This window comes from Nesoenas mayeri (genome assembly GCF_963082525.1).
Source record: "Nesoenas mayeri genome assembly, chromosome: 1".
Lineage (NCBI taxonomy): Eukaryota > Metazoa > Chordata > Aves > Columbiformes > Columbidae > Nesoenas > Nesoenas mayeri.
Genome location: NC_137541.1, coordinates 124241529 through 124385707, shown reverse-complemented (window position 1 = coordinate 124385707; position 144179 = coordinate 124241529). Strand labels below are relative to the sequence as shown.

General features: G+C 44.1%; 1 protein-coding gene across 3 annotated transcripts; it reads right to left on the bottom strand.

Moving 5' to 3' along the window:
- Nucleotides 1-55794: 55794 nt before the first annotated feature.
- On the bottom strand, nt 55795-139099 carry TIAM1 (TIAM Rac1 associated GEF 1; the record flags this gene model as incomplete). Of its 3 annotated transcripts, none has more annotated exons than XM_080350058.1 (25): nt 138020-139099; nt 122344-122791; nt 119789-119961; nt 115548-115772; nt 113617-113802; nt 111038-111184; nt 108863-108937; nt 107651-107821; nt 101710-101814; nt 97380-97461; nt 92504-92590; nt 88931-89155; nt 78384-78490; nt 70159-70338; nt 69648-69716; nt 69218-69343; nt 67483-67591; nt 65176-65355; nt 64938-65056; nt 63045-63153; nt 61424-61482; nt 60350-60452; nt 59519-59606; nt 58254-58426; nt 55795-56282 (listed from the first exon to the last, which is right to left on the bottom strand). In XM_080350058.1, the coding sequence occupies exons 1-25, from the start codon at nt 138986-138988 to the stop codon at nt 55795-55797; spliced, it is 4803 nt and encodes a 1600-aa protein (XP_080206184.1). In that variant the 5' UTR covers nt 138989-139099. The 3 variants fall into 3 exon arrangements, with proteins under 3 accessions (XP_080206184.1, XP_080206185.1, XP_080206186.1); XM_080350059.1 differs by having other exon boundaries at nt 78384-78487; XM_080350060.1 differs by lacking the exon at nt 108863-108937 and having other exon boundaries at nt 78384-78487.
- Nucleotides 139100-144179: the final 5080 nt, after the last annotated feature.

The following is a 144179-nucleotide window of genomic DNA, read 5'->3' as shown; positions in this document are numbered from 1 at the left end:
AATCTGCAGATACATACCCAAACTGCCATTCACCTCACTTGTGTTTCAATACATAGCTGTTGCCCCCACATCCTACATATGCGCACTGACTGCTACATGTTGAGAGCTTCCCATTTCCCCTATTCCCTGGTCTGCTTGCTCTCTGTGTAATGACCTGGAAAGGACATCTGCCTGAGGCAAGAGCCTCTGTCCAAATTTGTCTTTGTTTCCTCTTGATGTGAGTCACACCTGTGATATTACAGAGCATGGCCAGCAGCCCAAGGGAGGTGATTCTGTCCCTCTGCTCTGCTCTGATCCCACCTGCAGTCCTGCGTCCAGCTATGGAGACCTCAGTAGAAGAAAGACATGGACCTGTTGGGGTGGGATCAGAGGAGGCCACAAAGATGATCAGAGGGCTGGAGCACCTCTCCTATATGGACAGGCTGAGAGAGTTGGGGTTGTTCAGCCTGGAGGAGAGAAGGCTCCAGGGAGACCTTACTGGGGCTTTTAGTACTTAAAGGAGGCTTATAAGAAAGATGGGGACAAACCTTTTATTACAGTCTGTTGCAACAGAACAAGGGGTAATGGTTTTAAACTAAAAGAGGGGAGATTTGGACCAGATGTAAGGAAGAAATTTTTTACAATGAGTGTGTTGAAACACTGGCACAGGTTGCCCAGAGAGGTGGTAGATGCCCCATTCCTGGAGACATTCCAGGCCAGGCTGGATGGGGCTCTGAGCAACCTGATCTAGTTGAAGTGCTCAGTGCAGGGTGGGGTGGGACTAAATGACCTTTAAAGATGCCTTCCAATCCAAACTATTCTATGGTCCTGTCATCTCTGAACAGCACTTTGGCAATGTAGAATGCCTCTGCACATTTGGTGACATTTTTTTATATTTGTTTCCAGCCTTCCCAATGGTGTATTTTAGATTACCTCCTTCTCCCAGATTTGTGCTAAAAACTTATGCCAACAAACTCACATTTTAATTTGGTCTATTAAAATGTAAACTATCAGATGGCACATGTTCAGCTGGCACAATGCACTCATACTTTCATGAAAGTACTGAACAAAAATACTTTTCAGAGATATAGCAATCATCCTGAAACATTATCAGTGCTATGACACTGCACCTCCTCTGATAAGTTAAATTTATCCTCATTGGGAAAATGTTCAAATATCTCCAACATTTCTTTGTTTAGCTCTGTGACCTGTTCTGCTGGAGTGCAAGATTGGGATGCACACATGGAATGTGAGAAGAGCCGGGTGCAATTATTTCAAGGACAATATTTTTCAATCCAAGCAGGGTTTGGCTTTTAACAACAACATATGCTGCAGCAAATGTTCTTTTCTGTCAGTGTAATTCATTATCAGATGAAATTTCCAAATGAAATATTTAAACAATGACAGAAATTCTAAATATTTAATTTAGAAGTTTCACCAGTGAAAGTAAGTTAAAAAAGAAGTTGTTAAATAAAAAGCCACCATTTCTCTCCATTTGATCTATTTTAAAAGCCTAAACCTTTCTTTCTACACACTGAGAAGAGTATTATTGAAGTGAATTTTATATTAAAATTCCCATGAAAAACAACAACAACAAAAAACACAAACAAACAAACAAAAATCTTTTTAAAAGGAAGTAATTTGTAAAAATGTATTTCTCCATCTATATCGCAGAGATACTTATCCTTCTCTCAAAGAGGTAAGCAGTTTGCCACACACAGTGCTTTCCTTCATTTTCCCACATACATACGTTTTTTCCTTTAGCAGGGCTGGCTGTAAGAGCTGCTGTCTCTTGGTTATGTCTGCTAAAGGAAAAGGAAAGCAGGAACACATTGCCACAGCCATGTCCCTGCCTTGAGCAGCAGACCTGACTGAGAAAGCAACTGCCTTAGGCCTGAAACTATGGACTATTTATCTAATTCTGATCTGCCAGTAGGTATATGCATCTCCTGGGCTCCAAGTAGAATTTAAAAAAAAAAAAAAAAAAAAAAAAAAGAGAAAAAAGAGCATTAATCTATTCCCTCCCCCTAGTCCAGGGCAGTAGAGAAGTCACAGACTGAGCCTTCACTTGGTTTCAACCATCCAGAAACATCTGCAGTCACAGAGTGTTCTTTCTTCACTATTAAAACTTATAAGAAATCAGGAAAGGAGGACAAAAGACCATCATGGATGAGTCAAGACCTGCTGGTCAAACTAAAGGGCAAGAAGGAAATGCACAGGCAGTGGAAGCAGGGACAGGTATGCTGGGAAGAGCATGGGTACACTGCCTGGTTGTGCAGAGATGGGGTCAAGAAGGCCAAGGCACAGCTGGAGCTGAACTTGGCAGAGGATGCAAAGAATGACAAGAAAGTCTTCTACAGGTATGTCAATCAGAAAAGGATGGTCAAAGAAAGTGTAGTCCCTGATGAGCAAGACCTGCAAACTGCTAACAATGGATGAGGAGAAGGCTGAGTTACTCAACAACATTTTTGCCTCAGTCTTCACTAGCAAGACCTCTTCCCACATCTCTCAAGTGGGTGGACCTCAAGGCAGGGACTTGGGGAGCAAAGTCCCTCCCACTGTAAGAGGAGATCAGGTTCAAGACCACCTAAGGAACCTGATCCTACATAATTCTAAGGGACCTGACGAGATGCATCCCAGAGTCTTGAGGGAATTGGCTGATGTAGTTGCCAAGACACTCTCCATGACATTTGAAAAGTCATGGCAGTCAGGTGAAGTCCCTGGTGACTGGAAAAAGGGAAACATAACACCCATTATTTAAAAGGGTAGAAAAGGACCTTGGGAACTACTGACCTGCCAGCCTCACCTCTGTACCTGGGAAGATCATGGAACAGGTCCTCCTAGAAGCTGTGCTAAGACACATGAAGGACTGATTTGAGACAACCAGCATAGCTTCACCAGGGTTAAGTCCTGCCTGACTAACCTAGTGGCCTTCTACAAGTAACTACATCAGTGGACAAAGGAATAGCTATGGATGTCATCTATCTGGACTTCTGTGAAGCCCTTGACAGGGTCCGCCACAACATCTTTCTCTCTAAAATGGAAAGATATGAATTTGATAGATATACCGTTTGGTGGGTGAGAAATTGGCTCGATGGTCACATCAAAAGGTCAACGGCTCAATATCCAGATGGAGATCAGTGACAAGTGTATTCCATCAGAGGTCTGTACTAGGACCAGTACTGTTTAATATGTTCACCAATGACACAGTGGGCTTGAATGCACCCTCAGCAAGTTTGTGGTTGACACTAAGCTGTGTGATGAGGTTGACACACCTGAGGGATGGGATGCCATGGACAAGTGTGAGAAGTGGGCCCATGTGAACCTCATGACGTTCAACAGGCCAAGTGTAAGTTCTACACTTGGGTTGGGGCAACTCCCGGTACCAATACAGGCTGGAGGATGAAGGGATTGAGAACAACCCTACTGAGAAGGACTTGGGGGTACTAGTGGATGAAAAGCTGGACATGAGCCAGCAATGTTCACTTGCAGCCCAGAAGGACAATCGTATCCTGGGCTGCATAAAAAGGAATGTGGCCAACAGGTCAAGGGTAGTTATTCTGCCACTCTACTCTGCCCTGGTGCGACCCCATCTGCAGTCCTGCATCCAGCTCTGGGTTCCCCAGCAGAGGAAAGACACGGACCTGTTGCGGAGGGTCCAGAGGAGGCTACAAAAATGATGAGAGGGCTGGAGCACCGCCCCTATGAGGACAGGCTGAGAGAATTGGGGTTGTTCAGCCTGGAGCTGAAGGCTCTGGGGACACCTTGTTGTGGCCTTTCAGTACTTATAAGTGGCCTATAAGAAAGATGGGGACAGACTTTTTATCAGGGCCTATTGTGACAGGACAAGGAGTAATGGTTTTAAACGAAAAGAGGGGAGATTCAGGCTAGACATGAGGAAGAAATTTTTTCTAGTGAGGGTTGTAAAACATTGGCACAGGTTGCCCACAGAGGTGGTAGGTGCCCCATCAAGGCCAGGCTGGCTGGGGCTCTGAGCAGCCTGATTTAGTTGATGGCGCTGCTCATTGCAGGGGGTTTGGACTAGGTTCAACCTTTAAAGGTCCCTTCCAACCCAAACTATTCTATGGGTCTCTTCTATAAAGCCAAAAGGCAAAAAAAATATCTGTTAAAAACAAATGTTTTGAATATATGTTCAGTCTATCTCTGCAATGGCACAAGTGAGAATAAGCAGTAGATTTTCAATTAGAGTATCAAATACTGCTTTACTGATCAGTTATTACAAAATTTCTCCACTACCAAGTGCCACGTGGGGTCCTGCTCCCATCCCTATTGAACATGTATACAGAATTCCCTAATTTAGTGCAAGCTGTCTCTTTTTCCAAAGAAAGTAAAACAGGTGGCCTCTCAGGTTCTCACCAGAGGACAGACTGGACAGATTGGATCATTTTTTGTCTTTGCATAGCTTGCCTGGATATTGTGGAGCTCCACAGAAGCAAGTGATATGTGAGGACATCTCCTTGAGCCTGAGTGGGAAGGGTACACCAATGCTGGTACCTAGGAGCAGAGATGCATTCCATCCTCGCCAGCACCCTGGACTCCTAAGCTTGAATGCCCAGAGACTGCAGGGTTGTGGGGAAGTGGCCTCCAGAACAATGCCAGGGCAAGCATGAGCTTCCTCCAATACAGATGGTGAACTGTCAGGGGGGGAGTGATTTAGGGGCCTGCTTGCTGCAGAACAATGTTTAGATCACTCAAAGAAAAGCATGACTTAAAAGATTTTGATGGCAAGGTTCACTCTATTATTTAATGCATGGAAGAAATATGCCAAGCTGAATCCTACTTACCTTCCCTCCAGGGGCCTGGTGTCGGGTCGCTCCGAAGTCTGGATCCTAGGACTCACAAAGCAAACTCTCAGAGTTCATCGAAATAAATAATTTAATGGAGTAGAATAGCAGGAGGGCTGGATCAAGATGGATGCCAGCACAGAGGTCCCCCTAAGCACAGAAATCCCTAGATTTTATGTCTTTACAGACTATTTAGCCTTGGGGGTGTCAAACTCATTTTCACCCAGGGCCCACATCAGCCTCACGGTTGCCTTCCAAGGGCCGAATGTAATTTAGGACTGGATAAATGTAGGACTAGTTACATTTATTCAGTGCTAAAATTACATTCGGCCCTTTGAAGGCAACCATGAGGCTGATGTGCCCCCCTCGTGAAAATGGGTTTGACACCCCTGATTTAGCTGTTCCACACACCATGATTCAGTCCAACATCAATATTTGAGTCTGGGGTCTTCTTGCTTCTCACTGGACCTTTTTCACTGATCTCAGATGGGTCTCTGTTTCGCTTAGCTGTAGATATTGTTTATAGTCCAAAGCCTTGAAGATGCTGTTCAGTCTGAATGAATTTTTTTCTTCCCAGCTAAGTGCAGAACTGGCCCTATCTTGCAAATGTCCATGATGCCTTTGCGTTAGCCTTGAAATCATTATTTTCTCCCCAGTCAATTCTGTTCATCCCAGTAAAGTGCGAACTAGACTTTATGTTAGAGATGTTCTGTGTGGTCTTTAGCTGCTTTGGTGAATATGAGCAGAACCTTACAGCACACAGCTTACTGAGTAACAGGTAGTATATTAAAAATCACACAACCTTATAATTCTGTGCTTCATTATACCTAGTGTGCATTTACTTAAGCTAAATGATTGATATGAAACTTAAATCAGGCTCATTCAGTGATCTGTGAGTAGTAAAAAGCCATCACCATATAGCCACCCTTATTTAGAAGAGAGAGCTCAAAGTAGGCTCACCCAGGCTGTCATATTTATAGAATAAAGTGATTGACTTGTAGTCAAATCACACACAGTGGGAGAGGCATGCACAAGACTCCCTTCACCCACAACTCATCAGTGTTCAGTGGGCCGTTCTGCTTCCTTGTAGGTTTCCTAACAGGAGTCCTTGGCCCAGCTGCACCTCAGGCCTTTCCCTCCTTTGAAGTCTGTACCAAACTACTGCTGGTTTGGCTGGGCAGGTGTCGAGTGCATCCGCTACATGAATCCATAATAAGAGCCATCCAAGTGGATGCTTCGTGTCTCTGTGCCTCCAGATAAAGAGAAAAGCCACCATGACACATGCATCAAGTGCTCTGCCACCACAACCCTGCTGAAGGGGAGCACCATAGGTAGATGCTGGTGATAGCGAGATACAGGTGCAGTTCTGCTGATGCCCACAGGAGCTATTTCAGCCCCAGGATGGTGATATTCTGGTGCTTATACCAACAGAGAGAGAGAAGAGCTGAATACACCCCAGATCGATATAATTCTGCTACAGTGGACATTTATCAACCAGTGTTCCAGGAGCTGAAGGTGAAGGATTTCTGAATGCATCGACTGCTGTCCCAGGAGTGTTTCTGCCCTCAATCCTGCCTGGATTCACTGCCTCTCTGCTGGCTGCTGTTTCTCTCCACTCCCAGTCAGGGATACAAGGATGAGCCCTTAGATTATCACTCAAGACCTGGTGTTAGGATATATCTCTGCTACACACCAGACCACAGCACAAGGCCAATGGAGTGCCAGATGAGGGAAGCTGGGTGTCCCAACAGCTCCAGGTGAGTTGATTTCTGTTGTGACTTGGCTGCTGCTTCTGCTGAGCACCCAAAATTATCTCCATGTGGTCTGTCACTCTGCAGGCTACGCATATGCTTCAGGACATGTGCTCCTTCAAATCTACTGACAGATAAAAGGAAGAGCCTGTACAGTATTGCAGGATTGAATTATTGTGATATTCTTACAGCCAAATTCTTAACTCTGCCCTTGGAAACATGTAAGGCAAGAGAGCTAGATAAGGCCACACTCAGCAATAGGTTACCCCTTCTAATCAGTATCAAACCAGAAAAATAGAGTTTATAGGCATAAACAGTCACCTAAATGTGCAATTCAGCAATATTTAAGTGATAGCAATCTGTCCAGCTGCTTCACACAGTTCTCACCTCACTAGTTCCTGTCAACAGCCCTTGTCAACTGGTAAGTACATAACAATTATTAATTAGGCTTTGTAATATCTATCAGATGTACATTGCTAAGTACAGTATGGTTATCTGTGTTCAGTAACAAACAGCCACTAGTGCAGTTACAGCTGTGCAGCCTTTGGAAAATTATGTATGTGGTTCACTTCTCAAAATTTCAGTGCTCTGTTACATCGTGGTTATCATCCTTTTCAATGACTGAGAAGTCTTTTTTCTTCTGTGCTTTCCCGAAATATAGACCTGCACTGTCAGCATTTCCAGCTCATTTTCCCTACACATTAAATCATCATCAGTTCAGAAGCCATTAGAATATAAAAATTGCTTACTGGCTGCCTGGTTTCTGAACATGTTGATGAAACAGACTGTCAAGCCCATACACAGAGGTAGGGAGCTGGGCTGTGCTACTCTTAAAAGTTTCTGCTAATTTAGGTTTGAAATGCTACATGGTGCCTGTAAACCAAAGTTAGTGGCTGCTGAGCTGCTTCTTTATGGACCAGGGAATGGGGAATGCACCTAAAGAGAAGGAGAGCATACATCTGAAGGTAATAGCTATCATCTCTTCAGAAAACTAATGGGCCAAGAAGTCTGCATACAAATCAGCCCATAAATGTGCTGTGTAATCCTCTGGGACATGCACTTCAGCAACACTCAAGTTGTTTTTGAATAGGCATTCAACAGGTCAAGAGTCAAGCAACCCAAACCATTCAGGATACAATCAGAGGCATCACTTGATTCCTGCTTTTCTGCACAGAAGCACTGATGGAATTTGTTGTGGGTTGGGATTTTTGTTTTGTTTCCATTTCTTCTGGTTTTGAGGCATAAGGGGGAAAAAGTCTTAAAAACTGTGCTGAAATGTCTCCAGATTTGGAATACCTCCCCTGTTCCAACTGTTGTGAGGCACCCGACAGCTTCAGGTCAATGCAAGGTTATACACTGGATCGTTCAGAGAAGTCAAACCTGGAAAGACATAAGGCTTTACTTTTATCTAAGGCAGAATAGCGTTCTCTTCTCCTGAAGACAGGAAACTGAAGAGTATACCTGTAGCAATGATTTAAGCTGACCTTTTGCCTTTGCTCTGCAACAGCCTGGAAGGTATCACGCAATGACTTACAGCTGTTCCTGACATCCTGCTGCAGACCAAACTTCTCATAACTGAGAGAGAAGGGGTTCACTTGAGCCTGTGAGCACAGAGCTGATATTCTCCTGCAGAGGGACCAGGTGAGGTGAAGGGCAGAGCCACAGGAAAAGCCCTGGAGAGCGAGCACGCCTGCTCCTGCTGCCTTCAGGCATGGGCAAGGAGCCCAGCAGTTCCCCCCAGCTCTGGGACCTGCCACTGCTGGAGTCACCACTGGGCATTTGGCCATCTCCACCACCCCACTGATCGCCATCAGCTTTGCCAAGAACTGTCCTCCAGCCAAAATATCCAGTGCTCTTTCTGTGAATGTCCAGGCAGCAAAACCAGTGCTGGCAGGTCCCCAAAGGGCTTCCCCACTGATGTCCTTAACCCACAGCCAGCAGCTGCCCTGTGCCAGGGCACCTGATGTGCAGGTGTGCTCAGGGGCCACCAGCTCAGGGCTGGGCCAGCTTGGCTGGGCTGATGGGGCTTGGGACCTCACAGGGATAAAGGGCCTGATTAAACAAAGTGCTACTGCCATGGCAATGAACGGCTTTGCCAGCAGAAATAATTAACCTTGTTTAAAAAAAATCTGGTAACTTAGTTACCAGGTTCAGACACTGTGTCTTTGAGAAGGATTGGTTTAAAGCATGAGCAAATACTTCCAGGATCCACTCTATGCACACTAAACTACATTGTGTACTTATGCCTGATAATCAAGACTTTTGCATCAGGTTTTGATTTAAAGCCTCTAATAACTGCACCCATTTGTACTATATATAAACAACAATTTAATACAAAATAAATCTTCTATCAGGGCTCTTGCTGAGCTCTTGGAAGATGTTATACTGCAGCTGTAAAAATTACTATTAGCTGTAAAGTAGGACCATCAGATTAGTGTCTTACAAATGAGAGCTCCTTTGCCTTGGAATGTTACTTCCCATGTATTACAGACATTTACTATCAAATAACAATGATAAGGTCACTTCTGGCAACACCAACAAACTCAATTCAAATTATTATCATTACTTAAAAAAAGAAAGTACTACCCCTAAAATCACGTTCCCATACAATTTAAAAAACATTACGTAACTTTTGACCAAAATCCTTAGATAAAATCAATAGGCTTGGCTTCCCTTCAGAAATTAAAGATGCAATATGTAATGGCTGAAAAACGTACTACAAAGCTGCTTGGTCCCAACGGCACTGAAGGCAAACTCTCATCTAGCGTGGTTTGGGATTTCTACAATAAATGTATGGTACACACATTGCTAAACCCGAATTTACCCTTACTGGAAAGGAGTATGCAGTGATGACTCTTCTTTCTTATGAAAAACAATCCAGGTCAGACTTGTTTGCAATGGTGTGTTCTGCAGCATTGTCCTTACCAAGTGACAGACACTGTGTTGGCTATAAGGAGACCAAGCAAACAAATGCGATACAGATGTATGAAGAATAATGAGAAACATGGGGAAGAATTCAGTGTGATGACAAGCACAGCTCTTCAGTTCTAATCCCTTCTCTTCCCTCCTCTGCAGTGTCTCAAATAATCCTTATCTAAATATTTTATTCTGAAACTATATTGTCTTTTATCTTTTTACACCATGTTTTTGTATTTGATCTTAATCTTCTTCTATTTAGCTTGTACCAGCCTCTGGCCTTTTCACATTTAAGGATTTTCTTTCTGCAGAAATTTCACATTAGAAGTAGAGAAAACAATAAGTACTTATGTGGGTAAAAAAGCACATAGGATCTAATGTTATATGTAGGGGGGGGAATAGATATGGACATTTTAGCATGAATGCATTTTCTAAAAGTTAAAGACAATTCACATCATTTTTTTCTTATAATTACATTTTCTATAGGATGAAGGCATGCTGAAGGCAGTGCAGTGAAATTACACCAATTTACGATATTGCAATGCATCAGATCTCCAGCCTGCTGTCTCAGGAGTGTGCCTTTAGCTCCCATAAACAGCTCTGGAGTTCTTTGGAGGAAACATTTGCTTTATAATTTCGCCACAAACTAGAAAGTCAACATCAGCTATAGTGTTGTTAAACTATTCCCCCTTCACAAAAGCAGCTGTGAAAGAACATTATCATTACAGACTTCAAACACACTTTTTAATTTTTTTGTTACAAATTCTCATTTAAGGATGTTGATAAATATTAATTCTCATTATCCCAAAATACCGCTGAATGTGCATTCAGTCATAAATTCCTCATAAGACAATCAAGACTTCACATTTTCTATTGCCACTTGAGTTTTTTTCTGGTAGATGAGGAACTCGTTTTCAGAGCTGGAGCCTGAATGTTGGTGGTAATTCATTGCTGCACCTTTTGAAGCAGAAACAGAATGCTGGTTCTTGTGGTTTCCCGTCTGCTGTAAGGCCATTGCCAAGAGAGCCTGCATATCAAACCAGCTTTCCTTTCCCTCACTTATTTCAGAGCAGGGAGCAGGATAAATAAAAATAAGCACTAAAAACCGCTTTTATTTAGTAACTATATATTTACTCTGACCTTATCATGCTACACAGAAAAGATGGACTTGGAATGTAACTGCCACAAAGCTGCAGCTACACAGCATGGATGTTCACCCTGGCTGCCACATGTAACAACCAAAATGCAAGCATGGCCTTTGCTATGGGATGTGTAGGTTCAGCAGGGATCTCAGATTCAGTTTGGGAACCCATGCTGCAGCTCAAGCTACTGATGGGTCATTACTGCCATTACTTTTGCTAGCTAAGTGAAAAATTGGGATGTGTCCTAGTGCTTTAATCACATTTCTGTTTGAGTAGAGATGGCAATTATTGTACAGAATTATCTGCAAAAGCTGCGCAAAATATTTACAGCGAGTGATGAGTCCGTGGGCTTATGGTTCCAGGAACTCGGCCTCAGGTTTACTGGCTTCGTAATTATGACAGAAACCTCCTCCCACTCAGCCACCCTCACACCATGCTGCCTGAAGTTTTCTAAACCCAGATAGAAAATGAAGACACTGGGGTCAGGCACAGCTGAAAGAGAAAAAATTAAAAATCTGCTGTTATGAATTCATCCTGGATATTTATTAATTTTCCTCTTGTTAAACACCCAAACAAACCCACACAGGATGTTTGCTTTCAACCAGTGCAGACTGCCGGGTTTAATTAGCTGAAAGCTCCACAAATTGAGCCCTGCTGAGTTTGCAGTGCTGCAGTTATAACCCAAGTTTTAATGGAGACAGAAATGGCCGTAGGATATCTAATTATGTCCTGGGTCAAAGTGAAATGGTGAACACCCAAGTTCATGTGATACTATCATCAATTTTTTTTTGAGTGCCACAAAAACTGTCATTGTTGTTCCAGGGTTTCTTTGAAGCTGTCGAAGCTTTGCACTCCTGGAGAGAAGCACAGACATGCAGCTAACCTAGAAGTAAGCACGGAGCATAGTCAAGGTGAGACAGCATGTCACATTCTTAAGACTTTTTTGTTGCTTTTTAAAAAACATAATATCTTGGCAAACTCACCTTTGTTTCCCTTTCTTGTATGAAAAATTAATAGAGAAGTCTCAGAAGTAGTGATGCTGCATGAACGGTTTTAATAAGCAGGACTTCATGTTGCGCAATGTGGCTTGTAGGACTTAACATTTCTTTAGATTTAATAATATGGTTATTTTTACCAGTCTGTTCTTAAAAACACACAGTCACATAGTGGTTCAGGGCAGGAATGCAATCCTGATCCCTCATGAATATGATGAAATCTTGTTCCATTGTTTGGAAAAGACAAAATGAGTCAACCCCACAGCATTGCTTTTCCTGAAACCAGCCCTTGCACGTAAGCCTACTTCCAGGAATCATTCCCTCTACTCACTGATGGCCTTGCTCTCTTCTCCCTGAAAACAGACCCAGATTTCCCTGTGTGGCTCTCTGCAATCCTCGGTCCTGTGTTGCCCTGTCACTCCCAATGGTGCGTTGGGCTGAAGCCATGAGTGCAATGGCTGTTGCTTTGGGAAAGCTCTCTGGAAGCCATCCTTTCCCAGAAAATAAGACTCCCAAAGCCTGTCTCAAAAGAGGCGTGCTACTTTGTTTATTTGTCTTGGCTTTTCCTGGCCTGGTTCCTCAGGGAAACAATTTATAGGCTCTTAGCTCTTGGGAATCCAGCTGTCTCCTGATTACAACACTGGCTGTCTTCCTAGTTTCCCAATGCACTATTTATCCTCTGTCTGCTGCTTTGGACACTATCACCCACTCCCCAGTTTGTTTGGCATAGAGGTTCAGTACATGGAAGGAGGAATTCCTACCTGGGACCTGAAAGATCTGCTCTGGGAACTCCTGCCTCCGGAACCCACACTGTCACCCTATTACTTTGTGTTCTTACTATATATATATATCTTTTTAATTATCATTTGTTATGGTCTGTCTTTTCTTTCAAATAGCCTTGACTCGAGAAAAACTTTTCCAGCTCAGCCAAAGGTTGGAAAGGATCACTTACAAAGCTAAGGTAAGAACTGAAGGGTCCCTAGACGTCAGCCCTGGGCTATATGATCTCCAAGTGAATGGCAGCTCAAGAAGTTGATGCCAGTTCCCATCTGTGTATGTCTCAAATTTTAGCACAGACTCTTATGGAAGGTTAATGCCTGACTATGGCACTGCATCATGCAAGCTATTACTAGATTTGCTTCAGTGAAACCACAGAATTTGTACTAAGGTACAGTTAACATAACATAAGGGAAAATGAGGTACATGATTGCTGATGTTCTGGTCAGTACTGTGATTTTCAACAAACTCTGTTTTGATTAATTGATCCTGGCAACAAACTATCCATTATTTCTGGATTTTTAATCCCAGCGCTTTGCATTTTGAGCACTCATAGCTCTCTGTGCCAACTAAATGCCACTTCTGTCCTGTCATCATTTCACATCCACTTTGCATAAAAGTCAGCAGCTAGACAGAGGGATGGCGGGGAGGAACAGTCCCTTTGAAAACATCCTCCACACTTGTTCCCCTGGTACCACCAGACTGAAGGTCGCGGGTGACTAAATCTTACTCAGGCCTTGGGGGCAAGGGGAGAGGTGGGATGGTCCCTTGTCCAGCTTCATCCTTCCTATAGCTGTGGGACCAGCAGCACTGGAGATAGCAGAGGGGCTCCCCTCCCCATCTTCCTGGAAAACCTTCTCTCTTCAAAGAGACCTTAACCAAAGCCCAGCCAAAGGCATCCAGCTGTGTCCACCCTGTGAGCATCAGCAGAGCTCATGGTGGGACAGAGAGAAAATCAGCCTGCCATGTGGCAGCAGATTCTGGTTTAGGCCATAAAGGCTGAAGCTGTGAGAAGAGAAAAACCCCCCTGTGGAGCAACACAGGGCTGAGCATGGGCTTGAGCTACATGGACCATTGTGTCAAATGCCACTTAGAAAAGCTGCCAGGGGAGGTTGTCTTGCTGCAGGGTGGAATAAAGGTGTGTGTATGCTGGGAAGTTAAAAACAACTCCAAGCCTAATGAGTGTTTTAGTGGTGACCTGGAGCTCACATGAAAGCCAGGAAAGCACGCTGAATGTGCTCTCTGGTTGATTACCACCCATTGTCTAAAATAAAGCAAGTCAAAAAGATTGTTAAACCCTGCTGTGGTCTTAAGGACTGAATCAGCCAAACAAATAATTCCTCTGCTTGTTGTTAACACGTCCCAAAAATGTGAAACAAAAGGTACAAGTGATATGTTGCTCCCCTTTCTAATTTTAAAGGCAGTTCTGCAGACAAGATGTTCCTTACCACAAATACATTACAAAGCAGCAATAACAGAGAGGCAAAGAGAAATAACAACTCCCCATCTCCCTGGGGAAGTACAATCCATTTCTAACCCTTTTCATTTTTTTATTTTGTGTAGACAACCAGCATTGGATGGTAAACAGACATAACATACATGATATTGCCAAGCTGTGGTTAAAAGAAGAAAGGCTGACGTGAGGTTACACTGTTCTCCAGTTGACAGTGCAAGAGAGGGAAAGAATGACAGCAGAGGTGGAAAGAGTTACCATTGCTTTCATAAAAGATGGACAATTGGTTCTTTGAAATACAGAAAGATCCATCTTAAATATAATAATTATCACAGAATGGAAATAGAAGTTTCTTTCATAACAAATGCAATTACCAAGGACACCTGACTTTAGAAGCTAGTGTGAGTTTATAATGAATAAGGAGCTACATAGTGGATGTACAGAGAGCAATTTAATCAGCCCAGGGATATAAGGGGCCATGGTCAGCTCTAGTCAGCATGGTGGAATATAAAGCACATGTATTAAAATATCAGTAAAGGAAACAATGAAGCCATTCAAACTATAGGCTGAGAGTTAGTCACTGTGTATTTCTCCAGACTGCATGGTGCTTACAAATCAAAACCTATTCATTCCACTCACCTAGGAAGTCAAAATGAAAAGAAATGCATTGTCCATGTACTGGAGATACAGGGAGGCCTGAAGCCCTCTGTAAGGACGACAATCACCTTAAATTGCCCAGCCCTCTAGGGACATGGGGTGAGGGGCAGCCACCTACAATGCAGCTTCTGGACCTGCCACAGAAAAGAACAAAAAGAAAGAAAAATTTTACCACTTGAGAAAAATTAGAAATGAATAAATTCAGAATTAGAAATGCAGTAATTTCTAAGGCAAGCAGACAAAAAACAAGTGGTAAGGGGAGGCAAGGACACGGGTGGGAAGGAGGCAAGGTTTTGCAGAAAGGGAGGAGGGGGTTAAATCTTCAGGGGAAGCCAAGAACAGCAAAGAAAGCAGCAAAAAACAGAGTCCCACTGAGGGGGAGGAGGATAGTGGTTCTCTCAAATGTTCCAAAATCCTGACAACTGAATTAGTCTTGCCCTGAGATTTTTGGACTCAGTCCATCTGTCTCTTAATACTTATCAGCTATATATCATCTTCAAGCACCTGCAGAAACATTAATCCTAACACTAGGCTTCTCAGGTAGATCTGTAATGTTATTGTCCTCACCTATAAATAGGACTGCAGAAAGATAAGAAATGAGACCAGGCAGAAGGTCTTAAATTGTGTCCAAACAAGGTGTCAAGTGGTGTTTTAATTCATGTTAGGCAACACTGGGGGGTTTCTGCACCTCTTCTCCCAGTAGGAACAAGTCCAGGCAAGCCATATTTTCTCCTCTGTCTTCTCAGTATAAACTGACGTATAGACCAAAATGGCAATTAATAGCACAGGAGGAGGGATCAACCTTTATAATTTAAAGGTAAGCAGGGAACGTAATGAGGGAGTATCAATCTGATTGAGGGCAAGTACCAAAGAGAAGAGGGGAATACTGATGCAGAACCAGGGGTGTGTGATATGGGGCTGTTGTAGACCAGATCCCATGCGAGGAAAGGAAGAATTAGGAGCTCAGTTGAAGTGGCACATCTTTGTGATTCGAGGCCTGCTGCAACATCGCTTATGTGGGAGATGCCGATGAGGAAGACTGGCTGCCCTGCTCACAGCTGAGATGTGGGCAGCAGTGGAACTCACACTTTCATCCAAATATTTCACTGAATTTCCCCCAAGTGTTTTTAATATCTCATCACTTTCATTGTGGGTTGATTTGATTTTCTTTTAGTGCCACCAGCTGTTCCACACACACCAAAAAAAAAAACAGTTGGCTGTGAACTTCAAAGTTTAACACTGATTTGCACTGCAGTTTTCACTGCCAAAATTCCTGTGGTAGAAGGTGGAGAAGGGAAAGTAGCTTGTTAGGGACACATTTCTCTTCCATCTGGCCTGGAAAGCTCCCCTTCAGGTACAATTCATTCTTCTGCATGCATAACCACAGGTCAACCTAGTCAACTGCCTGTTTCCAAAGCAGCTAGCAGTGAAGTGGTGTAGTTGTATAATAGTGTGCCAAGTGTTGTCCTTCCCCAAAATATTCCCAGAAGTTCTCCTCATTCTGTTTTCAGCTTAGAGTCTTTTCAGTAATATTGTGTTTAATAACCCTCAATGGATTATGATCCCAATGTAGCCAGCTGTAATGCCGTGCAGCTCACAATCCCACACCTGAACTGCACTCTGTGTGAAGGATTATCTCCTGCAGAGAGCTCCAGGGCTGGCTGTCTCATTTGACCCCCTCTAGCTCTTTTGTTGGAAGAATCAGTAAAGAACCATTCCCTGTTCACCCTCTCCTTGTCACTAGTAACTTAATGCACCTCTCCCGTATTCCTTTGTTGTCATTTGTTTCGCAACCTGGAGAACCATTGCTCATACAGAAATTATTCCATATGTCTGATTATCCTTGTCCTTCTTTGTATTTTTCCGTCAGTTGTATCCTCTTCGATCTGAGAGGGCCAGATGTGAACACACATTTAGGACGCAGACACAGCATGAGCTTATGTGATGGCAACATGCTGCTTTCTGTTTTGATCTTCACGCCTTCCCTAATAATTCCTCATTTTCATTGTGTCAGTGTGATCAATAACAAGCACCGTGATGATGTTTTCACACAACAAGCTATTAGAAACCTAAGAGCTCATTCTTGTAAGGTAGCAATCACCTTAGATGACAACATTTTATGTGTGAAATTAGGCTTGTTTTTCCCATGTACACTGCTCCATGTTTCCCTACAATGAATTTCACTGACCACTTCATCATCTCATCATTCACTCTTATAACGTCCTTCTGCAGTTCTCACAATCAGCCTTGAATTCACTGCTCTGAATAACTTAGTATGATCAGTGAATACCATCACCGCATTTTTTTCATTTTCAGATCATTTAGGAACACTTTGAACAGTATGACCTCTCCCCATAAATCCCTGCAGGACTCCACTCGTTACCTTCTTCTATTGTGAAAGCTGACCATTAACTTTTAATTATCCATGCGCAGACCTTCCTCATCACCCATGGCTGTTCAGAGCTAATAGAGCTGATGGTGAGGGACCTTGTAAAAACAATCTTAGAAAGTCATCAATTAAATGAATCACCCTTATCTTGTAAATAAGCGTGTAAGTATAATAGATGTGGTTTTTCGGTCTTCTTGAATGTGAAGCCACATCCCAAGGCAGTGAAATCACCAGCAATGATGCACCATATGTCAACAGCAAGGTTGTCTCTGTCCTCACATGGAGCTTTTGGAGCTTTATAGCTGAGTAATTCTGTAATTGCAGAATGAATCCCTGACCTTCAGCCCTGTTTATGCTGGTCTGGGAACTTCCAAAGAGCTGCTTTTACAAGAAACACAAGAATAAACTGTGAGATAGCTGGGAACAGGTGTTGTAACCTGCAAATAAAATGTTATGCCACAGTTGATATTTGGTATTTCAGTTTGAATTTGGCATTCCCATTTGGCAAAACATTATATCTTCACAATTATTTAAACACACATGTATCACAGCCTTCTCACTGCACTGAGAGTGGTTCATTCATTTTTTAATTAACTGATTGTTTCTATTCATTCAATAAAACTATTGTAAAGTCTAGGTTCATATATTTTAATCAACTACCTCTTCTTAACCAACTTTGGGCAAATTGCAAGTAAAAGTAAAAGTAACACATCAGTTCTCTAAAACACATAAGTAAGTGATTTGTGGTCCCAGCACTTTGAGGATTTGAAAGCCAGTAGCTTGCAAACTTTAGGGCAAAGCTTCTACCCGTTACTTAAATAGTGGAAAACAAGCTTTTCTGCTTCTTCCAATGCCAACTGGCTGCCACATTGTGAGTGAACCAGGCACTGACCTGAACTAGCTGAATAAACTAAAATGAAAAAATAATCTCCCTACTGTCAGAAAAGACCACTCCTGTCAGTATTTATTAGGTACCTCAGCGAGTCAGTAGCCATCCACCAGCTCAGCAGTTTGCCTTTTGTTTAAAACGCTGGCACCAAAAATATGCTACTTTATATTATCACCTTGTAATCTAGTCTGACATTGTGGAATAATTTTTTAAAATATTCCTTAAACTTCACCTTGCCATTGATTTTTAAAGTGTGTCTCAAAGAAAGAAACAGTTAAATTTAAGGAATCATTTTTAGCAGTAGATATCAAATTATATCTACTGTGAAATCTCTAATATCTCGTGCTGAGAGGATAAGTATTGCAATTGTGTGGGGAAAGTTTAAGGGGTATGAAACATTTTTGCAAAGCAAGAGAAGACCAAATTCCGCAAAAAGCTTTTTCAATTAATCCATAGAAAACCAGCCACATCTGACGGCACGGTGCATCTCCGTCCTCAGGACTGAGATCCCAGGCTGTGCTCTAAGAGCATTCTGCAGGGTGGGAAATGAACATAATTTGGTTAAACAACGCATCTTGTCCCTCCACACAAAGGGCTTGGCAGCAAGTCTGACCCTGAGGCTGCTAGCACAGCACGCGTGGCTGAGGAACAGGGGTGCACCGCACAAGCTCCATCAGATGCATCTGGGATGGGCTCACATGTGCCAAAAGGGCATTCGACTCCTCGACTCCTGCTGTTATGGTTCTTGCTGGAAGAACCATAGAGACTGGAAGAAAACTGTTGCTGTAAATAGCAATAGGCAAATGTATAAATGTTATAGAAAACACAGACAATTGCTTCTGACTGCTTATTTCAGACTAGAGAACATCTAAAAAATGTTCTTGCTTTAAATAAATACTGGGCAAGATCAGGAGAGGTGATGACTGCACAAGGAGCACTCTCAGAGATGTTTAACAACATGCTGTCCCTTATGGTCCTCCATCATAATATTTAAATATTTGATCTCTTTCCTGCCCTCGGGATTATGTATTAGGAGAAGGAAGGAAGGATCTGGAAGATTGTTTTCCTGTGTTCTTGTTAAGCTTCCCTCTCTCAAGCCTGATGCCCATATGGCCTGTTAATAATGCAGCACCATAATTTAACACAGTTTGCCTTCAAATAAACCTTTAAGTAAGCGTGGTAAGGGATAATGCGTGGTCCAAAGGGAACTGACAAGCAGAACAAACTATAAGTGTGAAAAGATGGAGGAAAAATACAAGCCATCCCAAGCACTTTAGAAGTTTGTATTATTATTATTATATTCTTTAGGTTTCATCCTGTCAGCTTAAATAAAAAAGGGTTAGATCTTAATATTCTTCTGCAGTTCCAGTGACTTCCAGTAAGGTGCAAAGTTTTAATGAGAATGAGAAAGGGGTTTTTTTTAAGGAAGAGCTTGAAATTTCATTCTAATGCAATCAGGTAGGGGTGCCTCAAGATAAGGAAGGAAGGAAGGAAGGAAGGAAGGAAAGGAGTGAGGAAGGGAGGGAGGGAAGGAGGAAGGGAGGAAGGAAGGGAGGGAAGGGAGGAAGGGAGGGAGGGAGGGAGGGAGGGAGGGAGGGAGGGAGGGAGGGAGGGAGGAAGGAAGGAAGGAAGGAAGGAAGGAAGGAAGGAAGGAAGGAAAGAAGGAAGGAAGGAAGGAAGGAAGGAAGGAAGGAAGGAAGGAAAGAAGGAAGGAAGGAAGGAAGGAAGGAAGGAAGGAAGGAAGGAAGGAAGGAGGGAAGGAGGGAAGGAAGGAGAGAAGGAAGGAGAGAAGGAGAGAAGGAAGAAAGGAGGGAAGGAAGGGAGGGAGGGAGGGAGGGAGAGAGGGAGGAAGGAAGGAAGGAAGGGAGGAAGGGAGGGAGGGAGGGAGGGAGGGAGGGAGGAAGGAAGGAAGGAAGGAAGGAAGGAAGGAAGGAAGGGAGGGAGGGAGGGAGGGAGTTGGACCACCAGTTTAGCTTTGTGTTAGCAAAGCCAGGAGTGAACCAAGAAGATGCCACAGAAGCAAGTATCAGTGTGACACAGATGCAGGGCTCACAGGTTTCAAGTCAGGTGACAGGGATGGGTACATTCCCTTGGTTGATGCAGAGCCACCCAGCAGTGCAATGGCTGCTCTTTGAGTGACACAGGAGGAAAGAGGAGCACTTTGGGCAATGGTTATGTGACAACCATAATCCCAGACGCTGTCTCACACTCAACACACCTTTGGGCTTTGAGACACAGTCATTATTTCTTCTGCTGAAGGCTTAAGGAAAGATGATGAGCCAAAGAGTCAGCGAGACATTCAGGCTTGAGAAAAACTGTGTCATCTCCACTGTGTCATGACTGTGATTAGGCCGTGCCTTTCCATTAGCAACCACAGCATTTATCTACAAAGGCCCAGCTTAAAGAGGACAAGCAGAAAGCAAAGAAAAGGTGGCCACATGGTTCTGTTAGTACCTTTAATTTTACCACACCTCTGTAAATTGTGCCCTGCAAGGTCAGAGAAAGGCCTGGGCCAGCAGCTGGCAGAAGTCTATTAAGACAAATGGAAGAATTTGTGGTGTTCATATGGTTATTTTCGCTGCCAAGAGCTGGCCTGACCAGCAGGACAAGGGCAGCTCTTGCGCAAGGACACGTTCCCTCTAGCAGCCTCGTGTCACCTGCGCTGCCTGCTCTCACCGCCCGGCACAGCCGCCCTTGCGATCCAGCCCCCATTGAAATCCACAGGGTTTGGCGCACCAAGGCTCTCAAAAGACATCTGTTTTTTCAAAAGAGAAAGCAAAAAGTTTTACTAAACGGGGAATTCAATTCACTTAATGTGTTCCTAGCGATTATTCACCAACAGTAACATGTTTTATTTGACTTCTATCCACAGCACCCCAGCTAACTTGATGCTAAAGTGTCCAGACGAGACAAAAACAATTATGTAACTTTGTGATATCTAAGCAATAATAATGAAAAAACGTCCATTTCTATCACAGTTATAGAAAAAAAAAGACCTACTACTCGCATAAGTTAACTCGATTTCAATATGGCAGTACAGTTCTTTTGTCTCAAAGCATTAATAAAATGTAAGTGCACCGTTCATGCTGTTGAGAAAGCAGATTTTCAGATATTTACTAAAATATCTGAAGCTTTCTGCTTAAGTGTGAATAGGTAACTGAAATATCATTCCAACAATGGAACTAATGGTTTTCAAAAAAAAACTCTTCCCAAAGTGCACACGTTGCCTGAAAAATAGATAAATAGACAGACAGACAGACAGATAGATAGATAGAAAGATAGATATAGGATGATAGATAGATATAGCATGATAGATAGATAGATAGATAGATAGATAGATAGATGGATGATAGATGATCAATAGATAGATGATAGAGATAGAGATAGAGATAGATAGATAGATAGACAGACAGACAGATAGATAGATAGATAGATAGATAGATAGGTAGATAGATAGATGATAGACAGATAGACAGATATGAGGCTGAGAAATGCAATATCAGTTTCAGTTCCTGTTCTAGAAAAATCAAGGGGATTTCCCCGCCAAATTACACATGTAAGGAAATTTGCCAGGTTTTTGTCCTTCTAATACCTCTCTTTATAAAGGGAGTTTGAAGATCACGGAAGCAAAACAAACACATTCCTTCATATGCATCAGCAGCATCTGTCAAGTTGTATTCTGCACAGGTTGGCGTGCCTGAAACCCATAATGTTGGCATGGGCAGGAATTGGAAAGGAGAGATGAAACACCCAGTAGAAAATAAGGAGTTGCTGGCTACACAGGAAAGCTGGCTGCCAGGAAAGATGACAAACCATTCACTAGTCAATAATGTGACACTGTTTCTGAAAGAAGAAATGTTCTCCTGGTGTGCATTTACAGGATTATTGTCCATAAGGCTTGAGAAGAAGATTATTGTTTCTACCTGTACTGGCGAGGCCTCAACTATGCAGAAGGACATACCTTTGGGAACTGCATTCCAGGAGTGCCATAGGAAAGATGGAGAGAGTGCAGAGGCAATCCTTGCAATAGGTCATTTGATCTAAAAGTCTTCATAAAGAAACAGTAAATGAACAGACTTCTGAAAATATTTTTTAAAAATGTATATCCATATACACACTCACATGTAAATGTTTTCTAAGGAGATACCTTAAAAGTCAATGTCAGTACTATACAGATCAACTTTGGTGTCTTACGAATCCCACAGAGCAGCTTACACCCTAATAAAACAGTCCAGCACAACACCTAACTGCAAATTTCATGATGAACCATTTGCCATATTGATTACATGACAAGCTAAATAAAACCCACTTTAGCTATCCACAGAAAAGCTTAGATTTTGGCTAAGGATTAATCTAAGAGTTTTTATGTGATGCAGGCAAATCTACTTTAGCTTTGCAAGACTATAACATTCCCAGGTTGGAGAGAATTTACTGTACAAAAATCCGCTTTTCCCCATACTTAAAGTGTGCATGAAAATATTATAAAGCATAATTCTTCACGATCTACTCAATGCTATCATGACCCAGTTATACCAGCTTTTGTAGATTTTAACTTTGTAGTTCTACCATTGCCAATGGATATATTTATTTCTGTTTCAAACTTACCTAAATTTTTTTCTCTAAGTTTTGTTTATCTTTCCAAGTTTCTTCAAAAAGAAGAAATAGCAACACAGCATCTAGACAGATGACTAGAGAAGGAAGCAGCTTATGAACACATACAAAGGATTTGCACCCTTAGCGTTTTCATGACTGCTGACTTTTTAAATCTTACTTTGTGGTTTTCACAGTTTAGACTTCAACTCACTGAACTGGAAGAACTTGGGGACATGATGGTTTGATACAGATGCTGAACTTTTTTTGCTGAGCACTATCTGCAGAGAAAAGCAGAGATGCATTAAAAATACTTACAAATCTGTATGCGGTTTTTCAAATGGAACTATATATCACAAAGATTTCCTGCACTGCATCTACACTGCAAAGCAGTTAAATCAAGTTTAGATGTACATAATGAAACACTTATGAGGTACAAAGGACATTTCACACAAGACAACTACCAGATGCATCTTTCTATTAACTACATATCTATCTAGTAATGACTTACAGTCTGAAATATTTGTTTGCTTGTTTGTATTAATATCTGATGGCTGTAAACAGCAGGAGTTACACCCCAGCTAGAATAAGTGACTTTTCTGTAATACATCCACGCCAGTTCTGAGAGGTTCAGCAGTTCTATGCGACCACCATTCACACCCTGCAGGTGGGCTGCAGCTGCACCAGCAGGAATCTCTCTAGCACCAGTTCCTGCATCCCTTGCCCATCCCTCCTCCACCAGCCCCAATCTGCTTTCCCCAAAGGCAAGACACATATTGCCTGTGCCATCATCCCATAGTTTGATCCAGAGCCTTTAATACCTGGTTAGGGTCAGGATGGGAAAAAGCTGCTCTCATCCGTTTATCCAGTGCAGAGAGCCCAGGGGAAAGCAAGGAGATCATCCTCCTTATGGTAATTACTTTTACATTTCTTGTTTGCATCTTATTTGTGAAATCTCTACCAGCATCGCTAGGACATTTGAATGGCTGCCATTTTAGGAAGTGTGCATGAGAGACAGTTTGTCAGTTACCTTTGATTTTCTAAGCCAGATCCAAAAGATTGGTCAGCCATCAATGAGCATAGGGGTGTCCTCATGCACAAAACCTGCACTTCACTCAGGAAAGCAATGGGAGCAATGCTGGATTTTTTCTCAGTACATATGATCTCAGTTTTTAGTAGAGCAAGTTAAATCCTAGCACAAGTTGAGCAAAATGGATCCCACTTCTTGCTATACTTTTATCTATTCCAAGTCCTCAATTTATGTGCGAATTACGGGTGTTTTTCGGTGCTCTCTTGTGCATACAATGTTCTCCTCAAACATATGTTTCTGCTAGATCTGTGTGGAGGCTCTGTTAGTGGGCATAAAGATGCTTGTATTACACAGTTTACAGTGTGTAGGTGTTGCATCCGCTCATTTATGCTTATGGTACATTTAGTTTATGCCTCTGGTAAAGCATTTCTGAAGCACCCTTCTCTTTTCACAGGGTGCATTGAAAACAGCGTGTCACTATTTGCAAGTTTTCTGAAGCCCTGTTACATTGCTCATTATGTATTCACAATAAATAGCACTGTATTTTAATTTAATTGGAGGACAGTTGATTTTTGGTTTGGGGTTTGGTTTTTTTTTTTTTCCATGTCAGAAAGCAAATTTAATAGAGAAGTTCATTAAAGCCATGAAGCCAGGGCATGTTGAGGAGGGTGCCAGCTGCTTGTTGTGGGTTAAATTGAGGCAAAGGACATGGCAAAAATACAGAAGATTGCCTCATATATGTACACCCATGAAGAACTGCTGCTTCTCTCAAACCCTGACTGGCACACAGTATTGGTATGCAGGACCCAGCAATTTCACCTCTCCTTACAACTCCAGCCTAAAATTTTCTGTTGTCCAGGTCATGCCTGAGCTGCATTCACCTATGGTTTTGAAACAGCTAAGAAAAAATTATGGCTGCGGGTTTCTGAAGTTGCTTTCTCCGGGAGACACTAATGATGGGTTATTTGCTCTGCCCTTTTATTTTATTAAGGGGAGTGCATGTGGATTCTCATGCACTTTCCTTCTTCATGCTGCACAGCTCTACAAAAATGTAAAAATCCTAACTCAAAGGAGACTAAATTAGATTTGGGAAATGAGAACTCCCCAAAAAGAAAAGAAAACAAAAACTCTAATCAGCGTATTGTGATCATGGAAGACAGTCTGAAGAAATTTGATGCTTGTAATACATATTTAAAAGGCAGCTTTTTAGAGCCGTAGATTTCTTCCTGTTTGCTTACGCATAGTAACAAGTAGCACTGAGACACAAAATCCATTAGGAGCCACCACACAGCACAGCCACTGGCAGAATCAGCAGGTTAATTTTGCATCAGCTTCTTGTGGTTTTAGACAGAGATGCAAATGGCAGATTCTAGTAGTAACAGGCTGATGCAGCTGATTGTCCTCTGTCCCTTCTCTTAGCCCTTTGAGAAACCACCCTTGCAGCTGCTCCACTTGGTTGTCGCTCTGATGCATCACTTATTTATCTGCAGATTTCTTTCTTTATGCTGAGAAAATGATGGTTGTCACAGGATACATCTTCTGCAACAAGGCAACCATTGGGATGCAAATGTAGTTTCTTCCATGACTCAGGGAACTCTTTCTGTTTGTGGTTGTTAAGAGAGGGCTGGCTGAGGGATGGCTCAACCAAAGAACGTTGCTGAAACAATTCCGCGGTGGCTGACCCAGTCTCACGGGTGCCTGCCTCAGTCAATGAACTCACAACCCAGAGTGAGTCACATGAGCATCCTATTCAACCTCAGGGAAAGGAGTACATATATTGCATTTGGATCTGTGGACATGCTTCCTAATCAAGGGTCAGACCAAGCACAATTATGTACTTCGGGATGGCACCTAATGTACTTGGCCACTAACCGGTATTCAGTTTATGGGACCAGGCTCACATTAATCTGACACAGCCCTTCCAAAATGCACATAGTGTAGATATCAAGTCGCCAGCACCAAGTGTTTTTAACTGCACGTCTGTTCCTGCTGGACCACAATACTCACTGATGCAGACAAAAGCATCAGCATGATAACCCAAGCTGTTCAGCCACATTATCCTCCCTCTGAGATTCAGAAACCCTGAGCTTCTTCCTAAATGGTCACCTTTGCTCATGAATCACTGGCAGAGACAGAGATGTGAAACAGGCACAGACTTTACACCATCTTTCTCCTAAAAACCCCAGTGAGCACTTGGAAAGCAGAGGTACAGACTTCAGATCTGTCTCACCACCCCCAAAGGTGAGCAAGGATTTTGAAGACTTATTTTTATCAATTCATGGATCTGTTTCTAACACAGCAGCCGCCTTCTCTCTCCAAACTGAACTTTCCCTTCTGGTACTTAATACCACTGGTATGTGTTCAGTTCTGGGAGATGTTATACTCTCTCCAAAAGACAAGACCATTCTGCTTACAGTAAACAATATTTCCAAAGGAAGTTCAAGCTGTTTCTGAAATTGGGATTAAACAGGGCTGACGTTCATTCAGTGAATTGTGTTGTACTCTGCCTGTGCAGAGCTTTGCCTAAACAGGTAAAAGACTATATTAGAAAATCATTTCAGTATGTACATTCACTGTGGCCCCAGTGAGGGCCACAAAAGTAATGCTTTTGCAATTTTGAGGACTTCCATCAAATCACTTACTGCTGCCAAATGCATAGAACAACTTAATTAAGGTTAAAAAAAAGGAGACCATCATATGCAATCAGGATCCTATTATTACAAGAGAAAACCGTTATTCTAGTGACCCTTCAGGAGAAGATACCAAATTGTTTCTGCAGGCAGATGGAAAAATACTCTTTAATGAGTCACCTCTTGACAATAAAGAATGAAACTTGTCTGGATTTCAAGAATTCTGAAAGTATTTTGAAAAATGTTTTAGTATAAGAAAGTTTAAGACTTAGACATGTTACGAATACCAGCTTTCTAAAGCAACAGGGTGGAAGCGAATGAGTAGGCTAGTGGTAAATAAGGTTCTGTGGTACCTCTCCAGGTTCATTTCAAGAAGCCTTGACTGTTTTTGTTACAGACAGATTGCAGCCAGAACAGACTGTTCAGGAAAACTTTGCACCCTGAAGACATAAAAGGACAATAAAACAAAGGATGCATCATTGGATATTAAATCAGATCTCATCAGGTAAATTTTAGCCTTACCTCTTATAACTTTCATATAAGAACTCCTCAATAAACATATTGAATAAGAGCACAGAAAACATACATTTTATTATCTGTTATGATCTCAGATAAATCTTTGTAAACTAAAGCAGGAACTCCTTCAGTATGTGTTGCCTGTGTCTCTTGTCCTATTCTGTAACTCTGTGTTGCAAAAGGAAAACGGTGGAGTGAACTGAGCTCCCAACAGTGCTCTTGCTCCCTGTTTGAACTCTTCCATTCCTTGGGGACTGAGGTTATGGACAGTAATAAAGAAAATCAGTGATTCCTGATGAATCCTCACCTTTCAGCTCCAGCCAGATACAATTTTGGGGAGAAGTGTGCCAGCAGGGGTTGACTGGCTCAAGAACCTGGGAGCCCCCTGGCCTTGGACAGCCCTTCCCATGCTGTGCAGACCAGCAAAGACTGTAAAATCACCCCCATGGCCTCATCATGAAGCAGTGATTCATGGTTTCTGGAGGCCAGGTGTCCACACGGGGAAGCCTCTGATTAGCACTGGGCTTTCTTTGAGATGATATGGAGAACAGGTAACTTACAGACTCTCACTATCGCGAGGTTTCCCCTTTTTAAAAAAATACTTTGTTACATAATTTGCTTTGTCAAATGCCATTTCCCATCATTATGCTTTAGGGATATGTTAAAAAGCAGCAACCTTTACTTTTCCACTTTATGCAGTAGATATGCATTCCCGGAAAAGAAGCAATGGAAATTTTGACAAAAAATGTGAATCAGAGGTGACAGTTGTCTTCCATTAAAAAAAACGTAAGAGAGCTGAAGAGGCAACTGAGGCTCCTGCATGGTTCCAGCATAGTGGAAACTCTCCTGCTGATCCAGAGATAAACAGCCAAAGGAGGCTGGCTGCATAAATTTCCTCTTTCATGGGTTCTCTGCTCAGAACACAGTGTCTGCTCCAAAATCTGATCAGACTATGGAATTTTTCCCTTTGATTCAGTCGGTGTTTTCAAGAAGTGTCTCTCTATAGTTCTACTTCAGGTTTTGGAAGCGACATTGTGTTGATTCTAAAAAGTTTCTAGAAAACAGTAAAAGCTTTGAGTGATCCTTTGTGACTTTCCTCAGTGCAGAGCTTCAGAAAATCTATTGTGAAAATATTCAAAAACAGTAACAGTTGTAAATCTTTTCCACTTCATCTCCCTGCTATTTATAGCTGAGGAACCAAGAAAGTTTATTGGATCAAATAACCTAGGTCAGACTCTTCCTGCACTCAGTATCTCAGCAGGGTTAATCAGTTATCCAGGATGTAATTGAGAGCAGAGGTTAGGATTGGAGTACTGCTGTTGCTGTCAGAAACAGAAACCCAGTCCTTCTCCAGAAGGAAAAAATTGTCCATTTCACAGAATTTAACACTCTGTCACATAGTTAGTGTTACAAGTTTCTTTTGTTCATCCCAGAGTAAAGAACTTACTGTGACAAATCAGATTCCTGTTAATTCACTCCCTGAGCATTTGTCCTGCAAGATTCTTGCTCCTTGTTTACAGAGAAAAAGTCATAGGATTCCACCATGTAAGTATAAAAATATTACCTCAGATGGCTTATTATTATATAGCATCCTATTTCCCACCTACAATATAAATTCTTACTTGCACACTACTCAAACTTTAGCAGCAACTACTTAATATTAATATCCGTCCATTATTACTCTACTTTTTCCCCAAGGAAATGAGGTGATGTGGTTGCACTGTCTATCCATCCATCTGCTGGTCTGACAGTTTCCCCAGCCCACCCTGAACAAGTGCTGGTTCTTGCCCAGTTGCAATGAACATTCAACAGAAACATTTAAACCCCAAAATTAACACGCTTCGTGAAAATGAAAGTCAGGCAAAGGAGACAGACCCAAATTACTGTCACCACTGTGGGAAACGCAAGCAGAGCTCAGTTGTCCTCCACCTGGCAGCAGCTACATGGTCAATGAGACAACGTGTCCTCACCTACCCATCAGTGCCTGACTGCTGCCTGCACTGTCACTTGCCCTTCATGTTAGCGTAAGAGTATCTGCAGGGAAGAGAGGTTATTATCACAAAGAAAGGGCCTTAAGGACACAAACCTAGAAGAAACTCAGCTACTGGAGCTAGAGGTTTCGTTAGTTCTGCAGTTCACAGGACAACCTCTCTCTTATTTATGTGTTGGCTGTGCCTAAAAACCCCTTTTCTGTACCAGACCCCAACTTTCTCAGCACTATACAAATACAGCATACAAAAGCAGTCTCTCCTTCTTCCTGCAAATGATTTAGTCATTCTTACGATAGTTTCTCTCTCCTGATTGTGTGTAAAAAAAAGAAAAAGAAAAAGAAAAAGAAAAAGAAACAAACAAACAAACAAAAAAAAAAACCAAATTATAGAATAAAGATAATATAGAGTGGCGAGTGAAACACATGTAAAAAATATGTAATGAAGCCAAACCATTGCTAGTGTAAAGTCTCAAGTACAATTTGTAACTTTGAATATACCACTAGATTTATTTTGTATCCTCACTGAATATGTCTCTGACGATGCCTTCAGAGGGCCTGATTTCTCAGGCATAGTTGCTCAGTGCTGTGAAATAAAGTGAAAGCTGTGTATAAAGTTCGTGCAGCTGCTGATCCAATGTGAATGGCTGAAATTATTGCTCCCTCAGCCAGAAGTTCCCTCCCTGAAGATGCGATGAGATGAGTGAACTGACCATATGCATGCTCTGTTATAACGTGAAATAGAATAGGTAGCTTTTATCACACTTGGTCTATTTCTGGCTCAAATAAATGAAAATAAATCTGTCCTGTCACCTTAGCAGGCATGATTTTCCTTCTTTCTCATGGGCATTAAGAGCTTTTGACAAGAAAAGTACCTTTTATTTGAGGAAAATGGGATGTAAGCAAAAATAAACATAATGCAATATCTCAAAAATTCAGTCAACCGCGTAATTCCAAATTAACCAGGGAGCAGCAAAGCCCTTCACCCCTGGCCAACCCAAAATCCTTTCCATGGCCCAGTGAGACACAGGGGAATCATAAGGGTGCCCACCTCATGATTTAGTCTCCAGCCAGGATACATCAGTGCAGCTGGCCCATCCAGGCTCAGATATAATGCTAATTTTTCACATCCCTAAATCTAACCATGTTCCTCCTCAAAGTCACCTTGATGCTGTTTCTGACTCTGGCCCTGCCTGGTCAGGGTTATCCTGTCACAAAAGAGATTCCCACTGCCAACAAACATCCCTTGCTGGGCTGGTTTCCCTCACCGAAACACCCCACAAGCTCAGGTGACCTGTGTAAGGCAGGCCCCCTCCTGCCTGACTTCTGTGCCCTGTCCTGAGGCAACTGGAGCTGCACAAAATAGGAACTCAAATAGGCATTAAACGCCACTTGGGCTCTGGGGAAAGTGCTGGAAACCATGTTTGAAGGAGTACAGCAGCTCGCTGATGACTACTGGATCCCTTCAGCTGTTAATCACAACAAATGCAGTCTGTTCCAAAGCACAAATAAAAAAACCCAAATCAAAACAAACATTGGGTAAGGAAGGTTATGCTTTCTGTAAAGAAAATAAGACTGTGAAAGTTGAGTCACCCGCTTTTTTCCATATGGAAGCATAGAAAATAATATCCAAATCCAATGGTTACAGTGTAGGCAGTTATACAAACTAATCTGATCTTGGTCAAGAGGATAATATTCCCCTAAAATTGTTTTGTCATGTTTTGTCTTAATTTTACTACCTCCTTTCTCTGCCGTTTGAGCAGTTCAAGAAATCACACAAAGTGCTGAAGAGTTTCAGTGCTCTGTGTCACTCCATGTCAACATAAATTTCAGAGACAAAACATGCAGGAACAGAAAACTATCTTTTTTAACCCAAGGAAGGGTTAAGCCCCTTTCCCCTACCCACCAATCAGGAAAAATGGGAATGACTTTGAGATATCTTTGCCCTAATCCTTGCTGCTAAGGAAGAGAGCTGTCTGCATCAAGTCGCCATAGCGCCTCATACCAAAGAACTCTCTTTTTAAGGAAAAAGAAAATTCCATATTCCTGTTCTTATTCACAGTTTCTGCCAAAACTATTTGTAGGCTCTTTCTGTGGGTGAAGATGAAGAGCTCTTTCATCCACATGTGGTTACTTTGACTTAATTTCCTTCAATTCATTCTATCAGCTGCTGCAATTACTTCTCTTCACAGAAACTGTTTGCCGCCTGTTATCAAATTCCCAGTGCTGTGCAGCTGAGTACCTGCAGCAATACTTACCACCAGTGTCAGCACCAGAGCCGGTGTGTCTTCTTTTGAAGTACAGACTAGCAAATAGACTTTGTTTACTTCTGACATTTTCCTTCCCCACAGCGATAGCACAAGTGAGTCCAACTGTAAAAGAAAAGAAACACCATTCACGCATGTATGCTTTATTTTGAATTTAGGGGGGAAAAGACAGCCACAGAGATAAAGAAACAGGAGTTTTCACCACTCACTTTTGGCTACAAGATGTGTTTTCCTGCTGCAATTATCCAGTGTACTATTCTGTGGTATATTTTCAAATTGACAAGGCAACATGTTGTGGCAACGTAAATTGAACAGCAAAGATAAGAGTCTTCCCAGAGAACATCTGGGTAATGAAGGTCAGTCTGTAGTTACAGACTCACAGAATGGTTGAGGTTGGAAGGGACCTCTGGAGACCATCTAGTCCAACCCCCCTGCTAAAGCAGGTTCACGTGGACAGGCTGTGCCCTACATTGCTTAGCACATAAATGCAAATCATGATTTTCTTGGACACAAGTGTAAAAGTCTGATGGTTCTTCCTAAACTTAAGGTCCCTGTTCAGTCTGTGGAGTGCTGTCTGGAAGGCTACACAGCCTGGCCGACTTTTGTATTAGCAGATTTCATGTCCTGATCCCATAGAAATCCTCTGCATTGCAAACCTTGCGCTTCTCAGCTGGATTTTGCACGCTATTCACCACCAGCAGCGTTCACTGCTCTCCACTCCAGCTCCTTTCTTTGTTCCTGGGGATGTGCAGAAAAATGGCTGGTAGCAGCAGTGTCGGCCCTGGCCGAGTGCTTTCTGTAGCCACAAATCCTGTCTGTAGGCAGGTCTGCTGGGTTTCTGGGAAGAGGGATTTCACCTTTGCAAGCAGGGGTGTGTGGGAGCATATGGTCTGCATCAGTAGCACCTTGCACATGACAAAAAGCCACGGGAACTGTAAAACTTAATGTATTCTTTGTGCAACAATGCCTCTGGGCTATTGACTCTTCGTTTTCCTCCATGTTCTCTTTTACACTTGTGGCATTTTATCAGGTTGATAATTCAGCTATATAAGAATCCCCTGGTATCAGCATTAGTTTTGTCAAATCCCTTATCCACTCCATGAAAACAGACAGGCATTTTGTTGAAACAATAAATCCATTATGTCAACACAATTAATTCTGTTCACTGACTAAAACATTCTGTTGAGGAACAAAAGGCATTAACCTAATATCTTTATCTAGTTGACAAAAACCAAATTAGTTCAGTCTTTGATGTCATTGTGGTTTACGTCCAGGAAAATCCTTCTTGTTGACATACCATTTTATCATCATTTTGTGGGGAATCAGGAGTTTACTAGGGCTCTGCCGACTGACAGAGGAAAAGTTATTGCATCTGCTTGTGCCTGTATTTCCCTGAGTTTGTCTGGACTGAGGCTTCTGCAGAGAACCATTTCTAATTATGTACTTGTACCGTGATGGTCTGTTCCCTGGGTCAGGTACCATCATTTCTCTGTGTTTATTTTTATAACACAAAAGGAAAGGATTGAGTTCCCTCTCTGCCCTTGCAGCACCAACAATAACTGCTTGATTTCTCTTGGCACTTCTTAATGCCATTATAGACCAAATCTCTTTCAAAGTCACTGGTGACCACAAGGGGTTTCGGGGCTCCAAGTTTCTAAATGAGATCAGCTATCCATGCATGTCTCCATATGCCTTAAGGAAAGTCCTTCTCTTCTCACATGTATGTTTCTTCCTGCAGCCATTGAAAATTAGAGGTTCAAGTTTCACATTATTGCTTTGGGGAATTATTTCACTTCAGAGACCTCAAGTTTCACTGCAGCCCTTAACAGTGGGCTGCATACACACAGACAAAGAAAGTTTGACACTGGGGCAATGTTCTTTTTTTTCACTCTTCTACTCAGAAGAGGTGAATTACGCTATTATGAGTTTTTAGATCAGCAAAGTAGTCAGTCCTCCCCCCCTGGAGGCTAAACTGCAGCAGTGTTTTCCCTCAGCTCCTCCTGGCACTGGGATGGCTCCTCTGCAGGGGCCTGGGACTGGAAAGTATAAGAGCAGATGATGCAGACAAACTGACCTCGTTGCAGAGGATGGCCTCCATGAGCTTGGGTGGGGCTGGGATGCAGATAGAGGGCAGAACCACCACCGGCAGCACAGTATCACAGTATCACAGTATGTTTGGGATTGGACCTCAAAAAGATCATCTAGTCCAATCCCCCTGCTGGAGCAGGAACGCCTAAGTGAGGTCGCACAGGAACATGTCCAGGTGGGTTTTGAATGTCTCCAGAGAAGGAGATTCCACAACCCCCCTGGGCAGCCTGTTCCAGTGCTCTGGCACCATCACTGAGAAGAAGTTTCTTCTCAAATTTAAGTGGAACCTCTTGTGTTCCAGCTTGATCCCATTACCCCTTGTCCTATCATTGTTTGCCACCGAGAAGAGTCTGGCTCCGTCCTCGTGGCACTCACCCTTTATACATTTATACGCATTAATAAGGTCACCCCTCAGTCTCCTCTTCTCCAAACTAAAGAGACCCAGCTCCCTCAGCCTTTCTTCATAAGGAAGGTGCTCCACTCCCTTAATCATCTTTGTTGCCCTACGCTGGACCCTCTCCAGCAGTTCCCTGTCCTTCTGGAACTGAGGGGCCCAGAACTGGACACAATATTCCAGATGGGGTCTCACCAGGGCGGAGTAGAGGGGAAGGAGAACCTCTCTCAATCTACTAACCACCCCCCTTCTAATACACCCCAGGATGCCATTGGCCTTCCTGGCCACAAGGGCACAGTGCTGGCTCATGGTCATCCTGCTGTCCACCAGGACCCCCAGGTCCCTTTCCCCTACACTGCTCTCTAATATGTAATTTCCCAACCTATACTGGAACCTGGGGTTGTTCCTGCCCAGATGCAGGACTCTACACTTTTCCTTGTTAAATTTCATTAGGTTATTCCCCGCCCAACTCTCCAGCCTGTCCAGGTCCCGCTGGATGGCAGCACAGCCTTCTGGCGTGTCAGCCACTCCTCCCAGCTTAGTGTCATCAGCAAACTTGCTGATAGTGCACTCTGTTTCCTCGTCTAAATCGTTAATGAATATATTGAATAATACTGGCCCCAGCACTGACCCCTGAGGCACTCCACTAGATACAGGTCTCCAACTAGACTCCGCCCCATTGACTACCACTCTCTGGCTTCTCTCCTTAAGCCAGTTTGCAACCCACCTCACTACTCTATTGTCTAGACCACACCTCCTCAACTTAGCAACCAGGATGCTATGGGAGACTGTGTCAAAGGCTTTACTGAAGTCAAGGTAGACCACATCCACCGCTCTGCCATCATCCATCCACCTTGTTACATTCTCATAAAAGGCTATGAGGTTGGTCAAGCATGACTTACCCTTGGTAAAGCCATGCTGACTGCCCCTAATAACCCTCTTATCCTTGATATGCCTTGAGATGGCACCAAGGACAAGCTGTTCCATTACTTTCCCAGGGACGGAGGTGAGGCTGACCAGTCTATAATTACCCGGGTCCTCCTTCTTGCCCTTTTTGAAGACTGGAGTGACATTTGCTTTCCTCCAATCCTCGGGCACCTCTCCCGTTTCCCAAGACCTGGCAAAGATGATGGAGAGCGGTCCAGCAATGACTTCAGCCAGCTCCCTCAGCACCCACAGGTGCATCCCATCTGGACTCACGGATTTACGGATGTCCAGACTATTTAATTGCTCCCTAACACTGTCCTCATTGACTAAAACAAACTCCTCCATTGACCTGGCTTCATCCGGGGTCTCAGGGGTACAGGGCTCCCCAGGACAGCCTCTGGCAGAGTAAACAGAGACAAAGGAGGCATTCAGTAATTCTGCCTTCTCTGTATCTTCTGCCACCAGGGCACCCACCCCATTCCTCAGTGGGCTTACATTGCCTCTGGTATTAGTTTTATCTGCTATATATTTGAAAAAGTTCTTTTTGTTGTCCTTGACCCCTCTCACCAGCTGTAATTCTAAGGAGGCCTTGGCTATCCTAGCTGCCTTCCTACATTCTCTAACAGCAGCCTTATAATCCTCCCAAGTGGCCAGCCCCTGCTTCCATGACCTGTGAAGTCTCCTCTTCTGCTTGAGCATACCCAACAGATCCCTATTCAACCACGCAGGCCTCCTGGCTCCCTTCCTTGATTTCCTACGTGTGGGGATGCTGATCCTGAGCGTGGAAGAAGCAATCTCTGAATGCAATCCAGCTCTCTTGGGCCCCTTTTCCTTCAAGCAGACTTGCCCATGGGATTTCCCCCAGCAATTGCTTGAAAAGGCCAAAGTTAGCCCTGCTAAAGTCCAGGGTTGCAATTCTACTTGCTATTCTGTTCCTGCCACACAAGATGCTGAACTCCACCATCTCGTGGTCACTGCAACCCAGGCAGCCCTCAAACTTTACTGCTTCAACCAGACCCTCCTTGTTAGTGAGGATGAGATCCAGCAGTGCACCTCTCCTAGTCGGCTCCTCCACCATCTGCATGAGGAAGTTATCATCAATGCACTGGAGGAAGCTCCTGGACTGTGGCTGGCTGGCTGAATGGTCCTTCCAGCAAACATCAGGGAAGTTAAAATCACCCACAACAACCAGGGCCTGTGACTATGAGGCCACTGTGAGCATTGCAGCAATTTAGTTACCACCCATAGGTGCATATATCAGAACAGCAGCCCTTCTGGCCCTGGAAGCAACCCACGTGCAGAAGTTCAGATTTGTTTTCCAACCAGCACAAGGTTCGTGCAGCACCTCCAGCATCCCATTTGTCCATGTCTCATAAAGTCAGGGGCTCCTCTGTTCACCCTCTGAGGAAGTTCATCTTTTAGAGATGCCCATTTTATTTGGTGCTAAAAACACTATAAACGAGAATGCAGATTGGCATCACCCTTTTGCTGAATGGAAAGGCTGTTAGAAAAAGGACTCTGGCTGAGACTCATCAAACCTGAGATTTACCAAATCAAAGCTAAATCTCTAATCTGACAGAAAAAAAAAAAAAAAACAAAACAAACAAACGTGTGTGTTTCAGGTTTCCTTTTCTTCAGTGTCCATCTGGAAAAGGCTATAGTGGCATTTCTTTTCCTCCCAGTGAGAATAAAGATGTCTCTTGAGGGTGAAGAGGTTGTGAAGTGCTACTGCCTGCAGTAATCTGAGTTAGAACTAAGCACAAATATACTTTTAGAAGATGGACAGTTTGCAGGGATCACTTGGAAGTCCACTCCAGCTTCCTTACATACCCTGAAAGTAGTAGCTTGCCATCACTCTTTGAAGTGCTGTAGGTCCCACACAGATGACTTCAAACACAGGTCAGGGCACAGGGCTGTGTGACATTCACCCTAGCTACTTGCTTACTAGGAAGCTACACTTGCCTTGTTTTTGGGACTAACATTTGGTAGCAGATTTAAGACGTTCATTTTAAAAGAAAAAATAGAAATAATTTAAAAGATGCTTACAAAAAACATTCAAAGAAAATCCTCAAATTATACTTCATCGTATGTAAACCTTCTTCAGACTGCATGGCTAAATTTATTTTTCAAACTCCCAGTAGCTAGGTTTTTCTCCTTACACTGCCTAAAAGACAACAGTGTATCTCCACGCAATGCAGATAGAATGATTGTGAATTGTGTGGTTATCAATAGATTCCTGATTAGCAATTTTTCTTCCATTTATGCCTGCAGTGATTAAGAAATATCCAGCTCCTTCTTTCATCTTTCAATAAACCTTTTATTTTGTTCTATTCTGCAGGAAAATAATCTGTTTGAGTTGATCTGTGATTTGGCCCTCTGCTGTGGCCATGCATTGTTTTAGAGTAGCTTATGAATCACAGTCATGAGCTGAATTTCTGATGTACTTATGCATATGGTTACCTTTAAGCTGGCAAGTGATCCCTGCAAGATCAATAATGCTGTGTTTAAGTATGTGCTTAGGGGCTTTACTGGACTGAGACTGAAGTGATCAGAATCTACAATGTTGAATTCCTGGTGGATAAGTTCTGTAATCTATAGATTTTTCACAGTTTTAATTGAACAGTCAAGGTTTTCTCATTTATTGGGTAGCTGCTGTGCCCTAAGCATATTTGCTATGACTTCTTTTTGTGTGATTGTCTCAATGTTCCCACAGACCTCACCTGTTGTATCAGCTAAGGTAGTCTGCCCTCTGAACTTCAGAGGTAGTAGAGAAGTTGGCAGCAGGATCAAATTATGTGGTAGGTACTTTGCTAATTTGGTTAATGAGATACTTTTCCAGTGTGAAACAGATGTTGCCTATATACACAGGCATGGAGAGAAACCTAGATCTCTGGAAATAGAATTACTGCCTTCAGGAAATACTCTGCTCAACATATTTGCAAATGCTCGTGGGAAGCCATCCTGTTTTACTTAACTGAACTCAGATAATTGGCTAGGGATTTTCCATCTCCAGCTTCAAACTTTCTTGATACTATCTGGAATGCTTCACTACTCGGTCTCTGAGGTTTTGCTGTGATTCCTAAGCTATGCTCACTGAAATCAGCTGCAAAATCTTATTAAAATGTTGCTTGAAATCATTTTATGGTCAAAGCTAATCTGTCTAATGTACTGTCGTAATATTATAGATAGCATCTGTCCAGAGGTCCCTTAAAAAGAAATAGCCTTAATTGTGTATTGTTCCTCTGTTATGATTTTCCACCTATTTGCCCAGTATATTAAATCTGCTGTACACAAACAATTCATTCATCCTAAGCAGAAAAATCAAGTTAAACTTTCAACACAAAACATTTCCCTTCCTGTCACAGAAACACCTCTTGCTTTGTAGCAAAAATGTTAGAAGATAACACACAAGTGTGCAGACACTTACAGTCAGGTAGGACAGAACCAAAAGGTGATAACAACACATTGAGCTGCTATTAATAAGTGGCACTGGAAGAAGAAATACAGACTCATTGAATCACAGGAGAATGGTTGAGGTTAGAAAGGACCTCTGGAGACTGCCTAGTCCCAGCCCCTGTTCAGAGCAGGGTCACACACAACAGGCTGTCAGGGCTGTGTCCAGCTGGGGTTTGAATATCTCCAAGGATGGAGACTCTATAACCTTTCTGGGCAACCGGTTCCAGTGTTCAATCAACCCTAAAGTAAAAAATTATTTTCCCTATTTTCTAAACAGAATGCTGTACGATGGAAAAACACTCAGCTACAGTCTTATATAGAGGCCTGGAGAACTGCCCTCAGGCCACCATCAAGCCAGGAAAATGGTGGCAGGCCCAACTGCAGTGTCACAAAAAGGCGTCAGGGTGAGAGACACCCAAAATTACAGTGAAGTGAGATGGTGTCAATGGTCTTCTTGAAACAGATTAGCATTATCACAGAAACAAACCATTGCCATAGTATTAGTACATGGTTCTGTTCTGTATTCTCCCATATTTTGGCAGATCAGTTCAGGCAAGTCTCGGTACCTTAAGGTGCTCCCACACTGGCTGTCCCCCACTGAGGGATGCTCAGCCCAGAGCAGACAGCTCTGTGGGCTGTCCCACCTCTACACAGTGTGACAGGCTCAAGAAACCTTTCTTCTGTGGTTTATGCTAAGATGGATGGAGGAAGGGGCTACTGAAGAATACGCTCTTCTGCTGACTGTGTTGTGGCAAATGCAGCTGTGCACGGACAGGCAGGCCAAAGGGGTGACAGCAGTAACATTTTAAAGACATTTAGCAAATATAACTAGGGCTTGCCTGTCAACTCCTATATTTAAAATAGCACCATAAGTGAGAAACCACATAGTGCAGTGGTAGGCCACATGTAGGAGAAGAAGGGACGGTGCACTTGTGGAATGGCACAAGTAAAGCAAAACAAAGTTTGGGATTGACAAGAGGTGCTCAGTTGCTCAATATAAATACATGATGTGGAAGCAAGGGGAAGGGAAACTGCTGACTGATGAGTGGTGCTGCAGTGCCAGGTCCCTGAACCCTCCTGCAACTTCAGTTTTGGTCACCAGTGCCATGCATGTCCCCTTGAGGGACACAGCTGGCTTACTCACAGGGCTGAGGCAGACACATCAGGACAGCCAAACAGATAGACCATCACTGGCCTTAAGGGATATTTTGGGGGCTGAGGAGAAAGGTAAAGCAATGACTTTCTCTGGGTCCTTGCACCGCCTCTGGTAAGCCTGAGTTCCTGGGCATGGAGGACCCCATCATTCTTGAGACATGGAGGCAATATGTCAAGCATGGACGGGCACAACAAAGGCATAAAATGTTGCTTCAACTTCTTCCTTGCCAGAAGATATTTCAGGAGCTCCTACATGCATTCAGGAAGGCAGCTATTGCCCTCTGAAGACTCATGACTTCCCTACGCCCACCAGTCAGTGGCTAAAAATTTTGGGGTGGCAGTTCCATGGTGACACAAGTCTCCACAGACTTCCTCCAAACTCTTAGATTAAGTGACTAAGAAGTAGCAACAAAATCACCTGACCCTCTGCTTTCCAGGGTTTCCCAACCCAAATTAGCTGTGATTACACAGGCCGCACACACAGCACTTGTCCCACAGGTCCTACAGGAGGTGTTAGGTGGAACAAGCCTCCAGCTCTTACAGAGGACGGCAGGTGAAGGGCTGGAATCAGTCCCACAAACACAGTCCTTCACAGCCCCAATGAGCCTTTCCATGGTGACCATAGCAGCAAGGACTGGGTTTTTTGGCAGCTGCAAGGCCTGCTCTCCATTCGCACAGCCCAAAGTTAGGCCACCCATGCTTTGGTTACCACTAGAGAGGAGCATGGCCATGCTGGGTGCACAGCAATGGATGAGACATAGGAGGACACAGATTCTTCTGCAAGGTGGCAAATGTCAGAAGATGAATGAAAAGCACCAGATGGTTTGTCAGGTTTATCTTTCCACCCACATCTCTTGCTCTCCAGCAGCATTTGACCATGATATCTTCTGGCAAGCACACTTCCTTGGCTTACATGTCCTTGGACCATCTCTGGCCCCTATCAAACACCATGGTGCACCCATGAGCATGGCTTCCACCACGCCCAGGAGATCTCACAGGCCTCAGAATGGTGGCTGGGTGTGGAAAAACACATCATGAAGCGGCTGTACTGAGAATGGCGGAAAGGAAGTTTGGGAGGAGGCTTTCTCCCCATTTCCCAGGGCAAAGGCAGGAAATTTGGCGGCTGTGGGTAAGGGAAGATGGATGAGCAGCTCAGGGGGAGTGAGAGAGCCACAGCTACGGGGAAGCACACATGTTCAGGGTGCAGCAAAACTCTCCTCAGGAGAGCTAACATGGCCCCTAAGCATTAGGGAGATAAGCAGGGCTGGTGGGGAGGCCCAAGATCTTTTGAGATAGGGCAAGACTGATCCAGAAAGCAGGCAGGGAGGGAAGAGGGCAAACCAGGACAAGAGCACCAGCATGACATCTCAATGACGACTAGCAAGAGTAAAACCTGGCCACATCACCTGAAGTGGCAGGCATGATGCCCCACCATTGAGAAGAGATGGCTCCAGCTGACTCCCTGTGAAAAAAGCCTGGGGGTGATGTGGGCCATTGTTAGAGCGAGATAAGGACTCAGCAAAACAAGTCGATTCAATGTGAATCATGCTAAGCCATTTATTACAGAAACAAGTCTCCTTATATACGTAACTATATTCTAATCACGCGTCCACGCTCCAAGCATGGATTCGCTAAATGAGTATCGTGGGCTGTCCGTGCTCTGGAGTCTCACTGATGATACGTCCGATGATTCATGCCACGCCAGGACCCCGGTGATTGTGGAACACCCCTCTTTCTCACAGCAGACTCTGTTCTCGAAGCGGCCTTGAGATACCTTTGAGCCTGACTAATTCAGCAACAGATCTTTATCTATCAAGACCCCTCCACAGGCCATCATTGAGGCCCCAGGATGCAGCAGAGCCAAGAGAAGGCATGTTCTTGCTTCAGGAGCAGGGCATCCTTCCTGTCCTTCCTCCTCCTTGATGCAGTAGGCTTATAGGAAAACCTGAAGGTATATTGGGCCTCTCCATTGTCTGAGAAGCACTTCAGAGTGCCGTGCAACCTCTTGGTGTCTCCAGAGCCTCTGTTAGTGCATGCATCCACAGCAAGTCCTGGAGGTCTCTACCGCTGCATAGTCAAGTCATTGGTTCAGACTCTCATGTCCCCATTCAAAGCTGGAGTGCAGGAGGTGTGTTCCTGGAGCACATCCTCCAGTTTCACTCAATCCAAAAAGGCACCAAGTCACTGGCACCAAAGTCTCCCTGCAATGTGAACTGAGGCAGGGTCAGTGGGAGTGACTGGGATGGTCATATAGAAAGCACATCCAGAGCCAGCTAAAACACTAATGCAAATGTGCACTGGGGGCTCTGCTTTGCACCTGTTTCTTGGCTGATCTACTATCCCAGCTCACAAGCAAAATGGGACTTCTATATGGACCAAAAACATTGATTGACTGGTCATAGAATCATAGAATGGTTTGGGTCAGAATGGACCTTAAAGATCATCTAGTTCCAACTCACCTGCCATGGGCAGGGACACCTTCCACTAGACCAGGTTGCTCAAAGCCCCGTCCAACCTGGCCTTGAACATTTCCAGGGATGGGGCACCCACAGCTGCTCTGGGCAACCTGTTCCAGTAACTCACCCTCATCATGGCATTCCTCAAAAGAGATTTTGTTGTGGAGTCTGTTAGGGTGGTGTATTTCTCACACATATTTTAAACTCAGAGTTGAATCAAAGTCCAGAGGGAAAAGGAAAAGAAGGAAAGACGGAGGGGTATTTTACAGCCTGTTAATCTTTGTTATTTGAAGTCAGGCTTTTCAAAGACAAAAGCCTGATATTTGACTAGGAAATCTATTGTCACATGGCACAGCCAGCACTCACCAATTGTTTTCTTGAAACTTTCATAAATGAAAACTGCAAGGCTCATATTCCTAACTAAACATGTAGTGCAATGCCACAACACAGCAAAGACAGATGAAAACGCTAAAACCCGCTAATGTAATGCAAGAAGCCACACAGAAGTGCAGTATGTTGTTCCATAAGCTGCAGGGCTTTGTGCTCGGCATTAAAAAAATCATACATTGGCACCATTGTGATAACAAAGACTTTTTCTCCTTTGTTCCTCTTGTGTTAGCAGCCCACAGAGCCCTGGTGCCACCAGGAGAACTGATGTGGAACCGCCTTCATTAGCAGGAGAGAGAGATATTCAGGGGGTGCAGAGCTTACTGTCAAGCAGGTACATCCACACTTCTTTAATAAGCTATTATAGGAAATAAATACATCCCAGGCCCCATTTTATTTGAAGGCACAACAAGGGTCCATGTATCACGTCACTGTGGACCAAGCTGGATTTGTTCAGCAAAGCAACTGAGTCGTACCTAGTTCCTACGTGTCCACTGATTTTTCTCTGCAAGAAGCGAAAGTTAAACTTGGGATCAGGAAATACAAACCTGTATTACAAGAAATTAGTAATTTTCATAAGTACCAAACCAAACAAAATACTGGAATCCCCTGCTACACTGAAGAAAAGTAGTATCATGCAAACTGTAACACATCTCTTTTTCTGTTCTGTCTTTAAAGGAGAAAAGTAAGCCTCTTTTCCTCTCTGCATTGAAGAGACTTGCACATCCCAGGCTCCAAAACAGTCTCATGCAGGTGAACACCTTCTCATTTGAAGAGGATATGTTTATTTTTGCTCTCTGTGGAGAAGTTACAGTGGGAAGAACCTTCCCCTACATGAGTAGGCCTGAGCAAATTGAGCTACCAGTGTCATTTGATTTTGATTTATTTATTTTTAAATTGAGGTTGTCAGGGACATACTGAGCCTGCTGACTTTTAATGGTGTTTCCCAGCCCCTGTCACCATGGTGTGACAACAGTTTTCACAGTGCAAAAGGCTAGAGCATCCCCACTGAGCAACCAATAGAGTGTAAGCTTGCCCAGGAGGGCAGCCTGAAATTACCTTGGGGAGCCCCAGCTGAAAGCAACTAATGCAAAACTTCCTCATGACCTTAAACCACATCACTGCTCCTGGAAGGGTTCTTCTGCTGTAACCAAAATAACAGAGCCACCAAGGGAAATGGTTGTAATGGGGTTTTACCATCCAGCGCATGAGCACAAGAGGGATTTACATGTGCACAAGATTGTTTTGTTAGCATTTCTGTCTTGCCCTTACACTCTACTGTATTAAAAGCCCCTTCAGGCTCAAATTCAGCAAAATTGAATTATTTTACCAAAGTGACATTGTCCCTTTGTATGACTAACATCGGTAGTTTTCAGAATATATATCGCATAGGATGTCACAAGGATGTTCAATTAATAGCCTGCAAGTGAGGCTGGATCTATTTGCTTGGACAGTGATGGAGAAGCTGTAGGAAGAAAATACTCCATCAAAAACAGACATCACAAGTCAACTGGTACAGCCCTCTCATTTGTGAAACTGTTTGGGGTTTGTTTGGGTTTGGTTTGGGTTGTTTGTTTGTTTTGTGGTTTGGCTTTGTTTTTTACCTCCAAACAACTCCGGTTCTTTATGAAACTGGAAAGAAGCCCCTTCCCAGCTGTAAAAGACACACAGATAGTTAAATTTTGGGATGATCCTTCCTCATTTCTTCCTCATTTCATTGCTTTCAGGACCGAGAACAAGAACCCAAGAGAAAGCTTAATCATTATACTATGCTTCCCACAAACAAATCCGTTTTGCCACTCAAGGTGTAACTTCAATTAATGACAACACAAAGAATGTTTGGCATGAGACAGGACTAGCCAGAGATCAATATTGCACACTGATGCAGTTTTTTACACACAGCTGTGGGGATTACTTGCCTATGTCACAATCTTACTCTAAACTTCTCTATGTTCAGGATCAAAGCTTTATTATTGTGCAAGTTTCTTCCTCATTCTCCAGTATTAATCTCTCCAGGGATGGGACATCTTTGTGGCCTGATGAAGTACTTGCCATAACAGTTTTGTAAAGTGTTAATTCCTCCGATTCATGCTGAGCACACCCTGAGCACACTCGTGTTGTATATTTTTTAAATTTATTTATTAGTGTAGAGCCATAAGGCAGCACTTTAAAGTGTGCACAGTTTTAAAAAGCAGATAGAGGTGTAGAGGAAGGGAACTGTTACCCAGTTGGTACCAAAATATGTTATTTGTTTAGAGCCCAGTCATAAAACCAGCCAGGTGAAAGCAGCATCATCCCTGCACATTTTCAACATCAGAACAAGCGGAGATCTCACCCCGTGCTGCAGACCTCAGCCTAGCACAGCGTTAAAACATGGAATTGTGAGACCCTGGCATAGCAAGCAAAAATGGACAGCCCCTCTGGAGCAGGCGAGCCTCCTTGCCAGCACAGATTGGCTCTATATAGGGGAATTGTGCTGCTGTGCCCCACAGCCCTCACTGCACTTCAGGGCAGCACTCTGCAGGTTCAAGCTAGACAGCCTAAATATCCTAAATAAAAAAGCCCTCCCTGTAGTAACTATTCCACAGCTGAATAAGATTGCACGGCATTGTTTCCTTTCTCCTGAAATTCTCTTTTCATTTCTCTCTTCAGTTCCCAGCAATATTGTCTCACTGCTCCCCCTCCCACCCCCAATCTTAAGTCTCCATATTGATGTTTATGACCTTTCAGACCCTGCTCTTGCCCGAACACACTAAAATATCTTCTTGTGCCATCTTCAGGAATAATGCCAAGTGCAGCTCGCTCCTACAGGACTTTCCCTGCAGCTCCTGGAAATCAGCTCTTGCAGCCCCCTGTGGAAATGCAGAGAGCTGAGCCCTGCAGCTCCAACTTGCCTATACCACACTGGGGTGGATCTTTCTAAACCCATCTACTATTTTCAAAATGCATTTGCTGTGTGAATGTGCAATTCTTATTTTTAACAGCTCTTTCTTTACCTTTTGAACAGGAGGCACAGAAGAAGGGTCATTTAAAAATCATTTCATTACCAACTGCTCATTTTCTCGTGCTTCGTGAGGTTTTGAGAGGGCAGAGGATTGGATTTTCTTATCTTTTTAAGTTACTTTTTTTTTGCTGTCTTTATCTCCTTCTCCTGGAGTATTCCAGTGTATAATTCAACTAATAACTTGTTACTGCAGTGACCTCAAAGAAAGCTGATACTCTTCCTTTAGTTCAGTTTTTTAGTTCCTTACTGGAGATCTAACAGGCTTTTTTTTCATGGTGTATTAGGAATCTGTGGGAGAGGATGAAGCAGATTCTTCTGAACTGCATTTCTACCAAGGCTTTCTTCCACATCCATCTGCCTTCTCCAGTAGTAGTTTTTCCCAAAACTCTCCAGTGTCTCAGAGAACTCTTGAATGCTCTCCCCTTGCCATTTTAAAGTACAATGCAAAGCAAACCTCAGTGATGCGAGGCCCTTGGCCTTGACCTGCCCAGCCAGGGCATGCCAGGAGGACTCAGTACAAAGCTGTGAAAGGTCTTGGCGCATGGCTGCTGGCTCCCACACTGCCTCATAGACCCTGCAAAAGCAGCAGGGGAGGTGGGATGTATATGCCGCTTTCAGGATTTGCAGGTACAAAATCAGTTTCTCCTTTGTGCAGTATAAGCATATCATCCACAACACTAACACAGGCCTCATGATGGTGCTGAGCAGTTGGCCATCTTTGACAATTTTGCCTGTTACAAGGTGCTACTCCCATCCCTTCCCTCCTTCCTAAATCCTGATGGGATCCTTCAGTCCCTTTGGAGACATAGTACAAAATAGTGGACAAGGATTGAGGAAGAATCTGCCCTCCATCATTGTGGGACATGATACTTATCAGGAGCATCAGTTCCAGCATTGTTAGTGCTTGAACGACTGCAAGGATACTAAATTCTTTAATACCTCTTGAAGAGTCAATTAAAGGGCTTTAATCTCTGATGAGAAGAAACTAATCTGAATCTATCCCTGAAAATTACTTTATCAGATGGAATGACATAAATCCCAGTTCGGTGGCCGCCCAGCAGCTGGGCGGGACACCCTGTGAGATGCGGGGGAAGAGGACGCTGATCCGCCGCCCCCGCAGCGCGCCCGCTTCCAATTTATTTCCCGTTTATTTGTTTTATTAAAGCGGAAATCCCCGGTTTCCACAGGAGCTGACGAGCCGGGCACTGCGGCATTCGCAGGGTAAGAGCGACCCCCGCTGGCCGCCGCCCGCAGCACGCCCGGCCCCCTCCCCTCTGGCAGCACCTCCCATCAGAACGCGGTGCCGAGGAGGAGGAGGAGGGGGCCGCTGTGGCACATCGGCGTCCCTCTCTGCTCTCTGCATCCTCCCCTGCTCCCCTACAGAAAAGCCGCCGAACTTCTCATCGCTGAGCTTTTCCCAGGGCAGACTCAGTGACTTTTGGCGGCGGGGTGCGCCTCGGAGTTTTACCCTGGGGAAGCACCGGGAGGGGGCTGTTGCCATTGCACCGTCTGCAGAAACACCTCCTCAGCCTCAGCTGTTCCCTGCGGAGCATAAGGAGCCACGCCGCCTGCCAGCAGTGATCGTGGAATGATAGAATGTCCTGAGCTGGAAGGGACCCACAAGGGTCATTGAGTCCAACTCCTGTCCCTGCATATGACAACCCCACAGTTCACACCATGTGTCTGAGGGCGTTGTCCAGTCTCTTCTTGAACACTGTCAGGCTTGGGGCTGTGACACCTCCCTGGGGAGCCTGTTCCAGTGCTCCACCACCCTCTGGGGGAAGAACCTTTTCCTCATGTCCAACCTGAACCTCCCCTGGCACATCTTCCTGACATTCCCTCAGTTCTGTCACTGGTCACCAGAGAGATCAGCACCTGCCCTTCCTACTCCCCTTGTGAGGAAGCTGTAGCCACCATGAGGTCTCCACTCAGTCTCCTCCAGGCTGAATAGACCAAGTGACTACTGTAGCCACTCCTCATATGGCTTCCCCTCCAAACCCTTCACCAGCTTTGTAGCCCTCTTCTGGACACTCTGCAGTAGCTTTATATCCTTTTTACCCTGTGTTGCCCAGAACTGCACGCAGAGCTCCAGGTGAGGCGGCACCAGTGCAGAGCAGAGCGGAACAGTCACCTCCCTGGCCCGGCTGGCAATGCTGTGCTGGATGCACCCAGGACACGGGTGGCTCTCTTGGCTGCCAGGGACACTGTTGGCTCATGTTCAACTTACTGTCAACCAGAACCCCCAGATCCCTCTCCACAGAGCTGCTCTCCAGCATCTCATCCCCCAGTCTGTATGTACAGCCGGGGTTGCCGTGTACCAGGTGCAAAATCCAGCACATGCATTTGTTGAACTTCATGTGGTTGGTGATTGCTCAGTTCTGCAATTTTTCCAGATACCTCTGCAGGGCCCCTCTGCCCTCGAGAGTGTCAACAGCTCCTCTCAATTTTATGTCATCAGCAAACTTACCTAGTATTCCATCAAGCTCTGTGTCCAAGTCATTTATGAATACATGGAAGAGTGATGGCCCTAAGATGCAGAACCCTGCTAGTCACCAGCCCAACATAACCGCATTTACTAGAACCCTTTGAGCCCGGCCTGTCAGGCAGTTACTCACTCACTGCAATGTTGCGCTACCCAGAGGGTAGGGCAGAGAAGTCATCTGGGGCTCTGGTTCCATGTTGAAGCTCAGGTTAGAGCCAATGATGTCCTCCCAGGCAGCCCTGCCCACCACCAACAGACAAGGCTCACGTTGTGGTCATCAGAAGCAAAACTGCTCCAGTCACTCCAGCAAACATGCCACGGGCTCCTGCACAATTGCTGTCTGTCAGCTCAGCTTCTCGCCAGCAGTCCATCACAAAAAAGCTCAGGGCACATCAGGCGTGGCAGAGACATCTGAGTTGAAATACCAGCCTGGAGAACCAGGCAGGTGTGCTGTACTGCATGGTGCCTCGGCTGAGTGCGGCAAATCCTTCAGCACGGCTGGGGAAACCATGCAGGACTGGCCCCATGCAGCTGAAGGGGAGCCTCAAGGCTCACTGGGTCTCCATGAAGGAAACCTGCCCTAGACCAACCCAGCGACGGTACAAAGCAACAGCAATTTTCTCTAGGAATTGAAAGGAATGCTGCTGGAACTACGGCTGTGCAATTAGATTTGAAATGTAGCACCAGAGACCGCTCTGTGGTGCTGTCAATGCTGATCTGGAGCAGTCTGTGTCTGTGCTGTGGAGCTCCCTTAGTCCTTGCAAATGTTTGCCACAGGCAAAGTGTTCCTGCGGCCACGTGCTGCCCTGTGAATTAACATGGACAATCCTAGGGGGCCAGAGAAGCATGAAAGCATCTGGTGCAAGATGGTACCTGGAGCAGTTCTTGTAGATAACATTGAGCACAAAGGTTCATCCAGCACTTTTTCAAAAAACACATAGCTGCATCTTGACTCTGGCTTTTTCCTTGTCATGTTCCAAGCACCCCAGGTGTTGATCTGGAGCTCGCTCTCCTTGTGGAGACACTGTAGCACTTACTTATTATTCTATTCACGCCTCTCTGCAGCTTTATGAATCTCAGTTTCTGGCTTTGATCTGGTTCCTGCAACATTAATTAATTTCAGGCCCTCTTGCTCCCTCTTTTTTTCAATACACTATTTCTAATTATTTCTTATTTCCTCAGGTTACCTATTTCATTTCAAACACTTTTTCCCCAAGAGCAGATTACTTGGTTGTTGCAACGATGTGTGATTGCATACGGGTCATCAGCTAATTGTGTAGATGTGAAATAGGGATCCAGCACACCTATCTGTCTAGCACACAGTCTACTACACTCAGAAACGGTATCGGTGTTAGCCTTTCCAAACCTTGTACAAGTTTGCAGGAGGAACTGTAGGAGGAGGTTTCCCTCTCTCTTCCTCTGTTTCATGCAGAGACGGTTGGCTCATGGCAGCACAGAGTTTTTAAGCCAAAGCAGCGGGAAGGATTTCAGATCTGGTGCAGTGAAGTGCGCAGTGAGCTGGCATACATGAGCCGCTTGTCACCGCTTGTCTGCGTGCTCTTCTAGTCAAGCGCTGCTTTCTGTTTGATGCCCTGACTCTCTTTCTTGATTTCACTACCTCACTGACTTCCTGAAGGTTTTGCATTAGTCTGGTAGTATTACAAGCTGAAAATAATCCTACCTCAAGCAGCAAACATTTATTTGCTACTGCTGTAGGAACTGCTGCATAGATCATACCCTGTATTTTGACACCATTTCCTTTCTGTGCCTTTTATTGTCATTCCCTAGAGAGACATGGAGTTCTGCAAAATTTAACCAAAGAATCCCTGTCAGACTTGCGGGCAACATATTCAAGATGTTTGATTTCTACTGCCTTTCACTGTCATACCTTCATACTTCTAATTATCTTTTTTGGGGAGAAAAACAGTCCCACGGCATCAGTGAGCAGAATTAATGGCTCTTTGACTACCAGAAAGGGCTCAGTCTGGAAAACAAGCTGACTAATGAGAAATATGACAAAGGTTTCTAAAATTATGGATGATGCAGAGAAAGTTAGTAGAGATTGACTCTTCACAGTTTCCTCCAATGTAAAAAGTTGGTGGGTGTCAAATGGAAGTAGTGTGGTCAACATTCAGAATGAGCAGAAGAAGGTGGCACATCCCTGCCTGGGTACCAGACCTCTAAACCTCTTTGCCAAAGGATGTTTGGATGCAAAACGCTTACCTGGATTCAAGGGCACACAGGGCAGCCTCCGGGAGCATAAGTCATTGGGTGGGATTCAGTTGACTTTAATGCCACCTGAGCTGCACCAGGGTTGCCCCCCAGACTCCAGCTGCCCCTCCATAACAGCACAGCTGCCCTGAAGCGCCCGTATCCTCCTGCACTCCCATGCAGATAGATGTCTTGGACCTCTTAGATGCCTAAAGTGTTACTTCTGACTACATGTGGACAGCTAAATTGACCTTGGGATCTTTTGCATTGCCTTAAGCTGCTACACCATAGACAGCACTATCTGCCCGTGTTTAGGAGGTGCGCGTGTAGACATCAAAGAACAAATGTTCTTCTTCTGCAGACATGTCTGTGGGTGCTGTTCGAGGCAGGACACTGGGCAGGTCTGTAGGGGAGCCAGAGGCACATCCAACTCTCCATTGCCCATTGCAGTCAGCCTTTCCCAAGGGCTGCCTCCTTCAGAACAGCCGCATTTTGGGTTGGATGGTGACTTCGAACAACTACCGGACTCTTGGAGGAGGGGCAACCGTACCTTTAACTGTGATGTGCCAAAACAGGGGGTTTAATGGAGATTTTCTCATTTCAAATATTTTCACAGAATCACATAATCGACTGGGTTGGAAAAGACCTCAGAGATCATAGAGTCCAACCCTTGGTCCAACTCTAGTCCGTTTACTAGATCATGGCACTAAGTGCCATGTCCAATCTCAGTTTAAAAACCTCCAGGGATGGCGAGTCCACCACCTCCCTGGGCAGCCATTCCAATGCCTGACCACTCTTTCTGGAAAGAATTTCTTTCTAATATCCAGCCTAAATTTCCCCTGGCAGAGTTTAAGCCCATGCCCCCCGCCTGGCTATAACTTCCCTTCAGGTAGGTATGGAGAGTGCTGAGGTCACCTCTAAGCCTCCTCTTCTCCAGACTACACAACCCCAGCTCCCTCAGCCTCTCCCCACAGGTCTTATGTTCACGTCCCTTCACCAGTCGTGTTGTTCTTCTCTGGACCCGCTCCAGCACTTCAATGTCTTTCCTGAACTTTTGCTTCAACTAGGGGAAGACAAGGAGGTAGAAAACATGATTCTATATATCCAAACACAGTTTTGATAAAAGTCCAGTGATGTTTTTGCAGCAAGGACCCAAGAATTAGTGGCAAACAGGCACATCTGCCATTTACTGTGCGTAGTAGACCTGAGGCATCTCAGGAAATACATTTACACCTGCGCCAAACATTTCTGACTGCGGGTGAGAGGATCAGGAGAAGGTGACTTCGTAGCCTCTTCATTTGTCCTACCCCCACAGTAAATCTGTGCCCCTGCAATTTCCTGTGGAAGAATGTCAGCAAGCTTTATCTCCTTGGAGTTTGTCTGTTTGGTTTCATTTCCATATTTTCATCTTTTGACACAAAATCCAAGACATATTTTGCAGCTTCTTCCTGACAGGAAAAAAATCCAAAACAAAACAACAAAACAAACAAATAAAAGCCCAAAGAAAAAACAACAACGACAATAAAAAAAACCATCACTGAAACAGGTGCTGTGTGACCAGGTGCAGAGGGGTGTGGAGCAGAAGTCACAGCATCAGGGGATAATGCAGGTGGGAAGGCCCCTCAGCAAGGTCTCCAGTGCAAGCCCCTGCCCCGAGCAGGACCAGTTCCAGGATCAGACCAGACCGCTCGGGGCTTTCTCCACATGGTTCCTGACTCCCCCCCAAGGATGGAGCCTGCACAACCATGTTCTCCCTCCAGGCGCACCAAGGTGCATTCATTCCCCTGTGTCTCTGTGCAGTCAGCATCTCCTGTAACATCAGCGCCTTGGGGGAACAGCCACAGAAACCAGGGCTTCATTTTGAAGGTCACATGAGTTCATTGGTTACAATTACTCCCTGACTCATCAGCATCCCTCCCCCTCTTATTAAATTGATTGGAAACACGGACTTGAAAGGAGAAAGCAAACTCAATACCACAGCTGTACGTCATGGACAAACAAACCCCACTGTCCGGGCAGTCCGTGTGATTTTTCTGATCACTTTATTACTTTGCCACATGAAAGGATTCCTTACTACAGCTAATTACTTGTTCACATTAATGAAAAGGAAACATCATCCAGACTAAGGGCTAAACAGCCTTTGGTAAACCTTTCACAGCACCACAGGCCTGCTGCATGACCTTGTGTGTACTTCTCCACCTGCCTTCATTTGTCAGGCTTAAAATGGGAACAATTTACCCAAGCCCTAAGGCTGCTGTAAGATTTCATTATTGCAAAAAGCTACTTGAGCTCATGCCCACGTACAACACAGAGGTACTATGTATTATTAACCGGATGAGGCCAAAGGAAAAGAGAAACAGAGGAAGGAATTTTTCAAAGGGTTTCTTTCCCCAGAAAAAGGCAGAGCTGCAGCAAGCTTCTCCAAAAATACTGGACAGCATGAATTCAGTGATACTGACACAGTGACAGTCTTCAATCAACATGCATGACAGCTCTTGTAATTGAAAAGATTAAAAAAAGTCTAAAGTTCAGCAGAATTACTATAGTAATTGTTGAGAATAAAATTAAGAAAAGGAAAGCAAGTCGCAGAGAAGGTGATGATGCTGGGAGGGGGAACACGAGCTGTGGGAAGTGGCAGCGCTGTTTGGTGTTTCCACAATTATCTGGCCACATTTAAAATAGCTGCACACAAGGAGCGGGGGTTATCTGCCGAGACAATAGCGTCAGAAACAAAATATTTCCTGTGTTGTCTCGAAGCTGGTGCCAGTAAAGCAGGTCTGCTAGAGAACGCAACAACAAAACCACAATTGAGTGGTAAAACTAGAGTTAAACAAAGCACTTCTCAAATCTCAGTGCTCCAGGGTGCCTGTGCTCTTCCCATGAAGACCACTGCTGTTCTGCTGCTGCAGGCAAGCCCAAGGGGCTGTGCAAGGCTCTTCTGTCACCACTGGTGATAGCACCTTGTTTTCTAATAAACCAGCTCCCTAATGTCCACAAGCCCACCTTTTAGGGACAAGCTGCCAGGATCCACACACATAACCAAACTGTCTGTACATGAGTAGTCCTAGTTGCCCTAGAGAAAAAATGGTGGGAGTCAGGGTCTCACCCATGGGGCACCAGAGCTCCCGCCCAAGCTGCACAAAATACCAACCCATGGTGTGCTCCACATTTGGACTAAAATTCAGCACCTCAGAGAGACGAGGTTTGGCTAAACAAATGGTCGTGGACTGGGTGAGCTTTTCCAACTTAATTGAGATTCTTCTGGAACTGGCTACTTTTCTCCTCTTTCTTTTTAAAATACACACTTAATGTTCCTTGTGACCAGCACCAAAACAGAAACAGGCATGACTGGTCATGGACGTAATAAGGAAAATGGCAACTCTCACTTCTGCAAAATATGAGCTGAGCCCTACCCGCAGGCTCTTTCCTAAGCTACAGTGTCTGGTAGGTGAGAATACAAGAACTGCTCCATAGCATTACACTTTCCACCTACCACACCTTCTGTGAAAGGCTTGATATGTGAGAAATGAGCTACATAACATGAATTTCTAAAGCAAGGCATGGTGTTCTTGCAGTAGGACAGGCTCTTTAAGCAGCTTTGTATACAATCTGAAAGCTGAAGTTGGTTGCTGGAAACAGTGCAGTAGCTGGTAAGAACTAATCTGTGAACTGTGGGGTTGTCCCATACAGGGACAAGAGTTGGACTCAATGATCCTTGTGGGTCCCTTCCAACTCAGGACAGTGTATGATTCTATAAACTGCTGGGCAGATGAACACATGAACACATCTAAAGAAAGGTGGCATTTAAAATAGAAACTCACGCTTGTTCACTTTCTTTCTCTGCTGAGCGCGCAAGCAAGGATTAGCATGTTAGCTTTGCACTCATGTTTCAGTGGAGGTTGATGCAGTTCCACAGATTTGGGGAACAGTGTTGCTAGTTACAGACTTGAATATACTGTTTCAAAGTTAGCCATCCCACTAAAGTAAAGCTTCATTTTGTGCCAAGATGCCTGTCAAATGGACGCACTGTGGGCACTTGCACTGAGCATTTGATCTTCCTGTCTGTCTTGTTTTCCATCCTCGAGCAGTCAGGGCTCCAGGCTTGGACCTTCCATTGGGGAAATAAATAAATGAAAAAGAAGTTTCAGTAGGAGAGAAGGGAGGTCAAGCAGCTCGCCCCGGCCTTTCGCGTGGGACAGGTCGTAGCTCAGCATGTGCTGGCCAAAGGAGCTGCTATTTACCCCAGAGCTCAGATGGCACCAAAAAGCAGAGCCAAGGCAGGCTGAACCCGTTCTAAGGGGACATCTGCGCATGACACAGCGCACGCACTGCTCAGGGTGGAAACCTTATTATTAAGCAGACTCGCTCCAGGATATTAAAGCCAGGGGAGTGATGCCAGCAGCTTCATGTGCTGTAAGATGTGCTCCCTTGCTTGCCTCTACTGAGAGAGGCACCTGCCTTGGAGCGCACACACACACACCACTCCCTTGCATTTTTTTTTCCAGTATTTTATTTCTGACAGGCATTTACAACGTTCCATTCATAGAACTAAAAACATAAAAATAGACCTTCTTTCAGCTTATAAAAGAAATATATAAGAACCTTTGACATAGACATGTCATGACATTATGTACAAGAACAACGGTACCTTCCCAGTACCAGCCTTCCAGTATTTCAGCGCTGACTGTGTTCCGCTGGGTACGGCATGGGACAGCTAAAACCTCCGCTTCTCTAACACGCTGGGACACAATTGACAGGTAGATGATATAAAACAACGATGTGATAATACAAAGGGTATAGAAACCTTTCTAAAGCTTTTACGAAAAGAAAATCAGAAGATAGCAAAAAGTTAATAGAGAAAGCTTTCATAAGATCAAGTATAGTGCACCAGAAACCAGAAAGGGGGGTGGCGAGAGGGGAATGCGAGCTGGGACACAAAGACAGTGATGGATTTTTGGGGGGAATAATTTTTGTTATGTTTTAAAATATAGTCAGAGTGGATTTTATAAAATATAATCCTAAAGCTATTATAAAATTTCAGGTTTTCAAAGTACCTACTAATGTCTCAAACATCAATAGATACCAACCAAAAAAAAAAAAAAAGAAAAATTTCATATACTCTTCCTTTTTCCTATAGGTGAAACCGAAATGGGAAAAGCTATATAAATCTTAAAAAAAAGTGCTATTTTGTGTTTCGTATTTGGAAGTCTACTTAAAAACCACAAGATTTTAGTCACATTTTACCCTGTTTTAGATGTTCGAATGAAAGATTTAAAATGTTAAAGAGGTTTGCTTGTGTAGAACTTGTTCATACTCTATTGCAGTGGAAAAGCTTTTATAAAGGAATTAAAATACACTAGTTTCACCCACAGTAGGAGAGTGGATGAGGTCAGTTTTTTGGCCATGAATTCCCTGTCCCCTAAGCCCAAACTCTGCCAGAGAGAGGGGACCAAACGGATCTGTGATGTTGCTACACTGGCTCTAGTGAGGTCACACCATGGATCGGTTTGGTCCGCTACAGTTCAGTCATGTAAGTTTATTTTATTTTATTTTATTTTATTTTATTCTTTTTATTATCTAACTAAACTCCAGTCTCAAACATATACAATAATCCTTTTCCAGAAGAAAGTTATACCTAAATAAGAGTTTCCAGTTCATATTTTAATATAAAACCACCATTCCTAACCCTCTGCAAAAAGCTAGCCTTGTATCCTAGACGTGGAGCTACGCTTACGCCGTAAAACTCTTATCCCTTTGTGCCCCTGCATCTCAGGTAAAGTACAAAAAAATATTTCTTCAAGTGTTAAATTTGGATCTCTTTTAAGAGTTTGGCATCTTTACAATATTATGTAAAACTAGAGCTTCCAATATTGACAGTAAAATTAGACCAGCCACAGACCAAGAGGACTTAACACAACATAAATCCCAAACCTTTCCTCACACATTCCTAAAATACATGTATATTCTCTTACATTTAAAGAGGGAAAAGTAACAAGAATACTGCAACTGTACACGTTAAAAAGGCAGTTTCCTCATGAAGGAGATGAACCTACGACTGACATTTTACGGCTATAAAACCCTCTTTTCGTTGTGCTATTGTTTAAGCTAGTTTGCTGCACGTAGGTTAAGACATCCAGAGTAATTTGTTTTCCAGTGATGATATTCTCCCCATACTTAATTTCAGCCCCTGATTATTTTAGAATAAATAAAATAGTGTGAAAGCCCTTGGTAACGTACGACAGGACCTTAAGCTTATTCTGTTCCAGTTTTGAGCGTTTTACAGTTGCCTGAAGTGAGGCCGCATGGCTTGGGACCGATTCAGCTGCCGAAATGGTGTGTGCAAGTGTGCAATCTATGGGGATCAGCTCCCTGTGGCGTGCGGGGCCACGAGGGAGGGAGGGAGGGAGCCAAGGAGGGAGGGATGGGGAGACCTACACATCCAGGTGGGGAAAGGGACTGGTTCAGAGCTCCGTGTTCAGCTTTCTGCTGGGGACAAAGTCTTCACGCCTGACCCAGATGACCTCCTCGCCGTGGCCCTCCACGTCGCCGTTGATGCCGGAGAAGGCCGCCTGCTTCTTCAGCTGGGTCATCCTGGAGGCGTGCGTGTCCATGGGCGGGCGCGGGCGCTCTCCCCGGCACGGCTGCTGGCTGCTGGTGATGGAGGCCGCCTGCAGCCGCTCCCGAAGGTCTCGGTCGGCCACGGCGCCTCGCATGGCCTCGCAGTACTCATCGTCATCGCTGAGGATGTCCGTTTCCTTGATGTCCTCCTGCTCCTCATACTGAGCAAGGTCAAACTGTTCCTCTACCCAGCGGTCAGTGTCCCCACTGTGGGTGGGCTGCTGGGGCTCTTTTTCGGGGCTGCTCGTGTAGACGGCATCTGAGTCAATGGTAAACCTGTTTCGGGCCAGCCGCCTCCTCCTCCTCCCAAGAGACTTGCTTGGGGCTGACACTGCACACACACAAAGATAAAACCCCACAGGCTTTTTATACACGGTACAACTCTCTTTAAAAACTTAGTCTTCCAGGGGCCCTTTATTTAACACCGCTAGGCACAAAGCAGGCAGACTCCCACAAATGACCTAGTCATTCAGCAACCTCCCTGCGGGCAAGTCACACTTCACTCAGCTCCTCAGCACAGGTCTCTCTCCAGCTGAAAAAGGAGTTTCTGCTACTCAGATCCACAGTTGGGATAATGGCCCACAATTACTGTTCCTCCTCAGCGGTAGGCAGCCAGCCAGCCAGCACAGAGTGCATCTGCTCAGCTCAGCTTCTCACACGCCGTGTCCTGCTGTCAGCACTCTGCAAAAACCAACTAGCCTTACGACTCAGTACGGGGAATTGCGTGGTCTGGGGTAAGAGCAACGCTACAGGCTTCCAAGTAGCTACCGCAGTGCTGAAGATGCTGCAATTGTTGCATTATTTATGGGGAAATAAGTTAGCCATCCAGGCTCTGCTACTCTCTTCTCTGCTCCCTCCCTACTGGAGGGGGGGTGTTGGGGGAAAGCTACACCCCAAAACCTGAAAAGCTTTCTGAAGTTCCTTACTCAGCATCCGCTGGTCTACTAGCTTTTGCAGCTGGCCCAATTAGCAAATTCACATCTCCCATGTTGGAACATCTTCGTAAGAGGCTTGGGAGAGAAAGCAGGAGACAAATCCTGCAGCCAAAGGACCTGCAGGCATTCCAGTGCTTTACGTGCACACACACATAGCTCCATCACAAGCAGGAGAACTCCCAGATTATAGTTTGTCCCCCACTACTAAAGAGCACCTTAGCACTTTCAGTATGTATTTATTAAGCTCTAGCAGCCTGGGGGTGGGGATTACATTTTAATATCCCTGAGCCTCAAAACATGCATTAAGTACAACAGCTCAGCAGTTCCAAATTGTAACTGTAGTGAGAGGTCTGGGCTCTTAGAAGGAGATTTTAATCTCCACAGAATTCATCACACAAATGCACCAACTGAAACTGCAAGAAGGGTTGGCATCTACAGCACATCAGCCCAATAGGCTGATTGAAGAAGCACTGTGGTAAAACAGTCGCATTTTGGCCCTCCTTTGACTCTTCTTCCTTATGATTTTAAGTGTCTCTGAGGCAGATGGCTGGCAACACCCCAAGTGAGAAGACAAGTTGCTTTATTGGCCTGGCCTGCCCATTACAGAAGAGGAACAGAAAGCCTGGTTGTCTACATTGCTGGATCTAAAGAGCAGAAAAAGAAAATAATAACAGACCAGAACAAAACAGGCAGCGGTGCCATGTACTTTTCAGTTGGGAGTGTTTCTTCCCTCCATCATCTAGTGTTCTGAAAATGAAAACCTGCTTTTCCTTGGGATATTCTCATTGCTTTTGCCTGAAGTCAACTGAAAAGGAAAATCCACTGTTTAGGATAGACCATTACAAAAATAATAGTATCAAGTGCACGCCTCTCAAAATGTGAGAAGTAGAAGCATGTGCCCTTTAGCAATAGAGCTGAACAGGCTAAAATGGAGGACAGCCAAAGCTACCTATCTCTTCAAACCAAGTCACTCACTCGGGGGGAGCCGACTTTTCTTGTGCATTTTAGTTTAAAAGTGCTAATGTTAGCTCAAAATTCTGTACATGCTCTAAGAAATATGCAGCGGGTTTCTTCTTTGTTCATCCGAAACCCATTTCCAGATTAAAGTGCACAGCCAATCAGTATTGACAGGAACCCCATTTCTTCCTTCCATGCCAGAAGGACTGCTCTGAAGCTGAGCCTCGAGTGCAAAGCAAGGTAAATAGAGGCAATTTAAGGCTCTCAAGGAGGTGAAGCATGGAAAACCAGCAGTATTTACATACACAAGAGAGAATACTAATCCTAATATACAAGTAACAGACACCACCACATGTCCTACAACGGTGCTGGGGTTACTGGGATCTTGAAAGTCTGTAGCCCTACAGTACCTGCCCTGTTCATGGCTGGCCTTGCACCTTTTAGAGCACACAATCTTTTTCCACCAAAAGGAACATATTGCTGGGATGAGGGCAAACTTTCGGTTTTAAGAAGCTGTCTTCTGTGTTTATCCCGCAGAATCGAGTGCACTGCCTTCAGGAAGTCCTTCCTGTGTTCTGGTGAACTGAAAAACAGGCGAGAATGCAAAAGGCAGTGTTATCTCTCGGGAAATGCTAAAATCTCGCCACAAATGAATTAAATAATGGCCAGTTCTGTAATTTAAGACAGTGCAAACTGACTGGCACAGCCTGCCCCCAGAGAGGACTCAATTTAATACATTATTTTCAAAGCAAAACTACACCTCTAATCATTGCAATGGACATCCAAGGAAACAAATACACTGTTCATTAACAAAACATTTAGCCATTCACCCCTCTTGAGGCTTCCTTTTTCTCCAATAGCAACCACGCGATTCTCTTTGTCTGGTAAACATCAAGTTAACCTACGGTGGCTAATTAAATCGCAGTTTGTCTTCTGCAAACACACACCAAGCATGAGTCCTGCAACTCTCTACTACCTACCCTGCTTCCGCAAAAATAAAACCTACCCTGAAAATAAGCCCTAACATGACTTTTCAGGATTTTTGAGGATGCTCAAAACATAAGCTCTACTCCAAAAGTAAGCCCTAGATAAAGTTCATTGAAAAAGTCAATTTAAATAGTGTCCAGGCAGCTATACATGTAAAAAAGTAAGAAGTTTTGGAGCAAGAATTAATGTAAGACCCTGTCTCATTTTTAGGGAAACAGGGTAGTAGTAGGAACTGGCTTAGTATCAGCTCCATTAGACTCTGGTTAACTTGTGTACCAAGTTCTTGTTTGAACTCTAAAACACATCAGGGCAACCACCACAAGCAGAAGGGACAAGGTTTACTTAGGGAAAGGCAAATGCCCTAAGAGCAGAGGCTGGAACTTGGTGGCATGAAAGGTACCAGTTGAACAAGACTCATGAGCAACTACTTGGCATAAAGATCCAAAGTTTGCATGTAAAATTGTGAAAGACAAATTGTAATAAGGATATTCCCATGAAGGTTCAAGGCTGATCAAATATATGTTTTTATTTTAAGACATTTTCCAAAATTCTGCCTGCCAGAAGTAGGGTTGTAACACCACCTCCCACTTCCCCTACGGGCTTTTCCCAGATTGCCTGAAAAGAAAGGCAATAGGCAAACTGGGACCCAGTGATGCAGGTGCCATTGAAAATATGGAAATGCACTTACCTACAGCAAAGGTGAAACGTTCTTTCTGGCCTGCCTTCAGACTCAGATTTAACATGGACAATCTCACATACAGAATTCGTCTCTGCATCTAAAGTAAAAAGCAAGCACCACTTCATACAACAGCATCTCATATTTAATCTCAGTTAGAGTATACATTCCATAATCCTGAAAAAATGGTTTAAGACCATCTGGGACAACAGACAATACACTGCAAGTAAGATTAACTCATGGCTGAAAGGCAGCAGTGGGCAAGTGACTAATGAAACAACAGACACTTAAACTTGCCCAAATCTAGTAGCATTTTATATGCATTCAGTCCCATAAAAATACAAAAAGAAACAGAGAAACACCTTTTCAGGTATTCCATGGAGTATTGTCATGTTTTACAACTACCTCCTACATTCTTTCCACTTTCATTTATGCATTAGAAAGGAAGCAAATTGTTCAAACTTTGAAATGTTTAATATAATAAGGTTTGCATGAAGCCATCACCCACAAGAACAAAAGTTTACTAGCTCTGTTGTCTCACAGCTGCAAGATTGCTTTCTAGTCTCTAGAAGAGGAACAGAATGAATCAGAGTCAACAACAACTTTGTTTTGTTCTTCCAGAACCCTGGGTGGCTTCATAAAACTACCGACAAGCTGCAGATACACAACTGGAGCTTCTGCCCCTTCATTTCTCTGCAGAGCTATTATGGATGTTGAGGTCGTGTGTTCCTTTTTTGAGACCCAGAAACTGCACACACACATAGTGAGGACAGATACTGGTCAGTGAACGCACCTAGACCAAACGTTAAGAATCCTGCCAAATTCATGCAGCTGCAACATTACCTGCACTTGCCAAGGCTCGGACCTGCAGTGCTTCTAAAGGTATCATGTGGCGGAAGCGGAACGGATCCCAGTCTTCATAAATTGAAGCTCTATGTGATCCTCCCTGGAAGAATTTCAAAACACTGTTAGGAAATGAGACACCTTGGGATAGTCGGACACAAAAGTCTCCTGTGCTTTGCACTGAGAACAGTCGGCTAGAAACCTGTTGCAATGCTTGTTTTCTTATGACAACGTCTTAGCAACCAGAGCCACTAAAGTGCCTGTCTCTAAAGGTCTGGCTAAAATCTAGACAAAAGTAATCATTAGGCCAAACACCTCTTATCCGTGTCTTCAAGTCATTTGGGACCAATGCTGCATTCTCTCCTCCAAGTGCACATACAGTCACAAACATGCATTGGTTTTGCTTTAGCCACTACAAAGTTATTTTGTGGCCAGTTGACTTCAGAAAACAACCATACACGCATTTCAAATCGCACTTTGGTTTACGCCATAAGTGGGAAACAAAAAGCTTTCTGTAATACTATAAACTGTATTGCTTATTGTAGCAAGACATTTGTCTACCATCAAGCTTAGCTTTACCTTTTGATCCCAGATTCCAGCAGGATCCTGAACACATAGTGCAGACACACCTAATTCAGCTGAGAGCAGCCAGCACTTGCTCAGTGTCATGCAACAGCCAGAACTGAAATGAGGGCATTGTGTCCCACTAGGAAAAAGCTGACAGACTTCAGCTCTCATATTTGATTCACATACACTGATCAAAGAGCCAAGAGAAATGTGAAGTGATACCTCATTTCATGAAATGCCACTCCACAGCATGGACTTGATGTGGCAGACAACAGGAATGACTAGTCCAGCAGAGAGCAAAGGATTAACTAAATGAGCACTGGCAGAGCGCTGCCCCCAGGCTGATCATCAGGCCACTCGGAATTACCCGAAACCTCAGTTGTGTGGCCAGGTACAAGGATCATATACGTAAAAGCACACTTGAGCACCACAGCTTTACGGAAAGCAAATCTGGATCGCAACACCACAAATGCACACAGCGTTACCAAAATAGTCCACGGAACTTACAAGTTTCTTCTTCTGTTTGGAACCATCCTTGTATACAAGGACCACAGCAGTTTTGAAAACTAGAAGAGAAAGTTAGAAACAAAAGCCATGTAGTCAATAAGGGTGGGGAACAGGTCTCCTCTACGCCCAAGCACACTGAATTTTCAGTTCCTCAGAGAGCCCTCAGCTGAGTCAGAGAGGGAACACAGGAATAAAACTACCAGCCCTCTTGCATACTCTTCCCAAAAAACCCAAGCTTAACCACTTTTAGCACACAAAACCAGGTTAATTCACAGTCACTTCAAACTTAAGAGTTTAAGTTACTGGTTACTGGCACAACTATTCAAGCAGCAACAGTTCCATACAAAAAAATCAGAAAACTTTATTCCCCCTGTCTAAGTGCACCTCAGACAAATGAGCAGCATCCAGTTACACGCAGCCGGGCAGGAGATGAGGCCACGCTTGGACAGAATCTGAATCCCTCCCGGGTGGGACAGTGGTCTGTGCTAGTTCAACAGCAGGCAGAGGTGTAATCCAATTCCTCTTTTGCCACATAACATCCACATGGAGCTGGAATTTGTCATTCAAGACTCCAGTTTTCCTTGTGATCTCTTTCTTCATGCCCCAAATGTACCCTTTGATTTAGGATTGAATTGCATGGACACTTAATTTTAGACATTTTATGAAACCAATTTAAAGCTCTTTGGAGTAATTAAGAGTTGCTGCACGTTCCTAGCAGCTTTCATGAGGCCTCTCAGCTTCAGGGGGTGACCAGATGCTTTCCCAACTTACAGGAAAGCAGTCAATCTTTACATGCTCTTCCAGAGCAAAGCTGAAAAGAAACTTCATTCATTACCTGTTTAGTATAAAACAAAAATAAAAATCATTGGCTTCCCAACTGGCATTGCTTTCTGGAAACAACAAGGAGAAAGTTTTGTTGCGTGTAAAGAAATTTAGGAACAAATACAGAAAACCCAGCACACTCTGCATTAATTGATATGATTGTGAAAGTAAAAGAGAGAGGATTTAGCCAATATAAGCAATCATGTACCTTTCCAAGGGACTGTACTCTGATGCCTTGAGACCTAGGCCAACAGCAGTCTCAATTTCTAGCTTCACCACCCAAGATACACTACTCAGAGGGAGATAGACCACTCCAAAACAACTCACTGGAAGTCCTGGCTTAGCTTTTAATAACTTTTTAAAGCTTACATATACAAATCCGCTCTGGCAAAAGGCGCAGAGAAGAAAGGCAGAGCCTCTTCAGTATCACAGTATGTATGTATGTATGTTCAAGTCTCCAGCTCCATCCTACAGGATGTGAAGCAGAGTTACTTGGCATCAGTCAGACTACGAAACTGTACCTTTTCAGAGACAAATACCTTTCTACGTAGCCCTCAACTCACAGCCTTGGATATTGGTTTAAGAAACTCTTGCACTATTACAGCAGCCACCGCCAAATTCTTCACCAGATTTAGATCAACACAGAACAGAATTTGACCATGTCAGCAAAAAGATAAATACAGTTTTAGGTTCCAGACAGTATTGCGTAAGACAATGCTCAACTACCTTTAACAAGAATCTGCTAAGGCAAAGTCTACAGTCTTTTAGGCATCCAAAATAAAATTACAAGGATACAAACCAAATGCTGCCAGCTCAGGTTCCTTCTTCCATTTCCCCAGTGAAGCAGGAGGATTCAGCCATATCACTGTATTATGCAAGAGCAAGTCCCCCATTGAAAGGTCTGCAACCTGCCAACACAAACACACACACACAAAGGCACAATGTGTAATCATCAGTTCAAGAAAGCTTCCTTACTTTTCAGTTCAAGAAAACTTGCTTGAACTTCATTCTTCAACAAAGAAACAAACACCCCATTAGCAAACTTCCGGAATATTTAAACAGATGACTGCAAGCATGTGCAAACAGACTGTGACAACTGGCAATACATGTGTGTAAATCCTGAACTGGTTGAGCATAAATTAGGAAAAGTCAAACTCAGAGTCCAGCTCTCGTAATCTGGTGGGAAGTCAGGTCAAAACCCAGATGTTTTCCCTGCATTTTTGTCCATCTTTCTCCCTTCCAGTTTCTTTCTATTTTGTTTGAACATTTCAGCATAGCCGTCATCGCACACATAGAGTTTGGGGTAAAATTTAGAGACAGCACCACCTGAAGCAGTCAAAGCACCTCCTCCCTACAGTTGCCATGGCTCTTGATTTCACCTAAAGGCACATCTGTGGAAACCACAATGCTGGAATAAAGGAGTTCATAGCAGCTGTTGGGAGATGCCTACTACTATTTCAACAGCTGGATATTTTACTTCGACTTACAGTCTCCCAGAGTGACAAATTGAGGGTTATCCCCAATTAGGGGCCTTATCATCCCATTCTTCCACCCTCCTCTCAGTGAAGTCTGACTTTTGCCAAAGGACGCCACGGATACCATCAGCACAGCAACCTGAGGTCTCCCGATAACAAAAGCAATACTAAGATATGTGTCTACTGTTCTCTCCCAAACTAACACCAAAGCACAATTGCAATCCCAGGCGCCCTGACAGGTTCTCTCCACCACTTGTTGCCAAGACCAACCCTTGTCTCTGCCCTCTACTCACCACCTGGTCCTCCATCCCCACTGCTGCTATCCAGCTCTCGTGCCCAAAGCTTCCTCAACACTGCTCAATCCCAGACATCCTTTGCCTTGCAGCCAAAAGCCTCTTATCTTTGTTCTTCATCTTGGCTGTTGGCAAAACCCCATGACCATTACTTTCATATGGCCACCTCTGTCTCCAGCCTTCACCCACATCACCACTCCCATCGGCCCTTCAGCGTGTCTCTACTTCTTCTTGAAGCCCCCCTTGACCTTACTCCATTCCCCCCTTACTGCCTACTGCTCTCCTTCCCGGTGCCGCTGGACTGCAGCCCATGTTATATCAGTAAATGGAGAGTCCGGGTCCCTGTGTGAAATTTCAAGACACCTTCCACAGGTTTATAAGATGCTCAGCCAGGACTGAGCCACACTCGATTTTCACGTGTTTCCACATGACAGATCTAGAATAAAGCCCAAGGCTCTCTCAGGTATCAAGCCCACTAACACACTTTCTAAAAGGGGAACAGCAGTTTCTCACACACTGCACATCGCCCTTGAATTCTTTAAAGTGATTAAAGAGCTAAGCACGGACTCGCCTCAGCACGACAGTCCACTCAGACTGGCAGGGCGAGATTATTTATGTGGAAGCAGGAGAGCCAAGATACGGACATCAAAATAGTAAACTGCAGGTTGGACTAGGATTTTGATCCACACAATGCTCAAGGTGAACTTCTTTATATTTACATTCTTTACACTACTTCTTTACATTGGTCCCACTCAGTGAACCATACATGGAAAAGCAGTTTCTGAACTGGGCTGGGATTTATCTGTTTGCACAAGAATCCACTTAAATGACACAGCATGAAAGGTAAATACTTGATACAATTTAACATTCATGCTACAAGCACAAAAGCCCAGCCTTTTTCTCTTAAATGTGATCATTCGTTACCTCCTTTTTCTCCCCTGTTTGTTCTGCTATGAGTTGGTCAAACACTGCCCCGTATTCTTCATGGATTTTCTGCATTTCATTAATGTGGCTGGCAACTTTGTTCATTGTTTTTATGGCCACTAGAAGAAAGAGAGAAAGACAGGGGAAGAGATAAAAGGTATTTTTAAGCCTCTGAGAGGAAGGGGGAGGAGGAGATCAGAGGTTAAACAGGGAAGAGCAATGTTGCTTAGCTCCTTACCATCAAGGTGATAATGTTCTTCACTGTCTACGTCAGTCAGAGCAAAAAGCTCCTTCAGCAGGAGAGGGTACTTCAGTATCCGCTGGATGGGTTTGATGAGGTAAGACTCCAGCGTGGAGGAGTGCTGCCGTCGGGGATTCTGAGCATCCAGAAATGCCTTAAAAGCAGTGTCTGTCTTGGCTGGAAGATATAAATGAAGTGACTGGATAAACCAAAGATCATTACAGCTGCCCTGATAAAGTGGCTTTTCCAGCTATTAAATTCATTTATCCAGAGACACTTTGCAAGGAAGTGAAGATTTATCAGGTCCACAGTGCTAGATCTATGCACTTCAGGTTTTGAGTTACTGACACTTTGCCGCAGATACACTGTTTGCGATTTAACATTAGGCACCCACCTACTATGCCAACACATGCAGTTTTTAATTTCACTATCCACAGTCTTTTGGGGCTTGCAACTATTTAAGAGCAGCATAAATAGTTTTAATCATCTGTTTCCTTTAAGAAAAGGCTCAAATAGGTTATTTGTAAGAAGCCACTACTCATTAATCTAGTCTGACTGGTACACCTATAATATTGGCGAGTCTGGTTATTGTTACCTCATTAAACCTCAAAATGCAGTACTGAACAACAACAACTAAAATCAAGAGCTAGTTAGGGGATAGGAAGCAGTAAACTTAGGATAGTACACCATATTTTGGGAGCACAAGCAGACTGGACACCTGACTGCTATCATGTTTTCCACCTAACTGCTACTCAATTTATAACAATACAGTTTTCTCTGTTGCTCCCTCTACTATAATATAAATTTGTACAGAGAGGGAAGTATGGAGAAGGTGGCATTTTTAGACATACAAGTTATTCAGTGCAGGAAAAAGTTCACACAATTGCTTTCATTAGAGCCATGTTCCCTGCTGAGGTTGGGTGGGTTTTTTGCAGACAGTCACCTGATTTCAATAAAGCAGCTTCAGTTTCACTTACAAAACCATCTGCATGTCAATTGAGGACACCCAATTACACTTGAAATATGCTCCTAGGCTTTTGAAGAGATTTATCACCGGAATAAAATTTTAAGTTTTGGTTGTGCCATGACTGAAGCACAACCATTTCCCATTTATAAAAGCAGTCAGCAGTGAAAAAGCAAAATGAAACAACCAGATCTATTTAGTCTACAGCCTTAATATTGAGGCCTAACAAAATGCTGCCAAAAGAAAGCATGGATGTGACTAGCAACAAATCATTTACTCATGTATTCCACAGAGCTGCCAAGTATTCTTTGCAGCATGATAAATCAGAGTTTACAAATAGAAATTAAAAAAAATGTGCACAGCCAAAAAAATCCACAACACACACACACCGAAAAAAAAAAACCAACCAAAACTTTTGATTGCCAGACATCCAGATGTTCTTTTAAAAATAAGAGCTCCTCCCTTACAGGCATTGCTCCTACAACTATAACCATTTGTTTATTTAACATCTTGGCCAAAAATGAATTGCATGAAGCACTGCTAACTCCAAGAAATTAACACTTTCACAGAGGGAAAAATATCACTGCAAGGCAAGGAGGCCTACGAGTATTTATAAGCCAGACAACAGTTCATTTATCTACATTTCAGCAAGGCAAGCTCTGATTGAATCCATGCATGGAAACTTCTCAGGCAAATTGGAATGATGGTGAGAGAAGGAAAAGAGGCAAGAGAGAGCACAGTGAAGTTAAACTATTTAGACAGCTTCCATAAAACATTCTCCCAGGCTGATCCCTCCCTAGTGGCTGTCAGCATTCAACCACGTTGGCCACAGCTTCTGTGGGATTGCCACTAGCAAGGATTCAAGGCACCAACTCTAGGAGGATCCAGAGGTCATTACAAGTGTCACTACTCCTTGTTCCAAAGTACACAGTGATCCATTAGCACACACCACATTGCCCGTTTATGAACTCTTTCCACTCTCCACATGACTGAAAAGAAAGTGAACGTGTCAGGGGAAAATAAATGAAGTGTGTGGGGAGAAAACAACATGTGAGGTTAATAACCTCTTGTAACGAGCTACTCAGGTATCATTACACTGAGGGTGGTCCAAGAAAGAACACCCACAGCACAGAGCTCTCTCTGAGCCTCTCAGGCCAGATGGACTGAAGGCTTCTGCAGAGCAACCAGGCGCACGTGTGCCCCCATTCCTCCACCAAGGCTTGGGGCGCAGTGGCCACCTCTCACCATGCACAAGAACTTCTGCCAGCCCAACCTACATGTCGCTGTGACATCTCTCTCTCTGCATGCCCAGGTGTGCTTGACCAGCACATGGTTCTTACCTTTCACCAGGACTTTGGGGACTTTTGTGTGGCTCGCACAGAAGGCACTGTACAGCTTGAACCGGTCAGCGTAGTAAAGAAAGGATCCACCCAAGGAAAACAGCACTTTCTAGGATTTAAAACAAATCAGAACAAAACCAACACGTTAGAGCAAAAAAGCACATGAAAGCCAGTTAGTTATTTTCCCTTCTGCCAGGTGAACAGGTCACATCCACTTAGCTTCTGGATGACAGGACACTGCATTTGTAGAGTGTTTTCACACCATCTAGCAAGAAAGAGGCCTAGACTTGGTGTCTGGATTCAGGCTATGTGATTAACATTATTAGCCAAGTTCCACTTAGGATGATCTGGACAACACCGACTATAGAGGGAACTATGTTCAGAACTGTATTTAAATGCCTGAACTTAAAACCTTATTGATCCAAGTAATGACCAGAGGCCACAGAAAGGCCTGAACGTATCTGACTTTGTAACAGATCAAAACACTAAGGAGCTGCAAGTAAGACACAAACACACCAAGGTCTTCGCTCCCTTGAAGATGCATTTGTGTTAAGGGCCAAACACAATATTTCCCTAAGATGTCTACGCCACAGTCAAGCGTTTACTCCACTACCCGCTTTAGCAACCAGACAACATGGAGTGAGGTGGCTGAGACAAGAGACAGGCAGTTTGCCTCCAGTCAGCAGAAGGAAGCAAACTGCACACCTGAAACCATGAAGCCCTCAAGTGCCATTCTGCACCCTGCTTTCAGACTATGACCATAGAACAGAACTGAAAGTGAAGTTGATGCACTTCTTATGGAAAAAGGTGGAAGCAGCAGCACTCAGAAGACAGGGTTCTCTCCATAAGGAGGTTTCTTCCACACTCCTCTCTTACAACTCGGAGCACACAGTGGTCACAGAGGCTTCCTCTACTAAAAAAAGCATCTCCGTGCTCCCTGTTAAGGGGACATCTCCTACAAAACAAAAGCTGTGTTCTAGTTACACGAGGGCAGTGTTCACAACTGATGCTTATTTTAAACAAGGACCTGATGGCAAAGCCTCACATGCATGAAAAGACAAATTCTTTCAGTAGTTCTTCCAGGGCTGTGTGTTAGCTGAAGAGCAATCCCAGCAGAATTATTATTATTCATCAAGACATCCTGTCCTCTACCAAGGTGAGTGTTCGAAGCAAGAGTAAAATTCCTCAAAGACAAAACATTGTACTAGCTACCTGCCATATATCCAGTACATGACTGCATTAGAAATAAACCAAAATTTCTGTTTCCACATTTTCCTGGTTTTTTTAAATGAAGTTTATATATCTTTAGTTTACATTTCTGCCTTTGATGCACATCTGCTAATAGCTGGAAGTATTTGCAATATAGTTCTGCTATGCATCAAAAGCCCAAATACAGAATTCAATTTACAGTCCTGATCTGTAAGCCTAGCAGGCTTCTGAACTGCTAGGTTAGACTTGTCAGAACAAAGATATTATGTAACTTTCCATTTCTAGCTTTTCCTGACAGCCTGAGACAAGGAATCTGGCAGAAGGGCAAGAATAGCATCTAAAAGCACATGGTGTTACAGATTTCTAGTGCTCTATACAGCTATATGTGGCATAAACTATAGTTGTAGCAGGATGTTTTTCAAACAGCTCCCAGTATTACCTAAAAATGAATCTCAGGTGTAAGTAGATGTAGATTTTTATGTGAACAGTGACAGTAGTTGGACAAATACAATGAAGAAGGTATTACCTTAAATTGCTCAACTTTTTCAAGCTTTTCCAGGTCTGGAACTAGCCTTACTCCATCTTCAAGAGTTTTCAGGAACTCTACCTGGAATGCTACCATCTCAGTCAGATTCCCAAAGAGAACATCCAGCTAATAAGAGAAAATAAAAAAAAGCAGCAAGATGCTGAAAATATCACTTTGCAGCTAAATAACATTTTCTAGAACTTCTCAGTCCAATTGTATAATCAGTGTGACATGAGGTAAAGAAAACCCTACAGACTATACATCACTGAGCCATACCTTTATACTCTACTCAGTTCATTATTTTAAAAGAAATGGAATTTAAGATCTCTTCATAGCCCTTGCTCAGACAAACAAGTCAAGCTGGAGTTTAGGTGGAACAGAGGGGTGTGCGTGAGCTATCTAGCAAAACAATAAGCAACAGTTAACATACCTCATCTGGTGTGAGGAAGGTTTCTTTTTGTAGAGGCTTCAGGTATCTCTCCATTAGACAATTTAAGTCCTGAAAATTCAGAAGAAGATTCCCATGTTGGTTCCTCAAACTGCCTTTGAATATTTATTTAAGTGGCAAAGATCACCGTTTATCTAGTCTATGAATTTTTCCCTTTCATGCATAAGACAAAATAGTTTAATTTCACAGAATTTAAGATAGTAAAAAAGAAACATTTACACCATTTTACTTACAAAATCAATACTGCATCTCATTGAGCACGGTTCCTCTGCACATCAGCTAAGTAATTTCAAAATGACAGCATAAGAATTTGTAAAGCCTACTTATTTCAGATGTTTAAGTTACTATTCTAGGGACAGACTGCAGAATTGAATATAAGTTAGCTACGAGACACATGCATGAAACATAATTTGAAGTATTAGAGAAGAAACGAACAAAATTTTCCAGAAGGAGAAATATTAGTAGACTGAAACAAAACATGGAGACCCCTTACTTTGACATAGGTGCGTTCTGTCTCAAGAAGTTCACAGATAACCTTTCGCAGTTTATCTGCATCTGTGAGTTGTCTCATGGTGGCCAGCTGGGGTCCTATAAATTCCTGAGGATGAGTACTTGAATCAGAAGGGTTCATTTCATGCAGACTGCGACAGAAAGCAGCGACCTGCTCTGTGCTCTTTAAAAAGAAGGAAGAGGAAAGACCAGTGGTAATATTTTAAGTAAGAGCTATAGGAACGATGGAGCTGAGAAGACTTTGCAGTTCAGCAGTTGCAGCCTGAGGGCTTTTTAACAGGCACTGAAGTCTAGAAGTGCACACATCACTTCATATATCTGTCTGTCCTATCTCTCGGTGACTGGGGATAAAGGGGACAAAAAAAAAACCCCAAAATTAACAACAACAACAACAACAAAAAGAGTCGCACAATTCAAGTTAATTGAAGTGCTGTTCAATAACATTCCTGGTTTCAGATAAGCATGGTCTTTAAATAAAATAGGCTTCCAATTGAAAAACAGACCAAAAGACCCAAGAATCGGGAACCAAAAATGCCCATGCAAACAAAACACACACCCCAGCCCTCTGTCAGTTCCCTAATCTAGTTTGCAACACTCCTGTGAATTGCTGTGCCAACAAGAAGACAACAGGGAGACAGAAGCTGTTTAAGCTGTTTTTCAGGGAAGCAGAGCCATCTGGAGAACTAAAGCCTCTCAAGCTTTCAAACACAAGCTCTTTGGGAAGGAAACTGTATATCTGGTCTGCGTCTGGAAACATGCCTTGCAGGGAGAATTTCTTCCCTATAAGTCATTATTTTCAGAGCTGCTACATCTAGCTGGTTTCTTCAATGTTTAATCAGCTGTCTATATATAAAGGCAGTTATCCTCTCTTCACCTCCTCATGTTAGATCATCTTCTCACATCCTTTGTTACACTGAAAAGTTTGGAGCGGGTACAGTCTCTGGTGTCAGTGACAACAGCCCCAGGCTTCTAGGGTTGCCAAAGCAGCAGCGTGCCCCATCTGCATCCCTCCCAGAAACTTGTAGGGGGCACAGGAGGGAAAAGAGCTGCTGCGCTTGATCACACCTCTCCAACCTCCTGCGTCTAATTCTGCCATGGTATCTCAATTCAGATTTAGTGACTTCCCAGCACTGCCTCTATAGTCCTCTAGTCCATACTGAAACAATTCATGCAAAATTCTCAAACAGAGAATATGCAAAGAGAGGACCAAAAAAGGGCAAGCACATCGCCATCTTGCAGTCTGGAGATGGTGCCCTGTCCCCTGGGAGGTCACTTCACTCCCACCAGCCAGTAGCAACAACATCATCCGGAGCCTTCACTACCCCACACCTTTGTGATGAGCCAGTGCTGAAAAATACCGCATTTGTTAAGCTGCACAGTGTGCTCACACACAGCTGTTTTCCCCTCTCAGTGCACCTACAGCACTACACATCCACAAAGCCCAGGAGGAGCATTAACCAGGCTAGTGACAAGCAAGGGATTCCCTTCTATGATACAGACGCTTTTCCTAAAGGTACCTTATAGCTGTAAATGCTCACCTGAGCTTACCGCTGCCAGGCATATTAGTAAAGATGCTTGTTATGCAAAGCATAATTTTCTTCAGGACACAAGCGTAAGCAACAAACTAATTGTAACTGATTGTCTATGCAAAAATGCCTCTTGGACACAGCTTATTACGGGAAAAATGTTCATCTTCAGTATCTGGGGTTTCACTTGGATGAGGAAGAACAGAAAAGTATCGCAAGTTGAGGGCAGGGAGAAGCAGTGGGCTGAACTGCTTCCATTTCCAATGAACTCAGCTTCTGCTAATGGCACGTCACAGAATATCATTTATTAGTCAGAGTAATTCCTGTTATTTCTCGGCAACATTGCACCTGTACTCACTGTACTCTTAAGTATATCCAAAGCATTCCTAAACTTTTAGGTTAAGTTTGCAGTAAATTTCAACAGGTGTGACCTTGATCCCAACAGCCCCAAAGTCCCCTAAGTGTCGTAGGTGAGATCCTGGCTTCAGCGCAGGCAAAAAAACCTGCCTGAGTTACCTGCTCTGCTGGAAAAGGACAAAGAACTGACAATTAACATATCTTAACCTGAGTCTGCACAGTCCCAGGAATGGCAGGGTTTTCCTCAGAAACCTTTAGCTTTACTAAGCCTATTTAGTGAAAGAATACTCGAGGAAGGCATATCCAGGGATATTTTGTTGTAAGAGCCAAATGTACAATTAAATATAGTTACAATGTGTAAATCAAGCATGGAATCAAACTTCAAAAATAAACCAAGTGTTGAAAGCAGCTCGTGTTTGACACTCTGCAGACAGCTCACCATCCTGTTCCTGCACTTGCAATAAGTTGCAGGGAAAGATGGGTCACCCAGAAAGGGAGCGCAAAAATCCACTTACACCGTGAAACGCCAGCTAAACGCTAACAAGTAGCCGAAAATCGGATAACTGTCATACAGGCATGCTGTCTGCCCCAGAAGGAATAGTTACACCCATATACCAAAAAGGAAGCGTAAAAGACTTTTGAAAGCCTTATCTTTGTTTGTGCAGAGTTCTCAAGCTGCTCGCTGACTTCAGGCGCTGAGGTCAAATCCCATGTTTTATGTACTTCCCCAGTATCATTCACCCCACGCTCTTCAGACAGACAAAAAGTCTCAAGCACAATAACATTCACAAACCTGTTTTCTTGCTTGTTCATTGAACAAACTGTCTTGTTTAATTCCTGGATGTAATCTCTTCTACCTTATATTTACTATAAATGAAAATTCTAGACAGACAGTAGATTCACATCGTACCCAGGGAGGTTCAGAACACAGCTATACTGCTGAAAACTCTCAAAGTATTAATGAAAGCCTCTCTGTCCCCATTTTCCTAGAGAAAGTCGATAGACTAGGGAAGGTATGGAACAGAAATACATTCCTTTATCTCTCAACACCAGCTCTGTTTGCCAGCTGCTACAATGATAGCACCAAACCAGGATTTCTCTAGGAGAATTATCGCATCACACTTCAGCCACAATTCTGCAAGAAATCCCATCTAACAACCTTAAAATGAGATGAAGGGCTGTCACAACTGGGCTGTAAAGTGAAGTCCACTTTGCAAGTACATTATCCCCTCCTCTACGGGAGGCATAGCAGAGGAGCTAAGCTCACATCCTTCCCATACAGGAGGAGCAAGTCCTTAAACTCACCAAGCATGTTTATGCTGCCCACAGTGGGGAGTTTTGGCTGCCTGCCCCATAGCTGTGAGAGCAGAGCACCATTTCTTCTTGTGCTCGCTGTAAAAAGACATAGGGGTGCCTGGGCATCAGGCAGACTGCCCCCTTGAATGGCACGCAGCACCTCTGTTCCGCTACAGACAGCAAACTCTAAGCAGTATTGATCTCCCAAACAAAATTCACAGCAATTGCACACTTTCATGCATTGCCAGGACTGCTAATGACACTGCACAACAACAAAAAGCCCCTGCAGGGTGTATACGTTACAGCCCAGCCTCAAATTTATAACCTGAAAATTAAAACAGCATGGAAATTCGTCTAACTGCTAATTACTTAGACTAGTCGCGTTGCACAGTAGATCTGCTCACCAAATACAGCATACGGTACAGAGGGTCGCCGGATCTCCCAGCGCTTTCGTTCTTGAGTTTACGGTTACCTCTCCAAAGAGCCGACATCGCTGCAAAGGCAGTATTGCCAGAGTTGTCACTCAGCTAGGAGAAAAATACCAGTTCTGTACATATTCAGCCAGTCCAAAAGGCTTTCCCGCTCCAGACAGATCCTCCGTGCTGCTTACCCGGCACGCAACACAGAAGGCGGCTGCATTTTAATAAGGAAGGGCAGTGACCATCTTCCCCTAAGCAAAGCCTTTCTGCATGTGTCATTTGCCGCCAGCCTTGTTCACTCACCACATCAGCTGGAATTGAGAGCCGGCTACCAGTCGAAGCTCAGAGCTCAACGCTGCTTTTCATAGACTCGTTAAGGGGAAAACTTCAGCAGCGAGGCTGAAATGCAGCAAAGCAGAGGTGAAGGCAGCCCAGGAATATAAATGTCTGTTGCCTGTGGCTGAGCACAAGCCGATTGGCTGCGAACGGCACGGGCGAAGAATATTAAGCATCTGAAGGGACAGAGGCACAGAATTAAAAGAACTTAAAAAGCCAGTTACGCTACTGAAAACCTACCCCTCAAATCCCTGTTTTAATTCCTTCACGTCTATTGCAACATGTTGAAGGTTTTGAGACTTAATTCTGGTCTTGAATAATGCTGCAGAGGGAAGGTGACCTATTTTCTCTGAAAAAATACCTCTAAATGGTATAAGCATGTACACACACAGCCCATTACAGCACAGTTCCCTAAGCATAAGTGCTGCAAGATAATTAGCTTTCCTTTCAAGAGGCAGATGTTTTTAATTAGTAACATGGAGAAATTAGTGTCCTGCAGTATTTAAACTGATGACAGTTTTTAAAACACATCCTCCATTAAATTCAAAGGACCACTACAGGAAAAAGTATGCACTAAGACTGATCTTGAGGTGCAAGCCTTTGGTCACCTGCAATATTAAGAACTCACACATACGATGAGTTTTCAGGGTACCTCCTTCGAACCTCGATTTATTCCACAATATTTAAAAGGCCAAAACAGTCAGGTCACCAGAGAGGCAAGTAACCATATAAGAAATTACTCTGGTACAAAATGTTCCTGATATTCTGTTGAACTGGAGACTGACTGAGGGGCATCACTTAGATTTCATAAACAGCCTAAAACTTGAATTCACATGCTAGATAAGAACAAGCCTGAAGAGCTGGCAGAGAGCACATTTGCCTTCCCTTTCTCTTCTCCCTCCCAGCTCTCTCCTCCTCTTGGCTCCCACACAAAATGGGGAGAGTAGGGAAAGTCAGGAGCCCACCTCAGAGCAGAAGCAACCGGGAGCACAACTCAGGCCACTGACAACTGCATGGCTTAAAGGAAAAAGAGTTCCACCAAGAAAACGAACCTCCTTGCTACTGTTTGCATAGATTTCAACCTAAGACATACTGTACTTAAGAGGGCTGGTTGACACAGGGGAAGGCATCATGAAATGAAACACGGAGCAAGTCCAGAGAGCAACAGCCATCCCACACCATGGCACTGCCAACACCTCGACCCACCTTGGAAACGGGTTTCTAGTATTTAATCAGAATAATTCTACAGACATCTCATTTTTGTTTATTATTATAATGATTCCTTTGACAATAGCGACGGAGAAGTAAACTCCACATTATCAGGTCTATCTAAATAAGATTTTCAGAAGAGGGAGGAATCCTCAGAACTAGTGGTGTACCCTCCAAATCCTTCACCACCGTCAACAGCTTGGAGGCTTTTGCAGATTAAGAGACAAATGTACCACTACTGAGAAAATATACACCCACATGCACACATGCTGGGCTGGGGGAAGGGAAAGAGACAGCTGGGAGGGAGGAGGAGAGGAAAGGAAGACACACTTGAGTACCTCCCGTGTTATAAATCCACCTATCACCTACATCAGAAATCTACAGGTAAGTCAGAAGGGACCCAAGCCCAGCTTTTGGCAGGATTTAACACAGCTTACCTTCACAAAAAGCCTAGCCAGCCCGTGCCACAAGAGCGGATGAAGGAGAGCTGCGGCGCTGCTTTCCTCTCCTTTTCCCCATGAATTATTAACTCTCCCCTGGGATCGCTTTGCTGGCTGGAGAGCCGGGAAGGTTCCTTAGAGAAGCTGGGCGCTCGCCTCCTCTGCAGTGCGCTGTGGGCATCAGCAGACCACCAGCACCACGGCACGGGGCGGTGGTGTCTGCAGGGCTATGCCTTGCCTCAGGATCATGCTATTGCAAAGCAAAAGGACAACCCAAACGCTATTTTCGGATCTTCAGCTGCTAACGCTGTGTCTGCACTGAAAGAAGGGGAACTCTGCATTTAGCTGGGAGGCTCCAGCAGAGCTAAAATGGATTTCCTCTGCTGCCCAGCGGTTAATGGTTAAGAGTGATCCTGTCCTGCTTTTGCCAAGAAGAGCAGAAAATAAACTCTCCCCGCTCCTCCAGGATGCAAGGAAGACTGGAAGCTGTGGCAATAATGGTGATAAGGGGAACATGCCCCTCCTGGTGGTACAAGGGCAGAGTGTTTCACTTCCCATGTACAAAAATAACCCAGGTAAAACAGCGCTGAGGGCATCAGCTTAATCTTCTGCGCCATAATCCTAGAAGCATGGAAAGGTGTAGCAGTGCATGGGCAGGGAAACACCTTTGCTTTTTTCTTCACCATACCAGCTGGGTAGTGACTTTCCATGGAAAAATATGTGTTGCAGGCTCCTTACTCCCCACGTAAATCAGCTCTCCCAAGAACACAGAAAAGCAAAGGGATTAGGAAAACTCTCCCATTAACTGAGTCTTTTTTCCTCCCCTCTACCATATACTGGAATTCTCTACAGGCATTGCAGAATAATGTGAGGATTGCTGTAGCTTTCGTTACAGAGGAACCACAAAGACAGCCCACCTAGTGTAGAGCTCTTCTACATGAACAGCAATGGCAGCATCCAGAAGTTTGCCAAATTGAGCACACTGAATATATGCGTGTCCTTCCTTTTTTATGGAAGTCCATTTCAAGCAGTTTGTCCCATAACAAACAGAATGCAAAGAAAAATGCCTCACTCTCCTCTGTATCACACAAACAAACCAAGACATATTTCTGAGTTTTAAAATAAAACCTGTACTGATGTCAACATTTCATTTACAGAAAGACAGCTTTTACTCTCGTTGGAAACCAAGGCTTGTTAGTTACTCTTCCAATATATGAATATCAAGCATTAGAGCTGCTAAAGCACATTTCTCAGTTTTAACTAAATCTGCTGAGCCACAGGGTTAATCGTGTAATCCTTATGCCTTCCTTCAGGCAATTACAGCTCTGAAGATCCAAGAGGCAAGATGCAAAATGGAACCCCACAGCCTGTCGCACGGTTCAGAAATAGAAAGCTACGGAAAACACAGCGAGAACGTTTATTCCCCAAGCAGATATGTGTTATGCTCGGAGCTGTTCCATAGCTTCACTGTTTAACAGAAGAGGCTCTTCTCAGAGCATATGAAAATCCCACATATTTACAGTTAAAAATTCTAAAGTATCAACAAACATTTCCACTTACTGAAGAAGAAAGTCTTTGTACTTACAAGAAGAGGTTTCGTAATAAAACCTGGAAACAAACTGTACGAGTAATCACCTTCTCTGCATGCAAGCTCTGCATATATTTCACACATAGGAATGGTTTATCTGACTTCCAGTGTCTGTCTATCACAGACAAAACTACAGGATAGCATGACACAAGAGATCAGGAAACAAGAGGCCAGGGTCTTTTCCTTCCTTTCGCTACAGTGACGAGTAGAGGATCACAGGGACCAGCTCAAAACTAACTATAACGCATTTTAGTTCAAGAGCTGAGAAAAAACACACCTGTATATAAGCACAAACTGAGATCTGATTCTCTTTACATCATTAATTCTGTAGAAAAATAGCTGTAAGCTATCGCCGCCACTTATGCAACAAATACCTAAAAGCAATCAGTGTCTTTAAAATAATCTCACTTGATTCTGCCTCAAAAGCCACTAATCATCACACCTAATGTAGCGTAAACCTCCCCAGCACCAGCACAAGTGCAAACTACCAACCACTGCACACCCATCCCTTAATAGATGGCAATTAGCAATCCCTTTGCACAACCTCTTAGCTATAATTGGAGTTTTGCTTCAATTTAAGGTAGATTGGCTATAATTAGTTTGCATTTAAAAACCAGTATGCACGCTACGCTATTGACTTAGGGAAATACTGTCTAACTTATATTCCTTCTAAGCCTAGAAATCAAGAAAGAATAACAAATCATAATAATCCACCTATCTTTTGGTTTAGCTAACCTGCTCTGGTGAAGGAGGTGATAAACCAGCCCATTTAAAAACTGCGTGGGAATATTCTCACAAAGTACTGAAGATGTGAGTCAACCCTGGAAAAAGGGCACATGTCTTGCTTAAGAGGTAGTGATGTGCCATAATCAGAGCTGTAATTTGTTACATTCAATATCATCCATAAACACCTTGAAAGTAAGATGAACCTTTTCCCAGGAAAGATGCTCTAATAGCGTGCAGCTGTGAAGCCAGCACATCAGCTGTGAGGGTGCTGTGTCTTCACTCCTTGTCATGTGAAAATGAAACTTTCTCACCTTGCTCATCTTATCAGCCTCATCGGATGACTCCAGGTCTTGCGCTTCTGCCTCCTCTGGAGCTGTCTCAACAGAGCTGTCCGGGTCGCCGCAAAGCGAGTGCCCTGCTGAAATTGAGATGTGTGTGAGAACCCAACCATAATTTCCAAAAACCCAAAAAGCTGGCCACAACACACACAGAGTTCTCATGGTAGGCCAGGTCCCATCCTGCACACAAGCACATGCCAACAAGATGTTATGCCAGAGGCGCTCAATGACCTCAAAGGATACCTCTGTTTACAGCAGGGCCCAGGTTTAACTACATGTATAAAAATAAACAGGTTATGACCAGACACACTATTTAGCTGGAAACGATGAAAGTCGATTCAGAGATAAGGCTAAAATACCACATTGAAATTCTTATGTTTAGGATTAATTTCTTGGCTGGTGAGCAATTGCCTACCTTTATACTTCAGTGGTTTCAAATGGAAACTGCAGCATGTGAACGGGCAGGCCGTGCCAACAAGCAAGCCTTGGTCAGCCTCTCCTCCCAGTTAAGTCAAACATGATGGTTTTAAACTGCTTGCAGTTTTGGCCCAACACATCCACTACTTTCAATGTTGATTTTTAAGGAAACAAGCTTGGGATTAGCAGTTTTAGGAGTCTATTACATTAACTGAAAACTAAATTTCGTTTCCATCAGTACGTGGCCACAGCTATGCACCCCTATGCCTGAACACTCTTCCGGAGACTATGTTGTTGATACAGCTAATAACTGCTTTGCGACTTCTTCTAAGTAAATGATGAATTACCTGCAAGCGACAAAAGAAAGAAGAGAACTAATCCCAGCCTGCACAAATAATGTTTTTGGGGATCTCATTCTCCAACTCAAATAGCTGTAGGAAGCAGTATTATTACACCTTAGCCAGTCTTCACAGAAAAACAGATTTCATATACGTTCAGCTTCTAGCTATGGCAAATTACTATGACCAGTGACAGACTGAACTCTGCCAGGAAACACCTGCATGCCTCAATTGACCTTCAAGCCAGCATGAGGAGATACTAACAGCAGCTGATCCAGACACTAATTCCTTTTACCTTTCCCCTATACCCCATAAGGAAGAGTTTTTTCTGTGGTGCCACTTCTGGGGCCGGATGGAGAAGGGTGGTTTCTGAGTACACCCCCCTGCCCACATCCTACCACACGAATAGGACAGTGGATGTGCCACCAGGGATTATACTTTTTATTCCATTTACATTTATTCTTCAGGTAATGCAGAAAAACCTCATCAAAGTTCAATGGATGCCTCAACACAGAAAATCCCTGCTTTTTAAACCCCAAGACTCAACAGACTACATTAATATATTTTTTGGTTGTATTGTTAACACATAGCCTTTAAACGTTTTGGTGGAAAACTGACATTTTTCAGTAGCAGAACGGGATTTTTTCCAAACTGATGTTTGTTTTGTTTGGCTTTTTTTTGCTAGCCCTACAAATAGAAGTAGCCCAACAACACACTATCATGTCAGCATCTGGTAGTCCAGCAGCCATCCCCTCCTATGCACTACTAAGTTGAAACATGGACATTTTACAAACATTAAGAGTGATTAAGCACATCAGATGCAGCACCACTTCTGTGTTGGTCCCGTGCTGCCTCTCTTGTTACTTGCCATTTTTCAACTAGACATTTCAATTTAGGTAAGTCACGTATTTTTGTCTATAAGGAACATTTATCTGGATAGCAATGCTGTGAGTAAAAAGGCCACAGTGATGATAACACACATCTGTTATAATGATGTATTTCAGTTCAACACTGTGTGGTTTGGCCAAAAAGGCTATAATGCATGGATGGCCTTTCTAATTCAGATAAAATGGCAAGCTGCTTTAAAATCAAGATATTTTGGAAAAACAAACGCTGATTACACACATCTAGCATATTTGTTTATATTTATACTGGAATGAAATATAGTTCATGGTATAGAAATGGTAGTCTCTAAGAAATATGTTTCCTAAATGAATAAGAAAAATTCTGCTGCCCCTTTGCTGCAATTGGAAAGCCACTGTTCTTCTTTCAAGGAGTTTTGTGTTAACACAAAATGTTGGTTTGCAAACACATACTAAGCAAGGTTCCCTACATCAAGACTGAGGGCAGAGATCCAGGTCTGGGTTCCTCAGTACCCAGCATGCAGTTGCTATTCTTGCAGGCTTGCAACCACCATTACCAAAACCAATTTGCATGACTGTACAGGATTTCCACTTTGTTGAGTCTGGAAATAACTGGGAAAAATTTGAGTTCAGAAATCTGAAAATAAATTCAGAACATATTCTGCATACTGGCGTGGAGCTAAATTGGATATCAGATGAAATTAGGAGGACATTAAAAGGTAGTTCACAGCTGAGCTTCTGGAAGACATGCATCTCTTCTGAAAAGACAGAGTTTACCTTTTAAAAAGATGTGCCTGTAGGGGTTGTTTGGTAACATAAAAACTATTTGAAGAAGTGGTTTTTCTGTAAGAATTTAGGTTTTCTGAGCCTAGCGCAGATTTTATCAACTTGGGCTATCAGCTTTCTATCTTTCTAATTATTTGTGAAAAAATTCTTAAAACCCTTAAGCTAGCCATTAAAAATTAAGAGAAAAAATGTGTTATGTGTCAATTTGTTTTGGGCAGTCTGTGTTTTTTCACTGCAATTAATTTCCTATTATAAGCTGTGTGAAATACATCATACAGCTGTTTCTCACCCTAAGCCAAGGCAAATAGTGTTTCTTTGGGGGTTTTCATTTTTGCTTTTAAGCTACTACTTTTTCTTTTCCTGTATATTAAAACGCCACTTAATCTGTTTCCTGCAGTATAAACACTTTTACTCAGCAGACAGCAATCTTTCACTTACGCCTTAATGAGCAGTCACACAGCACATGTGCTCAGGGTATTTCTAATGTCTTAAGCTGCCAAAGCCAATGTCAACTTTAGCAGGTTTATCTGCTGGTTGTTAAAGGCAGGCAATCAGTTCAATAACGCTGCACGTTCCTGCCTTTTAATACCTTCCAGTTACCATCCCATTTCTGTCAGGTTCATTACATCACTTTATTTTTGCCTTGTAAATCTGTGTTTAGCTCTGCAAGGAGCTCTGAGGACAATGTGCTCATTTCCTTCCGCAGCACCTGAATGCTGCCCAACCACTACCATGTGCTGGGGACAAGAATGCATGGGCTTCATTTGACCTTAAGGAATTAGAAAGAGAAATCCAAACAGCAGCTGGAAAAGGGTGACAAATCCATGTGGCCACCAGCACAGGTGGAGGTCACGCAAGCTCCCGAGTTGCCTCAGCAGCGTAATATCCGTGACATTATGAGTAATGCCCATTAAATAACTCCTACATATGGCTAGAACTAACAAAATAAAAAGAGGTCCTATATCACTGAAGCAAAGGTGCTGGGGCTTAAAGGCCTGGAGAATCACGTAAAGCTTAAGCACCATGCCAATGCTTGGATAAAATTTTCCGCAGCTGCTGCTTTCAATTTGTAGGGTTGTTGTCACTTGAGATTTTAATGAGACTTCCATGATATTTGGTGCTGCTCTTAAAGCCTGCTTCTTGGTGCCAGATTATTTTTTTTTAATGCAGTAGAAATAAATATTCTCAGCCGAGCGCTGTCAGCTGTGGTGCAAAGCTCAGAAGTGCACACCCTACTAACACAAAAAGCAGCATATAAACCGGGAAACACTGCATCTCGATGCTCTACTCCGAAGTGTGTGGAATGGGCAATAATGAATTTAGCAATACTGAATTTAGTCCTCCCAGTGGCAGCAACAGGGAGGTGCTGGCAAGGGCAGCCATCTGCCAGTATGTTACGTGCTGTGGGGCAGAAGCAACAAAAGGATCATAACCATAGAATCGCAGAATGTCCTGAGTTGGAAGGGGCCCACAAGGATCATCGAGTCCAACTCCTGTCCCTGCATATGACAACCCCACAGTTCACACCATGTGTCTGAGGATGTTGTCCAGTCTCTTCTTGAACACTGTCAGGCTTGGGGCCGTGACACCTCCCTGGGGAGCCTGTTCCAGTGCTCCACCACCCTCTGGGGGAAGAACCTTTTCCTCATGTCCAACCCAAACCTCCCTGGCACATCTTCCTGACATTCCCTCAGTTCTGTCACTGGTCACCAGAGAGAAGAGCTCAGCGCCTGCCCCTCCTGCTCCCCTTGTGAGGAAGCTGTAGCCACCATGAGGTCTCCCCTCAGTCTCCACTTCTCCAGGCTGAACAAACCAAGTGACTTTAGGTGCTCGTCATACGGCTTCCCCTCCAAACCCTTCACCAACTTTATAGCCCTCTTCTGGACACTCTCTAGAAGGTCCAAAGCTTTCTTTGTAACTTTAAGGTGCCTTACTCTGCTAAGCAGGTTGTTTTACACATATCAGCGCCACACACAACACCTTGCCATGCGAGCTATGGGACTGCTGCAGCCAGCCAGCAAGTTTCAGGGACTGAGGAGCTCAGCCCCAAGGAGCTCAGCTCCTTGCCCACCTGCCACCACTCGCTCCCTGCAAAAGTTGTGTCATGCTCCTCCATCCTTTCACCCATAAAACTCAGTGATACTGGAAGTCAAACTCAGCGATTGCTTATTCACTCTGCTTAATAATCCACATGAGAGGGAAATAAGGAGTGATCCCCACCCGAGAAAACCACTGAATAAACAGGGACCAGGCAGAACGTGACTATCCCGGCTGAATCCCTGTGAGAAGGGTTGTGGAGGCTTCTGTGGCCAAGGGCTTCCAGCAGTTCGTGTTTGATCTTGTCTTAAAAGAAAAGCGTGTCACTGATCTGGACTGTCTAACAGCAGCTTCCCGAAACAGAAAGTATACTTTCTAAAGGCTGCTGGCAAATGGCTCTGTTATGACAGAGCACCTTCCAAAAGAGAATCTGTCCTAAATGAAGCAATTTTAATACAAACTGTTAGGGAATTATATCACAGATTATATTTTTGTTTGACACAAAATTCCACCTATAAATCTGCAATCAAAAAGGTAAGTATGCATTTTTTCCCCGTTTCAGAAGAATTCTGGTTAGCTTTGAAATACAAAAGAAAATATCATTTCTACACTGGGGTATTCTGTCCCATTGGGAAGACCCACAGAGTTGATAACCTCTCCAAAGACCTGTAAAACCCAGCTACAACTATCCCAGTTACAGTCAACTGCACAACCAAAGAACAGCACAGGAACGAACTGGGGAATTCTGCCTTTCCCGGAGAGCTGCAAAACAAGCCCCATAAATCTCCTTTCCTTTTGAAAGAACTTTATTGCTTCCCTTTCCATTTCAACTAGGTAATAAATTGCATAAATATAGAAAAATCTATGCTGAATGGCATTCAATTCATTCACTTTTCTAGGGAAAAACACAGATTCAATGAAACCTTCCCTGTACCAACTGCACTGCGGCCACTTCTCACCCTCCCTGGCTCAGGAGGCTGGTCAAGCACCTGTAATATGCTTGAGTAACCCCTTTGGAATAAACGGGAGTTTTTGCAGACGTCAAAATGAAGCTTGTGGTCACAGACCTTGGGAACCGGGGACCTTGGGATCAGATGAAAACAACCTTTTCTTCTGCAAGTGCCGTGCTGGGGCTGCGGAGCCAGCAGGGGGAGCAGCAACACAGCCAGAATGGGAAGATCAGAAATCAGAGAGAGTAAAGGAGCAGGTATGGTTACTGCAGCCAAAATGGGAAGGGTGAGGATCTCAAAGCCGCAGCGACAAAACTCACGTGTTAATGGCCACGCTGCTTATTTCAACAGCAGCGCAGGCAGTCTTTAGAAAAGCCAGGAGCAATGAGACCTCTGAACGCAGCTCTGACTGAAGCAACAATCCCTGAGCCTTGACTTTCAAGCTCTTAGAAAATAGATCTCGTGAACGACAGTTCTGCGTGTGTCTAATTAATTACATGCAAGACCCTCGGATTGCTGCTGCAGTAAATGCCTCTGGAACTGTTAAATCAAGCACTGAATGATAACAATATTTTTTTTAAATGCTGCAAGAGGTATGAAATTAAGTCATCTGCCCCAGGAAAATAACCCTAAAGAAATTAAGGTTACTGTTAGCCTCAGCTTGTTCTGAAATCCAAATTACTTTGCCTAAGGGGACCTGTGACAGGACGAGGATGGAATGAAAAATAATGGCCATTCTTATAGTGCAAGTTTGTTTCGGTTTTATACCATAGCCTTTATAGTGCGTGTTAATTTCATCCTCTGGTCTTCCTGCTTTCTGAATGACAAAATAACAGACTCCTTAAAAATACCTACCTGCTTCACATCTGAAATATTAATATACCCATTCAAAACAGGGGTGTACTTTCTTTTTTATCATTTATACATTCTGCATGGTGATTTATATGGCTCTCAGTTATCCCTGCTGAGTTATCCCTCATGGTAGAGGTTTCTAAAATACAGGAGCACGCAAAGCCTAAACCTTGGAAACTCTATCCCTGAGTAAAAAAAGGTGGTGGATTGTGGAGAGACCACAAAAAAATATGGATACTGCTCCCCACTTCCATTCCCAAATCCCTTTCTAATAACAAAATATCTCCTTTATGATTCTGGGGAGACGTGAGGCTGCATTTTCACCTTTCAAGCTCTTATTCCTTGGACTGAGTGGACCGGGTTGGGGAGACAAAATGCTTCTTGTGGGGAGAGACAAGGAAAACATGCTGCAGAGCTCCAGACAGAATGAGAGCTAGTCTTTCTCAACCAGATTTATGCAGGCTGCATTAGCAGGAGAGAAGACTGAAAGCCAGCAAAAACAATCCTAGATGAAAGGAACAAAAACTTGTGGCTTTGCAAGCTTGATGCAGCGCAGATTCCTAAGGGAAGGCATATATCATACCTAAGATGATATTTTGCACGTCAATTAGGGACATAAAATCCAAGGTCATTTCAAGAATAACCTGTTAAGGAAACACAATGAAGTAACTGCTGCCAAAGAGCTGATTTGCAGCTCTAGCCCCAACTTCAGCATATACAAGGCAGTTCCAGATAATGAAACAGCTGTAAAGAGACGTCGTATTGAACAGGAGCATGGGCAGTCACTTCAGGGAGGTCGACTCCCAGAAACACAGCCCCTGCTTTGCTCCTAGGAGACCTCCCACTGAGTAATAAGGCATTAGGAAAGCTACACAGCATCTTTGTGTTGAAAACACACAACATAATCTGCCTGACACAAAAACTCGACCCTATGCTGCCTTCATAGCCGATGAAGAATTGCCAGTGAAGAAAATAATGATGGGACATCAGCGTGATCAGTCAACCAGACTCTGAATTGCTGGAGAATGGATGTGCCTACAGGTGATTTATACCTGCTGGCATTCTGGCCCAGTCATGTTCCACCCCCCTGCTGAAAGGGGGGCTACACTACTGCAGGACCGAAGAAAAACATCCGCATGCTATAAATAAAGCGTATAACAGAAATCACTGAGCTGATTTGCCTAGCGAGCCAAACTGCCAGTACTCAACAAGGACACAAATAAATGGGTCAGTGGGTATTTCATACTTGACTGCTCTCTACAAGAAGCTGCAGAGCCAAGACCAAAAATCTAAGATACAGCCACAATCTCCCAAATAAATGCATGTATCCCTTTTAAAAATTTCTCATGGATCTCATTTAGGTAACAAATACCTGAAAAAGCACAGGGCCAGAAGAAGAAAGGCTTCAGTAAAACATCATGTTTTACAAACACCTAGATAGAGACAAATTGATGGGGAAGATCAAAACACCTGCCTTCCAATCACACACTTGGGCGCAGATCCTTGATTTCACTCCCACCTCAGGCTAAATCATCCCAAATTAGCGCATCAGCATTGTTTAGCTTGAAACACTGTCTTAGCGTCATTCTTCAGAGGCATATTTCATATGGCAACTACAGGCGCTTTCAGAAGCTGCCAGACACCTGCACATCTGCTGATGTGCTGTTGTGTTGCTTCTGTTGATTAAAGAAGTAATCTTCCCTCTTTGAGGAGGAATGAAGGCGATTCCCAGCTCAAAGTTTGCTGTGTTTTGAAGGAAAGTGGGTGTCAAGAGAGCTCGAGCTCCTGTGTCACCTGTCATGTGAAACAAAGAGCGAAGGATCTGCCTACAACCCACCAAAAGTCATGGGCAGCTGTACCAGGAGAAATCTGATGGGAAAAGGAAGCCCCGAAGCTTAGCCCCAGTCCTGGGGAGCTATTTAAGAAGGAGGGGCTTTGGCCCACCAGACAGTTCACATGCTCACCATAGGACATGGGAAAACAAGCAGCCGTTCCACACCGCTGCGATAAGCACAAAAACCCAGCTCAGGAGAAGCTTACAAAGGAGCACAGACATGACTCAAGTTGGGAGCAGCACAAAGGAAGTTGTGTCCACAAAGCGGCAGAGGTGGGAGGTCTGATTTTAACGTGACATGTCCATCAGCCACATCTTATGTCTTCATTTCACATGGTGGTATTACTGGACAATGTTAAAAGGCAAATGCAAGGCTCTTCAGCCACATTTGCAAACCGTGCACTATTTCACCCTCAGCAAGGAAAAGGACCCCTCAAAAACCATCAAAATAACGACGCAGAGAACTGACATTGGCAAAGAAATTGCTTGTTGAGACCCTGTGTTACAAAATGTGATTGACCTGCCCTAGAAACCACTATGTTGTATAAATACAAAAGTCCCATTTCCCAATTATATGCACCGAGGGCAGACATTCACTCCAGTGAAAAGTTGGGGTATGAGGACTCAGCACTCAGGGTTTCAGTGAAAAAGCCCAAGCAAGTACAAAAGAATGAAGCCTTCGAAGAGCTGGTGTTCAGTAGGAAATGGGGGCATCTTGTGGCCAGCTATAAAAATGTGCAACATGAGCTCGACTTTTCAGCATAAAAGCCTAACAGGGAAAAGTTCAAAGAAAATAAAAATGGGAAAATCTCCTTCTGAAAATGTTTAATTTTAACTGCCTTTGGGGGTTTATCCCATATCTTACATGAGGTTTCTTTTATCAGTCCCCTCAGAGGTATTTGCAATAAACTGTTTTTAAGCATTCATGTTATTCCACTTGCTATGAATATCACACTCCCCAAAGTCAGACTGGGGTCCAGCTTTCCCTTTCCCTGCTACCTGTTCCTGTCACCTGAACATTTTTGCTAGATCACTTTCAGGAAACATTTTAAGCAAAACCAGAGCAGCATCCAGAAATGTTGAAAGGCAGGCTGTACCTCCCTGACCCTTTGCAGGCAGAGATGAGTCAGCTTGGTCCTGAGCCCAAGCAAACTGTCTTTCACTGTGGCTCATTTGCTCCAGCTCAGCATCACGCTAATGCACTCACACTGCTCTTGGGTGAGCTCCAGTTTGCACCCAGATTCATCCCAGGAGTCCCTACACCGAGTGAGGGCTGCAATCGGACAGACACGTTCTGGGAGGAGGCTGACTTCAACCCCAATGAAGTGCACTAAGAGCTCCCCTTCCACTGCTTTTTATTCCAAATGCCCAAATCAAAACCATTTTGTTGTTGTCAAAACAGTTATTTTGACCTTTATGAAACCTTTGGGCAGAAAACAAAGTATTTTGACATATTCAGACACTGTTCACTTTTGACTGGAAGTCAAAATTTAGCTCAGTTCGAAAGAGTTTTGATTATCTAGGAACTACTTCTGTTTGGCCATTCCAGTCCTTTTTCACGTACTTTATTCTAAAAAACTAAGTGAAGCAGGTACAAACAGTATCCTCTTCTGGTTTTGAGTACAGGAGACACTTAAAAGCCTGCAAGTAAGACTTGACTAAGCAGGCAAGTAAGAGAAGACACGGTGCAGGAGCTTTCCTGCTACACCAGTGCAATTCCCAGCACTGCTGTCTTACAGAGGTGGTGGCTACCAGCTGCCAATGAGGTGGTCCTGCTCTTCTGCAGCCATTTATCTTATCCCAGAAGAGGTGCTTGTCCTCAGCTGGTTCAGGATGCTAAACTAGTGGCTAACAACTCCATTTGCTAGGGATTAATTTTCTGCCAGTTCAGCTCTCAGCATGGTGGGCAGGAATGCTCCTTCCCACTGCAGTGAGCTGTGGGACCAGTTAGATATGTTCAGCTGTAAGGTCAATCTCTACCTTTAGGTGTTTTGAACTGCCCTTGTGAATTATTTACGCATCTCATCAAACACACAGGACTCCTCCGCTCCTGGCTAATCCAAGTGGGTGAATGCTTATCCCCTCGCCCCTCCCTGCTGTAAGTTTATCCTATGGGCAAACCCAGAGGTAGAAGCACCTCCTGAACAGCCCAGAAGGGAGCAAATAGTTCTGTGATTCACTGTAGGCATAGCCAGATGATGTGACATGCGTTTGGCGATGACACACATTTCGCAGCCTAACCGTGCGCACAGGCCTCCTTCATTGCTACTGCAGACGATACTTTACAGCTTCTGGAGCTCCCACTTATTACCTGCCCAGCACATTGAGACTGTAATTCCTCTTACTTCCACCATAGAAGTTACATGCAAGTATCAACGGCAATACACCAGCATATTCTAAGTGTGAATTCCCCTCTTGGTAACTCCTACATTGAACACAATACCTTGGTTACTCCCAGCAAATGCCAGTGTGCTGTCACTCAAGTCAGATGGGTTTTCCAAGCGACGTGGTGGTGGCTGCATTAGTTTCTGCCCTTCCTCTATCTCTGGATAGGTGCGCACGGTAAGACACAGTGAAGACTGAACAAGGGCATCTTTCAGCGAAGCTGAGTCCAGATCTTCAGCAGCTTTCTTGTTAATCTCCACAATTTCATCGCCAGCTTTCAGGCCTGCAACACAGACAGGAACGGGTAAGACTTGCACAGTGGCGTTTCTGTTACATACAGACATCAAGGAGCTTAGCTTGGTATTTATGAAGTGCCAGACAGTGTCATGTCTAGACATAAAGTAAACATTTATGACTGCAAATGACACTGAAATTTGATGGACTTCTGTTGTCAGACTGGTACTCCAGTGCCATCCCTAAGAGTGCAGTGCCCAGGAAGTACCTCATGATGTACCAGCAACAAATATTCCTTTTCTCCACATCACTCTGCAAAGGAATAGCTGCTGTACAGCTCACCGCCCTGCACAACATATTGCTCATAAATAAATATATACTGAAGGACAATGTCAGACTTCTGAGGTACTGCACACAGGACAGGGAAAGGGTGGCATAACTGGGCAGGGCTGATTCTTGCTTTTAATTTTCCATACAAGTGAAGGCTTTTATTGGAAGTGGTCATCTACCCAAACCCCTAGGAGGAGAGAAAACATTTCCCACTCAGCTGGGGCATATGGTATAGGACTTCAGATCTCTGGCCCTCCTCTCTGGCCCTGTCTGAACTGATGTCAATGCAAGTAGATCTTCAAAAGGCGAATTTTGGCACTTGGTAAGTTAGTCATGCTTTTTTTAAAATCTGATTTCAGAAGCTATTTATAGCAGCAGCGCCCAAGGGAAAAGGGGATCTGCAGAGGAAACAGCTGACTCCTGCTTGCTTCAGGGGTGACACAGAGATGCTGACAGAGGACGTGCAGCCCTCTGAGATGCTGCAGGAAACCTGACATTCCCCTTGGCTCTCTGACTGACAACAGCAAGATGGGCCAGGGTTTAGTCCCAAATAACCTTTAGGGTCAGACAGGCAGCAGCGCACCAGGGCACACCAGTGCTGACAGCCCTGATTGTCAGGGGCTTTTTCTGCACTTGCGGGTGATGCTGGTGGTCCTCTGCAAGCATCCCCCCAAGCGCTGGCCCGCTGGGCACAGCTGGTGGGAAAGCATACTCTGCAATGGCCATCAGCCCACCAATGAGACCACTGTGGCATCCCAGTCACCCTCCTGGCATTTATAGGGGTGAAAGCTGGAATTTCCCGTGTCGAAAGAGCTGTTTCCCTCTGTGGGAGTGACCTGCCTCAGTGCTGTGCACTCCTCTGGCTGGGCGGTCATGCAGAGGATAAGTCTTGCCACACTTAAGCCTGGGTGAAAGGCCTGACTCGATGAGCCTGAGTTGCAAGCAGAGCTCAGCTGCACCCTCCAGGAAAGAGATTACCTACCCACATTCAAGAAAGAAATGCACAAGGGAGGAGGCTAGAGAGCTTCAGTCATCTTTGGGAAAACTGAGATCTTCCTAAATTCATGTAATTGCGCCCAGAAACTACAGTGTGGCGTGCAGTTTCAGAGAGAATAAAATGAACTAGATAGAATAGCTACAAAGTAAATGGACCATAAAATCATATTTGAAACAAGGACAAGACAAAGCAAATCAAGCATTTCACATTATTTCATTTATTCTACTTAGTGATGCCATGTCACAATAGTAACACATTAATATGCCTGTAACCACAAATATCACATCTGGGGCTCCATTTAGTCTTTGTAATCCTTGTTTTGAATCATTTGGGAATGAAGCATCATGTCTATCTCAGTACAATCACTTGCCTCAAATTCGAAGAGTGGTCTAGTTAATGTGGACGAACAGAAAAGAATAAAAATATAACAATAAACATTATTAGGAAAAAAATAAAGTTTTATAATTGGAGAAAAGATTGACAATGAAATACTGTAGATCTTCTGGTTAGACTTACTATAGGAAGTGCAGTTAAATGCAAACATGAATGTAAATAATGGGAGGAAGAGTTTTCTTCCCTGCTTTCTGGTAACTATGGGTATCTTGTCATAATATCCTGCTAAATACACTTCATACACAAATGGCTTTTAATCTCAATTATGAAGAGAAATATATCACTGGAAGCGTGTTTTAACATTGCAGCCCCACAGGAGGCAGTCTGTGTTCATGCATTCATTAAAACTGTCTCTCAGTCATTTTCTAAAAGCAAAATAAGGAAACTCTGCTGTAGCCCATCCCCACCAATATTCTCTTGGCACTCCACAAGAAGCCTGCAGAATTTTATTTCTCTGTGGCAGGCTGGCAGAGAGCAGCCCCCGTTCAGGGCTTTTAGTAGAAACCCTATCCTCTCTGTCAGGGAATAATATGGGGCTGAGGTGGGATAAGAAGAGAAGGATGGTCTTTTCAAGCCCAATAAATATATGCAGCAGCCTCCAGAAACACCTTATGGGGGTTTTCTTAAGTTAGGGTTCGAGGTTACAGGTGAGCAAAACTCCAGGCTCCCCGCAGCCAGGCCTGCTCCCCCTCCTCTGCCCTCTGTTTCTTCCTTCGCAGTTTCTGCTCTGCACAGTTCTGCCCCTCCACCGTGCCACTTCTGCCACTTGCTTCACTGCAACACAAGTCAACTCCATTTGCTAGCGGGTCAGAAAACCAGCCATACATTTCTGCCACGGTAGTTTTCTATCAAGACGATGAGCCGAATCAGCTCAGCTAAGAGTGCCAGAGTCAGCACAAGGCAAAGGGCTGGAGCAGTTTTGGGGACACCAGCCCCCATTTCTTTTGGCAACAGCCGAGTAAGCTCTACATGACCATGTAACCACTCACCAATAAAATTCTGCATACACTGAAAGGTTATGACGAGATGAGAGTCTTGTCACTCTTCATGCTCCCCATGTTAGACTTTAAAATTCTCTTAGGTTTCAGCTGCCCAGCTCCCTGACCAGCCCATCATGTGCCTGTGTGAGCAGCAGTGCCAGCACATTGGAAAGGGCAACAGCTGGGAAAAGTAGCAAGGGCAGTGTCAGGGTTGACCTCAGCCTGGGCAAGCTGCAGTTAAACCATCTCCTGCTCTGCCCTTGGCTGAGCCCAGCAGCCCGGTTATCTCTGCTGGTTTCTGGTCCAAGTGCTCTCATGCTTCCTGCAAAGTCTGGAAGCAAAACTAGAGGCAGTAATCCCAGCCACAGAGAGCATTGTGATGACTTCTCCTGGACCCGTTTATCTTGCAGTGACTGATTTGAGAAGGCCCCTGCTCCTCTTTCTAGCTGCAAGGGACACGCTGACCCTGCTACATATATAGCAAATCAAAATTTAAAGAGGTTGACTATATAGCATAGCTGATCCCAAGAGCAGAACAGCCACGTATTCAGTACCTCAGGTTCTTCCCTAAAGACCATGCTCTTTTTTGGACTTGGACCCTGGTTTGATGTGTTTGTAAAGCTCTCAACCCAACAAGCTCATGGTCTAGACCAAGATTAAACAAACAATAAGAAAAGCACTTTAAAAAGTCTTTTACCTTTCTTGAAAGCTAGGCCTGTCTCTTTGACGCCATTCACATACAGCCGACGAATCCCTTCTTCTTCCACAGAGGACAGAGAGAAACCTAGGGGGATACCCAGTGAGATGGTTAGAAAAAGCCAACCACTTCCAGCGTGTCCTAACAGCCGTCCTAAGCCTGTGCTGTTTCTGCAGTGAGCAGTATGGAATTCCTCCCTTCCTTCCCATGCACCTTTATAAATGTAAAGGCAAAGTTAAAAAATGAAAGTGGCTTTAACAAACACCTGAACTGAATTTCTAAGTTTATACATAAATCATCTACAGCTTTATTTGAGGATACCACAGCTGCAAAATGTTGGAACAGACTTCCATTCCTCTTGCCACAAAAGGTCACTTCAAGAAGCTTTGGTGCAGACAAAAGCTGCACAGAGCTGTGGTTTGTGACCCAAACCCATAGACAAAAGCCAGGAAACAGAGACCTCTGGCTGACATGCCATCCTGAACTCAGACAAGCCTTAACAGCTCTTGCTAAAGCACAATGCCAACTTTTATTTTTTGAAATTCCTGGACTGGATGAGTTTGTAAAAACGCTACTTTCCCTTTTCCCCTTTCTTTTCTCAGCTGCTCCTGGCACAACTTGTTATTTGCCAAGTCTCAGCTCAGAGCACACTTCGTAGTTGCATTACAAGGCCCACAGAATATCTTTACAGTGGAAGTACTGACATAGCCTTAATTTAAACAGTGCAAATGGTATCATTAGGTCTGGTTTTGGTGATTTTCTTGCCATTTGTGTTTGACACTGTGTAAGATAACAATGTGTAAAGGAAATACAATGTGGTTGGTTAAATAGGGTTTGTTTATTTACTGTTGAGCAGAACATTTGCCTTTCTGAAACATCATTACTCCCTAAATGGGTGTAGGCAACCATTTGCTCTCTCTTTTCCCAACTAGAAAAACATTTACAAACCTCTGGGGGGGAGACGCTTTTTTGACATGGAATCAGCCACCAGCCAAGAGGAAGCAGATGTGCAGGGAGCCTATTTTGACTTTAGGACTCCCTTTGAGTTGATTCTTATGGATGAGAAGTTATTTTTTCATCCATCATTAAAAAAAAAAAGGAAAGGGAAGAAAGTGGCAGTAAGCGAGGAGCATAGGGCCCTTCATGACTTACTGAGCTACTTAGAATCCATATGTGAGCTCCTCAGCCTGAATAAGATGAAATTCGTCAAGCTCATTCAACACACCAACTTTGGCAAAGAGAAAACTCTCAACTAAACAAAAGAGCAGTTGTAAAATATAGTAGTTATTGGTTGTCATCACCACAAACCCTACCTGGAAAACCCTTAACCAGAAGCACAGTGGAACATGCCCAAGGCTGCGGTCTGAGTCAGCACAAATCATTAGTTCCTAATACCATCACCCTTTTGCAAACAAAATGCTGCTTTGTAGCCAACTACCATACAGTTAAAACAAGGCTGAGTTGCATCTCAAGTTTTCCCTGTGGCTAACTGTGAAGAGATTAGCACACCCAAGCAGTCCCATGCTCCCATTCTCCTCCGTGAGAAGATCTCTGCCTCCTCCAACCTGTCAGGGCTAAGTGCCTATGCAGTTGCTTTTTAATTATCTTTCAGTCAAAAAAACAAACTCATAAAACCTAAGCAATAATTGCCAGCAGAACGGGTGTAAGGACCAATTATACATTGTCATCAGCTTTAAGAGATGAGAGATGGGCAACTGGCAACAGCCTCGAACTGGTCATCTCACAAACACATTAACCTCTCTGCAGACAGGGTATGTGACCATACCCCAAACATAAATAAATGGTTTTATTTCCATAGTTGTGATCGTGTGTGGATCTCATAAACAATTTGAAGCAGCATGCCTGTCCCACTGCAGTGCCAGCGCCAGTGCTTTCACTGCCGTGCAATGAAGCAGAGCAAGGAACTCACCCAGATGAGAAATACCTTAGTGAAGAGTGTGTGTATATGTACGTACGTGCAGTTTGTATATACACGTGTATAGTACAAATGTACAGTTTCCATCTGGCTAAATGCTGCAGGTGTTTCACACAAACACGTGTACTAGCATCGCATGAGAGGGAGGGCAGGAGTGGGTGGAAGCGACAGCGATTGCATAAGCTGGCATCACTGCCAAAAAGATTATTATCAAACTGTGCCTGGACTCTGAAATACAGGTGTGAAGAGATGGGTGGTGACCCAGACAGAGCCTTTTCTTCACTGCAAAGTTTTGATGACAGGAGAACAGAAGTCTGCATTTATGAGTGCACATGGCCTCACCGAACTGGCACAACACCTGAACAAATCCACCTCCATAAAATTACCACAGCCCCCTGTGATAGAGAGTTGCTAACAAAAATACCAGCACGTTCCCAGTACATGACAGAGCTGGAAGCAATAGGTTGTTACTGCTGGTGTGCCCTGATTTCTGCCCACACAACCTTCGCAAAGAGGCTGGTATCAGTGATAAAGCAAGAATGTATGTGCCCAGACATCACCGACAGCATCACACTGACAGATCTAATGCTGGGAAGGTCCACCGCGCTGGCCAGACAGTCCAGGAGTGTCTCTTACCACAGGCACACTGGTGGGAGTAGAAACACTGCAAAATGTTCCCAGGTGAGCTTTCCCTGAAACATGCAGCTTCAGCCTCTTTATGTCACTGGAACTCAGGCACGATGGCGAAGATGCTCCAAGGGCCTCCTAACACCACATCCCTGGCACCAGGATCCCATACTTGGCCCAAAAGAGCTTGCAAAGCGAGCAGACAGCTATTAACTCCTCTTATTATCATCCTGTCAAGCTAGTGAGCTGAACTGGCCTGTCTTAATTGCACCATCAATGAAAGCATTTCACCTCCCTACCTTTGATACCATGTCTGTTAAATGGAGATAACAGCACTATGTCTACATTGTTGGGATTAATGAATAGCTGCTTGTGAAAATTTAAGGTGATTTACAAGTCTTATTATCGCTATAGCTGGGATGCTAGCAACAGCAACAGGTAATGTCACTAATGATTCTCATAATCTCATTTATTTTCAAAATGAAGACTTTTCTAGTTCTTTTGAAGGAATCCAGGCACAGGGAATTTGGACATATGTTTTTTAAACAGGTGGGAAGTATGAGAAGGCTTGAACAAAGCTGCACAGAAAAAACAAGTAATCATCAGAGTAAAATGTCCCTTAGGACCCTAGACATCAGTTGCAGTGATCCCCCACACACATGTATTTCAGTACATGCTTGTCACTGTATGGACACATTGTACTGTTTCTCTAAGACATACGCAGACTACAGAAATTCTGCTGCCATTTAGAGTCAAAGTAGCATTCACTCCCTGCAGGGCTGGAGCCACTGAACAGATGCAGCCCATGTCTCACATAGCTGATCTAATTTCACAGGCCACAACAGTGCATTTCACGGTCTTTCCCATCTATCACTTAAAAGAAAAAAAAAAAAAAAAAGAAAAAAAGAGAGAGAGAAGGAAAAGAAATAAACAGGAAATGCCACAATACCCCTCACTGTTAGAATCATAGAATCGTTTCAGTTGGAAGAGATCCTCAGGATCATGGAGTCTAACCATAACCTAACTCTAGCACTAAACCCTGTCCCTAAGAACCTCATCTAAACGTCTTTTAAACACCTCCAGGGATGGTGTCTCCACCGCCTCCCCAGGCAGCCTGTTCCAATGCCTGACAACCCTTTCCATGAAGAATTTTTTCCATCTTTTTCCATCTTTTCTTGCAGTGGCTTCAGGCAGAGCATAATTGTCAAACCCAGGATCATCGCTGTGCTAGTTAATATTTCTTTCTTAGGTCTTCAATATTCAAACCACAGTCAGTACCAATGCTTTGTAGCAGAGCTCAATATTCAAGTGGCCTGCAGCTGTATAATAAGCAGTTTGGGGATTCACAATTATTCTAGTCATTAAAAGAGAATATTTAGATAAATAGTAAAAAGATGCAGATTGTCTTCCCGCAGGGCAGGTTGCATAAATAACTTTAAAATATACTATTGAACTGTAATTGCCAGACGAAAGGGTAAACTTGCCAGGCTGGAGGTCTGTAACTTGAAATACTTGAAAGCTAAGAAATATGACCACCCCCATGTAAAGATTAGAGATTGTGCTGAAATTACACATACTTCCCCTGCCCTGTGTTTTACGCACAGACCTGTACGACACATCACATTCTGGCTCCAGCAGCCTGTGGGGCATCCTCAAGGGCTGGGCGAGCAGTAGGGCCAGGCTCCCCCAGCCTCCAGAATGATGAGGTGAGACAGGGACCTGCCTTGTGTGCCCCCGGCAGGTGGGGAAAGGGGCCAAACAGCCTCTCCTGGGACAGCTGCCCAGCCGCAGACCTCGAGGTGCCTCCCACCCACAGCGATGCTCCCAGCTGCATCCCTGCCATCACGCTTGGTGGAAGCAGTAAGGAGGGGGAAGACTTTCCAGTCCACAGCAGCCCCCTCACAAGCCCCACAAGCACCGCGATACAGGCATTCCTACACGATGTGACAACCGGCAAAGGGTGCTGTTTTCCGCCAGTGTTCAGTCGCACCACCTCTGTAGGTGGTGTTTTGAGAAACTACAAAAACAAAGAAACATTTGTCCTTTCTGCCACCATAGCTCTTGTCAAAGAGCTGCACAACCACATCCCACAGCTCGAGCACCGGGAAAGGCAGCGTTCAGTGCACTACAAATAAAATGCCTCCTGCTTCAGGGCAGGAGAGCGAGCTTTCTGCAGATGGCACAAGAATCAGATGTGCTTTTCTTATTGTGTTCAACAGGCCTTTTGGGTATATTGACGCATAGCAAGCAAGAACCCGCTCACACTAGGATTGACTTAGTAAAAAAGTAAAAAAAAAATCAAGGAAAACTCACCGTAAATATCAGAGGATGTATCAGACTTCTCTATTTGAATGTGCTGTGTAATTTTCTGACATATTTCTATTTCTTTGTACAGCTGAAGAGAAAAACAAAACAAAAAAACCACAAAAATATAATATGTTACAGTGGAGGACACATCAACTGTAATAATTTTGAACATTTTTTTTTCAATTACACATGGAAGAAATAGACTGTGGTCTTTATTTATCAAACAGCTTTTCTCTGCATGTGTGAGACGTATTAGGAGTGTCCTTAAGCTTTAGTGTTAGCACACAATTAAAGAGGAGGAAGCAGTGTTTTACCACCATCATCATAAAAGCAAGGATACATCTATTTCACTTGGTCAAAATGATTTTGAGTGCACAAGAAACAGAACTTCTATTCCTGTTTTTGTATTTTATAGGTGGTCATCACTTAATGTTTTTATGTTATTTTGATTAAGGCATTACAGGAATTCAATTATTTGAGAGTACTAAAATCACAATAAGTTATTTTGTTTCAAAATACCTTTCTTAATTGTCAGAAGACTACCAGATTTGATATGCAGTTTGCTCTGAGCATGAAATTTCACCTTTAACACATTTATGTTTATTTGTGCTGGGAAAAGTCCCTAAGTCTTTGAAATGGTCATTAACATCCTTCCTGGGAGACCAGCACAAATTCACACCTAGGTAATAACCCAGAAGCAGGAGCAGTTCACCCTGCCTTTCAGGAGCCAAGCAAGCCCCCCACAGGCTTACACCCCTCCACCACAGCTCACATATTTTGTGCTTTTAAATCACTTAGGTTCTCCTTCTGTCTTGTGTGGCTCACTATTGTACCCGAACGAAGGGCTCCTCATGCCACGCGAGGCAGGGAAATCCCACTTTTCCAGACTAAGTCACCAGGACTAGATATTTTGAGGCTCTGAGCTGACATCTTTAGGAGTCAGTCCTGACTTATTTCTTGTAAGACAGCCTTGACAGACTGGAAACCTCTGGCTCAGAACAGGTTTGAAGCTGTTTGTTTTTTTTTTTATAGCACAGGCTAGCACTTAACTAACAAACCATCCTTTTGTATTTTGGAAAAATCATGCCCACAGGTGAATAAGAGTCAGCAGGTAAATATGAATTTTGTTTACATGCTGGTATGAGTGTGTAAAAAAGCAATTCACAATAATTAACAGTTTGAAACTAAGTGGCATCAGTGTTTGGACTGAAGTATTTAAACCATTTCTTTAAAAAAAGAAGACTAACTCATTAGTGAAAGGTTTCTTTAATAAAAACATCATTTTATCTCCTGCATATATCAGCACTTACACATCTGTTTAATTGCGAGTATTAGGTATTACAGAACAGTTCTATGGCCATCTAAATGATGGAATATAGTAAAATAAAATGTAAAACTAAATAAGTATGCCACACTAACAATAGTTTTTAAGTGCACTTTTCAAATATAGTAACAAATTATTCAGAACCTGAAAAAGAGTCAAATGACATTTACAAAAATCTCAGCTAGATTTAAGCAAGGGTTTGAAAAAGAAAAGAAAGAAAACAGGGGTGAAAACTGCAGTATTTTCAGAACGAAACTTGTGTCTGATCCCTGCAGTCATCTAAACTGAGTATGCAAGACTAAAATCAAGGAGGATGGCTGATGTGCTCTCACAGGGATACAGGAAACACGTTCTGCCTGCATCTCAAAATGCTGTTTTCAAGCAAAAAAAACCCTCTATTGAATGGGAGGCAAGTAACTGGGAAGCACAGATTGCAGCTGAGTTGCCCAAACCAGAGTGCCAGTCGGACATGAGCCCTGAGGTGCCGCTCACGTCTGTGCCCCACACCAGAGGCAGGCAGTGTATTTGGGCCATGGGGGCTCACACCATGAAGATGCTGGCACCACAGGCACTGTGGGGCCATAAAATCATAGAATAGTTTTGGCTGGAAGGGACGTTCAAAGGTCATCTAGTCCAACTCCCTGCAGTGAGCAGGGACATCTTCAACTAGATCAGGTTGCTCAGAGCCCCATCCAGCCTGGCCTGGAATGTCTCCAGGGATGGGGCATCTACCACCTCTCTGGGCAACTTGTGCCACTGTTTCACCATCCTCAGTGGAAAAAATTTCTTCCTCATGTCTGGCCTGAATCTTGACTTCTTTAGTTTAAAATCGTTACCCCTTGTTCTGTCACAACAGGCCCTGCTAAAAATCTGTCCCCATCTTTCTTATAGACCCCTTTTAAGTACTGAAAGGCCGCAATAAGGTCTCCCCGGAGCCTTCTCTTCTCCAGGCTGAACAACCCCAGCTCTCTCAGCCTGTGCTCACAGGAGACATGCTCCAGCCCTCTCATCATTTTCCATGGGGAGCTCCCTCTCCAGACCCAGCGCAGGGCCTGGGCTCTGCATGCAGGGGTTTGACAGCAATACCAGGAGCATTCCAGGGAGTTCACTGGGCAACGGGAGTGCCTGGGGATGGGATTTCTTCCTGACAGCAGCAGCGTTTCCCCTTTGAACCACTCCAGTTCCTCACAATGTTTCTCATAGCACCTTGGGGACATTATTATCTGAAGATTTTCTCTTCCTTGCCATTTTTTCCTCTATCACTTTTGGTCCTGTCCAAGCACCCTTTCCCAGGGTTACCTTTTCCAGCAGTCCTCATGCCTCCACCCCAGCCTCATCCTACCTGCAAGATTTTCAGGGAGGCCTCTGGTCTCATGCTTCCATCTGTAAGTGCCACCTTACCAAAGGAAAAAGTTGGGCATGCCAAGCTTCAGCCAACACTTAGTTCAGAATAAAAGATGCTTAAAAGTATAACTGCCTGGTACAGCTCCTAATGCTAAATACTCTCTCCTGAGCCCTTAGTAGCATTTTCAAAACATAATAAACTGAGCTTGTGAATTTTTGAAAGACTATGTCAGAGCACAAAGAATCACCATTAAAGTTTTGGAGAGGAATTAAATATGGATATTTAATCTCCATTTCCTATTTAAATACTTCTGATAAATTCTGCAAGAAAAAGGAATATCATCCTAAGAATTTATGTTTACCTTTTCTGCAGCATTGTTATGTCTGTAAAAGCATTTTAGTAGATGGAAGATACCCCTAGCAAGGTGACAGCAACATTAGACAATATTACAAACAGCTATTCAGGAGACTACAAAAACAGAGGCATTAGTTTTATCATATTGTACCAGAATAATTTAATTAAACACTTAAATAAAGTAACTCAAATTTTCTCATGAAACAAACACATACACACACAAGCAAACATACAAATGGGTGTTCTTTTAATGTTACTACATTAGATATAACCCTGCAGCACCTTTCTATATTATAATCTTTCAGCATGTACATAGCTGCACCAACTGTAAAGTTTTGGTTTAATTTCAGTTTTCCAGAATAAACAATAACTAATGACTACGTGAATCCTAGCTGCTTTCAAGAAAAGTCCCCAAAGTCCTGCCAGGCAATGAAAGCTAAAACCTGTTTCCTCTGAGTTTTATTTTTTTACAACTGTATTCTACTTCCCAGTCTTAATACTTCGCTAGCACTTTCTTAAGTCTTTTTTTGTTGTTGATGGTGTTAATGGCAAGCACCAGAACTTATTTTCTAAATGAACAAAAGCACCTATAATTGGCAAAGTTTTACTTCTTATAAATAAAACAGCCACCAATGTAAAGGGCTTTAAAAAGCTTTACAGTGTGCATGTATAAAATCATAAAGTATGACGCTAATTCTGTTTGGTCTTTTTTTTTAATCTCTCTTTTCAAAATTCCTTTGAAGTCTGCTTTTGAGATGAATGATATGAAAACATCCAACTGAAGCAATTAGGAGACTATCTTCTCACACATAACTCTTTGTAACTTCAACATTTACCTTCCCATTTAGGAAAAAAAAACCCAGCCAGCCAAACAACAAACAAATAAAGTACTTGTGCATTCCCTCCCTGCTCCTTGCACATGAGGCAAAGTGATCCAAACAAGAAATACTCAGGCCTTAACACTATGTCTTTAAAACCACCAGGGATGATATGAACAACAGGAAAAGGCAATCTTAAGAGAAGTTAAGCTTAAATGTATGTTACAGTGGCTTTCGCACATTACCTATGGTTGTTCCTTCTCTCCCTCTTCCACACAGACACATGCATGCACAAACATAAGCTAAACACTAACTCTCTCCTCGAGATGAAAAGTTTAGAGAGATTACTTTACTATAGGCCAATTTGCTATGGTCTGCAAAGCACTGTAATTGCAAGTTAAAAAGCATAACTCTGCATATTACAAATGTCAGATAAACACTAATTAATAGTGTCCTACCAAGTAACATTTAATTTTACTCAGTAGGTAGCATTACCAGTTCATAGATATCCTCTTCTGGCTTTGGTACATAAAATTGCATCTGGTTTTCAATCAGGAATTTAAGACGCAAGTAGTGAGCAGAGTGATCCAGCTGGTGTGTCTGCAAGAAACAGAGAAGAGGCTTTGGAAGTGAAAAGCAATGGTTAACATCATCTATACTTAGAGAATGGCCCAATCCTCAGAGGGAGAAACAGGTGGGGATGCCCCAGCACCACCTTCTACAAGAGGCCCAAAATCTCCTAACCTGAATGAGAACCTGAACCTCCTCTTCTTCCCCAGGAATAAGTGTTCATTTACCCACTGACCAAGATGTCAAGGGCAGCGCGAGTGCTCTAAGCAGCCTCTTCGGTTCTGCTTATCTGGCAATTTTGCTCCACCCCATGCTATTGCAGAAATAAGCAAAGACTACTAGAGCAGAAGACTGAGAGCATCCCTTTGTATACCAAGGGCATTTAAAATCACAAGGAAGAAAACAAGCATTCTGGTAACAGAGAAAAATGTAACAAAGTTTTTTCGGTTTGTTTTGGGGTTTTTAGCATCTTCGTCATTTAGCGAGTAAGATGTGGTAAATTTCAAGCAAGGTTATACAAAGGAGAAAATCTGTATGTCCTCTAAATTCAAAACATCTCAGGATAGGCTGGCTTTATAAAGCTAAAAGAAGTTAAGAGTTGCATACTGGACTACATCCCAGTGGAAACAGGTCACACCATTTTAATGAATTAGTAATAATTAGCTGAGGATGCGGCATTTGGTCTGGAAGATGTTAATGACCTTTTCTCAGCACAATTAATAAGCTTGATTTAAGTAGAGGTTAATGCAGTGTGTAATCAAAACACATTAGAATGATGATAAACACAAAGGATGTCATTCAGAAGCTACTTTCAAAGTTTGTAAACTGTTGACTAAAGCTAATGAAAAACCCCAAAGTGATTCACAGATACAGGAGGCAAATTCTCCTCACTGTCACTTTTGAAATCCCATTATTATATGCTTTTATACATTGGCCTTTTCATTTTATACAAGCAAATTACCACAGTTTCCTAGGCTGCACCAAAAACAATGGCTCATCTGAAAATTCATGCAAGAACATCATTGCTGCCTGTTTATTTTGTTTCTTTAAAGGCTCGCTTATCCTGTTCAAGACAAGATGATGATACATGGGGACTCAGCTGACAGATCACGCAGCACAGATTATGAGTAACGTACACCGAGTGACCTGTGGAAAAGATCACACACTGACCTGGCCAAATTCAGCAAATACTCAGAGAACAGTGAACATTTTTGAAAGTCTAGGTTAGCCCACGAATAAAAAAGAGCTATCAAGAAGAAGAAGAAGAAGAAGATATCTATTGCTGCACTGTACATAGCGCTATGTTCAAATATGTCCAATTCAAAGACCAAATTATCCTTACATGAAATTGAATATCTGAAATGGGATAACCTCCATAATCCGGACAAATACTTTGTTAATTAAATAAGGAATTTGAAATCTACCAAAGGCCAAAATAAAAAAAGCTGAACATAGGAGATCATCACCCTCTCCCCTCTTTTTTCTTTTTTGATAAACATTTTGCACACTTTGCTCATTGTTTCCTGACAGTTTTCACTAGTTTTCTCTGTTACATGCACACACAAACAAACACCCTAGAAATTAAAGGGAAGCAAAATTGGTTTTAATTGTTCAGAAATGATACCTAGGAGTCCTAGATTACTTTCTGGTCAGGTTAGTTTACTATCCCTAGACACCAATTGAAGGGTGCCTTTGCACAGCTATTGAACAATTTAACAAACATACAGAGAAGACATAAACCCCCAGACTGTGCACACCATGTCCGCAGGGAGAGGCCCATTATAAGTCTCTCTGAAAGTCTGGAAAACGTTTGAGCCATTTACAGCAAAGCCAGTGGGGAAAAAAATTCTATGTGTAAAAACAATACTAGAGAGAGCCAGGCAACCTGGCAGCCTCCTCCTGTCACCATGGTGCACCTTCCCGTGGTCTCCTGCGCTGAAGCTCTTGTACGCACCCTGCATTTCATGCAGCCTCAGGCAGAGCTGCTGTGCTAACCTCAGTCAGCCACGGCTCTGGTGACAAGCTCCACGTCACCCACTAAAGCTCAGGGCTTGGAGAGAGCCCCTGACCACAGCCAGGTATTCATGTCATTTCCAACACTGATTCTGAACACCTTGCCCTTGCAGAGGAGACCCAAAGGGCCACTTTCCAGTCTGCCCCAGTCCAGCACAAACCACAGCCTGCTGCAGAGGGACGCAAATTTACCCAGTCCAAGCCTCCAGCCCTTGGGCACAGGCCGGGAGCTGCCTCAGCCACACTGGTGGGGCAGGGAGCCCACGCTCAGCGCCCCGGGCTCCCCACAGGGCCGGGGATGCCCCAGCTCTGCCAGTTCAGAGCCACCACCCGCCCTGGGCAGGGGTTGGGTGTGCTCACGCCTGCCTGCAACCCTGCCTGCAACCTGCCCGCCCTGACAGCATCTTAAAAGAGCGACCTTGCCCGCAGGCAGCAGCTCGATCTACTGTGCCGGCCGTCAATGACAGGGCTTCTAACTCGCTTTGATACAGGCATTGCATGGGGCGTGGAAGTGACGGGCAACGCTTCCATTTTCACACTTGTCTTCACAGAGAGATTTGCTTACAAGAAAATCAGGTGTGCTGGCTATTTCAGAGAGCAGGAGGGAGCCAAACACAAGCTGGCCAATGCTGCTTTGTAGTCCCGAGCTATGCCAGAGCCCAGCATTGTCTGAAGAGCTCAGTGAATAAAACTCACATATATTTTGGAGCCACCAAGTTCTTTCAAGAAACACAATCAGCTGAGGTGGATACCATTCATCCACTACCTTGTCATCCCATCTAAGGCAGAGTCATCACCACTGAAGATGTGACGGTGCAGCCACACCATTTCGTTAATTAACATTTGTATGGCTGCAGCAAGGCTTTGTCTACCTCAAAATTTTGCATTAAATTGTTTCAAATAGGGGTGTGATTATCTACTGAAGGGAAAGGAAAAGGCCCATTTAAAGTGGACATAGCCAGTCTGCCCTAAAATCCATATCATTAACCCACTTGTTGTTGATGGTCTATCTGCATCCATACACAGGAAGGTGGGAGGAGAAACAGTACAGCTTTAATGATATTAATACTCTTTTGAGACCACCCAAAATAGCTTTTAGCAGTCCAAATAAGCTGCTTGGTTTGTTTATTTCTCTTCTAATAATTTTGGCTATGTCTAACCCAATTTAAAGGACAAACCAACAGCTTAACCAACATGCTCCTGGAGAAAAATTGACAGTCTGGGGTGTGATTTGATTCAACAGACTCCATGTGGTATAGCAGGTCAGCACACAACCCAAACTATCTATCCATTTCAGCTCCTTTCTAGTTAAAACGAGGGACAGGCACCTCCAGAGGACAATTCAGCCTGATCCAAGACCCAATTGAGACAGCTGGGCTCGTCATTCCCCCAAGTGCCACCTGCCTTTGTAGTGGACCAAGAGATAGAAGAAAATGCATATTCTTTCAGGTAGGTGGGAAACACCTTCACTAGCTCTGAAATGGCAGCATCATGGAAACATATTAGCCATCCCACTGTGCTACTCTGGCTTTGCACTTTAGTGTCCCAAGCTTTTTCAGTAGGAAAACATCAGCTCAAAATCAAAGTAAGCCCACAGAGCTTCAGGCTTAAGTAACTTCTCAGAGACTTGGAGCACAGATCCAGAGACCTAAGGGAAATCTGCTTCTTGCCCCTCGTGCAGGTCTGTTTGAAAAATGTAAGTTCTGAGAAAACAGAACCCTTCTTCCTTCTCGCTTTTTAGCCAGTTCAGTTAAAAGACTAAATGCCATGTAGTCTTCTAGGCTTGATTTCTGCTGTTATTCACTTCATACTGGCTCTGCCTAAATCCATATACAGTGTGTTTTTCTACTCAATTTGAAGACATACCATTATGCAAATGTTAATAATACATACACACTTTCACACTGATTGGTCTTACCCATAGAAAACAATTTAATGCATATACACTGACTTTTCCTGACTTCCAAGTGATGCTATTAGTTAAATCTTAGGAGAAATCGAGAAACCACTTTAAAACATGCTTTAAACTCTCCTCCCACCAATCCTGAATCACAGAAGTGTCACAAAGTAGTCTCCAAAACCTAACTTGCTGTATAATAACAAGCAGCAGTGTTAGTGTAAGAACATATTTTCTACAATTACTTGAGTGCACTTGTAATGTTCTCCAGCAGAATAATCAAGCTCAGATTAATAGCACAAATAGATTTAACCACATCTACAAACATGAAGAGGTTTATATGAAATGTAGATCTTGAAATGTTTACTATACCAGAACTTGACTGGTTCTCAGATGGCAGATGGCAAACTGATGTGAAATGATGTGGATCAGATATTAAAGGGGAAAAAATGAGCTGAATGCAAGAGACAGAAGAAAGAGATTGATTATTAAATGCTACAGCAAAGAAGGCATCCATCAGTGTTTTCCAGACCGAAAACTCTTACAGAAAGAAAAGAAACAGATAACAGCTCTACAAAAACAAATACTCACCCACCTCCCCTTCTCTTTTTACAGCACCACCCCCAACAATCAAACACACAGTGAGAAGCCAGATTCTCAGCAGAAACCTACTGGAACTGGTGGAGCTACACCAGTTAACTCCAGCTAAAGATTTGGCCCTCTGAGTTTATCACTCTTACCCAAAGGAAAATATAAATCCTAGAAATAAATAATTACTAATAATGTGTCATCCAGATTCCCTATTATGTGTCTCTCCAAAAATGTCATCTTTTTTTTGTGAATACAATGAAGAGCTTTCACAAGCTGTAGCACTCTTTAATAGTGCACCTGGCAGCGAGACAAGCGCACTGTATAATTATCGCAAACAAATGCCTTTCTCTCACCTTGCCTCTCTTTGGAAGCACATGCAACACGTTCTAAAAGTCCCCAAAGTTAAGCTCTTAATAGTAATAAATGTTTTCTTTTGCTGTTGCTGGTGTACAAAAGAGGACTCACTTTTCAGAACGGCACATGACACAAGTTGGGTCTAGCTTGCAATCAGCCGGTTAGTGGAAAACACACATTATATAGCTGCCAGAACTCAAAGCTTATATTTAATTTGTCAAAGCTTTCAGCTTCTCAGTTGAGATATAACTCTTATTAACGGCCAAATGTCTCTGATAATATATCTTGAAAAGAAATCCAGGTGGTTTTTCTCCCACTCCCCCTAAATGCAGATGAAAGCTTTCTTCCCTCTTCCCTCCTGCCACCTACACGAGGCCAACCTGACTCTGCAGTGCAGACAACAAACACAGGCACCTTCTCCTGCTGCTGCTGTTGTCTCCATGCCCTCCTCCCCCACGCCAGCCGGAGAGGAGGAAGCAGCAGGGGGAAGGAAGGAGGAACAGCACCTGGAAACAGGAAGATCTGAACCAGGGTGGTCGGGTGAGGACAGGGCCACTGCAACACCAGGCAATGAGGCATCCAGTGAAAGGAAGCGGGGTGAGGGCCAGGATGTTGTGGGGCAGATGGGGAGAGGAGACGGGTCCTGCACACAGCTTGGTCTCCAGTGGAAGAGGGCTGGGTGGGTGGGAAGAGACAGCAGAGGCAGAGTCAAGGTACGAAGACACTTCAGAAGCTCATGCACAGCGGCCCAAGCAGAAAAGGCAAAAAACAGTCTGCCTTCCTCTCCCCACAGCATGCCAAGTTTAGCTCCAGCTGTAGGAATTTTTCTTGTGTGGTGCTAGCGTGAAAATTTCAGTTATAACTCATGTGTTTCATCTCACATACAACAGATCCCCCAACACAATGCAGTCTGAACACTGGCATATGAGAAAAGTCCCTATGAGGTTCAACTGAAAGGGCTCAGGGTTGTAGACACTTCACCCCGCGCCAGGTCATGCTCGCAGCCTTTACCTTGCAAATCATTTCCAGCACGTCTCGTGTGGTGTCCCCGGGACGGATGACTGTCAGCGCAGGCTGGTTGTTCGGCAGACAGAACCAAGACGGCGTAAAATACTCGTGGACCCAAATATCACAGTCGGGATTGTGCTGATGGACACTGCTCAGTGCCACCTCTTTTTCCCTCTAAACAGACAAAATCTATTATGAATCTACCAGCCAAATACAATCTCCCTCTTCATCAGTAATAAGTGTAAGGAACCTCATATCTGTAGCAAAAAGCCCTCTTACTGTGAAGACGTTTTATTCATAAGCCCAGACTGAAGGCTTGTCTGGACAGGAAGCTTTGCAGTTTTACCTGAGCAGTATAAAGTGTGCCTTCCCATGCCACCCACACAGCTACACTGGCGCAATGCGCTTTTCCTGGGATTTCACCCTATGGCTACTGGGAATGCTAGGAATGCAACAAAAAATAACAGTGATAAAAAGAGATTTAAAATTAAATGCACTGTGTTTCCTGGTAAACCAATGCAAGGCAAACAAAACTGTTGTAGGAGCTACAGTACTTAATACCTAGAAATAGCAAAATAGCAAATGTCAGTATTTGTTTTGAATTTACTGTATTTTATACATCCAAGTTACACTCCAAGCTATAAAGCCCCAGGAAGTGATGGAGCTGCAGAATTCCTGTTTGCTGCAAGTGGGCTCACGCAGCTAAACCCATATTCACCACATGAAGAATGTGCCTCTTAGCACTGTCTTAATGCTGGTTTATAGCTGACTTTGGGGAAAGAAAAAGCAGTTGTAATTGTGGCTGCAAATGCAGAAGCTCACAGAAGCACACAAGAACAAAACAACAGAACCCCCTGCGCGCCATAGTTTTGCTAAACCCTAAATTATGAAAACCCCATACGGCCATCACGAGCAGCCATTTTCCAAAAACAGCAGCATTCAGGTCCTCCTGTGGGCAGGCACTGCCTTGGCACGCAGTGCTAATACCCCTCTGGGACTGGCACCTCCAGCTGTGCTTGGGATGCCCCACACAGTAATAAGCTCTTTTGAGTGTGGGCAACCAGCTCAAACCCTTCCAGAGCCCTACAGCCCTACAGTCCTCTCCTCTCCTCTCCTCTCCTCTCCTCTCCTCTCCTCTCCTCTCCTCTCCTCTCCTCTCCTCTCCTCTCCTCTCCTGTCCTCTCTCTCCCTCTTTCTCTCCTCCCAGTATTTTACCTTGCCATCTGGGACTGTATCGTCAAAGATTCCTTCGAGAGATTTCTTTACTGAATCCACTCCTTCGCCAAACACCTGAGGAACAACAGAGTAACTGCTTTAAAACACAAATGTGCCTCCGCACCGTCTGCAGCACATGCTAAGGAGGGAACCATGTATCTAACATCTGGCATGGAAATCAAATGAAAAATGAAAACACTCATCTCAAAACGCAGAAAAGGAAAATAGTAGCTTGTAAAAAGGGAAGGCGGGGTGAAGGACAAGCTGGTGATAGGGCACCATGCTCAAAGATTAGAGGCCAGTTCTGCTTAGTGGTCTGTCACTGACTTACTTGACAGAGCTGGACATATTTTATCTCCTGTTGTGTTTGGTTTCCTCACTTGTAAAGTGGGGGAAAGGAAGGCTTCTCCACCTCTGCTAAGGCTGAGAAATCAGAAGAAGGGCTCCACTTCTGGCTGTTTTTGTAATAAACCACCTTCCAAAAAACACTTAGCAAACACTGAAGTACCGCAAGTCAGCATAACCCTTCTCTAATGAAATAAGAGCTGGTAACCCAACACAAACCAGAGAGCCAAAATCAACAGAACTCTGTGCAGCAGGAACGACAGAATGGGAATATTTACAGAATCCACTCCAAATCATCCCGAGACTGCATCAGACTGGCAAATGGGTCTGTTAATGCAGCTCATAATTAAATGCATAATGAAGCTCATAATTAAAACTGAAAAGTTATGTTTTATAGCTCCACACCAGCATAGGTTTATGATAGAGTTGCTGGGTTTGGCTTTTAACTGTTCTATACCTAATCTGAAGCAGAGACCATGCAGGATGGGAGAAGGTCACTGCCCTTTAGGGATTTACAGTTTACTGCTTCAGCTTGGCACTACACAGGAGCAGGGGAAATGTGTTTCAGACACAACATTCAGACACCCTGCTACTTGCTCAAAACTTTACTTGTTCTTTGACCCTCTCCAGTATGACTTTTCTTTAACCTGGAAGAAAATCCCTTGTCATGCCTATTCTTATTGAACAGTGAGGAGAGTAGGGGTAGGGACAGGGGGAGTTAGTGTCAAGAATGCATTTATCCCCACTGAAAGAAAGAAAAAAGGGTGAGTTCAGGAAAAAAAGAAGTCTGAAGACACAGTGTGGGCAGGATCCTACCTCAGGACAAGGGAAAGTGCTTGATTTGGGGAAAATAGGTACCAAGCAACAGAGGTGCCGCAGCACCAGAGCAAAAAATTGAGATTGTGCTCATGGAGGCATCTGCTGCTTCCCAGCAAAACCGTGAGCTTTTGCTCAGCCACTAAATATTAGATGAACTTCTAATGTTTCACTAAAAACAAGCTAAACAATTCTGCAGTATTCATCCTCTGCTAAACAAAACAAACACCCACTACTGATTCAACAGAAGGAAGAAATCACAGGGCACAGAACAACACTTGTCCCAAGCCTTTCTCCCTTCAAAAAGTGAAAGAAGAGAAAGAAGAACAAAGATAACATTTCCTGCAATTAGATGAGGTATGGCTCTCAAAAATTGAAGCTATAATTAGGGATGTTTGGAAAGAATAACAAGGAAGTACCTTCCTACCACACTGAAACACGTTTTCTAGACAAAGATCTGGGCAGTGACTGTGCAGAAATGTTTCAGCTTTTGGCTTTTTATAAAATCTGACGCAAAACAGGGACTGTCCCTACTAAGTACAAAGCTTTATGTTACTTTAGGAAGATTTCCCTAAACTCAGCTACATTTAAAGTATTCTACAAACTCATAATTTTAATGTAAAGAAACAAAAAAGTCTGCACTTTTTCTTTTCCTTCCAAAGTTGTATGTGTTTTACACTGCTGCTTTGTTACTCCTGAGTTTAGGGAAAGTACCTCCAGCAAAAGCAGAAGGAGCAGAAAAGCAACAACAGTAGAAATGTGACCAATCCAGCTAAAGAAGGTGCAAACCCCAACTCTCATTTGAACAGGAACTGCTGTATAGTTATCTCTAATTACAGTCACTGATTTTTGAGGAGGATGTGGAATACAGTGACTATACACCATGAAAGGTTATAAATGGGCAAGTTTAGGGTTGCATGTGTAAGTGCTTGATGACTCTCTGCATGAGCTGCATTCTGCACTGTAACAAATAAGCCTTGAAAATAACAGTATCTCAAGCTCCCACATACTTACCTGATTAATGCTTGGCCTCCCTTGCTTTTTCTTCGAGGTAGTATCCAGGCCCCAAAGAGAAGAAAACCTGCTTCTCCGTTTACTGGCAGATCTGGACATGGCCTGTGTCCTTCTCCTCACTCCAGACTCCCCTGTGCGAGCCGCCACCTGTCAATGCCACATGGTTTCATAATCAAAGGTTGCAGCATCCCACCACACTGTGGCTTACATAATCTAACAGAGAGTGGAATCAGGTTTTAAAAAAACGAGGCAAATCTTATGGCAACATGTGTACTCACAACAGGGACAATGGTGATGCTGCCAGACTGCTTGCTTCTCACTGCAATTTAACTCGCTTCTTCCAACATCAAACATCAAAGATTAAAAGGGACAGTACCCTCCCCTTTCATTTGTTGGCATTTAATCAGAGATATTTTGAAGCAGCCTCATTGTCACAGAGCAAAGCAGTGAAAGGTTTGGGTATTTTTCTTTTGTTTGTTTGTTTTTTTTAAACAAAGTTTTAAAGCTGGACACACAAAACCTGAGATGTCCAAACTTATCTGGCACTCCTGAGAAGCCTGGTCTTTCTCTTTGCTCTTTCCTGTGGAAGCACTCTGGGCATCCTGGAACTGACTCATCGCTGTTACAAGGCCAGATAAAGGCTTGCAAATATGTCAAGGTATTTAAAACCTGCACTTCCTTAAAGATAGCAACATTTGAAGGAGTGAGTAAAACACAGGAAGAAAAAAAGTGAGCTGAAATGACCCTTTTGATCAGAGCAGTAATAACTGCTTGAAAAATGGCCTGTGGGAACCCCTTTGAAGCGAAAAGAAATATGCCTTTATTGAGACCAAATATTTGGGGAGCATTTCCCAGAGGGGGAAGCTCTGGTAGAATCTGGTATGACATTAGTCAGAGGTGAAGCGTTTAGGCCAAAGTTTAAGCAGATTTCCCACATGGAGGTGGCCTCAGTAGAGCGAGCTCCTCTCTTGCAAAAAAAGGGAGTGGTAGGAGATGGCAGGTATGAACGGGAGCGCATGGTGAAGCTAGACAGACAGACAGACAGACCCACCCTGCCAGGTTGGCCGTATGCTTCCTGGAGCACTTTTGTACTGGATTCCCACAGCCGAAACTAGCAAAATGTGATTGTCGTTTGGCAACCCCAGCGGGAACACCCAAATCTCTGAGTGACGCCCCAAGCTACGGAGCTGAGAAACTGGTTGTTTGGGTGCAGCAGAAAGAAAAAAACAATATAAAGAGAGGAGGAACAGCAGGCTGGCTTGTGTACCCAGGGAACCGTCACTGTGTGAGTAATGGTGGTTCTCCGTGGGAAATGTGGAGAGATCAAGGAAAAGGAGAACTTAAACACGACTGCGAGCGTCTCCATTTCCACAGCCTGGACTTGTGAGATGTTTCGTAGCTGTACCTGTGACGTTTGTGCAGAGGCACATCCTTTGGCTAACCTGCTGAGGAACATCTTCAGGAAGAGTTAGGGATGCCACACTATCACCATGCAGCACCCAGCTCGAGTCTGAGACTCACTGCACAATTTCCACAGTATCGAGGGCAAAGGAGGACACAAGAGTTTGCTTAAAGGAGAAGAAAGCACGTGTCTTTTCCAGCACAACATATTCAAAACATTTTTTTTTTTCACTTGGCTCTCAAGAGACACCAGCATGAAGAGGCAGACTGTTTTTCAGGCTAACACTCAGTGCCTTGCTAGATGCAAAAAAATAAGCATAAATGCAAATTACAGACCGACACTTAAAAAAAAAAATAAATCCACCAGCAATTATCAGGATGATGACGCTAATCTTTTCATACATAAAAGAATAAAACCGCCCCTGACTGAATTACAGCTCTGGATTCAACTGAAGAGTACAGCTGACATCTACAAGACAACAGTGGAGCTCTGCTATTTCTGTGAAGCTTCAGGAGTCCAAGCTGAAACTACAGGAACTTGATTTAACTTCATTAAAAAGCCACCACTTTCCAATACATTTCCCTGTATTATTAAGAGCTGGGTTGTTACATTATTTAAACAACCATTTTAAACATTACTTCCTGCACCATAAGTAGCAGAGCAGAACATTTCCCTTCCATTGTGGAGCATCAGGTGTTGATCACTGGAGACCGGGTATTAGACTAATTGGTCAGTAGATTCATCCATATGGTAGAAAGCAAGCCATGCCCAAGAAGGTCTAAGCCAACACGTGCTGAGGGCCTCGGAAAGACCCCTATTGACTTCACCGGAGTTTTGGATCAAGCCCATGTGCACAAACATTAGAGATGAGCCTGCCATTGTAACAGGAAGATCTGTTTACGAAAAACATGTTTATACTACAGATCTAGAAATTCAAAATCACATATTTAGGAAAAACATGGTTCTTCCATTTCCATAAGGCCACGGCTGGCAAGCATCTGCTTTTTAATCTATATCCAGGACACACACCCCTTCCAGGAAGCAGAATCTTCTGCACGCTGACTAAGGGCTCACCCCCCAGGTACAAACTGTTGGTTGTCGATGTGATCACTGCATTGGACACGTGAAACCATTTGCAGGTTGGTCAAGATGACCTCTGGCCTCTGGCCAAACTTACCAGCGCATGAAACGACGAGACTGAAAAGATTCCAAGACGGCCCATCGCAACTTTTGTTGGACGGCTGGCAAAAGCAAGCAGTCTTTTAGGGTTTGGGAGCTCCCCTCCCTGGAGACTAGCCAAGTAACAGCGGTACCGAAATAGGTCCATCTGGAACTGTTCAAGGTTTTGTTCCCAAACGAAGATCTGTGTGCAGCGAAGATTGAAGAGTGAAATGCACGAGAAGAAAAGGGGAGAGGAGGAAGAACAGAGTGGTAAATACCTTAAGAAAATTCTACTGTTCCCAGTAAGATGCCTCTTTCACCAATGCTGATCTCATTCAAGAAACTTTGATTACCCTTCTTTGCCGCTCTCCCCTACCCTCCCAAACCCAAACAGGATACAAATAATAAAAAAGTTTTCATTAGATAGAAAACAACTTTTTTTATGTTTATGGTAGAAGTCTTCTCCTGGGACAAGCACTCCTTTGATACAATGTTAATTAATAGGATTAAAATTCCAATTTTAATTTTCTTTTCATTCTAGGATTCTCTTCTGAGCAGTCCCTTAAGAGGCTTTTTTTCATGTATCAAGGGCATCTGAGAAACAAGAAGACCAAACCCCACCAAATTCCACATACAGAGCACACGGAATCAGCAGCCGCAGCAGCAGCATTGCTGTAAGCATCAACAGAGCTCACAATACTTGAAAAAGTGTAGTACACTGGGGATAATTAATCTTATCAGTGGAAGAGCACTATAATCAGCCTATGCAAGGACTTATTTAAATAATTCAAATTGCTGATAGGAAACAGTTTCAAAGCGTTTAGAAAAACTCAGTTACATAAAGAGAGAGATTGCTCTGCCCTCTCACTGTGACTGACAGCCTTTCAGTGAAGCCCTTTCAACAGAGGCGAGCATCTCCCCCCCATCCCTCCCCCTTCTCAGGGGCTTCCAGGGGGTACGAAATCTCTTTAGCTTAGCGCATTAGGGCCCTGGCTGCTCCCTACGGTTTGCATTACAGGCGTGTTTGGCAGCCGTGGTAAAAGAGCTACAAACTAATGAAGCAGGAACCATATGTTAGCTTCCCAAAATAAGGTGCCACTGCAGCAGCAGGAGAGACATCTGCTCCCTGCTCTCCGCTTCTGAAACACAACTACGTTGTCCACTTGAAGTCAGAAGGAGCGGTCCCTGAACTCATGCAGCCATGAGCTCAAGGCAGGCCCTTCTAACAAACAGAAAGCAGGGATGGCTTCTTCATCCCATCTGCCAGCGGAAGAACCAGCCTCTTCTCCACTTAAGACAACAGCAACAGCAGTATTTGCCGGTCTATGACCAGCTCTTCCCTAAGGCACCCTGCCGACATAGTCTGGTGGCCTCTTCACTCCCCTAATGCTCTGACTCAACCTCCAAGCAGACATCCAAATGTCTTGCATGAAGGCCAGGAGAGGACAGCCCATGCTGTACCTTAGTACACATTGTTTGGAAAAAGGGTGCAACTAGGGCAACCAGCACAGCCGTCTTCTCTTTAGTGACCAATAACAGAACCTGAGGGAATGGCAGGAAGATGTGCCAGGGGAGGTTTGGGTTGGACATGAGGAAAAGGTTCTTCCCTCAGAGGGTGGTGGAGCACTGGAACAGGCTCCCCAGGGAGGTGTCACGGCCCCAAGCCTGACAGTGTTCAAGAAGAGACTGGACAACGCCCTCAGACACATGGTGTGAACTGTGGAGTTGTTATATCCAGGGACAGGAGTTGGACTCGATGATCTTTGTGGGTCCCTTCCAGCTCAGGACATTCTATGATTTTGTGACCTCTGCTGCCAACACACATCCCACGTGCTCTGGGGAGCTCTGCCAGCACACACGCAGTGGGAGCAGACAGAGGTACTGCTAATCTGAAGGTGGCCTTAAATATTTGCTAGGGCCTTATTTCACATAAGCAAGCAAGATTACTTGATCCAATATGGTCTTCTTCTTTTTGGAGTCTGTTACTGAGGACAGTTGCATTTCACCCATTTTCTTCATCTTCTCATCCATATCAATCTTCTGCTCCAGCTTTTTTATCTCTGTTTTCAGGAGCTTGACAGTGTCCTCTTTGTGATGCTGCCTTGCCACTGCAGTTGCACAAGCTGAATGGATTGCGGTGATCCAGTTCTCCAGTTCAGTCTGGCTAGAGGTCTGAAGAGAGGGAAAGGGGAAAAAGAAGTCAGGATCCTCTTTAAAATTGATTGGAGATTAACAAATGCAATTCCAAGCAGTTCCTTTCCTTTTGATCTTAAGATTCAAAGCTTTAAATCCACTTAGAAGAGAAGTAATAAAAACCCCATCAGGCCATTTTTAACTCAGCACTAGGCACTGAGCACTTAGAATTACACCTATATCTGTGCTTTGCAGCTGTACAGTGTTTCCCAGTAAGGTTTTAGGAATTACCTTCCTTGTTCAATGCAATACTGCCCGAATTTGTAGCTCAACACTTAAAGATATTTTCTGAACTCCTATTTCCTTTGGACAGGGAACGTGCCAGCCTGTGTGCTCTTCACAGTATGGAGAGCTTTTTTGGCATACAATAGTTAGTAATAAATTAATGGCATAAAGCTACTTGTAGATATCATGGTCACATTTTATTATGATGTATAGACAAACAAGCTCTCCATTTCTAAAGGTCCTAAAGCGCTCTGAAGACTGTTACCATTAAAGGCAAGTTCATTGCAATTTCTACAGCTCTGGTACTGTCCCTTCCCAAGCACGTGTGTGGCAGCTTGGGAAAAGGGAACATTTCCCATCCCTGGAAGTGTTCAAGGCCAGGTTGGATGGGGCTTTGAGCAACCTGGTCTAGTGGAAGGTGTCCCTGCCCATGGCAGGGGAATTGGACTAGATGATCTTTGAAGTCCCTTCCAACCCAAACCATTCTATGATTCAAAATATTAGGCTGAGGCATGGGACACTTTTCTGGTACATTTTTCTGGAAAAGCACTATTCTGATTAGAGGCTTTGACACAGAAAGAACAATATCTCAAAGCGTCCCTTTTCCAGACTTTCAAAATAAAAAGTAAATCTTCTTAGCCTTCTTACTAAACTTCATTCCCTTTACAGTACGTTATAAAACAAAATTTACAGCCAACTCAGGGTTGCAGCGGACTTTCCCTCAGTCTCAGCCTTTAGCAGTAATCACACTGGTATTTGGCTCATGCCTGAAAAAGTAGCAAGGTGCCAAAACACCTTGTTCTAATTAAACTTTCTGATGATACCCGATCTATTAATAGACAGCACAGTATGACTTCTCCAGTTGCTAGCATAGATGAAGAAGGTCATTCTCACTGTTGTCCTGGCGGTCACAACTAACAGTAAAGGATGTGGCTAACTGAAGTGAAGGAGAGATGCCCACAGAATCCCAGTTCTGGAAATCATGTATGCACAGGCAGGACTTCAGCCTGATACTCCCAAAAATTCTATGGTGCTGCAGCAGGTCAGTCCCCACATGTCCCATTGCTTTCCTTAGCTCAGGTTAGAAGTCCTAAGGAGAAGACAGGGTCTGCACCGCAAAGACCGATCTCTTACTAGCAATTTTCTTGTCTTCAGTTGGCACTGTACAAAGTACATTGCTTAAACTGGCCAGGTTCCCTGCCCAGGTAATAATACTAACAAGCTCTCATTCATAGACAGGGGCTTTCAATGTCATATTGCCACTGCTGAAGACAAGTTGAGCCTCCCTTGCTGAGGAATTTCTGCCAAAATAATCACTTGCAAAACGGGAGACACTTTGCGTACAGTCAGGTGGTGAAATCTAGCCCCCAGTAGAGAGTAGCACTGGACTTAAAATGAGATGGCATGTTTTGTTAATTCCTAGAAAAATTGTAACGGCAAGAAGTCATCTTTTTATCTTATTCAATTATAAAATATCCGTATACCATTAGATTGAGTTTGTTTTTTGGTTTCCTGGGGAGAGGAAGGGCAAAAAAAGAATCTCGAATGGATTGGAGGAGCTGAAGACTTCGGGTAGATGAGTAGGCAAGGGAAATCACTCCACTTCTAAACGAAAAGACCACATAAACAAGCTGCAAACATCTGATGCATAAGTATGTGGTGTCACAAGTTGCTCTGAGCTCCCAGAAAACGCATGTGACATCTGCAAGTACTGGATTTGTGTAGGCACGATAAGAACTGACTGAGCAAGGAATCATTGTGTAGGAGGTATGTGATGTCTCTAGGTGCAACGCAGTGGGAAGGCTTGTTACAAGATGTCCAACCCTATTTTTCTCCCTAAGTACACAGTCTCCATAGGACACAAATAGTCTCCTGCGGGTCTGTGGTTTCTTCTCATCAAAGCCGCTACTACTGCACTGTGCTACGTGTGGACGGACGTGTGTGACACGAGCAGTTAAGTCATGCTGCTGAACAGCCGTACACGTGCGTCAGCTGCTCTGAGGGCAGCAGAACAAGCCCTACAGCGCAGTCACTCACACATTCCTTTCACCACTGCAGCTGGTCTCCTTCCCTTCGCCCCAAACCTATCCCCTTCTTTCTCTTCTGCTTCACTAGCGATGCCTGGGTTCTATGGCAGGAGAGACACATCAAGGAAAAAATTCTGCAAGGCAGTATAAATTATTGTCTTTCATTTGAAAAGGCTCATTTTGCTTTTTCCCCCAAAGTTACATGAAAATCTACCCGTGGCATAATGACGCAGGGCTTTTAATGACTAAGGCCCTGTGTTGCCATGAAAAGAAATGTACTGAATGTGACCTTTTCAGTATTTAGCATCCACTGGCATTAATTTTATGAGAATGAAGGATTTTCCTTAGAAAACTGCATGGAAAAGATTTTACAGCTCCACAACCTTTCAAGCACACACTGAGACCATAAGCACCACACTTACCTCCTGGATGAAGCTCTCCAGGTGGCAAAATACATGTACCCTGCCCAGGAAAGGCATAAAGTAGAAAGGGGCAGGCAGTATTACATATGAGCTAGGGAAAAATGAGGCTGAGGTGGCAGAGAAGATAGTCCACAAAAAAAGGTCGGGTTTGGTTTTTTTTTTGGTTTGGTTTGGTTTGGTTTTTTTTCAGTATGCAATCAGATATTCAGTCGCTTCAAGATGTAAGCCAACACTACTTTCTTTGAGTCAATAAAGCTTTTTTATTTTGCACTCGTTTGAGAATCTAGCCCCTCACCTAGGAGAGCTGCAAGGACCTATGAGACACTGTAATTTTAAAGATTTGTTCTGGAGTACAGGGGAGTGATGATGTTGGGCATTTCCTACCACAGAGTAGCTTCTGGTTTAAGAAGGCAAGAAACTCTGAATACATTGTCACTGGAAAGTGAAATAAATAAGGGATTCCTCTGGTGAGGAAAACTGAATCAACAGAGGAGGAAATGGCACCACCTTAGCACAGGCTGGCAATTACGAATAAAAGAGTGTCACGCCTTGATTAGTGACAACGTACAATAAGAAAGTGGAATGTCCACCTAAAAATAAGTCAGGGAAGCAGTAGCTGCCAAACCACAGAGATCTTTTTCAGTGAAACAAATCAACTTGGATATAAGTACTGAATTTTTATTAAATATAACTTGTGAAATTCAGACACTTCTATTTTCTGCTTAGAAAAACTAAACATGCACTTTCAGCCGCCTCCCAGGCAACAGCAAGATGTTGGCTCAGGTCTGTATGAACAAGGGGCAACTGGATTCTGCAGCACCATTGGGGAGAGCACCTGCAGGCCAAAGCACCCCCTTGCAATTCAAGTTCCTCTTGATCTTGTAAACCCCTTAAGCGTCTCCACAAGGTGCCATCTTTCATATATGTCCCTTATGAAAGGCAGATAGTGTTACAGCACATTTAATGCACTACTGTATGTCCTATACATAACTGGCCTGGTCTGTGTGTTATAAGCACACTGTCAAATCACACAAAATTCCCAGTTTTTACAGGGATGTAAGAATATTTCTTAATTTTTACTTTGTTCCAACCACCTATGCAAAGAGGGCCCGCTGAGTCAATAAAAACACTGACAGTGACACAGATGTGACAGTGATTCACATGTGCTGGTGGGTCTCTTGAGTGGCATTTACCAAATATATCGTGTCCTTCCTCTAGCATTGCCAGAGGAAAAACCCAGATCTTCTGGAGTCAGCAGGATTTTCCTTGGTTGGAGACAGAAAAAGAGAATGACTCGGTAAAACCTTTGAACCGGACCAACCTGAAAGAGGAAAGCATCCCCAAGGGAGTTGCTGAGACAGAAGACAAAGTCCTTCTTGGGGTGTTCGGGCACCGCTTGCACTATGCTGTTTTCCACCCAGACAGCGTGCTTTGGGATGCTGTTGTGGTCAATGCCCGATCTGCCATCGGTCTCGTAAAAAAACAACGTGCATCCTAAAAGAGACGATTGTACATTAGCAAGCAACACATTTAAATGCAACTGCCGCCCTGCATCTATTCAGCGCTAACACTTGGGACTATAAATCATACGTAAAACTGTCAGAGGGATGAGAGAGGATTTGTCAGGGATTGTTGAGGTTTTCAGCCCCACAGCAGAAAGCACCAGCAGCTGCCCAGGTTTAGCCTGACGAGGTGGTGGTTTCCATGCTATGGGGGCACACCACAAGCTGTATGGCACACCAAGCCGTGCCCCAGCACTCCGTTTCACCCCAGGATTACTATAACAGAGCGACAGACATGAGCTGAGAAAGTCACAGGAAGTGAAATAGAATCCCAGGTGAGAAACACCACTGTGAGTGCCAAAGTGGGGATCCTCCACAGCCACCCCATCCCACCAAGGGGACCAAAAGGAAGATGCAGGTGTAAGGGTGTCTCCCCTGGTAGTGCCAGGCAGCTGCCGAGCACACGGACCCCCAGGCAAACCTCCCCAGCCCTGCCTCAGCCTCCTGCAGCTGTAGCTGCCGCAGTCCCTGCGAGGCAAAGATCAAGCGATCTAATTTCTGGATGCAGATGAGTAACTGGAAGAAAAATGGACCGGAATGAACTGTGCTTGCTGAAAGACTGACATACGAAAAAACTCAACAAACAAACGAAAAGCATAAACCAAATTTTTGTTCCACTATTACATTTCAGTGCTGACTCATGTCAAGACAGACAAATATTTAAAAAAAAAAAAAAATTAAAAAGGGCATTTTAGCTGGGGACAGTAACCAACCTGCATGGTTTTACAAAATAATCTTTACAATTCTCTACGGGAAAAAGGAAAAGGTATAACGAGTCTGCAATTTGGGAGACACCAAAAAAAGGATCTCCTTCTCTTCCACCTTCCCGCATTATCTACAGTTTATTTAAATTAAAACTGGCACATTGTTTATCTGCCGCTGGAACTAGCTTTCTCGGTGCAAAGAGACGCCCCGTTACCCAGCCTCTCAGAAAACTATTTGCAGCCAAACAATAGCAGCTGTTAACTTCAAAGCCTCACTTAAACACTAACATTATTAAGGCACAGCAATCTAAGGAGCAAACACTCCACTTGAGTCAAAACACTTCAAAATAACATTGCCTCTGTGCTCATCCTTCCCTTTTTTCCTCCCAGATGGCCCTTTGTTTGCCTGCTCCTCACAGCAAGACCTTCCTGCCACAGGACCCCCCTCCCAGGAGATTAGGGCTCCCCCCTGCCCCCTGGCCCTGAGCCCTCCCTCTCTCCTCTTGCATTTCCCCAATTTCTCCCCAAGGAAGAGCTGGCACCTAACTTTGCTGTTGGTTTTAAAATAGTGCTGCAAATTAAAAAAAAAATAAATATATATATATATACATGTATATATATATATAGCTATAAAAATAGTGCTCTGTAGGCAGAACAGGACTTTAATTGTTCTGAGCTTTTTGGTAAACCCACCAACAGCAGGAGATGCAGCTCTGCCTCCCCTGGCTCACAGATGAGGCCGGTTGCAGCGGAGGAGAGCAAGGCCAGTCCCAAAACCCTGCAAGCGTCACTTTCCGCTTTGCTGCTGATGCAACTGCATGAAGATTAATTCGAGGTCATTCAAGGAGGCCAGCTCGTGAGTTTCACCGCTCTGTTAACATTTATGTGCATTTATAAGCACTCAGACCCCGAACGGGGATGGAGCATGCACCTAGTGGGACCTGCAAAAATTCAGAGGCCAAAGGGCAGCTGGGTGCCGAGGGCTGCCCACCACAAGGCGAGTGACACGGACAGAGCCAACATCTCCCACGTCACAAGCCAGCCTCGATGTGCAGACCACATCTCCCTGTCTACGCCGCGAACGTGTGGCAACTCACTGAGCGTTTTTGCTTTTGAAGCACATCCCAAAGGAGAGGCCAATGGCACTAAGCACAAGAGGAATGCACACAAAGATGGAGCCCCTGCTTGAACGCACGCCAGCTACCAGCAGCATCTCTAGCAAACTCCCACTGCCGCATACCTGTGGCTACACACAGGTATTTATTTTGTCAGTAAGCCATAGACATGCTGTTTAAAGGAAACACCCAGTGCTCAGAGAAGCCACCCCAGATAATGCCAGCAGGACTCCAAGCAGGGTATGAACCCCACATTGCTGCAGCACAGTCATGTGTCTGATGTACACCATGATGTGAGCACATCAACAGCCATCAGATAAAAGCCTCCTCTGAAAATCATCAAGAGTACTTCCTCACATTTGAGGTTAATTAGACTGAGGTTCACAGCAGCTTTTATTAAGTCTAGGGTATTGGTTTCTTCACCTGCAGCAGTACCCAGCCCGCAGCACACCATGGACACACATCTGGACAAACCCTTGCACGCTCGCTCTGTACCTTTCAAGGAAACCCAGTAATGCTTCCACTTCCTGCGGGTGGCTGACTCCACTTTCTTGTTCTTTTTGTGCACCAGGAAGTTTTTCACTGCCAGAGCGCCGGCTTTCCGTACCGTGCCCTGAGCGGCCGTCAGGAGGATGTCGGACTGCCCCGGGGAGCTGAGGGTGCCGCTGCTCTGCTCATCGCTGAGGGCAGAGCCGGCCTCCTCCAGGTTCTCGCTGTTGGCAGTGCTCATCTCCAGCTCCCGGCGAAAGTTCTCGTACACCCCTTGGCGAAGCCCGTCGCCCGTCGAGCTGCTCCCGCTGTCGCTGCCAATGAAAGCCCGACTGGCCGTCGGGGAGTAACTTGAGTTGGTCGCATTGGAGCGTCTAGAAAGGAGGTCGGTGTCGGTGGCAGCTCCCTCGATCCCACTGTCGGTGAATTCGCTCCCTTCGCCTGCGTTGACGTCCTAGGTGGAAGAGAGACACAGCGTGAGATAAAGAGCCTGGCCAAGCTTGGCCTTCTGGAGACAACAACAGAACCCGAAACATCCAGGTGACACCACATTTCTTCACACCTCCATTTTGCCTCACATTGGAAATCCCCCATCTCTTCCTCTTCTGAAGACAAACAACTGGAAGAAAAGCTGGGGTAGGCAGAACTTCCAGTACAGCTTAGGAAAGACCGGTCATACACACACAACAATTTCAGGTGGTGCCTCTACAGCCTTAATGTTTTGGAATATAAGACGCGGCATCATCTGTTTACATTAAGCTAAGTTAACAGTGCTAAAGGTTTTGCAAAAGGAGAACATATGGTCGCAAAAACTGGCAGTTTCAAGAAAAGTACCAATCAACCTACGCATTTTGAAAAGAAAACATAGATATTGTACATTCACACCTACAGCTGAAGATAGATTTTAGACATCCCAAGACTGTAATTTGCAAATTATATAACTAAAAGGGTACCTTTTTTTTTTCTCCTAAGCACTGAATGTATTTGAGATTGTTTTCTGTCACTTCTACATCACAAATGCTAACGATGGGCCATGTGATACCCTCTGCCAAATCCCACGGTGACAGACCCTGCCAAAATATTGCAACAGCAGAAGACCCTCCCTGGTGCCCAGGAACTTGCAGCTGAAGAAGAGACAAGAATACAGCCAGCTTGAGCAAGACAGGAAACAACGCGACCGAATTCAGGTTTTGAAGGCTTAATGGCTCAGCTTGCCCCCTGCAACAAGGCTAGTGCCCAAAGATGGCTAACCAAAGGCATCTGCGGCAGCTCTTGAAGGAAGACAGATAAAGGCCAAACCCTGTCAGCAGATAAAAATATGTTAAATATTCGGGAGATGAGGGGGTCAAGCAAGAAGATGCAAAGAGGTGAAAAATATGGCCAAAACAACAGGAATGTCAGCCGTTACCTCTCCTGCAAGAGCAGCTGGTGCTTGATTTACAAGTTTAAAAAAATAGGGGGATTCTGAGAAGAGGTGGCAGAATGCAGTATTTATTTTGAGAGAAAACAAGCTGCTAGGTGTTGGTTCAAGCACCAGATTTCTATGCATCCAAGAGCAGCTCTGCAAAAACCGAGAAACCCTCCACTGAGCTCTGTTTGAAACCTCCCTCCTGTGGAGCAAGAGCTGGATGAGGAAACCTGAGGGGTAGGGGAGGGTGTTGCTGAATTTGACTAACTTTTAAGGCATTAATTCATAATGGATGGGCTCGTTCTTTATAAACACTACCTCTCAAGGGAGATTTGGAGTCCAGCTGGAAGAATAAGCACTTCCTTCCCCGCTCAGTGAGCACAGTTATCCTAGTCAGTCTGGTTATTTAATGCAACACACAGTGATAGACAAGCTGTTCTGGACAGGCCAACATTCCTCCCACCACATGTGAATGAGCTGAGCCGGGCTTCCTGTAAGTGCAGTCATCTACCCCTGCAGAGCGGTTTTCTCAACCGCACATTTTTTCCTGCTGCTCCAATACACTTGTTTTTTTGGAAGCCAATTATCTCCCCATTTCTTCCAGCACTGAAAGGAGGGATTTCTGGACAGGGGAACTGCTGCTGCTCAGAAACCGGTGTTTACAAAACACTGCCCCATACCAGTTTTTGTGCTGCATCACGAAAAGCTGAATGGTGTGAGTTCTGATGACAGCTCTCCATTCGAGACCCCTCGAATGCGTCAGGGAGCCAGGACGGGCACAGAGCTGCTCAATGCTCACACACCTGAGACGCTGTGTCTCCACTGGCACCGCTATGTTGTCGTGAAACCGGAGCACCAAAGAACCGAACCGCATCCCTGTGTTCACTGAGATAGTCATTCCTGTAGGATGACCGGGGTTTGCATTTGTTTTCTGGGGCCTTCTTCCTCCATGTTTGTTTTAAAGCAAAAAAGTGTGTCACTCATGAAGCATAAACAAATCTGGATTCTGCAGTGAACATTATATAATGGTGGCAACAGAAATTACTTAAGGGTTTGAGATTTTTATTTTAGGTTAGTGATTTAATAAATATACAATCTGTCTTGTAATTATTTTATCCATGCAGTACAAAAAATACAGGGCAAATTCCAAAATTTTAGCTGATATAACTTTTAGGAAGCATATCTCGTGCTTTAACTAGAATTACATATTTAAAAAAAAATAAAGAGCTACTAGAACAGACCACCAACCTGAGGGAGATCAGATTTGTAATTTTGCCAGCCAGTATACACACAAAACTTTCTTGGTGCTTTTTAGCAGATGGAGTATGTTTTCAAAAACAGGAGCGCACCCAGAGATGTACAAGCACAAGCGCTGCAATGTAGGCTCTCAAGGTTCCTCATGCCCAGCGTGACGCAGCCTTATTGTGTAACCTTGATTAGACACGGCATTAATTGTCTCAGTTTCCCCATCCATAAATGGGGATTATACTCCATAACTGATACATAGGCAAAATGGCTAACTATTTATGAAAAAATTAAAGGATTGAAAATGTGAGTGAATGTTATATACGCTCATGAGGTAAAACCGTAGCACTCATCTTTATAATCTTTACCTCAATGCAAGTGATAGACTGGATGGGTCAAAAGATCTTTTCAGCATAATGCTGCAGCCCTGCCCCTAATCACCCTCTGCTCCCTGCCCTCCCTTTTCCTCTCTTAAATATCCCGTATCAAAGACTTCTTGCCAACTGATGCAAGCCCTTTGGTAGGAGGAGGGTCTGAGCACACGAAGGTCAGAACGGTTCAAAACCTACAGCCTGCTAATATTGTTCACACTCATGAATTATGAAACGTAGCATTGAGTACGTTGAGCACTTTCGGAAGTCTGCTGTATGGGAAGCTCGGTCTCGGGGTTAGCAGGGTTAAGAGCCTTCATTGCACAGGTCTCTGACTTCTGAGTTCCTGCTGCAATGTCAGCTCGTTCTCATCGGAGGGTATGAAAAGCTCTCAAGAAGTAACCGGCATCTGCTCTGGCCGTCTCACAGTGCTATAATCTGTACACTGAAGGGCATTCAATTAAGAGTTCAGCAGAAAGTGCAGAGGTTTAGTATTGTGCTTCAGCGGAAACATGCCAAGGCTGAAGGGGTAATACACCCAAGCCAAGCAACTAACAAGCAGAGCTCGATGAACACATCACTAGGGGCACAGAAAAACTCCCACAAACTTTCAAATCAGGATGCTGAAAATTAAGCACCATGACCAGCATGGCTCCCCACTGATGAGATCCATGTGGATACACAGGCCTCTGGCTTTGGCATTCAGCTTCAAAGTACCCACTGACATGGCCACCAGGGGCGACTGCCCAGACGCAAAGCGAACATTGCATAACCTCGATGAGAGCTATTTAAAGTTATTCACATTTCCTGCTCAGTTTCTCAAAGAGCCCCATGGGCAACAGCAACGTCCTCTTCCTCTGAGGCTCAGCCTTCACTGCTCATCCCTCTGACTCCAGCCCGGCATCCCTGCGGCTCTCTGTCAAGACGCCGATGGCATGTGCCATATCGTGGAAGCTGGGAGACAGCTGAAGGCTGCAGAATGCATGTTTCTGAAGCCCGTGGTTTGGGACATTATACACACATTATAATAAATCACCAGCACATTACTCTGGACTTGTAATTGCTGTCATCAAGGGGCTTTGTTTTATTTCACTGGTTAAAAAACCCAAAAGTTTTATTCAGCTCTGTGCAACGTTTAGGACACTGCACCTGATATTTTGTGCCTTGCCAGAGATCTTGTGTTTTGTATTTTCAGGCTGGCAAACAGCTGCCTCCACACAGAAGAATATTTTTGCCCAGACAGACCATCTCAGGAAGCAAATGCAAGACTGGAACTAAAATCTGTGCTGCCACACTTAGCCTTCCCACTGGTGTTTACCTAGCTTCAGGGCTGGGAGGATAAGAAGGCAAAGCGAGAGGGAGGTGGAAATCATTAAATTGGTCACACTAAGTACAAAGCACATGGCAAAGAAAATAAAGCCTATTTTCTCCAAGACAGAGAGATGGTGGAAGTTGTAGGAATAGCAGTTCCTGGCATTTTGCAAATACAACAGGTCTTAGTCCACAGAGACAACAAACTGAATAAACAGGGGGCTTTGTCCCTTTGATTTAAGATTGCTCTGTGGAAAGCAGGAGAAAGTCACACAAAGCCCACTGCCTGAAGAAGGGAACTAAACAGACTATGCTGCACCGTGTGCCTCGATGGGGAGGCAGTGAGGAGTGGCACAGATCCCACTGGGATCTGGGATCCCTGCTGCTGCTAAGGAGGACAGAGAAGTGGCACTGGTTCTTACCCTGGCAGTGCTACCATATTGGTTCTAAAAGGCCAGGATTTACGAAAGGAGGTTCAGCAGACAGTAATGAATCATAGAATCACAGAACCATTTCAGTTTGAAGAAAGCCTCCAGATCATCAAGTCCAACCACACTTAACTCTAGCACTAAACCATGTCCACAAGAACAGTGTCTAAATGCCTTTTAAACACCTCCAGGGATGGTGACTCCACCACTTCCCTGGGCAGCCTGTTCCAATGCCTGACAACCCTTTCCATGAAGAATTTTTTCCTAATATCCAATCTAAATGTACTCTGGCACAACTTGAGGCCAAATGGAGGAAAAGAGCGGGGGGGGGGAAGTGGAATGTCCGACACCAGAGAGATAAGCCACGGAATGAGAAGCCAGAGACAGACTGAACGGTGCTGCTGTTACCAACAAGAATGCAGTGAGGCTCAGCAAGCAGGCTGCAGGCCGGGACAGCCCCAAAAGCACTGATAGCGCTAGGATGTAATGAAATGGAATTCTCACAGCCCCACCGAATGCAGACAACAATTTAACTGATGAACCAATTGGGCAAAATACTAGTGAAAGTACCAAAAACCCACTTAAATATATGTTCTTTCCTCATGTGAACACTGGGTTTCATGCAAAGCAAGCCAGTGGGGAATAAAGCTGTAATGCAAGCTACATCAATCTAGTGTATTTGGTCCTGTAGCTTTTGCATACTCACATGGTACGCATACCTCTGTATGTCCACTATAGACACATTTGTTACAAAATTCTTGCTAGATTTAGAAGATATACAGAAAAAAACTTTTTGCTTTAGAAAAAAACATCTACTTTTAGCTCACAAGGATCAGAAAAAGTTTTGGGGTGTGTTCCAAGTGTCTTTGTCCCCATGTTGAAACATTTGGTACTGGCCTCTGCTAGCAAGAGACCACCAGATGGGATAAGCCTTGCCCAACTCTCAGGCTCACAACTGGACACAATCAGAGCACTTACAATAATGATGTGCTTACCAAACTTCCCACCAACAGCCCTGTTTACTGACACTAATAAAATGGCTTAGTGAATCACTTTCTCCTGCTTGACTGACAGCAGTGATTCATGGGCACTTTAGGCACATGGGACTCATTTAGTAGGAAAACTCTGACTTCCCTAATATGAATGGTTCCTTATGTGGTTAATACTTCTTTCTAAAATAGCTATTAGATTAAAAGTATTCTTTAGTAAAAGACAAATGAGTGGGGTATTTTTCTTGGAAGGGGCTCCCTCCAAGAGAATGCAAATCCTCTGTTCCCCATCCTGTTTAGCAACAGAGCAATAAGGTGTTCACATTCAGCATCAGCCTGAAATTGTGCATAACCTGTCTGGTTGCTAGTTAGGCAAGCACCACACAATACATTTAAAATAGATGGGTAAGCAGCCTGATAGTTTGCATGCTTTTATGTGCCTGGTGTCTCTTTGAAGCTCATGTGTAGAAAAAGATTGGCCTGATAAGTGTTTTCCCTTTCTTTTCAGTACTGACTCTGCCATCTCTTGATGGTCGAGGTGGTCTGTTAAGGTATGACTTGCTCCAAATCAAAATGAAATCCTTTCTCCAGAGTAACCTGAACACCTGGTAATGAATGCATTAGAAGATTTAACTGTCTCAAAAAGAATCAAAACATTCCAAGAAGCAAAGATAAATCATATATTGCATTTGAAACCAGAGTGGGAGAAATGGTTTTAAACCTGCAATGAAGAAACACAAAAGCAACTATGGAGTTGCCCATTCTGACCAGGAGTACTACAGTTTTGAAGACTGTTATACTGAATCATGTCCACTGTAAAGTCAGATATAATAATGACACGAAGGAGATCTGCCACCGTAGCAAGGAAAAAAGCCCCTCAAGCAGATGCTTGGAGTTGATAGGAAAGAAGGTTTTGAAGATTCCTACAGGACTGTGTACAACAGGACAGCACTATATGAAACGAGCCAGAATGCCCTGGATTGACAGCAGGCTTTGGACAACCAAACCAACAACTACAAACCAACACAGGCCAACTGTAGTATTCTGTTGGATTGTCTGGGGCTTGTTTACACCTCATAGGAGTGCTCCCAAGTCCAGTGAGGCACAGTTACACGCCAACTGCAATTTGTATGTGCATACTAGACTGAGTTGCTGGGAATTCAAAGAGATCGGCTACTGATATGTACAAGCAGCTTCGGTTCCTACTTCTGTGCACTCACCGCACTGGTGCAACAGTTCTTCAGATGTCTGAAAGAGTCAAAATAAAAAAATTAAAATAAAAAATAATAATAAAAAACAACAATGACAACAACAAAAACAAAACAAAACAAAACAAAAAAAAACAAACAACCAAACAAACAAAAAACCAAAATCACACAAAACAAAAACCATCAAACACCTTATATGTGTTGTTAAAGCTGCTCGAAGTGGTTTAACAAGCAACTAGGTTTTGGCCATGGTTCTCTGAAATCAAATTTACTCTCAAGAAAAATGGTGGTACTAGTCTAGATTTCCAGGTACTTCTGCTAGCAGCAAGCTTCACTCTTATGAAAGGATGAATCACAGTCACAGGTTTCTGGGCATCGACCCGGGGAAAGTCTTAAGGCATGGATTTCAATGGATGTGGGTTCCAAAATTCCTCTGTGAACCTGTCTTGGTGAATGCTATACAGTATAATTTGGCATCTTGGAAAGACAGACAAGGTGCCAGGCACCCAGAAGATGCTCGAATGTAGGAAGGAGATGTGCATCGACTTTGCTCCATTGGGACAAGCAGGTAGCAAAAACCAATGTATCAAGTACCCATCAACCTCATTTCCTCTGCAGGCAACTCTGACTGATATATGTGGCTGTTATCTCAGTATTACACATGGCTCCTTCACTCCATATCGAGCTATCACATTAGCTTGGTGTCTCTAACACAGGGGTTGGGAACATTTCTGGTTCACTCACTGCACAGACATTTTCCAGCTAGTATTTTGGCCCTTCCAGAAAGATCATCTCTGTAGACCACCATGCTTCCCCAAGGAGCCTCGTTTTCTTAGCTTAGATGCCTTAAAGGCAAATTATGGACCCACAGGGACTCCTGCAGTAGTCAGGAAAGTACAGCCCTGGAGGACTTGTCAGCTATGAGACTAAAAGAAGCTGAAAATGAAACTGTCCCCATAAAGCTGCAGGGAAATGCATGGGACAGCTTTACCCTTCTTGTCAAGCTACTGTGCAGATTTTCACTGACTCAGGATGGTTGTAGCAACAGTTTGCAACCTGTTCATATTCAGAGAGCTAGTTTTGCATCCCTAAAATCTAAAATATTGGGTAAAGGGAAGTGGGTGGGATATTTTGATTTTGCTTTTTATTAATGTGAGAGAAATCCAAGCCTGTGAGAGAATGCACAAAGGGCAACAGGGCCCTTTGCAGGAAACAGCATGAAGCACCACCTTGGGACCTGAGCACACCCGCTTTTCCCTGGCTTTAGTACTAATGTCTGAGGGGTGCTAAAGGATATAATACCATGAATGAGAATTAACCCATAGTCCAGAAAAGCCTCTTGCAGTGTGGTCCCTGCACACAGCTATGGACAACCATGCAGATCTGGGGTGGATGCCCACTTTCCATTCCCAGCAGTGGGAGGAAGTCTCAGTTCTTGGGCCCTGCAGTGTTTAATCTCTGTGTTCCCAAATGATATGCTGAGGACCCGCCAAAACTTACCTTACTTTCATCCCAATGGACCACCCAGATGAAGAAAGTTTCTAGAGGGACTGAGCTAACCATAAACTAACGCAAGCAGCCTCACCGTGCTCAAGTTAAACAAATGGCAACATGCCCAAATCCTCAAAGTAAAATACAGGGTTCGGTTACTTTTTGTTCACTTGGTGCCAAGAAGAGGCAGTTCTTCCTGAGAAATATAACAGAGGGGATGGAAGTGGGGAAGGAGGAAAGCTGCTACAACAGCAGCTTGAAATCAAAACATATTATCTGGGAGGTGTTCACCTGAATGATCACCTAACTTGGAAACATCTCCCATCTGGGATGACAACTAGTCACAGGATCACACACTAAAGCTCTCTGAAAAGAAATGTTTCAATTGAGCACTTCACTGGAAAGGATCACTACTGCAAATTGCATCCATCTAAGTAAGCACAGTCCAGCAAACAAGCAGCTGGGGCAACCTGTCTGTGATTTTTAAGCGGAAAGTACTTGAAACTAAGAAGATGTAGTATATATAGCTTTACAGAGAATACAATTATTGCCAATGGTACAAACATTTGAGATGTATAAATGACAAAGTCCTACTGTTTAAAAAAAATATGCCTGAATGGAGCTAGATCAGATATCAGGACTGCTGATTTGCTTTCCATTGGCTTCAGACCAAGAGCAAAGGAAGAAAAACAAATTAAGATCTTTTAAGAGTATCAAAATATTTGCCAGCAGAGACCAAAACACACATTTTCACATGCTCCTTTCCCTGACAATATTGGGGTAGAGTTGTGTGCTCTGAATGGAGTGACTACTATTTGCTTTGTGAATATCCTGAATGGGCAATACCTGACCTAATCTCATCCACTGGGGAAGGGCAGCCTTGTGGCAGACGAGGGAAGCCCTGTGAGCTCAGGTCTCAAGTCCTCTGTTCAGGCTTTCCTCCAGGCTCCCCCTGAATCCGCTTCCAGTCAGCCAGGCTATAAACAGCCCATTTGGCCCAGGCATTAAATGGGTCTGGTCATTCAGACCCACTGAGATGTGGATTCACAAGCAGTTCACAGTGTTGCAAGCTTGGGCTGCCACCAAAATGAGTGGTTACCCCTTCCTCCCCGAGCTCATTTCCACCCCTTCCTTTAACTTGGTGCACTGTGGCTAGTAGCTGAAAACAGAGAAGTTTGGGTTTAATGCGGTTGTTTGCCTGGAGGCTCAGCAAACTTACCGGCTCTCCAGTGGGATTCAGCCCCTTGAGTCAGCCCAGACAAGCCACTCAACTCAAGAATCTCCAGGTTTTGGAGATTTAGAGCACAGCTTGGGCTACATCCGAGACCTTGGGAACAGCCTCTGTCTGAAAGGCACTACGGGACTGTGTGAACAGGGGCCTGAATCAGTGAGATGTGCTCTACAGCTGGAAAGCAGTAACATATTACTTTTAGGCACTTACTAAACTATGTGTCATTAATTATAATTTAATGATACATGACTTTGTCTTTGTCTTTCCTCTATTCCATCTCGAGTCAAACAGCTAAGATTAAAGGTCTGGATCAATATGATTAAGAATCATTTTTAGGCTGAAAATAGCTATGTTTTCCAGACTACAAACTGAGATGTACACAATTACTTTAATAGAGGTAGAGCTTCAGCTGCTGATGATTCTCTTGTCTGGAAAAGTGATGACCGAGGAGGGCTATAAGAACAGGCTGGGAGGTCACAAGTGTAATGTAGAGAGTGAACAGGATGCAGTGGAAGCCAGAAGCAGAAAATGATTTCAGAAAAGAGAATTCATGGGGGACAGGTCAACTCAGCATTCTTGGATGAACTCCTCGCTCAGGAAGCCTCAAATTGCCAATTTTCTGGGATCGGGAAGAATGCCCTAAAGGCAAGTTCACCTCATACTCTCCCTGTTCCTTTCTTTTGCCTGAGCACTTGGTATGTGAGGAACAAGGTACTGGGCTGGATGGTGCTTTCATGTGACTGACCCAGTGTGGTCCTGTTACATTTTGAGGCTATATCCTCTATACCACAAAACCATTTGTGAATAAGTTTTACGCAACTTAAAAACAAGCATCAGCTCTCTGGAGTTTAGACATCCTACAGAGCATAATGAAACAATATAACCTGTTTTAAAATCCCCTGAGATGTTAAAAAAAAATATTGACTGGAAAGACATTCTATTTTTAGGCTTTTTTGTGTATGTCCTGATCCACAAAAACCTTGGTTTCATCCCCTGCATATTCTGCAAAATTTATTTATAAGAATTTTTTTTTTAAGGCTTGAGATCCCAAATTCCTTCAGGCTACCTACAGAGGCCTAAAAGTAATAATAAACTTGAAAATCAGACAAAAGGGGATTTAGCGCGCCAAGGACATAGTCCGGCGCTGGCGCTGAAGGAGGAGCAGTTTCCAAGTCAGTTGGGCAGGAAGCTTGTTCACTCTCCTCCTCCTCAGTTTCACAACAAATGCTGGAGTGAAGATGCTGTAAAAAGCCTTTGCTTTCCCTGCAGAGTTGAGGAACATCTTCTTGATGCTCCTTCTCAAAAGTTATGTTAAAAACCTGGACTGCACCATTGTAACACCAATGCTGAAACTGAGTTTTCCGGAGGAAGTCACAAATTGGGCAATAAAGCTTGGAGAGGAATGAGCCACCTTTCTCATATGTGAGTGGACGACCATGCAGAAATGCTTTGGCCACCATGTCACCTTGGATTTTAATGCACACAGGAGTCACACCATGCTCTAAATACTGCTTGTAAAACACCATCGCTTCCCTAGAAAGACAGTCCACCCATAGCTTCACATCTACAAGGAACTACTCCTTATGTCTTCCCCTACAATGCAAACCCCAGCACTGGAAGCCCATGGAGGTCTCTGGTGTTGATGGTAATGACCACCTCAACCATCACAAAAAGCAGAGGGGAGGAGTGAGACCTGCAGGGCTATGGCAGCATCAGGCATGGCTGGCTCACGGTGATCTGCAGCAGACACCCATGGACAGACGAACTGCCAGCACCACAGCCTAGCAAGCAGATTTTGCCATGTGACCAAAAAGTCTTCTGTACATTCAGGATGTCTTCAGATGACTGCCTCTGTAGTGCCCTTTGAAATGTCAAAAGAGGTCCATGCCCTACGGTCCATGCTATATCCCCTCATTTGATGGTCCAAAGAAAAGAGCAGCCAGAAACTATCCACAGAGGAGGAACAGGGAATAAGGTGGTGGCAAGATGGGCTTGTGGGTGGCACAGAACCACATCTCAAGGTTTCAATTCCCTAATTCCCCCCTCTGAGATTTCAGTTAGGACACTTAAGAGCCGGAGAGCATGAGGTGACATTTGTCTCTGAACATTAACCAGGAGGAGGAGGAGGAGGAGGAGGGAGTCTCCTGCAGGCAGATGTTTGGCTACAAGCAGGACACAACAGGGCCCTTTCAGAAAATCTGGATCTCAACAAGCAGGTTGTAGGATCCTGGGGATCTCACAACCCACGGCCAGAACAAGCTGTATCAAACCGGAGCTTGACTCCCTTCAAGCAAAACTGGGTGAAAATGTCAGCCAATTAAGCTTTTTCCACCTACATCAAATCAGCTCCAAAAGCCAAACAGGATCCCAGCAGAGCTCTCCGGGAAGTCTCACTTCAGCAGATCTGAACCCTTCATGTTAAAATGTTACGAAAAACAGAACTGCTACGTGGGTGCCCCAGAGTCACCCTGTGAATATTAATCGCTTGTGCATATTGAAAGTAATTGTCTCTCCAGTATTAAAAAGCTCTCCCTCTCAATTAGTGGAAAGTGACTCCCACAGTTCAATTTGAGGTTTAAATTTGGAAAGGAGAGATTTTATTCTTTCCTTTCACGTAAACCATGTACTTGTAAAGAACCCATGGATAAGGCATCAGAACAAAACAGGTACAGCTGTGATAGTGGCACCTGCTTTCTGTGATACATTCAAGGATGCACTTTTCCAGTACAAGTGGTCAACACATCACAAAAATTACAGCTGCTGACAACTTCTAATAAATTTAGCCCACATGGGAAATATGATGATGTATGTAGATGTAGTTGAACATGCATGTAACAGTGGCTGGATTCAGGAATCAAACAGAAGGGCACAAGCCCATTGCTATGGTCTCAAGACTTAGCCTGCACTTGATGTCTTCTGTTTCCAGGGACCTCTTTAGGAACTAGACTAGCCAAAAGATGATATCTACCAGTGACCATTAGGACCTTCCAGCACTTCTAGCACCAGGGCAGGTGAGACTAAAAAAATCATGCAAATACCCCAGCTACAACTTTCCAAAAACTGAAAAAAAGCCACTGGCAAATATAAACCCAAATTCTTCTGCAGATGGGCAACAGTGATCTGGGCAGAAACCTCACTCCTGGCTGTGAGGCTCACTTAGGTGACTTTGAACAGGGGAGCTACTTCTGCACTGTTAAATAACACAGAGGCAATGACAGGCCACTGGCCTGGAGGCCAACAAGGAAAATTGTGTCCAAACCATATTATTCTTGGCCCTGGGTCACCTTTATGTGGTGCGCCTAAGACATATAACTATTATTTTGTGAGGTTGGGATGGGGGGGGGCAGTTCAAAAGGCTGGAAAAACCATGAAAGTTTTGCCTCTAGTCCACTAAATTGTTTTTATAGCATGGAATGTTTTACAGCCTGATGACACATACAGCAGACTCTAGGGCAATGCTCAAGGTAGTCATCAAGAGTGTGAAGCCCATTGAGAAAGTGTTGACAGACCTGGAAGGGCAGAGGGAAACAAAATTCTCCAAACTGTGTCCAAGTACCAGCTGGCACAGACCAAAGCAGCGCTGAGGAACACACGAACAGCAAAGCAGTAAGGCCATCAGCTCTACATCTCGGCGTCCACCATCTCAGGTAGGGTAACCATCACATTCAACTTCACACCAGGGGTGTCAAGTAAAGATGAGTAAAGTCCTGAGACAGACTGGGCACCTGGTGCAGAGACAGACTGGCACCTTCTCTCCTCTCACTCCATCCAAAGCCACCTAATCAAGGTTCACCAAGGAACTAGTCCTTTGTGTGCAAATTTGGTGTTCCTTTTCACTCTATCTGTCAAAGACATAATGACAGTAATTTCTCTAAGCTTGCTAAAGGTAGGCTTGGGTTAACATGTCTTCATTGCTGACAAGTATCTTATACTTACTGTGTGGTGCTAGGATTAAAGGCTTGGAAGGAATTTTGACCTTTCCAAAGCTTTAATTCTGTTGAATTTGTACATGGTAATAATCACTGCTGAGACTCCTCAGAGCCATCATCTCCACACTCAGGAGATGTACCTAGTGTAACCAGTCCCACAAAGTGATTCCTCTGGGTATGGCTGAGGCTTTGCAAAATGCTACGCAAATGCATGACTTTCACTAAGTGCGTCAGAGGAATCTTCTTAATGCCAAGATAGGCAGCAAGAAGAAAAACAAATGCTTCGCTTTTCACCAGTGACGCTGTTCTCTTTTTCTTAAATACGCTTGAAAGGGGGCTAGAGGCAGCAGTTGCACCTAACAATCTCCATGAAAGCTGTTACGTTCAAGGCTGCCAAATATCATCTTTTATTTTCTTGTTGTTGTTCTCTTCCTTTTTATCCTGCACTGCCTTGATGGAGCACTAAAGCGTTTTTTGCACTTGCACCGTAAAAACACCTCCAAAAATAAAGAGCTGATTTTGAAGTACAAAGCTGCTGTTGTGGGACGCCGCAGCATCTGTTTTAACATGTCATTTTTATATTTAGAAGCAGCGTTATCTCCACAGATCAAGCACAGACAGGAAGTCACTCAGCAGCCCCTTTCCATCAGCCCAAGTCAGTGCCAGCTGATGGGGGGGGACACAGGCTCCTCTTGCCCTCCAGCAGCCCTCCGCAGCTCCTCCGTGGTGGAGCTGCATCCTGCCTGACTCAGCTGCCTAGCCTGGTATGTCCAGCGCTGGTGTCCTGACAGCAGCTCAGCGCGGCAGCTTCCAAGGCTTCCAACCTTGATGCAGCGCGCCGCTTTTTTCCTTTTCTGGGTCACACGACACGGTGTGCATATGCTGCATGGCACATGTAGTTAGAAACGATGCTATAAAATCAGGGGAGCCGCTGAAGCGTGCACAGCTCTGACCTGCGCCGTCAGACGGTTCTGTCTGTGTCCCCCCAGCCATGTTTCCAAAGACTGTGCCCACAGCTAGAAAATAGTGCATGCAAAAAAATGCCACAGCCAGCACCTTCCATTAGGCAGCTGGACCACCACTCTGAGAAGGTCCAGCAAGCCAGGTGAATGAACTGCCCACAACACGTGTGCCACACGTGGCTTGTACAGGTGGGCAGGATTTGTAGCTCCTTTATCCCACCTGCAACATACTGTATGCAGAATTGCTGTTTGCAGCACAAGGCAGCGATGTGTAACCTGATCAGACAGAACATGGCGAAGAAAAGCAAGGCAAAACAAAATAAAGACCAAACAGCAGCCGTCAGAGCAAAGATCACAGGACTGGTGTTCAGAAGTGGGGAGAGGCACTAGATAGAAAAGCTCATCTTGGCTCTGTGCTGCCTGTTAAAAGATGAAGGATGAGGGTATGATGTCCTCCCTGGCTAGAAGCAGCATCTTCTCATTACATCCCCCATAATTTTTCAGTTTACAGCAGGTGAGCACTGCAGCTTGCAGGACTAGGTGATGATCAAGGTGATGTTTTGCATAAATGTGAATGCTGGGCAATTAAAAGAGTGAAATTGCAGCCCAGCAAGTGTTTACCATGGAGAGGAGGGAAAACACTTGCAGGTTTCTTCTTTGCTTCCAGCCACTAGAGTCGAGGAGTGCTTGCACATGTGCAGGCAGGGGAGGGCAACGGGGCAGGGAGGGCAGAGAGGGGAGACACAACCAATGCACGTGAGCCCCTCAAGCGGAGTGATTGGTTTTGGCAGCTACCCTGCAAAAAACGGCACTGTCAGCACTGCAAAACACACAGGAAAATCTTTAGCTGGCAAATGCAGACTTATCTTTCCCAGAGGCACTGAAGAGTGGAAAAGGCCCAGAGATGCAGATAACGAAGGGAGCAGTGATGGGATCAAGCCAGCTCTGGAGACCGATTAGTTCAGCTTTCTACTGGATACAGACCCCTCATTAAAAAGGGGGTATTAAAGGAAAACAGAGTCTGGAAGAACCTAGAATATCTTTATCTACAGACATAGCTTAGCAAATGCACACGAGCTTCTGTTTTACATAGAATAAAACTGCCTTACCTGAGTAGTTTTCGCCCTTCTGCCTTGCATGCTGTTACTATGGCTAATTTGTGGGTTGGTGGCTCCTTCGGAAAGGCAGTGGGATTTCCTACAGGGCAGCGTATTGTAATTACTGTAGGAAGGCGGATCCTCAGCAGTAACCGATGCCATCTTATGGCTCCCGAGATCTGGGATGTCAGACACTAAATTCCGGCAGTACCCTCCAAAGGCATTTCGTGGACCTCCATTGACAGCAGCTCTCGGGGTTTTGGGGGAATACAAGTCGCTCATAGAGTTTGCCCGTTGGCAGGCAACTAGCGTCTGCGGGCTGCCACTGGCCTCCATCCCACGGGTGGCCTCAGCATCCTTCTCCTCGGCCAAGCCCAGGATTTCCTCGTTGCTCGTCAAATGCTCCTGGCTGAGGTCAGAAAGCGAAAACTCCAAGCTGTCCTCACGCCAGATGTCGGCCGATTTGGAGCGCTTCTTCTTGAAGCTGGCTGTCTCCATGAAGTTCGTGCCATTGGCCGCGTACCGATGTGACCTCCCATCGCCCTCCGCCAGGAAGGGCGGCTCGTCCCCATAGAGCCTGCTCTCCTCCGAGTCGGGCATGCTCTGCACGGAGGCGGCGGTGAGGACGGTGCTGCTGTCCACGCTGGGGGTGACAGAGGAGTCCGTGTGGTAGGAAACAGGCCGCAGGCCCATGTCCACGCGGTCCACCCAGATGGGGCTACCGAAGTCCTCAAGGTTGGCCTCCTGGGCAAAGGGCTCCAGGCCGTTCTCCGCCAGGGACTGGGGGATGCTGGGGGTGCTGCTGGAGCGGGTGCTCACTTCTGAGTTGCGGTGGATAATTTTTCCTGAAGAAGCATGCCGCGTCCGGCGAGAGGCTTTGTTGGAGAGACGAAGGGAGCGGGAGGTGTGCTTGCGGCCCAGGGCGGCGTGTTTGTCTCCGTAGAAGGCGTGCTCCACGCTCTGGCTCTCTGCGTTCCCCATGGCGTCACAGTCTGCAAGGGGACAGAGCAGGAAACCTTAACCGTAGCAACCAAACGCGCAGGCAAGAAGACACACAGACACCCCAGTACACCCCAAATAGCTTTTTTTCTTTTTTTGACCTACACCACACCTTTCATTGGGTCTTGCAGGACGTGCCTGAACAGCAGCTACTAATCCCACAGAATTAATTAAGGGAGACAGCAACCATTCCAGCAAACTTATAAATACAACTCAGTTAAATCAGTAAGTAGGAAAAAGCCAGGTGACAGTTTTGCTGGTGTGAATGAAGAGTGTAGAAAAGGGAAGGAGTGAACCTTGAAGCTTGGTTTGAACTGAAGCCAGTTTATCACCAAAGTGTGCTGGCAATCTCAGCTCTGCACACATTCACTTGACTATTCATATTAGCTTCGCAATTCCAACTCGAAAAATCAACAGCTATCATTTATCTGCATGGAACAAGATGCCAAAAAGTAGATGTACATATGCCTTTACCTGAGATTTCAGTTTGTTGTTTGTTTGGTTTTTTTTCTAGGAACTGCGAATTGAAGCAGCAAAAGTACAATAGCAAAGTACAAATTCACCTGTTTGGCAGCAAGCTAATGATAGGTTTGATTCCTGGAACAAAAAAACAGTGCAACATTAAGCAGGTACAGGGCGCCCCACACAAGAAAGCCACATTATGAAAAATAAATTAGCATGAGTGACTCAGACTATACAAAAATAACCTTTCCCATCCTACTCACTCTGAGGCAGATAGCTACATCTAAGTGCTTAGATCTAGCAAAGAGAAAACTGAGCTGGAACACAGGGACTGGGTTTCTGTCCCCATCTCTGTACCTAGCTTCCTCTATTATTCAGTTGTGCACGTCCTGCCATGAAATAGGTTTCCCATCCAGAAGATGGGAGTGATGATCTGGATTCAACCTTGGAAAACACTTTGAGGTCTATGATCTCACTCAACAAATGTCAGAAATATTTTATCAGTAGTATGGGTTCCTACTGGCCAAAGAAGAACAAGTAAATGTTAAAAGTACATGGCCATTCAAAATTAAATAGGAGATTCAGAATTAAACACACACAAGACAATTATATTCAGATAAATAGTCCATAAACCTTGAACAGAAATTCCGAGGTAAAACATCCTCATTTTGAGGTATTTCTGTTAGTCTTGGCTGAAAAAAAAAAAGCTGCCTAGACAGTAAAGCAATCTGGTTTTTTTCATTTCTTGGGGTAATTTCCTCTCTCTTATGCACCGATGGGTATTTGAGCCAGACGCTAGCAGAATGAATGTGATTGTGTATTTTTCCCTCGCTATCTAAATACACACTATTGCTGCTGCACGGAACTGAGTTAGCCCTACATAAATTACCTAGAAAGTGAGGAATCGATTGTGCTAAATACAGGCACAGCACTTCTGCCGTAGGCTGCCCTGGGCGCATACAGTAGAATGGAACTACTGCAATGATACTTCTGACCACAGAGGACTGCGCGTCTCTGTTCTTCTACCCACCTAAGTAGATTGTGTCTGAGGCTAAAAATCTGTTCAGTGCTGGAGCAACAGAGGCACCCCCATAAATATCTGGACATTTCTGTATCTAAAAGAGATACAATCGCATATGAAGTTAAGTATACCAGGAAATACCCTACATCTCCTGAAACTAATGGCTGAATTCCAATTGACTGTCACGAGACTTGGTTATCGTACATCATTTAGCAAAATAAATGCGCTGAAGAGAGGGCAGGTTTTAATCTCTAAAATATGACAGCATTATAAATCCCTAGACAGGGTTTATTATTCCTTAAAAGCTATGGCCCTTTGATAAGTACCGGACAATAAATTACAGCTAGCTTTTGCTTTTAAAACATTTTAAAGCACAAAAATTGCATTTTGTCTTCCACACTGATGTCTAAAACCACACCTCAGTACTCCCCATCATGCAAAAGAAACCCTCTCGGACTAATGCTTTTAGCTGCTTTGATTCTGAGATTCCTGCTAACCACACTTTCATTCAACAGGATTTCCACCGGCTGCAAAGCCCATCGGAGCATGCAGCCATTTATCCCCAGTCTCCAGACATGCAGCCATCACTTCAGTACCTATCTAAGGTGAAAGAACAGTTTTAAAGTCCTCTTGAAACTATGAATGATTGAAGAGAGCTCTTTACCTGCAGAAACAGAGCTGCCGAAGGGCAGGAGCATCCCCCATACACCACTTGGCGAGGCACACTTGCTGATGGAAATGCCAGGCAGCGTGGCTACGGAGAGCAGTCCCGTGCCACCACCTCCATGTAGTCTCCACGCACACCAGGAAAAATTTCATCCAGCCAAAAAGTAACAGAACCGCAAATGAATTGGCAAGCAAAGGAGCAGCAGCTCAGGCTGCATCCCGTGAGGAAATAACACTGCTAGAAACACTCTCAAGAAAAGAGGAACGTCTCTTTCCTCCTTCTCCTCAGACCTCGCAGGAATGTTTACTGAGTGATTTCACACAATGAGAAGTATCTGCTAGATACTGGCAAGAAGTGTCAGACTTCAAAGTAAAGAGCTGTCCCTTTTTAATTCCGTGGATTGGCGCTTTAGGTGAGGAGGGGTTTGCAAATCCCTCAGACAGCTATCTATCTCACAGATGGCAATCTATCCTTTCCATTAGCCCACACCTCGCTCCTGCACCTGGACTGAAGAGGCCTCACCCTCATCCCACTGATTTCCCCAGCATCACGCTGCAGAGGTTTGCAGGTTCTGCACAGTGGGAGCGATGGGGCCGCAGGCAGGTACGGCACAGCTGATTCTGCTGCAGCAACGTGAGACGGCACAGTTTGTCACCATCCCTTGTCAGAAGCCATCTCCTGGGGGAGACGCAGGGCACAACAGGCTGAGCCCACCCCAAGTGGGGACAGTCAGCGCCAGTGGGTAAAGCTGGGGGTGGCCACTTGTGGGGTGCCTGAGACAAATGGCTCCCCCAGGAAGGGACCCTCCCTCCTACCTTCCCACCCCCACTTTTGCCTCCCCTCTGCATTTCTGGCTGAGCATTTCCACCAACCAATTCATGTGCTCATGCAGCTGAGTCCACTAAAACAGCAGAAAATAAACCCCAGGGGGAAAACCAAAACCAACTATTTATTAGTTTATTTCTGCTGGGATAACGAATTCAACTGGCACGTCCCAGAGGCAGCAGAAGGGTGCCCGTCTGGGGACAGAGCGTGACGAGGACAGGGCAGCACGGCTGGAAGGTGACGCACAGGAGCTGGAGAGGAAGGGACAGCGAGGGGCACCTCCCCCATTTTTTAGCAGCAGTGAGCTGTTAGGTCAGCACAGGCAGACGTGGAAAGGCAGCCCTGAAAGCTGTGAATTCGCACTGAAGCAGATGCTGGCATCCTTAGCTAGCAGGAGCATTGGGCAGGGGAGGGGAGCCCCAGCCACCCCCTCCCAGGGGCAGCAGCAGACACCCTGGGGCAGAAATGTCTTAAACTGCTCCAGCTCCGGCTGCCAGATGCTGCCCGTCTACAGCTTAACTGAATTTAGCACACTCAATGAAAAAAATCTGTATCAAATTAAGAAAATGAGTAATGTTGATGGGAATTGCACGCAAATGCTGGTAGGACAAAGGCTCCCCTTGTTAGCTCACCCGCCAAATCCAAAGGTGACCATTAAAGACCTATCAAGGTACCACCAAGATACAACATAAATCAAGTGTGACATATCTTGATGCTTTAAACAGGTCCGTCGCGCTCAGCCAAGGATTGCGACGTGTCAAAAATCTGTTCTGAATTATTCTCTGAAGCTAGCAGAGATCAGCGCACACAGACCACGCACTGTAAGCATAACTAGTTGGAAGTTTTTCAGCAGAAAACGTCGATTCATCAAAACCCAAACTTTTCATGGGAATAGGCTGCTTTTGATGAAAGGCTCCTCTGCTCCAAGAGGCAGAGATTTGAAAACTTAAGTGGCGAGACAGGCACGTCTCCTGAGAGAGGCACCAGCTTGGTGACTCAATGGTTTGCCGAGGACGCGGAAGATCAAGATTCATATCTGCAGCCCAAGTCAGGTAAACCAAGGGGTGGCAACTTGTTCCTCCACATCCTCAAGAGGCAGCGTGGCCATCAAGCTATCACTGCTCTGGGAAAGGGCTCTCTGTCCCAGAAGATCTGTTTTTTACTGGTTCAGAGCAGGTAAAACGTCAAAATTGTGGAAGTCTTTGAAGGGGCCAGGAAAGACACCTTTTAGCCAGCTATCATGTCAAGAGACACTATAGAAGTTTGCATTGGGTTTTGTTGTTGTTGTTGTTTTTAAACAAGATTAATCTCAACATTAGGTTATCATCAGGAACAACACAATTTCTGCAAGATAACTTTGGAAAAAATAGTGGTCCCTATATCAGCTACACCAGACAAGCAGACTGACCTCTACCTGAACAGCTGAGTTTTTGCTGGATGAATCTTACATGATGCGGTTACACATAAAGACGATCATATTCTAGATGACCACTGATGATGACTCTCTCAAAGAATATAACTTTCCTTTCTCTTCCCTTGCCCCTGATATTAAATATTTATTAAAACAACTACAAAACCAGAATGCCCATTTCAACTAAACATAAGTTATCAACTCTCAAACTTGCAAAAAGTTGGGCCATTAGATTCCAGAAGAAAATGTGAAATAAATATAACTTTGCAACCAAATTTGAAACACCTCACAAGACAACAGATTGCAAATTTAAAATTAGATTCTAGTGGGAGGCCCTGGTGGTGACAAATCTGTATTTTTCTCCTGGAGCGAAGCTTGAAGGCTGTGAGAATCAGAACAATTATTAAATCCACAGCGAGCAATAAGCCTACAGAAATAAACTTTTGCTAAAATCTGCCAGCCAACAACAAAGATTTTTACAGAACTCACAAGAACCACATAGAAAAATGTACAAGACTAATAACCAAGTGCGAACATACACATTTTATTGTAATTAAAATGTGCTTTTTCAAAAGGGCAAGGGAGAGGCTGAAATTCCACAGTAAGCCTTTGAGTTTCTCGGAAACTCCAGCAGCATATTTAATTGTTTTCACATCAGAACCTCTTAACCAGCCATTTCTTTTTTGTAAGCCGCTCTCGCATATGTTAAAGCATGGGATGGACTCCAAAAAGGCCCTGCAGGCAATTCAAACAAGAGGAGGAGAGAGAGAGGAAGGGATGTCATCTG